This window comes from Eimeria tenella, genomic scaffold (assembly GCF_000499545.2).
Source record: "Eimeria tenella Houghton genomic scaffold, Eth_scaff5, whole genome shotgun sequence".
In the NCBI taxonomy this organism is placed as follows: Eukaryota; Apicomplexa; class Conoidasida; order Eucoccidiorida; family Eimeriidae; genus Eimeria; species Eimeria tenella.
In genome coordinates, this window is record NW_013543395.1 from 137109 (window position 1) to 274422 (window position 137314).

General features: G+C 49.3%; 26 protein-coding genes across 26 annotated transcripts in view; 14 read left to right on the plus strand and 12 right to left on the minus strand.

Annotated features, from left to right (window-relative positions):
- ETH_00010855 (SAG family member) overlaps positions 1-869 on the plus strand; it is a gene marked incomplete at both ends in the record, with an annotated part of 939 nt that extends 70 nt beyond the window's left edge. The window contains 3 exons of the mRNA XM_013377290.1: positions 1-14; positions 145-599; positions 743-869. The exon at positions 1-14 is cut by the window's left edge and continues 70 nt beyond it. Of these exons, the coding sequence (XP_013232744.1) occupies positions 1-14; positions 145-599; positions 743-869 (596 nt within the window). The remainder of the gene's footprint in view (positions 15-144; positions 600-742) is intronic.
- Positions 870-2230: 1361 nt separating this feature from the next.
- On the plus strand, positions 2231-3377 carry ETH_00010860 (SAG family member; the record flags this gene model as incomplete). Its single annotated transcript, XM_013377291.1, has 4 exons — positions 2231-2318; positions 2431-2597; positions 2726-3123; positions 3263-3377. The coding sequence occupies 4 exons, from the start codon at positions 2231-2233 to the stop codon at positions 3375-3377; spliced, it is 768 nt and encodes a 255-aa protein (XP_013232745.1).
- A 3626-nt stretch (positions 3378-7003) lies between these two features.
- On the plus strand, positions 7004-8141 carry ETH_00010865 (SAG family member; the record flags this gene model as incomplete). Its single annotated transcript, XM_013377292.1, has 4 exons — positions 7004-7100; positions 7206-7381; positions 7498-7892; positions 8021-8141. 4 exons carry the CDS (start codon positions 7004-7006, stop codon positions 8139-8141), a joined length of 789 nt encoding a protein of 262 aa, XP_013232746.1.
- Positions 8142-11901: 3760 nt separating this feature from the next.
- On the plus strand, positions 11902-13063 carry ETH_00010870 (SAG family member; the record flags this gene model as incomplete). The annotated part of the gene is made up of 4 exons (XM_013377293.1): positions 11902-11986; positions 12099-12265; positions 12387-12784; positions 12931-13063. 4 exons carry the CDS (start codon positions 11902-11904, stop codon positions 13061-13063), a joined length of 783 nt encoding a protein of 260 aa, XP_013232747.1.
- Positions 13064-19800: 6737 nt separating this feature from the next.
- ETH_00010875 (acetyltransferase domain-containing protein, putative) lies at positions 19801-22149 on the minus strand (the record flags this gene model as incomplete). The annotated part of the gene is made up of 4 exons (XM_013377294.1): positions 19801-19898; positions 20316-20514; positions 20893-20973; positions 21433-22149. 4 exons carry the CDS (start codon positions 22147-22149, stop codon positions 19801-19803), a joined length of 1095 nt encoding a protein of 364 aa, XP_013232748.1.
- A 2071-nt stretch (positions 22150-24220) lies between these two features.
- On the minus strand, positions 24221-25663 carry ETH_00010880 (uncharacterized protein; the record flags this gene model as incomplete). The annotated part of the gene is made up of 1 exon (XM_013377295.1): positions 24221-25663. The coding sequence occupies one exon, from the start codon at positions 25661-25663 to the stop codon at positions 24221-24223; it is 1443 nt and encodes a 480-aa protein (XP_013232749.1).
- A 5215-nt stretch (positions 25664-30878) lies between these two features.
- On the plus strand, positions 30879-31787 carry ETH_00010885 (uncharacterized protein; the record flags this gene model as incomplete). The annotated part of the gene is made up of 1 exon (XM_013377296.1): positions 30879-31787. One exon carries the CDS (start codon positions 30879-30881, stop codon positions 31785-31787), a length of 909 nt encoding a protein of 302 aa, XP_013232750.1.
- Positions 31788-34043: 2256 nt separating this feature from the next.
- ETH_00010890 (FAD linked oxidase family protein, related) lies at positions 34044-37899 on the minus strand (the record flags this gene model as incomplete). Its single annotated transcript, XM_013377297.1, has 10 exons — positions 34044-34123; positions 34264-34387; positions 34800-35034; positions 35143-35383; positions 35488-35641; positions 35772-35971; positions 36168-36477; positions 36637-36777; positions 37175-37331; positions 37613-37899. 10 exons carry the CDS (start codon positions 37897-37899, stop codon positions 34044-34046), a joined length of 1929 nt encoding a protein of 642 aa, XP_013232751.1.
- Positions 37900-41379: 3480 nt separating this feature from the next.
- ETH_00010895 (uncharacterized protein) lies at positions 41380-44435 on the plus strand (the record flags this gene model as incomplete). Its single annotated transcript, XM_013377298.1, has 4 exons — positions 41380-42523; positions 42952-43551; positions 43744-44002; positions 44273-44435. 4 exons carry the CDS (start codon positions 41380-41382, stop codon positions 44433-44435), a joined length of 2166 nt encoding a protein of 721 aa, XP_013232752.1.
- A 1356-nt stretch (positions 44436-45791) lies between these two features.
- Positions 45792-48229, minus strand: ETH_00010900 (uncharacterized protein; the record flags this gene model as incomplete). Its single annotated transcript, XM_013377299.1, has 7 exons — positions 45792-45929; positions 46037-46560; positions 46647-46814; positions 46995-47166; positions 47447-47539; positions 47747-47852; positions 48024-48229. The coding sequence occupies 7 exons, from the start codon at positions 48227-48229 to the stop codon at positions 45792-45794; spliced, it is 1407 nt and encodes a 468-aa protein (XP_013232753.1).
- A 7540-nt stretch (positions 48230-55769) lies between these two features.
- Positions 55770-68264, minus strand: ETH_00010905 (uncharacterized protein; the record flags this gene model as incomplete). Its single annotated transcript, XM_013377300.1, has 7 exons — positions 55770-60298; positions 60492-61966; positions 62536-62689; positions 62824-62974; positions 63180-63379; positions 63604-63718; positions 63888-68264. The coding sequence occupies 7 exons, from the start codon at positions 68262-68264 to the stop codon at positions 55770-55772; spliced, it is 11001 nt and encodes a 3666-aa protein (XP_013232754.1).
- A 5329-nt stretch (positions 68265-73593) lies between these two features.
- Positions 73594-75495, plus strand: ETH_00010910 (zinc finger (CCCH type) protein, putative; the record flags this gene model as incomplete). The annotated part of the gene is made up of 2 exons (XM_013377301.1): positions 73594-74097; positions 74227-75495. The coding sequence occupies 2 exons, from the start codon at positions 73594-73596 to the stop codon at positions 75493-75495; spliced, it is 1773 nt and encodes a 590-aa protein (XP_013232755.1).
- Positions 75496-75534: 39 nt separating this feature from the next.
- Positions 75535-75864, plus strand: ETH_00010915 (uncharacterized protein; the record flags this gene model as incomplete). Its single annotated transcript, XM_013377302.1, has 1 exon — positions 75535-75864. One exon carries the CDS (start codon positions 75535-75537, stop codon positions 75862-75864), a length of 330 nt encoding a protein of 109 aa, XP_013232756.1.
- An 895-nt stretch (positions 75865-76759) lies between these two features.
- On the minus strand, positions 76760-79756 carry ETH_00010920 (uncharacterized protein; the record flags this gene model as incomplete). The annotated part of the gene is made up of 7 exons (XM_013377303.1): positions 76760-76953; positions 77194-77351; positions 77516-77639; positions 78010-78164; positions 78420-78699; positions 78917-79150; positions 79387-79756. 7 exons carry the CDS (start codon positions 79754-79756, stop codon positions 76760-76762), a joined length of 1515 nt encoding a protein of 504 aa, XP_013232757.1.
- A 1323-nt stretch (positions 79757-81079) lies between these two features.
- ETH_00010925 (uncharacterized protein) lies at positions 81080-82057 on the plus strand (the record flags this gene model as incomplete). The annotated part of the gene is made up of 1 exon (XM_013377304.1): positions 81080-82057. One exon carries the CDS (start codon positions 81080-81082, stop codon positions 82055-82057), a length of 978 nt encoding a protein of 325 aa, XP_013232758.1.
- A 1077-nt stretch (positions 82058-83134) lies between these two features.
- ETH_00010930 (TPR domain-containing protein, putative) lies at positions 83135-84984 on the plus strand (the record flags this gene model as incomplete). The annotated part of the gene is made up of 6 exons (XM_013377305.1): positions 83135-83813; positions 83963-84064; positions 84225-84298; positions 84414-84563; positions 84688-84791; positions 84903-84984. 6 exons carry the CDS (start codon positions 83135-83137, stop codon positions 84982-84984), a joined length of 1191 nt encoding a protein of 396 aa, XP_013232759.1.
- Positions 84985-85119: 135 nt separating this feature from the next.
- ETH_00010935 (uncharacterized protein) lies at positions 85120-85718 on the minus strand (the record flags this gene model as incomplete). Its single annotated transcript, XM_013377306.1, has 2 exons — positions 85120-85410; positions 85653-85718. The coding sequence occupies 2 exons, from the start codon at positions 85716-85718 to the stop codon at positions 85120-85122; spliced, it is 357 nt and encodes a 118-aa protein (XP_013232760.1).
- A 423-nt stretch (positions 85719-86141) lies between these two features.
- On the minus strand, positions 86142-87127 carry ETH_00010940 (ubiquitin / ribosomal protein CEP52 fusion protein, putative; the record flags this gene model as incomplete). The annotated part of the gene is made up of 2 exons (XM_013377307.1): positions 86142-86324; positions 86921-87127. 2 exons carry the CDS (start codon positions 87125-87127, stop codon positions 86142-86144), a joined length of 390 nt encoding a protein of 129 aa, XP_013232761.1.
- Positions 87128-90903: 3776 nt separating this feature from the next.
- On the minus strand, positions 90904-98721 carry ETH_00010945 (uncharacterized protein; the record flags this gene model as incomplete). Its single annotated transcript, XM_013377308.1, has 17 exons — positions 90904-91091; positions 91349-91470; positions 92705-92785; positions 93197-93233; positions 93486-93519; positions 93735-94037; positions 94168-94854; positions 95010-95056; positions 95192-95249; positions 95434-95657; positions 95882-95952; positions 96114-96183; positions 96409-96442; positions 96605-96853; positions 97042-97119; positions 97528-97623; positions 98320-98721. The coding sequence occupies 17 exons, from the start codon at positions 98719-98721 to the stop codon at positions 90904-90906; spliced, it is 2781 nt and encodes a 926-aa protein (XP_013232762.1).
- Positions 98722-99396: 675 nt separating this feature from the next.
- Positions 99397-102172, plus strand: ETH_00010950 (uncharacterized protein; the record flags this gene model as incomplete). The annotated part of the gene is made up of 2 exons (XM_013377309.1): positions 99397-100125; positions 100268-102172. The coding sequence occupies 2 exons, from the start codon at positions 99397-99399 to the stop codon at positions 102170-102172; spliced, it is 2634 nt and encodes an 877-aa protein (XP_013232763.1).
- A 1341-nt stretch (positions 102173-103513) lies between these two features.
- Positions 103514-105869, minus strand: ETH_00010955 (splicing factor 3A subunit 2, putative; the record flags this gene model as incomplete). Its single annotated transcript, XM_013377310.1, has 7 exons — positions 103514-103588; positions 103788-103888; positions 104125-104216; positions 104731-104885; positions 105094-105242; positions 105486-105579; positions 105798-105869. The coding sequence occupies 7 exons, from the start codon at positions 105867-105869 to the stop codon at positions 103514-103516; spliced, it is 738 nt and encodes a 245-aa protein (XP_013232764.1).
- Positions 105870-112582: 6713 nt separating this feature from the next.
- On the plus strand, positions 112583-119049 carry ETH_00010960 (white protein, putative; the record flags this gene model as incomplete). The annotated part of the gene is made up of 19 exons (XM_013377311.1): positions 112583-112895; positions 113142-113279; positions 113453-113500; positions 113734-113885; positions 114147-114271; positions 114429-114580; positions 114798-115050; positions 115399-115447; positions 115590-115661; positions 116076-116097; positions 116438-116507; positions 116654-116763; positions 117104-117209; positions 117521-117647; positions 118021-118128; positions 118361-118412; positions 118538-118605; positions 118808-118881; positions 118998-119049. The coding sequence occupies 19 exons, from the start codon at positions 112583-112585 to the stop codon at positions 119047-119049; spliced, it is 2091 nt and encodes a 696-aa protein (XP_013232765.1).
- Positions 119050-119711: 662 nt separating this feature from the next.
- ETH_00010965 (uncharacterized protein) lies at positions 119712-120152 on the minus strand (the record flags this gene model as incomplete). Its single annotated transcript, XM_013377312.1, has 2 exons — positions 119712-119949; positions 120064-120152. The coding sequence occupies 2 exons, from the start codon at positions 120150-120152 to the stop codon at positions 119712-119714; spliced, it is 327 nt and encodes a 108-aa protein (XP_013232766.1).
- A 6740-nt stretch (positions 120153-126892) lies between these two features.
- ETH_00010970 (uncharacterized protein) lies at positions 126893-128300 on the plus strand (the record flags this gene model as incomplete). Its single annotated transcript, XM_013377313.1, has 2 exons — positions 126893-127163; positions 127327-128300. 2 exons carry the CDS (start codon positions 126893-126895, stop codon positions 128298-128300), a joined length of 1245 nt encoding a protein of 414 aa, XP_013232767.1.
- Positions 128301-128344: 44 nt separating this feature from the next.
- On the plus strand, positions 128345-128992 carry ETH_00010975 (uncharacterized protein; the record flags this gene model as incomplete). The annotated part of the gene is made up of 1 exon (XM_013377314.1): positions 128345-128992. One exon carries the CDS (start codon positions 128345-128347, stop codon positions 128990-128992), a length of 648 nt encoding a protein of 215 aa, XP_013232768.1.
- A 3569-nt stretch (positions 128993-132561) lies between these two features.
- Positions 132562-136108, minus strand: ETH_00010980 (glyoxalase, putative; the record flags this gene model as incomplete). The annotated part of the gene is made up of 8 exons (XM_013377315.1): positions 132562-132792; positions 133200-133340; positions 133664-133830; positions 133986-134236; positions 134412-134548; positions 134846-134985; positions 135175-135720; positions 136045-136108. The coding sequence occupies 8 exons, from the start codon at positions 136106-136108 to the stop codon at positions 132562-132564; spliced, it is 1677 nt and encodes a 558-aa protein (XP_013232769.1).
- Between the last annotated feature and the right edge of the window lie 1206 nt (positions 136109-137314).

A 137314-nucleotide genomic window follows, 5' to 3' on the forward strand; every position in this document is an offset into this window, starting at 1 on the left:
CTGACGATACACAAGTGCTGCCGCCAAGCTCCCCTTCGTTAAAAGAGATAACAGCGGACACCTTGTGAAACGAAATTTGCCAGGAAATAACCGGGGTCGGTAGTTTCACAAAAGCATTGCTGCTGATGTTTCTGGCATACTCAGCTTATAAAAATCCCGCACACAACGGCGTATGTAGCGAGGGGTGCCACGTTTGTTTTGTTTTCCAACTATGATGTAAAGGACAAAGGCGACAGAACTGAATTCAAAAAATTGGACGGGCTTTTCGCTAACTACGCCGGCGCGAAGGATTGCACGGCAGTAATGCAGTACTGGAAAGACGGTTTTTCTCTCTTAAAGAATGAGCTGCCCACTACGTACACGGTGTTGGGCGATTTTGATATCTACACCGACAAGGGCGTCTCATTTGTCGCCCTTTACAATCCCAAGGCAAGCCCTGTAGCTAGCTGCGCCTTTGTCACCTACACAACAGCAGGCACGTTTGCTGCCGCAGAAAGAAGCCCCAGTAGTCCCTCATTAAGGAGACTTCAAGATGCACAGACAAAAACTTCCGTTATCTGCTTGTCGGAAGCACTGACCGATAGAGAGAAGCCATTCAAGTGAGAACACGCCAGGACCATGGGCTTGGCTGCATAAGACCCAAACTGCGTCGAAAACTTAGCGTAGTGTGTGGCCTTCATATGTAGCTCTTGTTCCCACCTAGTTAGGTGATTAATATTTTGTCCTGCGGTTGGGTCGGCAGGGAAGATGAATGGCAGAAGATTGTTCACGCTATAATTATTCCTGAAGAGAGCAGCGCGGTTTCCCCAATCCGACCATCATTGGCAGTTGGGTTCATAGCGACAATTTTTGCCTCAGCTCTTCTGTAGGCTTTTAGGGTCTGTGCATAATGGAGACACTGGGCAGAAATGCCACTGACCGTCTGTGTACGAGACCATGCTGTGGTGTCTTGTAGCTTTTGTTGGGGAGCGCGGAAGATGAAGGTTTTTATATGTCTTGCAGAGGCCTGCCGCCAGCAGGTAATGGAGCTGCATGCCATGTGCTATCAGGCACATGGCGGCGACCCTTCTGACATTCTCTAGCCGTGTTCATGCCCCACGTTCCGCTGTATCTTCCAACATGTGTGGCCATATCACTGTTGCAATAGTGTTATATGGCATGGCTACCTGTTTGGAGGTTGAGCCTCCTTTCATGTCGGTCTGCTTGGGAGAGCGTTTGTCTAGGTACGTTTTTTTCTATTCTTATCGATCAGGGAAGTGATTCAATGGAACGCCTTTCAGGCATTGTGGACGTAGTTTTGAGGCGTAGGTTTGGGGAAGAAGGGTCAACGGATAACTTCCTTGTGCCGTACCATATGATTTCTTGTTTAATTGAGGATCGTTTCCGTAGATAGGTTACGGCGGACAGTTGCGTATGCATAACTGAAAAACGCCGTGGAATCTGAAAAACGTCTGAGCCGTGGAATGTCTCTCGTCCTGTGATGCGTCAATTCAAAAGCTCACACAAGCATAGCGCGCTACGTTATCATAAGCTGTTTCGAAAGAGAAACTTTCCCCTGCGTTGGGCAAGTTCTGGGAGCTGCAGATCTAAGTGATCGGCAGCGCAGAACACCAGAACTGGTGAAGCACGCACTGGACACCGAAAGAAGCGAAACAACATCTGCGGGACAGTAACTGACGCAGCTCGATATTTCTGTGTCCCTTAAAATATGGTTAAAACGGGGATAACGGATAAAGGAAAGGGTGTCAACAATGCGAGAAGTCCACTTCGTCGACTCACTGTCTCCGCATGTTTGGTCTGCTCAGCAGCAGAGATCCATCAAAGGAGCAGCAGCACGCCCAGGTGCAGCAGCTAACTCAGCAGCAGTACCAGAATGTGCGGAAGCAGGAGACTGTGCAGCAGGTGCAGCAGGAGCAGCAGCACCAAAATGTGCAGCAGCACCAAAGACAGCTCATGAAGCGGCTTGTTGTGCTGCTCCAGCGGCAGAGCCCCTGCGCCGTAACTTTCCTTCTTGAAGTGCAGATGGAGATTTAAAAAGCATGTAATGAGAACTACAGATTTTATTTTGCTTTTTGATAAGTTAATTGAATTTGAAGGAGGCGCAGAAAGAGCTGCAGGAGAAGCAGCCGCTTCGCGTCTCTTCCTCAACGGGGAAGCGGTTTCACCAACTTCTTTCAAAATCAGTTCCCTTGGCCCTTTTAATGCAGGATTGCCTTTTCATTTTCCAAAGATGATTCGCCTCGTTATTGTTTCACTCGCTGCTGTGCTTGCGTTCTGCGAACACGGGACAGCAAGTGCTGCCACAACCGGCAAAGCAGGTAACGGATTATTCGGATGTGTATTTGCATTTTGATTCCAGAAGCTCACTAATTTAAATTGCAACTTCCCTTAATTTACGAGGCTCCTGTATGTGCTGAAGGTTCCTCTCAGAAACACTTGATTGCTTAACTGAAATGAACGAGGCAAGAGCAGCTGCTGGGCTTGCTGGGTTTGAGAAGGCAGCAAAGGAAGGGCAAGTGCTCCCGGAATATTCTACTGAAGAACGACAGATAGTAGCTTCTGATTTATGGAACGAAATCTGCCAAAACCTAGTGGGGGTAAGCCGTGCCGCAGGCTCAGTGCCCTTCCAAGTTCTGGAGCACCTAGCCAATTAACGTCATGTAGACTCTAGCGTATTCTGCAAGAGATGACATGCTTGTCTGGTTTTCGATTATCCTATGCAAAGGAAGAAAGCAAACCCAAGGAAACCCTGAAATTGGTGGGAACGCCCGCGCACTACCTTGGCGAGAAAAACTGCGAGGCGGCAGTGGAGTACTGGAATGAAGGCTTTTCCCTCTTCAAGAATGAGATTCCCCCAGCATACACGGCGTCGAGCAGCCGAGATGTCTATAACGACAAGGCTGTCTCCTTTGTCGCCCTCTATAGCCCCAAGGAAAGCCCTGTAGCTAGCTGCGCCTTTGTTACCTGTACAACACCGGGCGCAAACGCAACTGCTCCCCCAGCGCAGCCTGAAGACCCTGACAGCGGGCCATCAAGGAGCCTTCAAGAGGAATCCAAAATAACTACAGCCGTTATGTGCTTGATCAACCCGGAAGCACTGGATCCTAACGAAGCTCCATTCACGTGAGGAAACACTTCAGGGTTACGGAGTTCGCTGGATGCATCCCAGAGTGAATCGAAAGCTTAGCTTCATCTGCAGTCTGTGTATGTATCGATTTCTCCCGTCTACAGTTAATGCCGTGTCGTGCGGTTGGACTTGCAGGGAAGATGAATGGAAGAAGATTGTTCGTGCTCTAGGGAGCAGTGGGATTTCCCCAGTCACGCCCTCATTGACACTTGGGGTCATACTGGCAACTTTTGCCTATGGTCTCGTTTAAACTCTTAGTTGCTGTGCAAAATAGGGGAACTGGATGGAAATGCCATTGCCCGCCTCGTGGGACAGATAGTCGAGCATGCGCGACCAAGAGGGTTGTTGTGGTACTTTACGGTTCGAAGAGTGCGGAAGAGGGAGCTTTTCATGCCCCTGGCAGAGGGCTGCCACGATTAGGTGGTGCAGATGCATGCCATGTGGTGCCAGGTGTCACTTTCGACATTCTCCAGACATTTATGTCCCGCATTCTCTACTATCTTCTGGTATATGTGGCCACATCAACGTAGTAATGGTGGCATACAACATGGCTGCCTGTTTGGAGGTTGGGCCTCCTCATACGAGGTCGGCCCGAATCGAAAGGCTTTTGTCAAGGCACGTCTTTTCCTGTGCAAACTTCAAGGAAGTGTTTCAATGGAACGCCGTGTAGGCATTCTGGAGCTAGCGATAGGGGAAAACGTCGACAGATAATACCCGTGTGCCCCACCTTATTCTTTCCTGTATTGTTTGACTGAGGGTCATCTATGTCGATACGTTGCAGTGGGCATTTGTGTAGTAGTGAAGTAATACTGCTTTGCCGAAAAGCATTCGCGCGATGCAATGCTTCTTGCCCTGCAATGCATCAGTTCGGAGATGCACACAAATGGACTCTGTTAGCAGAAAATGGTTCAAAAGAGAGGTTTTCTTCGCATTGGCAAGTTGCGGGTGGTGCTTATCTGAACGGGTGATGGGGCCGGGCAGAACACCAGGACGAGCAGGGCACCGGGTGCGTAGCACACAGCGTAAAATGCCATATGCGGGATGCGGACCTGTTACGTTCAGAATTAGATATTCTTAGCTACCCTTGAATTGTGGTGGAAAATGAGACAAGGGAGCAAAGAGAGACGCCAGCACAAAAAAGAGCTGCCGGCCCACGTATGTCCCCTTGGAGCCCCTGCGCCGACAGACGCGCAGCTTACACCAACTTCTCCCAAAGCACGATTACTTTGTCTGCTCAGCATTCATTCTGAGACTAAGTTATGGCTCGTATTCTTCTTAAATGCTGCACATAGGCCCGTGTGCTGGCAATATCCATGCCTTCTTTTTAACAGCCACATGAACGCATTGCCACACCCCAAACACATGGGGAGAACGTCGTACAGCGATGCAACTGTACTTTTGATCAATCGTTCCATGTTTCATCACCTCTACTGCGCAATTTGGGAAGCAGCCCTTCTGGGGTTCAGGCGTGTGGAATCGTCTGCAATTTGGCACAACCTGGCTTCCTTGCTGATTCTGCAAAGTGAAACCAGTGACCTAGCGAGGAATTGAGTTCAAGTGACTGCCGCTGATTTTGCCAAGGATAGCATGGTTAGTTTTGCGAAATGCTGCCTATAGGCTAAACTGCTTGCTACTATTTATCCCCTGCATGTGTTGTGGCACAATAATTGCAATTACTGCCAAGCTCCACGAAGCTGCAGTTCGCCCAAGAGACGCAGCTTTTTTGCCTACTATAGACCTACATGCCGCATTTTATTAATACGCTTTTGGATTATTCGAGGGCTCAAGCACGCTTGTTGTGGAATACTAACCATAGCCGTTCTGGAGGGTGACACAATCAAGTGGATTCGAGCGAGCTGCTCTGTAACGTATCTGCGCCCTTGGGGTCCGTTAATGCAGCACAAAAATCTTCATATGAGATTCGGAAGGACTGGGGTTGCCTTAAGGGCCCATAACAATGCCTGTACGTCGACGAGTAGTTGGCGAAAACCGGCTTGATGCGTTCACTTAACAAGGTGAGTTGTAATCTTCCCTATGTATACTTGTGCCCACAAGTGATTGAGATACGAGAAACCTAATTGGACTGAGGAGGAAAAAGCGTTACGTGTGGGAAGGGCGGGTCATGATAGTTCCGGTCTTTCCACTTTTTCCTCATGGGGGGAGCCACTCTGGGATTAACAACGAATGCGAGGTAAGAATTGCCCCTTTTAGTTTTCCCCTCCACGACTACACTGAATGTTTTATTAACACTCTATACATGCTATGATACTTCTTGTCAAGAATGCCTGTGCAATTTATCTGCCGTTTATTGAGCCTTGAGGCTGAATCGTTCTCAGTGATTAGAGAAACCTCGACAGTAAGCATAAGAAACGGTGGGCTAGGGCCAGTGATTCTCAGCTGTTGCTTTTGTATTCGGCATGCATAGCCAATTCCCCTTTCATCCTCAAGCCCCCCTAGCCGTAGCCCTGAGTGCAGCCACAGATTCGATAAAGTGTCCTAACTCGCATTTAAGGAACAATTAGGGGCAATAGCCGGGAAAAGGCTGCAGCGCTGCAATGAATTATTTCAAGAGCATTCTATGTAGGTCGGAGACAGCTCGATTCTCAGAGATCAGCTGGAAGAGTTCTTGCGGGCAGAAAAGGTTAAAAGGCGGCCTACAACGACATAGCTCTGTTTCTTTTTGTCTTCGTAGCCAATTCCTGACTTTTTCGCCAGATTCCCCGCCCACATTGTTCCCGTAGCAGGGGTTAAGCCTCCCTAGCGCGAAGGCCAACTGCTCAACTGCCCTGAAGCGAGAGCGCCCATGACTCAGGCTTCTTTTTTCCTGTCCAGACAGTCAGACTGCACTTAAAGCGGATCGTTGAAACACATTCCAATGCCAGAGCTTCTCTAAGCACGTCCGCGGATGACCGGGCTTACATCTAAGGGCACATCTACCTTTTCTGCTGCTTTTCTCCCGCTCACTAACACCTGCTGTTTTGTGCTTCGTATGACAATGGAGAGAAAAACAGAGAAACCTGCAAAGGCTCTTACTCCTTTTGATGACCACGGCTCAGCAGAACGTAAACCCGCCTTATCTTTCTCGTGTGCCTTTGGTGACTCTGGAGCGCGCGAGCAACGGGCACTCATGGCAGCATGTGATGGTGCAGTGCGTGTGTTTTCTCGTGTGCACATTGAACACAGTTCTAGAATACTACATGTGGATCAGCCTTTGTGGCATTCACTCGTTTCCAATGAAATGCGCAGAAGGCTATGCACCACTGTAGGGCGCCAGCACGCCGCGGCAAGCGACCAGCCGACACGTTTGCAAGCAATCCGCCTTCAAATAAATGCCTTTTTATTATCAATTAGTTGGTTGTGGGTGTTTGGTGACAGACTAGAAAGAGGGACTTGTTCTACTTTGTGCGGTGTGAAGGACGTGGCCAATAGTGCCAGCGACCCGTGGACGCCGCATTTTGTTGCGTCTTAAACCTCCAGCACACGAAAAGTTTAAACTTACTGGATAATTATTCAAATATTTTACTCACACTATTAGCTTCATTATCATATAGTGCTGAATGCCTGTTCTTTCGAAAAGTGAGCCTCTTCATCAGTGTGGCACTAGCTCTCACGGCAGAAAAAACGCAAACATGTGGAATGAGCGTAGCTTTTCAATATATTAAAGCAACACATCTCTTTCATAATCAAATTTTCCTTGTTTTCCTCTCTCTAAATGTTGGCAAAAAGTAGAGGATGTTGAGCCGTCAGTTGCGAGCAGCAAGCTCAAGGCTCAGGCTCGTCAACAGGCTATCAGCCGTGTCGTCACTCATTGAAACGAAACCAAAACGCTCCAGTCGCCTTTGAAAAACATTTTCCCTTACTAATTTGCTACCGAAAATGACTCGTCTTGGTTTCGTTTCTCTCTTTACTGTGTCGTTGCTCCTCCGGCAGGATGCAGTCAGAGCCCAACAGGACGGTACTTCTCCAAGAGCAAGTGAGGGCCTTCTCGCGCGCCGCTTGCACTAACTAATTTTGAGTGAAGTCGTAATTGTGTGGCTGCATTCGTCTTCCCGTAAATTGTGTGCGGCAATTTTCCCAGCAACATTGGAGTGCTTGGAAGCGATGAACGGGCTGAGGACGGCCGCAGGGCTCGCCGAATTTAAAGCTGCTTCGAATCCTGCTCAAGTTCTACCAAAATATGAGAAAAATTCTCAAAGGGACGTTCAAATAACCGCTGAAACACTGTGGGGGGAAATATGCCCCAAAATTACAGCGGTAAATCGCAATCCCTGCGTTGTCAAAGTAGAGTTTCTCAGTGTTCTAGGCTGTTTCAGAGCCCGAAATCATATAGGCACTCAGCTCATGTTTCTTCTTCTTCCTGTTGAGTATAGACGGATTCCACAAGAACTACAGAAGCTTCTAAGTTGACTGGTACATTTGCGTACTACCCCGTCGCCGATGGCAAAAATGATTGCAACGCTGCAGTGGAATATTGGAAGGGCGGATTTTCCCTTTTCAATGATGAGATCCCCCCGAAATACGAAGGCACAAACCTGCCCACGGTGTACAGTGACAGAGCTGTTTCATTTGTCGCCCTCTACAACCCCAAGCCCGATCCCGTTGTCAGCTGCGTGCTCCTCCAATGTCCTCCGGCTTCCGCTGCTGCCCCTAGTGTCCCTGGTGTCCCTGGTTCTTCACGAAGACTCTCGGATAGCTCCACCACAGTTGACTCTGTCATTTGTTTGACTAACCCCCCTGCTTTGACGAAAAGTGCAGCGCCATTCACGTACGAATTCGTTATAGACCACGCGTACACAACCCTCCGTGCTGCTTGGGCAGCCAATGCATCCGTTTCAGATGCACTGTAGCCTGTTCAGATTCATTCGTTTAATGTGCTTTGTACTGTATTTGCAGCGAGGATGAATGGAATAAAATCGGTGAGGCGCTTTCTGGCAGCAAGGGCGGAGTTTCCCCCGTAGGCCCTTCTGTCGCACTTCTTTCTGCGGCAGCCATCTCCACCTTTGCTTTCTTGTAGGAGGCCTCCGGCTGTTTGGGACAGTAGCAATAGCCATACCTTTCAAAACTTTATCCGAATGAAATTCGATTCTATTTATTTGGATGAAATCGTGGCTGGCAGATGCGATCGTTTCCAGAACGACATTAAAACGCAGAAACACGATATCATATGAGCCCTCGCAGCAGAGGACCGTACATCGTGTGAGGCTGAGTATTATCTTCTACTCATGGAAGATTTCATGCAGATCAGCATGAAACAATAACCGAATGGTTGTTTTCTGCCTTGGAAAACCTTGAGCTTTTTGAAGCTTGTCTATCAGAACTAAATAAACAAAATGTCTAATTACGAATATTGGGCACCAAGCAGTTACTTGACTATTTCAGCAGGGCTTGCGTACTTCACGCACTTATACCATTGGCAAAGGGGTGGCGTATATGCCATTTCGAAGCTGATCGTGCAATTGCGGGAATTCGTTTGAAGGAAACGATAGCTGCTTCCAGCTAGAAACGGATAATTGAGATATCAACTGTGTTTTTAAGCTTGCTTCGACACTTCGAATACCGGTCAGGCATTTGCTAGTGAATCATTACACTGTAGAATGCCTTACTCGGTAGTCCATTTAAATTATAATCAGCCAATAGCACGACGCAAGCGTTTAGACTAGCGCTCAGAAACACCGCTGTAGGAGGTAAAAAGTGCATAGCTCGCTTCCTAACACGTCCTCAACTTCTTGTGGCATGCTACGATGCCGAATGTTGAAGGTGAGTAGCTCTTGCCTGTTCGGAGCGAGGAATGTACTGGCTTAAAAAGCGCCCCTATATTACATAAGGACCCCTTTTAATTACTGTGGTATCAGGCAACCGTCTACAGCGACGTCGTCAGTACTGGTCAGTACTGGATTATTGTGGACGTGAATGTATCGGAGGAGAAATAAAGAAGACAGACGGTACCTGGGTAGGCCTGTGAGTAGAGTAGGCCATGATTGTGAATGGTTCGTTGCAACGGGATCTCTCAGCTTCAGATCCGCTAAGAGCAGGCAGCTACAGCACTACAATTTTACTCTTTGACAGTGATCGGTCAGTACGCTGAAATGGCGTGTCTTGTGATCCTTTCAGCCGCATATGTTCCAGTAGCCGGCCTGGACGAAAGGAAAGGAGTGCTAGTATATGCCCACGAGCTGTATGCCTGGTGTGGCACGATGGGCCTGAATCACGGAGATAGAGGAAAGTAAGGTGAACAACAAAAACTGCAACATCACAACTGCCACTGTTAACGGCAAACAGTTAATCACGTTTCTCCACGAAGTTTTGTCCAAAATAATTACAATACTTTCCATTTTTGGGCTTCCTTGACCAATAAAGACACGGAAACGTGCCATGACACAAGCGGGAAGTGACCTGGCGTGAGGACGTTCAACCAGCCCAAACAAGCGGGCATGATTTGCAACACCAGTACACTACAACAATGCTGCACCCGCAGAAATATAGGCACAACATTGGTAGTGATCCCAAAGAAATTTGGGACTGGTTGGCATAAATACATATGGAGAATATTGAAAATCTCACCTGCTAGCACATAGCATGCATCGCCAGCACCTGCTCCCGGCAACTATCTGCAGTGGCTGCAAAAGGGTTCACCTTCTGCTTTTCTCGACATAAACGATAAATACCAGAGGCCTCAGTGACCCCCTACCTGAAGGTGGCTACCGTTGATTCTACCAAGGATAGCATGATTAATTCCGAAAATCGCTTCTGTGAAGCTGTCTTCCATCAATTATTCCATGGACGTGCTGCGGCCCGAAATTTGTGATTAATGTGGGTTACGCAATAACGCAGAACAACAGGACCTGTGAGGCATCCAGTGAAGATTTAGAAAGACACAAATGGATGCTTAGCGCGTGGATCCACATTGATCGATATCCTTTTCATTTAGCTTGAATGGTCTGGAAAAGAATAGAGATGAAACGAAGGCAGATGCAAACATGAAGCGTAGCCGCTCCAACCCGGCCTACGGGATGTCCCCTTTCAACCCATTCGCCGATAAGGGAACGACATTCACCAGCCCCCTTCGGAAATTTTCCCCGCAATCTCTTTTCCTAGCACTTTTATGTTGAAAGATGCTTCGTCTCTCCTGTATTCCACTCGTTATTGTGTCTGTGTTCTGTGGACACAAGACAGAGGGTGCCAGCACAACCGGAACAGCACGTGGGCATTTTGCTCCTGTCTTTGCCTCATCTTGACGCAACACATTTTTTGCACTTAAGCGTGGAGATTACTCGCCGTCACACATTTGGTGTGTATTGGAGTTCTCAGAAACGCCTAGTTGCTACGCTGAGATGAATGAGGCAAGGGCTGCCGGGGGACTCGTCGAGTTTAAGGAAGCAATCGCTGAAACACAAGTACTTCCGAAACACGCTGGCACCGGTAGAACAACAACACCGGCAGATTTGTTGGAGCAAATATGCAAAAACGTGGTGGGGGTAAGTGTCACAGGGACACTGCCATCGTGAGTTCTGGTGCACTGCACCTAGTCCCTGGACATCTCCCACAGTAGGCGCATGCAGAAGTCAAATGGGTTTCACATGCCAGGTTGTAACTCGCCCTTTGGGTTACTAATAACCCTTTTCGACTTCGGCATTTTTAAAGCTATCAGCATCAATACAAGATGCAGGCAATGGATAGATATGCTACATCCAACACATAATCCAGGACACGAAGCCAAGGAATTTCTTACGGTGTTTTATCGTTTGTCTTGAAGACTGCGGGGGTTGAACTTTCTTCGAGCCGCACCAGAAGCGCACGCCATGTGCAGCCAGGTGTCATTCTCGATGTAATTCCAACTATTTTTGCCCATTAGCTCTCATTACCTTCCATAGGACTGTCAGTTCTGTGGCTATTCCTAAGCGCGTGTAGCCTTAACGGGTGATACAGTGGTGGTGTACACCATGTATGTCTGTGTGAGCAGCTTGAGGTTCCCCACACGAGGTCACTTTAACTGTACGTTATTGCGAACTTTTGTATCCTCTTTAAACAAGCAAATGCTTAAATTGAACTCATTGTGGACATTTTGAATACAATGCCGTCGAGAAATACCCTGTAACGTCTGACGGGCCGAGGGACCATGGTGCGCTTCCAACATCTTTTAGAGGGGAGCAACTTGATCAATAGTTCTCCTGTCCCCCAAATTATTCTACCTTGTTTTGGTAAATGAATAAACGCGCATCTATTATTCTACCTTGTTTTGGTAAATGAATGAACGCGCATCTAAGTGGGTTGTAGTGAACACTTGTTCATGCATGAGTTTAAACCACTCTGCAACGTGTTGCTGGCGAGCATTCGTGCAGGGATTACGATGTTTCTTGCTCCCTGATACGGCAGTTCAAAACAGGAAAAAAGTTTATTAGGCCAGTATATTGAAGTTTAGCTCAAGGGAGAAGTTTTACTTGCATTGGGCATGCACTTGGCTGTGAAAATCTCGATGGGTGTTGCGACAACTCCAAGCGAGAGAACCTGGAAGGCAGATGTACCACAATACATAAAAACCCACGTGTAGGGCTGTTACAAAAAGATAATCTATATTTTTTTTTACTTGAATTATTGTGAAAAAGATGAAGAAAAAAGGAAAGACCTCAACGACAAGCACAACCACGGGAACCCTGCCCACAATGGTCCCCTTCACGGTAATTCCTAGGGAGGCAAGCAACGTTCTCCAACTCCCTTCAGAGCTTACTCGTCTGGCCTTTTTATTCCTGAATTTTATTTGATTGAAAATGCTCAAGATGCTTCGCGTCCTTCATATGTCAATCGTTTTTGCGTCGGTGTTCTGTGGACAGACAGAAAGCGCTACCACAACCGGAAAAGCAGGTAGGCATATTACTCCCGTCTTTTCTTTGATTTGATGCAATTCCTTTGGTATTTCAGCCTGGAGCTAGTTTTGTTTCACAATTTTTCTGTGTGTGTTGGAGTCTCCTCTCAGAAACGCTTAATTGCTTAGGCGAGATGAACGAGGCAAGAATGGCAGCGGGATTGCCGAAGTTTGAGGAGGCAACTCAAGTAGGACAAATTCTGCCGGAACATTCTTCTTCAGGAAAAGACGTAGCAGCTTCTACTTTATGGGACCAAATATGCAAGAAAATAATGGGGGTAAGAAGCTCCACAAGCACACTGCTGTCGTCAGTTCTGTTATACCTAGCTAATTTACAAACTACGGCGAATGCAGTAACGGGTGCCACATTTGGGATTTCTTTCGTTCTATTATGCGAAGGTTGCTGGCGAAATAACTGAAATCCAAAAATTGAAGGGCATGCCCGCATACTACCCTGGCGAGAAGGACTGCAAAGCAGCAGTGCAATCGTGGAAAGACGGCTTTTCTCTCTTCAATAACCAGCTGCCTCCAACATACGTAGAATTGGGCAACCCTGAAGTGTACAACGACAGGGGTATCTCCTTTGTCGCCCTCTATAACCCCAAGGCGAGCCCTGTGGCCAGCTGTGCCTTTGCCACCTGCACAACAACGGGCGCAGGTCCAGCTGCTGCTGCAGCACAACCTAAAAGCCAGGGTGGCCACTCACCAAGAAGGCTTCAAGCTGAAGCTCAGACACTTACTGCCGTTATCTGCTTGACGAACCCGGAGGCCTTGACTGCTGGAGCAGCGCCATTCAAGTAGGAACACACAGGACCATGGACTTAGCTGGCTACATAAGAATCAAAGCGCATTGATAACTTTGTGCAGAAGTAGTTATTATGTGTGGCACTTGCTTTCACTATGCTGAGTCATCAATATATTGTTTCTGTGGCTGGATTTGCAGGGAAGATGAGTGGCAGAAGATTGCCCACGCTATGAATGGTACTGAAAGTGTAAAAGGCAGTTGGGCTCTACAGGCCAGGCCGTCACTGGCCCTTGGGTTAGTAATAACCCTTTTCGCCTACGGTCTTTTTTGAGCTATCAGCACCAGTGCAGCATGCAGGCACTGGATAGATATGCTACATCCAACAATTAATTCAGGACACCAAGCCAAGGGAATTCTTATCGTTTGTCTTGAAGACTGCGGGAGTTGAACTTTTTTCCAGCCCCTACAGAGGGCTGCCACGAGGAGATGCTGGGAGTGCACTCCCTGCACGACTTGGTGTCATTTTCGATATACTCCAGACGCATTATCGCCTAATAGTTTTTACTTACCTTCCGGTGATGCAGTGGCGGTATATACCATGCATGCTTCTATGGGCAGCTTAAGCCTCCCCATACAAGTTCACTTCGTTGGGGCGGGCTTGTGAATTGGAATGTTTTTGTATCATTGTTGGTCAAGTAAGTGTTTGAATTGAACGCATTGTGGGCATTTTGAACCTAGTGCTGTTGAGAAGTGCCGTGTTTTGGCTTTCTCACGCGCTGACTCTCCACAGTGTCTCCACGTGATTTGAAGCAAGAGTGATTTAGTCTCCCAACTTATCCTTATTTACATAATTAAATCGGGGTTTGCTTCTAGATATGTTACAATGGACATTTGTGCAGGCATAAATTCGAAACGCCTGATGTGGGTGTTTTCCACCAGCTTTTGCCCCAATAAATGCATGCACACAAGCTGAGCAAGCCAGTATAAAAAAGAATTTTCCAAGTGCAATGTTTTTTTTACATTAGGCATGTTCTGGGTGGCGTAGATCTCCGTTGGTGACGCGGTAGCGCAGAACAACAGAACATTCGAGTTGGCGGTGTTATCACGAGAGGTGCAAATCACTGTTCAGCGCGAAAACACAAATTAATCAATATGCATTTCATTTAGCCTGAAGTAACGTGAAGGAGAAGATGGAGGAGAGAAGACATGCGCCAAGCCGCTCGCCGCTCGAACCCCGCCCACTGGACGTCCCCTTCGCTCCAATCCGTCAACAAGAAAGCGGTATCCCTTCAAGGAATTTTCTTTTCAAATCCTTTTTTCTATAGCATTTTTGTGTTTAAACATGCCTGGTCTGGTTTCTATTCTCCTTCGACTCGTTATGTCTGTACATTGGGGACACGAAGGCAGAAAGTGCCAGCGAGACTGGCAAAGGAGATAGGCATGCTACTCGCTTGTTGTCCCCGTTTTCAGTCAGTTTTCAGTCGAAACCTTTTCACATTTAAACTGGCACTTTTGTTGCGCACGTCTTTTGTGTGCGCTGGGGCTTTTTTCCCAGGGATATTTGATAGCTTAACTGTAATGAGTGAGGCAAGTGTAGCTGGGCTTGCTGGGTTTTGGGAGGCAGCTAAGGAACGGCATGTGATGCAGGTCAGTCTCCTCCAGGACAGCAGACAGAAGCTTCTGACACATGGAATGAAATCTGCTAGAAAGCAGTGGAGGTAAGCCGTATCCCAAGCACACTGCCTTCGCGACTTGTTTCTTTCCCCCGTCTTTTGTTTGTTATTTTCTTTTTCTTCTTGGTCTCCACTAAAAATATCTTTAAGGGCCCCTCAGCCTTCAGAAAGTGCCCCACGCGCAGCGAGCTCAGCCACTGCGCTGTACGTACACCTGAGGCTCTGCACGAGCCGAAAGGAAACAAAATAACGAACTGAAACAGGTGGGGTTGTTGTCTTCACCTCAGCATATGTTTTTAATGACACTAAAACCCATTAAAAGTCCAAAGAGGCCAAAAGGCATAGGGGCCGCTTGTGGGGTCCTTTGCAGTTGCGCCATAGCTGCTTATCCGGGGAACCCGCCGCTGGGGCCCCTCTCTTGGGGGCCCCCATAGGGGCCTCAAGGGGGCCCCTCTAGAAAGGACTTACTTGCTGTGGGGCCCCTCGGTGTGCGAAGGCTCTAATAGCAGACCCGCATGCGCATGCAATTGTTCTATTAGATGAAGAAAATAAATCAAATGTTTATAATTTGTTGTTTAATTAAAACCCTCGCCAAGAACAGAAGGCAACACTAAAGCTCGAAGTGTCTGTGGCCTCAAGGGCCCCCAAAAGAGGGGCCCCAGAAGGGGGGCCCCCTGTCTTCGCCGTGGGGGCCCCCTAGGTGGGGGCCCCCGTAGTTGGAGGCCCCCCAGTTGGGGGCCCCACCTTCGGGGCTCCATTCCCGTGGGGCCCTTTGTTACGTTGGAGGCTCTGCATGAAGCTGCTGGTCCTCTAATTGATTTAAATGAACAAGAAAGTGAAAACAAATCCAGTCCTTTGAAGCAGCAGCAGCAGCTGCTGCTGCAGGAGCTGCAGCAGCAGCAGCAACAACCACAGCAGCGCAACAAGAAAGTACAAGCAGAGAGCATATTTACCTTATCCAAGTGCCGATTATCACGGCAAAGCGGAAGTAATTATTGTTTTTGAGTTTGATGTCTTTTCCTCTGGACTCTGGGATGTTTTAAAGATGCTTAGAGACAGTGTCACGTACTATGCCTGGTGCTTAGTTTCTGCGAGCAGTTACAAGCGAGCCATGAACACTCAGCATTACAAGGGCTACCTTGACTTGCGCGCACGAAATCAGACATAGAACCCTTAGATTTGTGTAGGCTTGTTGCCACAACTAGCTTTTACCAAGCTTTTGACGGTTCCTAGAGAGCGCCTTGTTCAATGCAGGTCGGCGGCCAGCAGCATGACAGTCCTGCGCCGAATAAGGTGCAAACGCCTCCGAATTCGGTGGGTGGCGCTTTCTAATCTTCTTGGGGCTCACTCAAGCCAGGCTACTGTATCTGTAAGAGGGCAGTGATTTCGTCATGCAGAGCCCGCAGCTTCCAGGGTCCTGTGCAATCTGAATAATGCTTTTTGTCTCCGGTCTACTGGCGGAAGGAAACGGCGAACAAAACCCTCCACCGTTAACTGCAGCTATTCCGTCATCTGGAACTGGTTTCGCCATCACTTCAATGGGTGAGAAACAGTTTTCTGAGCAAGGATCTTGGCTCTAGCGGTTTGCTGCATTAGCGGGACAGGAGACTGCAATACCTCTGCTATTGGAAAAGTGTACGCATTCGTGATATTTGACCACGATGTTCCAGCAACGCTTTTCCAGCGCGAGCGCGAACGTGACTGTTGAGCGGTGCGCCATTAGCAGACCCTCGAGGCGATGCTTCTTGATCGTATATCCTGTAGAGACTGGTACGTGTATCGCTGGACAAGTTGACAGGGGGCCAGAGGCCTTCCCGTTGAGTCAATTCTATAATACACTGACGGGGACGTCCCACGGTGAGATGCATGTGATGAAAACCCAGGGAAGTGCACTCAGGGTGCAAACAACGAAAAGGATACTGGACTGCTAGCAGTCTAGTATCTTTTTCGTTGTTTGTATTTTTGGGGCATGAAAGAGCTCCAGTCTCTTGTGCATTGCTGCATCAAGACGCATTCCTGCAAAACTCCCTAGGAAGAGCCGACGTGTCGGGGATTTCGCAAGTCGTTCGCTGGTTGCACGCCCCATCTGTTTCTCTGGAACCTCTTTTGAACCCACTTTTTGCCTACCGGTTTCGTAGGGCTGCCATTTTTCAGTTCTCGAGTCTTAGACGCCTGGGATTCAGCAATGAGCAGTCGGAATACACATCTAGTGACTCCAAGAACGCTAATGGGCTCGTCGAAGTTCGCTGAGCACCCGTTCACTGCAGATGCTCGCGGTGCATGGTGGCTGCGGTAGGCACCCAACTGCAGCGCCTAGAGAAGAATCCTTGGGGTCTGACGGTACGGCCATCATAGTTGCAGTTGTGAACTTCACTATTTGACCCCATTCAGAGACACTGTAAAACCTGTTCTTGTGAAGTTTGGAGCTGGGGGGACTAACTGCCGCTAACACCAATCCTTGGGAAGTCATTCGTGGGTTCGGCGCTTGCTATGCTGGTGGACCCTAAATGCAGACTGCTCCGAAAAAAAACGCCAAAATCAGAAAAGAAAGGCTAGCATCTTATCCTTTGAAAAAGGACACTTAATATGAGACAATGCAAACGACGCTGCAGCGCACTCGAGCACTACAACGGTCGCGGGTAACGGAGCACCGCACTTCCTGTGCTGGAGGATACCCTCAACAGTCACAGGTCAGCCATCACTACAATAATTTGCGTGTCAAACCGTTAGGACCAGCTAACAGGTTCACTGTTGCCACTGGATTCTGCGATAAACGCCCGCACAGCGAGAGCGCAGATATCTTTGCTGGAAGCTAGCTCGTGTACAGCGCGAAGCGGGAAATGTCTTTAAAAATGTGAGGTGCTCCTCAACGCGTGATTACGCCTATGTTTGCCCTGCCGTGGGAGTTGAATGGCTGGCGTCTAAGGGCTTCCAAACTCGAGGTCCAGGCATGCTGAATTGCTAGGCGTATGACCTTCATTTTGAAGGACGTCCGCAAAGCCTGAGGCACTTCCGCGACGCAGAGAAGATGCGCAGCTCGCTGCGGGCGCTGCTTCTCCGGGTTCGTTTGGGCCGCGATCCTAAGAGTGTGGCGAGCCCCAGCAGAAGGAGTCTGGAAGAGTGGGGCAAGAACTGTGCAGCACGGCATAACACAAGCAGGCTTTCTGTATGTTACTTCTTCTTCTTCGTTCATTTGCGTCGCCCCTTCCAAACCACTGCCCAGCATCATAGGAGGGCTGACCACGAGCCAAAGGTCTGTTGCACGCTAAGCTCAATGCAAGGAATAAAAGCGCAAGATACGAATCCTCACCGAGAGACTTCCTATGGACAGTCAAAGAAGAAATTTGCCGTAATTGGAAAAGTTTGAGACTTTACTGGTATCAGTAAAAGTACACGAAATCGAACAGGAAAAGCGTTGCTTGGAGATAATCAAGTTGTAAACTTGCAGCAAAACGCACAGAGTCCTGAATCTTGAGCCTGTTACGCAAGAACCTCTCCTGCAAAACTAGTACGGATTGTGAAGAGCACGACAGATCTGCCTAGTGGACGCGTCCTTTCATGGTAGGAGTAGTAGAACCGTGCTTCCTTGCTCTCTAAGAATCTCATTTAGAAGACATACTCTACTATTTTGCCTACCAGAAATCCTTGCGCGTCATTTTCGCCCTTGACACAGGTAAAGCTCTTTAACCGCTTTCAGGTGTATTGGCCCCAATGCTCCCACCAACTAGACCTTAACGTTGGACGTACGCCCATGCACAGCTGTGAACTTTCCGTTCACTCGTTGCTGTTTGCTCCTGTACATGGCTGTGAGCTTCAAAATGCCCTAGGTGGCAGTAATACATCTCATACATTTGCAAAAGCGGGTTTAGCTACGCACGCACTTCGTGCAGGCGGTGGCAAAGATAGTACACTGATTTCTCAAATGACTGTCTCTTCCCTAGAGGCCCACTACAATAAGCCGAGGCTTGCTTCAGTGTCTTTCTTGAATCATCTGGGCCTGTCTTGCCTGCAGGTACGATAAACGCTCCGTGATGGGTAGAGTGCAGACAAGTGGCATAGCCAACTATACCATTCTTCGAGCTAACGTACGTAAAGACCAGTTTCGCGTTAATACCGGTGAGTCGCAGTGGCTAGCTGAGCCTATTAGCAGCAACTAGCTTATCAGCCTCAACGTAAATGTTCACCTGGAGGTCTTTTATCCTGATATTGCAACGATAGCTGGGAAAGTCAGTGGCGAGACCTATGTGTTGTGCACTACTTGCTTCAGTGAATTCCAACGACTAGTTTTGGCTTCCCCGCAGACATGTTACACTTATGCATTAAAATGCAAAGATATATTACTAATACACTTTAAAAAATATGCATCTGCAGCGTTGGTAAGCAGTCTATACGCCACATTGCGAAGGACAGCCCCCCCTGGCTGCAACGATTCCTACCGTTGCGCTATTGCTACAGGAGCGTATTCAGGGGACGACGAGGGCGGCACAGATGCACAGAATGATATTGCAGCTATGAACGTGAATGTTGCTGTACAAATGAAAGCACAACCGTTGGCGTACGTGTAAACGCAGAGAATACGCACACGTGCACACGCAGATGTGCACATAGATTGCTCTTTATGCATGTTCACAAATACAAACATACAAGTGCATGCACATCAAGAACACAACTGCCCAAATGCACATGAATATTCGACACAGATAACAGAGATGCGTATGGACTGCGCGCATTGCATGATTCGATGCAGCGAATAACCCGATGGACAAAAGCCTCCCCTCGCGTGCATTATTCTCGGCGTTGCAGCAGCACGCGAGAAGGCGAGCCTCCACCATCCGTTCTGCTGGTGAGCAGAAGGAAAGGACAGGTGTTCTCGTTAGCATTTGTCATGCAAACCTTTCCTCGGTTATATACGTTTTTGTCAATCCAAACAGCTCATGGGGTAGTTCCTGCCACGTGAACCTTCACCCATTCTTCTCATGTGCCTGATGGCCTCAAGGGGACTCCTCTGGGGCGGCGTGTCCACGTACTGCCACGTACTGCCAAATCTGGGATGTTCCAGAGCAAATAGCGAGCAAAAGCTGCAGCGGTAACACTCACCTCCGCCGCAAAAAAAAAGGCAAGGCCTACTCCTAGCTCCAAGAGGCCTTCCTGGTCATGTTCCCCATGCATGCAGAAACAACAGAAGCTGCTGATGCGCGACCCACAGCCGCAGGCAAACTGCTCCAGCAGTTTCGACACTGGTGGGCTGGCACTGATTCCCAGGAAAACTCCCTGGAAATTTAGAGACGCAGCCGCTGTGAGTTCACGGACTTCACGTAATATTTGCTCCCCAGTCTCATGATCCGCACTTTACACTCGCACATGCACCGCTAGCATCGCAAGTTGAGCAACATCGCTATTCAGACTGCAAATCATCAATAGATGAAGTGTCTGTCTTTGGCTCAAGCGTTCGCCCATCGCAATCAAGGGTCATCCTCCACCGAAGCAGGTCGCCTGAACACACAGAAGTGGTGTGCTGTACATCCAGCCACGAACACTCGGAGTGCAAAATACGCTTGAAAATAAAATGAGGCACAGAGAAATAACCAAATTCACACAAATGCAACTGAGTTACAAAGCGAGAAGAATAAAGTTAAGAACAGAAAGTCGAGCATCGAGGCGTGTACATGTTGGAGACAGCAGATCTGGAACATCTTTTGTGCTCGCAAAGAACTTGAGCAACCCTTTTTAGAGCGTTCCCTTGACGAAAAGCTTTCCCAGCGTCATGAAAAGCTATGTCGAAAGCCACAGAGCTACGGAACGATAAAACTGGGACAGCGTGGAGAAGGCACCAGCATCACCATAAAAACAAACATACGAGATGCCGTGCAGATGAAGGGTGAGATGAATGCAGATTAAATGGAGGCTTACCTCTCATGAGATTCCTCCTGACTACCTGGACGAGTTCGAACTGTCTATTTCTGAAAAAGCTGGCGCTGCTAGCATTCAAAGAATTCGCAAAGACTTCGATAGAACGACAGCGACAGCTTGCGGCAAAGCCCACGGCCGAAGATAATAGTCGAGAGCCCACACCAGCACCTCGCGACCCCGGAGAAACAACGAGACGAACCTGCACGACATCAGGGGCACGCACATACAGAGCCAGGACTTCTCCATGAAGGGCTTGCATGGCATCAAATGAATCGGAAACGACCTTACGGCATTCCCAGCAATGCATTCTGTGGGCATTAAATTCTCGATAAACACAAAAGCATCGGTGGCCCACGATCTCTCATTTAAGCATCAAAAGGCTACTTTTAGAAATTAGGGCTGAACTCGCAGAAGGAAAAACCCGTGAAATTGCATGTTCGCTGCTGCCTTTATGCCTCTTCCTGTTCCTATCTGCTGGCCTCATGTATCTGTCTCTCCGGCTGCTGTCCCTCTGGGGATCTGGCTTTCCCTTCGAGTATGTAGTTTCTAGCCTGCCATTCTAATTTGAGTTCCTCACCAGCTGCCCCTCTTGCAGATTGGACGGATGAATAATGAACCCGATGCAGCCGACAATTTGAGTGCCAGCCGGGTGCTTTTTCTGGCAAGACACGCACACACACACAAACACACACACACACACACACACTGTTCGAAGTGCCTGTGTGTCCACATGCTGCGAGTGCACAGAAGTTAAGGAAATATGCATGCGCTCACGCCCTTAGCACGACTGTCTAGTTCCCCACGAAGTAAGCCCCAAATAAACAAATAATCAAGTTTCCCGTTGCCCTGCATCAGCGGAATACTTCCACAACCCCAAAATAACGAAATGTCGCAAATGACTGCCTTTCGTCCAATCAGCATCTGAAGTCGGTGATAATGGGGAAACTTTACCAAGCTCAAGCGATTTCCCCGCTGTCACTTTCATCTTTGCCCATCTTTGGGTAAAGACCAGCACACCTACAGTGCTTGCACGTCATCACCAGCTACCAGCATAGAAACAATTTAATAGCAGCAACTTTGTACGAACTTGAAATGCAGGCTTCCACTTGTTTCTCACCTCAGCTACCCAGAATCTGTTCCGCTCGGATTGCAAATAGTGACGGTCAAACTCTGCCAAGTCAGGGCACCCTCGTGCGGCATATTGCTCTAATTCCAGCACGACTCGAATTAAGAGCAGCATCAAGAAACAGCAGAGACTGATAAGCATTTTGTCGAGGTGTACAAAGCAGCAACAAATGACCAGGAAGCTCCCGAAGTCCTGCGCATGGCGGCATAGCCAGTAAAATACAGCTGGGAGAATCAAGGATCGTAAGTGTGACTTCATCAATGCTCGAACTAAAGGAGCATCACTGGCGCAGGCCTCCCTTAAAGAGACAGTCTCATGGGGTGCCTCCAGACGCGTAGATTGGCAGCTGCTGCTGCGGCGTCGGGCTAGCTGCTTTCTGTCGGAGTCGAGCAGCTGGTGTTCCTGTGCCTCCTTATGCCTCTCTTGCTGCTTCTGACGCCCTTGATGTTGAACTGCAGGGCGCCAGAGTACAGGTTCACTCGCGCAACCAGTGATGCCACGTTTCGCGTTGGCTTGCGTTTCTCCATCGCGCGCAGAACTGCTGCTGCTGCTATTCCCGCTGGCATTACTGCTGCTGCTGCTGCTATTCCCGCTTGCATTGCTGCTATTGTCGCATTGAATGACGGCCATACCAGGACTCTGGGCAGAGTGAGCCTGGTCTCCCTCCTCGTGCCCAAACACGGGCTCCCCCTCTTCTTTTGCGGGCATCGGACAGCGGGATAACCGGAAGAAATATGCCCCTTTGTGGGGTAGTATCGGGGCAGGTGGCCCTATCGGGAGAGATGGATCAAAATATACCGATTTCCAGCTTTCTTGTTCTCCTTATGGCAAGCTCGCCAACTGGGTCCTGTTGCAATATCGGCATGCCACAGGGGCCCACATCACCACTTCCAGAGGTCTACGTGACGGAAGATTAACACGAAATAATAATTTCGAAGAGAGAGGCGCATGAAAGTGATAAAACCTACGCTATTCAGGCTGCATATCACATGAGGCTGATATGCTGCGGCCCCTTAGTTTTCTGTGTTTTGCTTTCGTCGGACATGTACAGTAGGGGCTTCCGGCGACTCAAAATCATCTAGTCTTGGATACATATGCGTACTTTCATAAAACTGCTCATGAAAAATCCGCACGTACCATAATTAATCAGCTTCGTCCATTTACTCCGTGGGGCTGCAGCTGTAGCGATGAGAACGAGAGAACCGCATAAACTTTAATATTGGAGCGAATGCTTAGCCGTTCTATGCCGCCCAATATATTAACAAAATATTATGCAAAACACTAAAAAAAGCTACAGTATCTAGGTGGGCACGCCAATGAGAGCGCGAATAGAGAACGCTTGGCAAACCGAAGCATCTTGCAGTGGCAAAACTTCCCATGGACTGTGAATAGATCCTACCCTCTAAGATTCAGTGTTGAAAATATGATATACACTGCGATAGCTGCTTCTCTTGCTTTGCTCCCTGGTGTCCTCCAATAGATGCTTCTGAGCACCGTCAGCAATTCTTCAAGGAAGATTCGGTCTAAAGTAAGGCACACCATCACAGTCCCGCCAATGTGCCTTATGGAGCGAGGTCACTGCCATCCCCCACCAAGTGAAGAGGTCCACATTCACAAAGAAACGTTTCGTTGCTACCCCATGCTCCCCATTAGCGTGCCAACTCCGAACGGCATGACGACACATTTCGCCTGCTCTTACGTCACTAAGCCTAATCACCGCAGGTAGTAACTACCATCCTTCTTCCACGTCCTCTATCCTACGGTCTATCATTCATTCTATACACCACCCAATCTGTGGACGACTGCCCATCCGGACAAAACAGGTACACGAGTACTGCGACCCCAGAGGTCATTTTGACAGCTAATGCGTCCCGATATAGTACTGCAATGCGACGTGTTTACGCGTACGCAGTGCAGACCTCGGACCACCTCTCTGCATTGTGCTACCTGCCTATCTCCTCCACTACACAACGGTGCCCTAAACATGCCCTGGTATATTTCCATGCCATTCCATCCTCCTCACTATTACTACAGCTGCCGTTAGATCTATCCGCAAAGCATTCCAACGTCTCTTCAGTGAACCTTCTGTTGACCACACTGCACAAGTGACGGGATCTATAGCACCGGTATGTCTTGAAAAATGCGAAAATGGCTAGGGATTGCCACTAAACAGTTTTCACAGTGCAGGTATGCTCCCACAATCGCTACTCGTGAGTACATCCACACGTGCAGACGCAAATACGTGAAAATCTTTGTTTGCAGATGAACATGTAGATGAACACGTATGTGCTGATTTGCACGTGTGATGATGTGCGCGATGCACCAGTGCCCTTGCACGAATGCTCTAACACTCACATGTGCATCTGGCACGTGTACGCAGGTGTGTCCGGCCTCCATGACAGCTGCAAACGCATGTGCACTTATGCATGGGAAACGGAAAAGCACAGACGTGTGAATACTTCACGTCAAGTGCCATGCAGTTGCGCAGGTGCGTGTGACCGGACGGACAAACATGCATACACGCGCACATGCTGGGCGCTGGCCTTAAAAGGCAGCACCAGCAGACATCTGTCATCGTGTACTCATGCGAAGCATCAACATCTGTACGGCACTGTTACAGCAGTTGCATCGCAATGACCGCTGTAAACGTCAGCTTCCATCCGTCAAAGTCCCGTTGCGCCTTACACAGCACCTCGCTACCATCTTCATGATGTCTTATGACCCAGATAACTCCACGGCATGTCTCAGACATCTGTAGCCATTCTCGAATCTGCATTCATCAGGGGCGTGATCCTGTAAGGCGACTGAAGGCTGCTTCGTCACCAGTTGTCCGCACAACAAACCACTCAGGCTCGGCCTTGGGAGGCGGGCTGAAAGCAACAATTACTGCAGTCCCAGAGTGCAGTCCAACGGACCACAATGCGGTACGGTGCAGCGATTGCGGCAAACAAGCTAGGGGAATCTGTAGCTGTAGCGTTTCCATGCCCATCGCTGTAACACCGACAACCTTAACTTGAGTATACGACGCAAATAGCTGGATATTCTCGGGCTTGGTTGTAAAATGAGCCACGTATACGCAATGCCCCAACGGCTGAAAATTTGAATTGGGTGCAAGCGCTGCAGCAAACGCCACAACATCAGCTGGAACTGCCGCCACAGAGGAGGAGTACTCCGCGAGCATGTCGGGTTGGAGCCGTACCGCCGCTTCAACAATATATTTACCCTCTCTTCTGATCAGACCCATCAAATTTGGGTCGCTGGGAAGTAGGACACAGCCCTGAGGAACGGCCACCCTAATCTCATAACTGATCCGTGTCCCTACGGCCCTCTGGAATAACACTATGGGGGCGCTCAATTTGGAAGTGTAGCGAGGGGAGCTGGTGCCCACTAGGCGGAGTAACTGGGAAAATGCACTACCTGTTATCTGAACACCCCCCGACTTCAAAGTATCACTGAATCCACTCGTCATCTGCGACGCCGAGATTCGCAATATGCACTTCTTAATTGCGTCCTCATTCGGCTCACTAACGGACTGGACGCCAGAAGGAAAGCGAGGAACTTTATAGACGCCATTAGCACTCGAAAGAAATCCAACTGGAACGCTGGTGTCCGTCACCGGTGCTGCACCTGTCACATCTCCCACTTCTGCTGTATGCACAGGCAAGCCTGCTGCAAGCGCATTCTGCGCACGGCTACCAAATGGGGACCAGTTTCCACCTGCTAGTCCTGCTGCGCCTCCAGCCGAACCTGCTGCGTTTCCTGCTGTCGCTACTGCCCCTACTGCACTTGCTGTTGGACTGCCGTAAAAGTCCAAGGATAGTGGTGGCAAAAAACCCGGCAACCCTGCTGGTACCGCTGGAGCCTGTGGTTGAGTCGGTGGCACCGCAGGAGCTGGGGTTGCACTGCCGAAGAACTGAGTGAATGCAGACGCGTATCCTGCCGTCGCAGGTTGCTGTGTTGGGAGCGAAGGGCCTGCAGTCGTTGTGGTTCCTTCCGCTTGTGGCACGAAAGCGTGTTTGCCAAGCAGTTGCTGGGGAAAGGACGAGGCCCCGCCCTGCAGCGGTGGCTGCGGTGGGGTTGGCTGCACTGGCAACTCTACTGATGCCCCTGTGAGGTCATTGAAAACAGATTCTCCACCATCGGGGTGCTGAACTATGAGGAAAGCAGCGAGAAGAGCGCAGCCCCCATTGCGGAAAAGACGTCGAGCGCAGAGCCCGCTCATCTTGGCGACTCCTGGATGCGTTCGTGAAAAAGGTGAGTCTCAAGTATGATTAAAGAATGACAAGAGAAGCCTTCCAGAATGGAACTATGTTTTTCTAAAGGAAGAGGACGTATTTACTGTGGGAGGGAGCTCTGGAGACGAACAAGCTGCATGGACACTTGTGTCCACGACGGCGTATGATCGACGAAAAAGCCCCTAACAGCACTTGATCGTGAATACCTTCAGCGCCAGGTATGATTTCTACAATGTAAACAGCTAACTGCCAGGAACGGGCGGGATTTGCAATTTGTGAGCTTGCACACTCTTTCTTCCAAGCAGTTGCTCTACTCTGCGTATGGAGCACACTTGGGAACGGGCGGCTGGCACCGTCCAGGGTGAAGTGTGCTTATTGCTGCTTTGACGCCGTTTCTTAGAATCAGATGCTCTTCGCAATGTATTAATTGTCCATGAAGTGATGCCCTCAGATAACAAATGTTGGAAAGCTAGGAAAACTTTGGTCAACCTGAGCCTGCTTGGGGTCCAATTACCTCACGAGGAGTCGAGTGGAACTACATAAATGACAAATGTAAACACAAAGCATCACACGAAGTAGCATGCCCTGCCATATAAAAAGACAAACCGATTTTATGTTTCTTTTGTGGAAAAAAACTAAGGAAAGTAATTACCTATGCCCCAAGCATCTGCAGTGTGAGATCTCACTCACTACCTGAACAACCCACGTTGGGCTGACCAGCGGTAGGCGGGTTACCTCCGTGGCCTTTCGCTTTTGAATGATTTGTATTATTCGTTGAATAAGCATATCATATCTTAGCCGGGTTTTTCCGTCTGTTGTGTTACGGCCTGCCGAGCAAGCTGTCTGCGACTCCACTAATTTTTAGCCTCCTGGACAATCATTTCTGATTCCCAGTACTCGGATTTTCCGGCTTGCGAAGAAAAAGAACTCTAAAGGTGGCCTCCAGAGAAGCAGCCTAGTGTTTGTAGCGGCTCGTTAACCACACTCCAACACAAGCTCCATTCGCAGGGGAAGTCTTACAGTACGGTTTATGCGGAAAATAGTCCAACAGCAGCCACCAACGGGGCTCTTGGGCTCTTGGTGGGCGCATGCTCACAAAAAGGCCCGTCCTAAATCCAGAAGAATTCTTTTTGGTATCAGTGCTTTCACGCCTTGATCCCGATATCCTTGGAGTGTCCTACTAAGCGCTAAGGTTACGCGAGTGTAAAGCTTTGCTAGACTTACTACTTTGGCTCCCGAGGCAATGGAAAGCCTACAACGCATTTTCGGTGGTAAATCAATGTCTCTAATGTTAACGATTTGCGTTGTAATTTGGAATTTTTGTTGACATCAACAATATTCAGTGGTAGGCCAAGAATTTCGTCTTGTGAGCTTGAGAGACTAGCCAAAGCATGTTCAACCTGTTAGAAAGCAACAATAGGCAAAAACAAGCGAGGTAGTGAGGTTGGGTAGGCTCGCGGCGCTCTGCTGCAAAGCCACGCCGGCAACGAGACTGCACTTTGCAGAAACCCTAAACTTGCTGCAGCGACAGGTACGAAAACAGCTGGCTGCGATTTCTTTTCATCTTTTGGCTTTTCTAAATGTGTCTGCTCAGTTTCACTGATGGGGTACTTGGGTAGTTGAGCAGTTGGGCGTAACACCAGGAAGTAGGCTGCCCACTGGGAAGCTTCTGGAAGCTTAGCCAAGGTTGAAGCATTACAGATCTCGGCCATTTCGGAAGAAGAGCTGTCTAATATCTCAACAGCCACAGACCGCGTTCAGATATTGAACAAACTGTTGGAGCGTGCGAGCGGCATGTCCCGGTGTTTGCTCCTCCGCAGAGGTCCGGCAATATGGGCATGCGAATCATCTAAACCGGAATCACCCAAACGGGAAGCACCCAGTACTATTTCCCAAAGCGCAACACTTAGATAATTGGGAACTGAAATGAATGAGCCGCAAGCCTTGCGTGGTGCAAGAGATCACACGTTGCATCTGTATTTTTTCTTTTGGCTCGTGGTGGTAAGATAGCTTCTTCGCGATACTCCTCCGTAGTCCATGGAAGCCATAGAAGCCAGCCCGCATCAGCTACGCACGGCCAAGAAATGCCGTGGAAGAGGGCTTTCCGTTCTGTTGTGAGGCTATTTCGATGTGACATTTTGCCTTTCTGTATCAAGGGGTCCCCAACTGCCTTTCATGTCAACATCAGCGCGTATCTGGGGGTGCTGGGGCGTTTAATGCTTACGTGCTTTCATACAGCTTTGTCCTAGGCAGGCAAAGTAGCATTCAGCTAGAGCTTCTCGGTATCTTTTCCAGGTACCAATCCTACTCGAAAATCAGCAAATGTAAGTTTGTGAAGCAACGGCTTAAGTGTTGGCTGTACGATTGATGCAGAAGGTGTAAAAGCCGAGACAAACCAATAGCCATATGTGTAAGGCCAGAGGTGTCGTAGGATGAGGCTGAAACGGCCTGGCCTCTTGAGTTGGTGAGATACTGCCGCATGTTCGTGGCCGCAGACTTTGTAGAACTAACACACCCCTCTTCGAGCCCAGTCCTGAATGTCTGCAGTTCAGGGAAACTAAGCAGTGTGAACATGCCTGCAGTGCTTCCTTTTAAGATAGTGGGGCATAGGTGTCACGGCTTCCCTCACATAGGAACATGACTAAGTTTCACGAGCACTTTTATTGTTGAGTCACTGGGCGTGTGGGTGCGTCTCTTGCTCTTACCACCGGGACAAATATCAAACTAGAAGGCGGCATGCCGCACGCCAGCAGAAAAGCTGAACATCTACAAAGCAGAAATAGCTAAGCTGTCAGTGTAGTGCACCGGAACTACAATAGGGCTTGCTGGTAACCTTAGGAAGATAGCTAGCTGGTGACCTATGAGAGGTTAACACGCTCAATAAGGACAGGAACTCCTTGCTAGCATCGAAGTAAGGCAGTTTGTCAGCAAATTAGCATGTACAAACTAGACGTGTCAGTGAATACTTGGAGATTGGGGCTGGCGATAGCGCCGGCACCAGTGCAGGCCTCCTGCCCATAGGGCCAACGACACAAGAACCCTGAGTGGAGAGACATTTAAGGAAAATCGTAACATGAGACGATGACTATACATGATTACCCAACAGTCGGTGCTAGGAGGTGACAATACCCACTCTTGATAGGTGACTAGTCCAAGCTACAATAGTCTTCAATCGCTTGGTCTCCGGGTAAGGCGCTCTCACTTCTTTATTCTTTCGTTGCTTTTCCTGTTTGGCATATGCCAGTGTTCTCATCTGTGGAGGCCCCAAGTTTGGCTACGGTTTGTTCTTAATTCGTTGATTCAAGCCTCGAGGACAGCTACGATCTCCAAAAGCAAAGGACCCGTATTTGCTGCACATGCGGACCTCGAGAGGAACCACGAGCACCAGGACCAAAGAGTCCGTATTTGCTGTAGAGCCTTAGTGCGGCGCAAAAATTTGCGTGCAAGCCGTTCATGAGGAAATAGTAGCTGCTTACTACAGCTAGACTCAGGGAATAGCGAGAGATCGAGGCAGCCCACTTTTTTACAGCGCCATTAATTTTTGAGCTAGATAGACTAGATTAGTGGCAAGAATGTTTGTCGTCCTATCTTGTGGTATTGCCTCAAAGATTCACCAGATGTACGATTGCCTCAAAGATTCACCAAATGTAAGATTGCTTGCCTCACATCTCTCAACAGAAAGCTCAAAGCTCATTCCTGATTATAGGAAAAATCGTTACAGTGGAGTCTCAACGTACAGGTGTGAAGCGTTTGCTGTTTCTTAATTGCCTTGTGGTTGATTGCTCGGTCACCAGAGACAGCAGCTGCTGTGCTGGAATACCAGTTTGCAAGACGTGCCTTCGGAAGGAGTTAAAGTTTAATGCAGGTATGCATTACGGAAACTCACACAAGGTTAAGAAAGCGCAAAATATTTTACCCTAGACACCCTGCATTTGGCAAACCGTTCACAGAAAAATGCCTGGCACCATATTCTCTCCCAGACACCTGAGAAAAAACTTTTTACATCCCTACGGGGCAACAAAAGGCTGCATGAATACCGTCGGAGTTCTTTCATATACTTATCCACCAACGCTTCCCGCGAATAACCAGGCCGCAGCGCTGGCGTCAGGACTTACTCATAACTCTTTTCAATAGGGAATCTCCCCTAAAGCTGAGCGTCAGCTTGGGTACCTCGCTCAGCGATGCATATGCGAGCTTCTCAAAATCGTGTCTGGCTAGCACTGTATCGTTAGGAACAGATATTGCGAGTTGCCCGTAGCCTGCGTTTCAGGTAAAAGTGATCGGGTCGCCCTCCGCGAACTTGAAACGTCTTCAGGCTTGGCCAAAAATTACTTGAACACTACTACGGTCCTTCAAAACTCTCGAGTCACGCTACACAGCCTTCAGTGGCCGGACTCACTGCTGACGTACACCCCCACAGGTCACTGAGGGCTGCAGTCCTATGGGCCATGGCATTCTCACGGAACTAGCCCCCAAGATAGTCCAAAAGGCCTTAAACATGTGTTGCGCAGCTCAAAGCAGAAAAGTGTGATGCTTGACGCCGTGTTCCGGCGCAATCTACATGCGCCCTGGTGACTGCATACGGCGGCAGCACCTTCGGTATACACGGTGGTTTCGTGGGGACTGACCTCAAACAGTAGTATGTTATACATGAGTGGCACTTTTGGAAGGAAACAGATGACTCCAGGACAACTGAGGCCAATGCTTCAGAGTACCTTGCTGATCAAAGCCTACGGGAACTGCTGCCTCAGGGATTTCCTGTCCACTTCCATACGTGGACAAGAAATTAATTCTTCGCTAACCAAAGTCAACACTGTGGTTCAATGTTGTGTTGAAATATGTTTAAAATATGTCCCTTGCGTCATAAGTGATTTTGGGACGCGTATGTATGAATACGGGGCTGCTCGAACGAACCAACAGGGCGTAGCCACTTTGTAGGAACACCTTCGGTGCAAATGTTCGCACTTTACCTTTGAACATGTTTTGTTGAATTGAACTCTCCGAAACACGCTGTATTGCCCTGAGAAAAGTTTGGAGTCTCTGGGCAGGGTCTTGAGCGGTTCGGTGAGCCACGGTAGAGGTCATGTGACTCTCTTTAAGTACTGAAGTACAGCCAATGGGCTCCGTTGAAGACAACAATCACCCTGCTTTTTTATTTTCTCCTCTTTTTTGCCTCTGACGATTTGCGCCATCGAGCCGCTAATGGCAATTTTTCTCCGTCTTTTCAGCCAGCGGCATTCTTCCAGGAGAAGTAGCCTTGAAGATGTTGCGGCAGTTTCCCCGCGCGAAAGGGAGCTGTTGACAGTTACCAACCTTTCGCAGTCATTTCCGGCGTCCAGTGGCCCCAATTCGTCTGATGACCCTGATGAATTGCCTCCAACTTGTGGGCGCGTGCAGCTTGGCCTGTTGGGGGTTGCCGTCAGTGCGTGCTTTATTATTTTGTTCCTCTTACCTTTTAAAGATGTGCTAAGGCAGGTGGTTGAGCACCAGAAGGGCAGTCCACTGACGTACGCGCTTACGTACGTCGTGGCCGGGCTTGTGGTACCAGCTCCATTGCTTTCGGTCTTGGCTGGCGTGTTGATGGGCCCTTCGCTTCTCGCAGTTTTCGTCATTATGTGTGGAAGTATGGGCGCAGCATGTCTGGCGTTTTTCATATCTCGCTTCATGCTGCGGCGTTTTGTCGTCAACCGGTTCGTGCGTCGTAGCAAGCAGCTCCAGGCCATCGACTTGGCTTTGCAAAAAGATTCAGTCAAGCTTGTTCTTTGTACGAGGATGATCTTACCCTTTACTTTCAACAACTACTTCCTTGGCACAACCCCGATCTCGGCGGCGACATTTGCTGTGTCCACCCTTGTAACCGGCATTCCGTTCGCCGTATTGTATGCGATAATCGGGGGACAGCTGCAGAGCCTAGACAACGCACTGGCGGCAAAGTCTTTTGAGCTGCAAGGAGCTGACGTCGACGTCTTCGGATTCTTTACAATGTCAAAGAGGCACTTGGAGGTGATAGGGATCTGTGGGGGTATTCTCTTGTGTTTTTTCGTAGTGCGGACGATAAAACGATTTGCCGCTCAGGTTGTTTTAGAGGCACAGGAAGTGGCGAGAGGATGACGGCAGAAACAAAATAGAAAGAGCATTTGCGCTTCTTTCACCCGTGTGTACGCATTTTCCACAGGGTATGCACAACGAGAACTATTTTTCACCAGCCGTTTTTTCTGCACCTGGTGAACTTTAGTTGCTTGCCGCTTGGAGTTAGCAGGCGCCAGTGGTCAATACTGTAGAAGCAAGCTAACCAGCGCAGTGTTACCTTGAATTGCACATCATTCAGCTGGTTTGAGTAGGATTTTTGGTAGCCTGGGAATGCGTGCGTTGGTGCCAGCATTCTGTGCTGGGCACTTTTGTCGGGATTCAGAAGCACGGGAGAAGTCCGTAGGGTTGACGTGGGGGCAGGGCTCATGAGTGGTTTATTGTTGGCTGATTGTTTCGCGGCGTTGAGCCGACCACCAAATGTGAATGACGACCCACCTGCACTTGCCAGGACGCCTCGGTAGTTCTGCTTGCCTGCCACCACCACATCTTACTTGCTAGGGACAGGACAAGTGCGTAAGCGTCTCCTACTGCACAATTTTCGTGTGTTGTGGTGGCCACAGGCTGACCTGTGAACCATATATAAGAAGTATTCTGAGTAGCCGCACTGTAGATCGTGCCGTTCTGATGACAAGCCTCCCGTGAGCTCTGTGCAGCATTCATCATCGAATTGGCCAGGTGCGGCGCCAGTGGATGCGCACGTAGTCGTAACTTCGAAAATTGAGACTGATGAGCTTGACAGTATTATAGAGTGGATCGTAGATTACTTGCGTGACTGTAGATTTGAACCAAATGCCCGACAGACAGGGTGTGGGGTTCGTCTTCTATGGCGGGAGCGTCTGCCTGGGTTACTATTCTACAACATACTTGGGCAAGGGATGAGAATGCATATTGTTTGAATATGTTACAGTCATTTTAACGCGATCGACATGATCATGATATTTGGACGCATATGAGCCCCTGTGGCATGTTACGTCTCCTGACAACGCCAACACGCATAATCTGACCACTTTCTCCGCTATGTTAGGTGGTGGTATCTTGCTATTTTTGGGTTTCATTAGCCTTAATTCTCCATTTACGGCTATTTACAGGATAATATAATGTAAAACCAGAAAAGAAAGAACGAAAACTCCTTGCCCGCCGTCCAAAGGGATTTAGACCGCCTCATTGGGATTGCTCGTAGTGGCAACGTGAGTAATCCATTTCGCTAGTGCTTTAAGAACCTCTCAGGCTAACTTGCCGTTCAATCCGAAGGAAGGGAGAAACCCCAATTCCGGTCGTATGGCTCGTGAACGACTGAAGTTGGAGGCGTACTTTGGGATGCTCTTGCGCCCACCAAGGTCAGCAACAAACCTTAAGCGAAAACAGTTGGACTACGGTACTCGCAGGCTATGGAGGAGTTTAGCTCACGGTATTTCTTGTGCACATTTTTCGTGGCCACATACCATCGAAAGTTCTATGGAAGCGAAAACTGAAGTTGCGATTGTCGCCTCCATCTGTGCAAGTAAGGATGAAAAGAAAAGCGTTGGAGCTTTGGGACGAAAAGCCCACACAGGGACAGTAATCACCCATAAAAAGAGCTTCGGAGCCAACACCCAGTGACGAACAATCTCATTTTTCGTTGCACGTTACCCTCCTGTCTCGGGTATTCCCACTTATGAGATAGAACCGGCGAGCGCCTGTGCCCTGAGGGGCTGCGTAATGTCCCGCGGGAAAAGTAGACAAAAACCTTTGCAATGGATTTCCGCCAGGGCTCCAGGGGACGCACTGCACTACATGGCATCCCTGCATTCCACATCGTCGAACATGGATACAGTAGCGAAGAGCCGCCGACAGTTCCCCACCACCAGGGATCTCTCCCAAGACATTGTACGTTGCAGTCAGAAAACACTGGAGAACGGCAACGGGAACTGGAGCCTATGGCAGGCATTGTTAGACTAAAAAAAGCCTTTATAACGCAGTAAGGCACTGAGTGTAGAGTCATTTGATGTACAGACGCCGTACACCTACGCCTGGCCGGCCAGTTAGCCTGCCTCGTTCCTCAACCATCAGTATCATTGGCGATGTTAGGGGAATTCGAAGATGAGAAGGAGGGATACGTACACCCAGCTCTTTCCTCCTCATTCCCATCCCCCAAGCAGCGTTGTCATTTAGGTGCGATCGTTCAGCTTCTCTTTTCGTGTGCGAGAAGGCAGCCTTCACGACTCTTAGGTACGAGTCGGCTAACAGGTGCATCGTGTTTACTAAGCTGCCTACGTAGGAACCGGTTGGCTGCTCACTTCAAGCATCCAGCAGATTTTTGCATCCAAAGATGTTCTGCGGATCCACACATGCCTTCACACCGCGCAAGACGGCCATGCCTGAGAAAAGTGTCAATGCATAAGATGCAACAGGCCTTCTTCCATGTTTGGGTTGTTGGCATTCATGCTTCAGCAAACTGGATGTGTAATGAAGCCTTCGCATTGACTTTGGGCTCACGGCAGGTCTACCGAAGACGTACTTGTTTCCCCTATCGCGCTTGCCATGAACTCCCGCCGCAATTTCCCAACGCCGTGGTGGTGCGAAATACTGCCGCCAAGATTCATGATAACTCTGCGTGCGCCGTCTTCGATATGTTTATAGACCTGCAGCAGAGTGGCCACCATGGCCAACATACTACGAATCACATTCTTCGGTGTACTGTAACATCACAGTTCATGCCTCTGACGTGGGGCTACTCCACAGTTCCCTGCACATGCACCGCTTTCCAATCCACCTGCACCGTAGTTCTGGAAGTTTGACAGGAATTTTGGTGAACATATAGGGAAACGCTCATGAGACATCGAACTGTACCCCTCCTCTGCGCAGTGGCCCTCAAAGGAAGGTCGGGATCATAGGATGCTAAGGTGCCACAGGTTGTAACATGACTACGCAAGAACATTCACCAATGACCGTAAAAGACGGCGGTCGACGAAATGTTGATGCTGCCTCCAGTGGCACAACAAAATGTTCTGAATACGGTCTCCTGACGCCCTTTAGCACCTTCTAGTAATTTACCTCCATGGGGTTTTCTATGCCTGCCCAGTTGAATCCAAAGTAAAAGTACAGAACAGCCCCCGCGTCATAAACCTGAGTGAGCCTGGTCATGATAAGAGGAGGATATCGAATGCCCTTGTTCTTGCATTCCTTCGTGATATAATTGTGCACCGAATTTCGGCATTTGAGGACCAAAGGCCACGCCAGAGAAGCTTCGAACGACTCGAAAACCCAAAAGTGGTCCATAACAAAGTCCCTGTAGACATTACGCAATGTACAAACATAAAAAGTTATGTTAGTTGCGGAACAAAGAAGCTTTGAAAGCAACCTTGCCACAATGCTTACTAAAGCGCAAGCGCCTCACCGAACATAAGCAATCAGAAACGTCATCTGATATCCGCGTTGCCCGTTTTTACCACCGGCTGGAAGGGCCCCAAACACTTTTGCAGCCTTGTAAAGGTTTCTCTGCTGGCAAGTTACTTCTTCAGCAGAACCCTCGAACAGAAGAGTACATGCACACAGGTCTTCTTCCCGCCAGCCCTTTACTTTGTTAAGGTAGAACCTTTTCACGCCGTCTGCCACCGCATCTCTAACACCCAAGCCGCCTGAAATTTGCCGAAATAACAATTCGCAAGACAGCAGCTCGTTAACAAGCCAGAGGCACGCAATGTTCGCGAGATGAATGCCACGACAGTCGCCTGTCTCTTACCAGGAGGGACAGTTCTAAAAAGAGCGCCACATTGCGTTTGTCTCTTGTCCATAAGGCGGATGCTCGCTGGTTGCAACCTGTTGAGCGCCACATGTCTCATAAAAGCGACACCAATCTCGAAACTGGGGAAGACCAGGCAGCCGTAGACTTTTTTCTGGAATACACGTGTATCACAACAAGCACACCAAACCTTGCCTGGATGACAAACGAAAGGCGCGTGAGTCCTATGAACACAGTTTTCCGCGCGATTCAGAAAGTTTGAATACTTTGCTTTGAAATCGCACCTCTGGAAGCAGTTTAACCTTCAGAACGACCTGCGTAATAATCCCTAATGTGCCTTCGCTGCCAAGCACTAGTTGCTGGACAGATGGGCCACTGGACACGCGGGGTGCAGCAAGACGCTGGTTTAACGTTCCCTGTGGTGTAACCACCACTGCATCAATAAGCAAGTCCTCTATATTTCCATACGCATTCTTTTTCATCCCTATATTCAGAAATAAAGTAACACTCGCAGCCGTTCATATTAATGTCAAGAGACAGTGGGTGCCTCATGCACGGCCCGGAACGCAAGGAATTCAGAGTCGGCGGCTCCGTTTCCACAACGACCAATGCTCAGCATACCACGTGCGCAGCATCACAGGGTTGCGGGTAGACAAAGCGCTGCGTCAACAGAGGCTCACCTGATGCCCTGGTGGCAACCCATCCACCCACGGTGCTAAACTCCAGGCTGTCCGGCTCATGGCCTAGAGTGACCCCTAGGTGGCGCAGTTGTTCTTCTAGTACAGCTCCCACAGCTCCTGCCTCTACAGTCAAGAGGAGAGCTTCTCTATCTAAAGAAAGTATTCTTTGCATATAACTTAGAGATACTGTTGCTACCATCCGCTCCTCGTCTCCAGGGACTGCAAGTCCCAGTGTAACAGAAGTCCCACCCCCAAATGGAATCAAGCATACTCCGTGTAGAACTGCGCACGCAACGATGGCTTCAACGTCCTAAACGCATGAAACCCGCCCTGGCCCTTGTGCCTCGCCGTTTAGGACAATGTGAGGCTGAAAGAGGGGTGGCCAGCAAAAAGTGGCAAGTCGATGCAGAATTGAGGTGCTGACAGTAAGGCAAAGGGAGTAACAGGAAAAAACACTGCATATACTCACCTCGTGGCATTTGGGGAACAGCACCACATCTGGCAGGCGCTCGAGTTGTCCGTGTCTCAGTGCAAATATCTCTGCGCATGTATGGCCATGCCCATGATAGAGCCTTTCCAACCCCTCTTCTGACACTTCTACACCAGGAGCCTGCAAAGCATCAGAGAGGCCGACATATGCAAAACAGCTCACGAAGCTGTACTCAAACACGCCCTAGCTCCTGAAACCCACAGCAACCCTTCACTCTCCACTCAGTAAGGCCAGAACTGTGAGCCTTCTCTAGGCAAAGGCATCGTGCTCCCGAATGCGCCGTAGTGGCTAGCTTTGTGCGGACCCTCTGCAAGGTGGCCACACTGGCAGAAATGCATGATTCTACGATCCCAGCAGATAAAAAGTGCTGAAAATGCTTCAGGGGGCGTGTGCGTGCAGTAGGACTGGACGGGAAGATCTAGACGCCATACAGTCTGAAAACGACCGCCAGCGCAGGACTACGCTATGTGTGCTCAGGATATCGCCTTGGAGTGAGACAGCGCTGGTTTACACCCACCTTAGACAGAAGGTCGTCTAAGAACTCTTTCTTGACTAGTCTTTGAGGGCTTATGACAATTTCCTCTTTCGGAAATGATTTCTTCTCTAGATCCAGACCCTCTATAGAGTTCGTAAACTCCTGCCAGTGTTGCAGCCTATGGCCACACAAGGGGTACCTGCAGAAGGATATGGGCAAAGACACACACAAGTCTGTTTCACAAAGAAATTCCTGGTGCAATTTCGAATCATCGAGCTGCGTTGGGTGAACACTGTCCATTCTGGACTGGAAGTCGGACCCGTCGCGTTTTGACCTTCTTCAAAGCAATACTACTTTTAGAATAAATCTACTTTGCATACTCTAGGCAGAACTACTGCAAACTTGAGCGTAGGAAACCTATGAAGGGCCCATGTGTTCATTGGACAGGGTCGCGAAAGCTTGCCCTGGGGGCTACATTACCTATTGCCCGTTATTGTCAGTGTAACCTTGTCAATAAAGTATATATAAGTGTCCTTGAATCCCCAGCCGTTTGCTTTGCAAACAGCTGCGCGGTTTCTGCCGTGGAGTATCTCGTGGGCTGGAAGATGCAGTGCAGCGAAAGCGTCAGCAGGGAAACGCAGGGGGAGTCTCAGGCTGCTGGGAGACTGAAGAGCCATAATCTGGTTCACTGACTGGTGCTGACGACCACAGGCCTCCCTTTCGGTATCCACTGAGGAACTCAAGCTGAAATCTTTGCTTGAAGACATTGCCGAGTCGTGTGGACGCACTGAAGGGGCAAAAGCAAGATATTTGAGGGAAATTCGAGAGAAGAACGTTGCTACCGGGGCAAAGTCAGGAGCCCTATCGTAACGCAACCAGAAAAGCCTCGAGTCACCAGAGCCTGCTGTTTTGCTGGGGTTTCTCAGAATTCTAGGGCATCTGTCCTCTGCTCAGGCGTCCCCAATGTCCCTCGTTCTCTGCCCAAAGGAGCTTGTGACAAGCTGCGTAAAATGTTCACGGCGATATTGGCATGCCATGTATAAGCAATAAATAATAAATACTGTAGTGATCAGTGCGTTTGTTGCACTGCTACAGTTACCCAGTACCGACTCTGTTCTAGGTGCGGACTCCCGCTAGACCCTTGATATCATCGTAGACACATAGAAAAAAACAGTTTATACTGAATTAAGAATCGGGAGTTCTCAGGAAGAGTAGAACTGGATTTTTTCATTCAAGCGCACCGCCACACTATGCACACGATCTCACCCAGCCCCAACTGTGCCTTGTTTGCCTCAAGCGCAGGTCGAAGCGGACACATCATGTAAACTTAGGTGTACTGTGCTCTAATATATATTTGTTCCATACTAAGACTACTCTGCACAAGTTGTCTGCTATTTGTAGTGCCTAGCTCTGCAGCGACCCCGTTTCATTCTGCGTGCGTCTCGAGAGCACTTGTTATGCTCATACCGGCATCACTTTTTCATCACCGCACGCCTCAATGAATTACTGTGGCTTCTATATGCTCATTCTAAATGCGTTCCACTGTGATTGCATTTTCATTGACGGTGCTGTGGGCCATGGGACAAATTTCAGAGCGGGGTGTTGTGCTCCCTGGTCTTCGTACATATGGCTGTCGCTGAGTGGTTTTACGCCAGTTCTCTATGCAAAATTGTCTGCGGCTTTATGGATTACCGAAAAGCAGCATGGCTAATGCTGCAATGTCTACATGACTCACTCCTGCGGCCGCTTACTGAGAAGTGCCCTACCTGCCGTTTGCGTCCCAATTCATTTACCAGTGGTGAAGCAGTTGCATGCATACTAGTTAATGATATTATTAGGTGTGGCTTAAGTTTATTGCTGAAATTATTTACACAATGCGCTGCGCCTTAAAAAGCAAGGACACTCTCCAAAAGCAATGCCAAATCTTGCACTGGCTTTGGTATGCATCATCGGAACTTACTAAGTATGACTAATTAAAAATGCAAATCCATGTTCACGCCAACTCGAGCAAAGCCAGTGCAAGATTTAGCATTGCTTTTGGAGAGTGTCCTTATGTCCTTAGCGCGTACTGTCTGCAACTGTTAACTGTGTGACAAGCGAGAAAGCAACTGGGCGATGCTCTGACAATAGTTTGTCCGCCTTTTGCCTCACGCGTCTGTTGGTCCACGCTGAAATTTTTGGTGTGCTCCTCTGGGTTCTTTTGATCCATTACATGCAAGTGGAGAGTGCAACGAGAATCTTTCCAACTCAACTAAGATGTGCTAGGACTTTGGCTGAGCTGTTTTGGTCGTCTCGCAGTTACTCTTCTTTCTATGCCTTCTGTTTTTGGCTTGTTAGCTTTCGTCATTTATTTGGTGCCTTAGCTCATCAAATCATCATAAGCTTGAAAACTTGATTTTGTATGCATTTTGCATTTTGCTCCTTTCCTTCTACCAGGCAAGATTATTAAGCTCCTCTTGTGGGGTAGTAGTATTTTACTCACCTTCATTTGCCCATACGTTCTGTAATGATCTGCTTTAGTTTGCATGGAGAATTTGCAGGAATGTCGCTGCGTGCGCTAGTGCTATAGACCGCTTTTGCCTTCACATTGCGCGACTTCGTTGCCGTGTTATTTGCCGGAAGCCATCTGTACGCGTGCTTTCGTCGCAATTTACTTTCGTTGTGAATTCAATTTGCCCAGCTCGTTGCTTGCTTTACTTCGTGTGCACTGCAACTTGTGCATTTCGTCCCCGTACCCTGTGCACTGAGCTGTTAGTCTAGCCTGAATTAGACTTCGCGTCAATGGGCGTTCATTCTTTCATCTGATTTTGTTTTCTGAATTGATATCTATTTAAGTGATGCTCAAACAGGTTCTTCTGCGTAGCCAGTATACTTTTCTCGCTCCTTAAGGGAGCCATGTCCGCTATGAATCCAGCTTGTGTGATGCGTTTTGGGCATAACAGAAGGAAAGCAGCTTGAAAGTGGTTTCCGATCTTGCTAACTTGTAAATGCGTGGAGAGCGCAGCCGGTGTGACCTCCGTCCAATAGTACTCCGCAGGGTGCGGGCAGTGGATGAGAGGCAAATACCCCGGAATATGAGCAAATGCTTAGAGATAGTGTAAAAATCAAGTGTCTCCAGCGCGTGTGAGGGGATGACCACTTGGTCTCTGTATTGTGGGGCCCAGCAGGAGCCCAGTTCTTTTTTGCCAAGTTTTCTTGGTTGAGCCTTCAGTCGATTCTCTGTTGTTTCCCGGCCATATTGATAAGGGGCTGCCGTAGGTTCTTTTCTTAGGGAGCTCCTCCCACCATTCCCTAAACTGTGCTTGCCGTGCATGAAGTGCTGCTTGGGACTCGTTGGACACTTTTTCTATATCATATCTCAACTCTCCACTCATGGAGAGATACGGCTGGACAAACCTGCTTGCTCTTGATGCTTGCGTGGAAGTACACACATTTTCCGTGCGCATTTGATTTGATGTGACACTCAGTGTATACGCCTGTTACGGCTCGATGGCGGCTCCTGAATTCTTACATCAATATAGGTTCACAGAAGAACAAAGCTGCAGACATTCTTTGCTTTCTGCCTCCTACAAGCATTCTGATTTCTATGCACTGGAATTGCGCGTGTGCTTAGTTACCTTCCCTCAGACGAAGCACCATTTATTCTTTTCTTCGCCAAAATTTCAACTGGTTTCGGGTTGCTTTGCAGCACTTGAGTTTTCACAAGACAGACAGCAGCGCTCAGACGAAGAAGGCCCAGAATCAAACTCCTTCACGAACAGTCATAGCAGCGAACAGACGAGAGCAGCATCTTTTTAGACTTCTCTAGCCTGAATTGAAATTGTCCTATGCATTTTTGTCACCTATGAACGCGCGTAAATCTGTATTTTTTTCACGGGACTTCTAACACGCTGTTTCCAAAGGGTCGATACGCGCCAAGCCCAGGAGAGGAGAAGGCGTAAACTCTCCATGGCGGCGAGGCAAAAAGCCCTTCTTGCTTCGAATTCCGCAGGCAAAAATATGAATTATGATGTGCCCTTACTTATGTTTTCGTTTAATTTGTTTGGCTCAATCGTTCAGTGGGGGTTTCACTCAGATCCTGACAAGCTGGAGATCACTTGAGGTGGAAGATGAACATATTGTAACACATACGTTGAAGAGCGAAGTTCGCGGCTCCGATTTTCTAGCCATCTCTTCAACCGGAGTCAGAGACAGAACTCGACGCTTGTAGACCCTCGTGGGGTTTGGCGTTCAGGGTTTGTATCCCCATGGTGCTACCCGCAGAGGAAGAGTCTCCCACGATTCATCAGGAGGTCCACCTGCATGAATCTGGATCAGCGGATTTTGTGGCTGTTGGCCTCAGAGCACATGCAGCGGGCTACGGCGAGGACATGGGCAATCCTGTGAAGAAACCCAAGCCAGCAACAGTGGAGCCTCCCAGCTCAACATGCAGCGTACCTAGTGATGCGCCACGTGCGCATCAATCAGCCCCGCTTACCCCATCAAGAATAACAGCAGAGGCAATGCCGCAGATTGAGTTAGAATCAGCTTCAGAAGCAGCAAAAAGCGAGCAGTCAAGAGACAGCGTAGGAACCATGGGGGCAGGATACGAGGGGGAGCCCCAAAATCGGAACAGAATCAATTCCGGCAGGCATGGCGAGCGCATACCATGTCCAATGGATGCAGCTCACTCTATCTATGCACTCCGGCTACAGGCACACTTGAAGAAATGCACAAAGACAAGAGACATCGCCTTCTCGCATTGCCTGCCGTTTATGCAGCCCGGCGTAAATTTGCCCCTTCAGCAGCGTCATGACAGAGAAAAGCAGGAAGAGCGACAGCAGCATCAACAGCAACACGCAGCGTTTGCCAAGGCAAAAGATGCTCAGCCGCTTCTGACACAAGAGCTCGAAGCCAAGATTACAAGGGCGTACAGACAAGCCGTGCAGTACTTGAATACACCACATCCATTCGAGAAAGTGGCAACAGATGCAGAAACAGCAGAGGCCGCAGCAACTGCGGTAGATCCTTGGGGGGCTACGGTACACTTGCCTGCCTCAGAATTCATCTCGAAATGCTGCAGCGTGACCCCCAAAGAAAGGGAGGGCCGCAGAGACAGAGAAGCCATCCTACTGTTACGTGCAGCAGCGGATGCATGCAAAGTGCCACTAGATAGTGGGGTTGCAGCAGCTGAGGAATCGTCGATGGCGGCTTTCGAGGCTGAAGTGCAAGAGGTATTGTTGCTGCCGCGGCAGGATCGCCTAAATGCACTGCTGGAGCTGCTTAAGCACTTTCAGAAGAGGCTAAACAAGCACCAAAAGCAGCACTTCCAACTCTTGGCGTTGTGCCTGTACAACAACTACTTGGAACCCGGGAACTGCGACAAAACTCTACTTGTGGAGCTCGGGGCAGGTGAGCCGTCTTTGGAGCTGCAGAGTCTTCGCCCTTTTCTGTTTGTTTTCACAAAGGCGCGGGTGAGGCAACGGCGCGGGCAGTCGCTCCTCGCAGTATATAGCAAACGCGGCACTTTCCCTGGAGCCTGCTTTCTGTCAGTCTAAAGTGCGCGACTTCACGGATCCAGAAGCACACCAGAGTATAGAAGCATATTATGTGGGAACTCCGCTACCATCCGCTTTGTAATGCCTTTCTGTTGGGCGTCCAGAAAGTATGAACTGCTCTTGTGTGAGGCAGATGCAACGCATTCCCGAATATCCCTCGGATGCCAGGCTTGAATGCACCCCAAATGTGTTACCTGACCTTTTCGCCAAATCATCACAAATTTGCTCTTGATGTGCGATGCACTGTTTTAGTAGTTTCCGGGTTGCTGCATTTACCTTCAGGGAAGGGAGATCTAACGCGGTGGTTCAGCTGCTGGTCTGCCGTCTCTGTTGCACCTGATTCGGGGACAGAATCAGTAGTAGCTGAAGCACACGCAAATACACACGAGTGTAATGATAACTCTGCACTTAACCCGAAATACAGGGGCCTCAGATGCATCGCAGTTGACCGGGAAGCGCGGCGCTACTGCAAGGAGGCGAAGGATAAGACGTTTCGCAACCCCAATTCCACGCGTCCGGTTCATCCTGCGGCGATTGCAGCTGCTGAAAGACGTCTCTCAGCCGTTGACAACGATGGAACAGCAAGACCAGCTGAGAGGGACAGAACAGCTGGTTCATTCTTATGTGCAGATAACTCTTTAAAAGAAGCAACAGAAACAGTACGCTGTGGGGAGCTCACGCGGGTCGTTGCTGATGATGGTTCCCCTGCTGCCGCAGCTGCTGCTGCATTTCCTAGCGCAGTTGGCTGTACCTGCTGTGAGAGTTACAGCAACGCAAATGAGTGCAGCGTTCCTGCACCTCTGCCAGTGCCCCCCGTGAGGCTTCGAATGGATATCGCGGATTTCTCTCTCGTAGCTCTTATTGACTATATTACAGGCAGAGGTTCCTTGCGCGTGTAGGTCTTGTATCACCACTTATATAGATATGCTCATGCGAATTCGCGATTTCGAAGCGTAATTTGTTTTTATTCGAAGTGAATGGAGATGGGAGGCATTGCGTGATGTTCATTCAGGCCCCACATCCCTTCCTTTTTTAAGACTCTCTTTAGTTATGGATGCCGCTTCCTGGCTCCAGGAAAACGTTTGGAAGAGGATCCGGACGAAAAGAAGGATAAAAACGCTGTCAAAGATAAAGATAGTACTGAAAATAGTACGCAAGACGATGACCGACTGAAGGTTACAATAGCACAGGAGGCAAGAACAAAAGAGTTCATCAGCGCTTCCACGCGGGGGCCTAAACCATCTTTTCTGTGTTCTATCGAGGACGGAAGTGTTCATGACTTCTTCACTCTCTCCCAGACTCTGGGGGAAGGTGGGGGCCCCGATTTGCAAAAGTACGCGCCCTTAAGAGACCTCAAGGAAACAATAAGCAATTAATTTGACGTGCTCATGTGTGTTCACATTTTTACAAGCACTTTATTTTAGTCTTTGCCAAGCTGTAACATTGAAAGGTACACTGGATGCGGTCCATACGCGCACCCTTCGATGTTCATGACTGCTGTGGCTGAAGTACTTGTGGCAACCTGGTTGTGAAGAATGACGATTTTCTGTGCATCATGCGCGATGAGAGTGCGTTCTTTCACTTGTTCCACATTGGCCTACAGAATCGACGAAACTTTGAGGGAACACTTTAGGGACAGTGGCATTTCAACTGTAGTAGGCGTAGCCAAGCATTTGTGTGGAGGTGGATCGGATGTTGCCCTCCGGTGCGTCGTGATAAAAAGTATTGAATTTATCTCTTCAGATGCCATAATCGCGAAGCTGTGAGGCGCTTGTGAATTTCAGTAGTGACAATCAGCAGGCACTATGTATTAAAGCACTGTACGATTTTTAGGCCGTGGGAATTGTGATGCGTCTGCAGATGCTTCGCATCGGCGCGAGATACCACTCATTCAACGCTGAATTTCTGTGTCTGCATTGCAACATGCTGCCATCACCGGTACATATTTCTAGGGAAAAAAGCCAAAGCTAAAAATGATAGTAGACGAAAGCACTAAAATTTCCAGAAGATTCGTTAACGCAAACACAGCATGCACGTATTGAAGTGGGTTGCACGAATTTCGAACGTGCTACCCAGCGGGCCCTGCTTTTAGTGGCGAAGAGTTTCTTTTGACTCTGTGGGGCTCCTCTGCGCAATACGCAATGTGAAGTTTCTGATGATTTGTTGAACTTCGTCTCTGACCGACTTTTCATTTTGCGCAGATGCACCGTGGACTCTTTTGTTGGGACAGACTTTCTCCTTAAATGTGGCTTTACGGAGGATGAAGTTCCTCTTTTATTCTCCCTTTCTGGGTTCGCTTCCACCACACTAGTCTTTTCCTTCCCTTCTTGAGGAGATCGAAAAAGCTGTTCGTATACAGTTGTTCAGCGCATGCAATTTTCCTGCCCGGCTTCTGTGCTGCCGTTAACTTGTGGCTTTGTTCAGGTGGGCCACTGGGGCAGCAAACAGGAAACGCGAAGTTGGAAAAATGGTGAAAAAGATTTTGGACATCTCCCGGTATTAACTAAGCCCTACTAGTTCGAACCCTAGCCTAAGCAGATTATCACTGGCCGGGCGACGAAAGTAAATGGTTAGAAATTTGATCCTTCAGTGTGGTGGAACAGCGTTATATGAGCCCAGCGAAAAGTCACTTCATTTTTCCCCGTCTTCTTGTGTTGTTTTCTGTCTTCTCATCAACTGCAGAGTGTGGTGGCTGCGACAGAAAGGCTTTATGACTGCTACCCTCAAGCAGTTTGTCGAATCAGGAGAAACACCCGAATGTTTCGTTATAGTCGCCAATTCTCATTCGGGTTCCTCGACGTAGTTACTTGCAGTTTTTGCCCTGCAACGCTCTGCTGCTTGACAGTTTGCTAGAGCGTGCAACCAGGAAAAGCTGCAGTCTGCTATCTCGAGCGTACTAGTAGAGTCTGTTTGTTTGGTAGGGAGACGATTGCATGTGGACGCCGTTGAAGCACTGTAGTAAATTACCATTAAGCTTTCTTTTCGCGTATTGGCATTGTCTTGCTCACACCACCCGGCCCACGTAGTAGTAAGAGAGGCGCTCACATCAGGCCATGAACAGAATAAGGCAAACAGCATATTTGCTTTGCAAAAGGAGCTGTGGACACTAGAGAAAATCATTTCTAGTCGCCTTCGCCTTCTCTAGACTCTTCACTCGAAAGCTCACTTTCGGTCTCATCACTCGGGTCGGCAAATGTTATTTTTCTTTCCAGCCGAATGCGCAGATCCCCGAATTCGTACTTTAGCAAAGTTTGGACTCTCTGAGTAAACATGGACGCACAGACAAGAAGAGCTTGGAAGCTGCGATCCATAATTGACACGGTCTTGACAATTATTACATGACAATACAGTATATCAGTAACTGCACCATTATTTTTTGTCCCTTTGCTTCGAGGGCGACTTGTGAACTTCGAATTATCCCTGCCATGTTGCTGAAGCAGTTGCACATTCTTCTTTGCACTTCTTTCTGTAGCTCTTCCATATTAATAAAGCTCTTTGAAAGCCCAGGCACAATCTGATTTCGTATCACCTTGAAGGGGCCGATACATATCAAGGCGGAACAGGCTGGCGAGCTGCCGAGTTCGTTGTCTCCCTGAGTTTTTTCTACATTTGTGCATTCCTTGTCTGCTGCAGAGGTTAGTTCGTTTTTCCGTGGACTCCATAAATGTCTGTGTTGCTCTTCGAATGCTTCTGTCAGCCTTTTTGCCTCCGATTTAAGGGTCTGCCCACGGCTAAGTCTTTCTCGTCGGAGATAGTCACTAGGCAGGCCAAGTTGCACAAGGTCAGCTGCAGCCTTCACAGTGGCTTGCGCTTTTTGTTGTAATTCAGCGACATCTTCAAACTGCACGGCTTCTTGAGAGGAAGTCAAGGCTAGGTCGAACGTTTCAAAACCTACAGAGAATGCACAGAAGTCTGGGGCCACCGCTGCAAGTAGCTCGAACTGCGCTTCATCCTTTCGCGGCTCACACCTTTTTTACCGTTTCCGTCTGAGCTATCAGTCACCAAGAGGTGACGAGACATTCGGCGTGTATAGGTTGGAACAAGTTTTCTTTTAGCCTCACTGTTTGGTGATTCAAAGGATTCTCCTTTCAGAATCTTTGTGGACTTCGTGCCCGACGATCCCAACTTGGCAGCACGTTCAAGCTCTGTGCAGTGACAAGCACATTGTGCATGTGGGTAAGATTTGTCTCCGCTTGCAAAGTGCATTTAAATAGGCAGCTAATCCTACAAGGGTTGCTTGGGACGGAGTTGCCAGCCTGTCTGAAACATTTTACTGCAAGGCTTTTCGCAATCGCAGAAGCCCTGAAGCAGCATGTTGTCCTTACCTGCGGAAGTGACAAATATGTGCACGACGCCACGCTGCAGATCTCTTCTTCTTTTAATCTTTTCCCTCATGCTCAAGTGCTGACGCCAGAGCAACAGTTCTTGCTGCCGCCTATATGCCGTTTGCAAGGCCTCAGTGTTCGACCATCGCTTTACTAGCTCCTCACTAATTTCCTGAGGCCGCGCACAGTCTAGTAACTGAAAGAGCTATCGCCTGCAAGCTAATAAGATTTCTGAAAGCAGAATGAACGTGAAATAAGCCACTCTGGACCTCGAGTACTGTCCCCGATATTCATTAAAGCCCTGGTTGCCCCTGTAGATTTAGTCGCCTTCCCAGAAGCGGTTACAATGGAGGATAAAAATGCGAATGTTCCAAGTACGGGCACTCAACACGATCGTATGGCTTCGCATCTGCTCATATTGCATAAGGCAGTGAGCCTATGGTTCTCCCCACGTTTCGTTTCCTTATTTCATGCGAAGCTGCCGCAGCGACTTCCGACAAAAATTCGCCAACAGCAATGTCCCTCGTGGATAGGAAAAACTGTTCCTGTGATAACAAAACTGCAATCTGACATGCATGTATAACGTGAGGCGGGGATGAATGATATTAGGATTTAGTGAGGCTGTGGGAGTCAGGCACTTTCAATGGAAGTCACGTTTGGGTCCACTCATGCTCGTTGTAGTAACAAAACGGAGACAACATTGGGGAGTCCGCATAGTTATTACCGTCTTCCACCAGAGAAACAATTGGTACCTGGTCCAGATGGTCTAAAGTTTTTTTGAGGAGGCCACTACCCAGAGCAGCCGTTCCGATGTGCGCTACCCACAGCCTTCGCCATAGCCGTCTTTCATGTTCTTTCCTGCCAGCAAAACGCGCGGCCCTCACACTAGGAACATTCAGCAGCTACGCGTCGTTTGTCCCTCCACCCTGTGACTTAATACCGAGCGCAAAAGGATCTGCAGTAGTTTACTGGAAACTTTCCTTATTAGCGTAAACGCCCTTTTTGCGTAAACTTTTAGCACTGACTCACAAGATCAGCTGGCCTCGCATGGCCTGCTGAGCCAAGAAATGCCTACGTGCTTCTTCTCGTTCCAGCTCACGCAGCTCTTCCTCTTGGTGCCGAATCAGCTCTCGCTTTCGCATGTGAAGCACAAGTAGCTGATGCTCTTGTCTGGCTTCTTCCACAGCCTGCTCAACGCTTTTTGCAACCAATAGTTTTACGATCGGCTCCGCCATCTGTTCAAACCGCTCAGCGTTGTCCTCTACAGCTGCAATCATGGAGGAGCACAGACCTGGAGTGCAAGGCGTTTCAGGGAAGAAATGCTTCTCAAATCAAGCTCAGAGACTCATGAAGTTTCTGTTTGACCTCAGCTTCACACTCAAATACAACGAGAAGTATTGGCTATGTGGCCGATGTTGAAAATGAACAATTCAGCAGCAAGCAAACAGTGCTGCATGAGGGCTAGCCGTGCCTCCTGACGTTGCGTAGAGGCATCAAGGCCCATATGTAGTGGTATTTGCGGAAATGGATCATCTTCCCAACGCTCCTCGTGACTCCATGTAACCTTGTTCACGCCCGAAGTGCCTTGGCTTCCCTAAAGGCACAGAATGGGTACTCACATCCGGCGCCACGACAGAGAAAAAACGTGTTGGCGGCGCAGTTACAGGCGTAACTTTTGTGTGACAAAAGGCGCTAGAGGCATTAGCAAACAAAAGCGTTGCCCCCTCAAGCTTCAGATGCAACGGAAGCCGACGAACGTGTTTCTTCCCCTTACGGGCGGTTCAGTATTTCCTGATGTTTCTTGAGCTTGTGCCAATGCCACGTTGTCTTCTTGAAGTTCGCTGGACTGAATGCCGTGGTTTGCGCAAGGGTGACCTTCAGTAGATGTGTTGCACGAATTCGTCTGCTCGTCGCACCGCGCCGAGGGGCACATCCGGTTTCCCGAGGTGCTGCTCCACTGCGATTGCTTTGCGAAGGTATCAATAGCTCTGGGGGAGGCAGTGCAACCAATAGCTCTTGTTGCTCCGTGATTTCTGCTTTGTTGTGTAGCTTGTGCTGCAGCTGTATTCGCTTCGGATGAACTCGCATCTTCCTGCCACTGCAAAAGAGCTTCCATTTCGCTGTTCGCTCGCGATGCCCCGCTGCTTTTTTCTTGCTGCACTAATGACCCACTGCGACGTTGAATATTATCAATGCCGTTACGTCCTTTGCCGTTGCTGCTTACCACGATTTTGCGTGCCCACCTAGTTGGGCTTGCAGCGTCTGCCGTTGCTGCGTTAGTGCAACGTGACGCAGCGCTTGCCGCAGCGGCCCGGGAGTCAAAAAGGGGAAATGGCATATGTTGGCCTTCGAAGCATGAGGCAACCAGGCTGCTTGAGACTATGCTGACTTCGTGCTGGAGCGTTTCCTGCTGTGAGCCCCGTTCAGCCCCGTGATGCAGTACTCGTTGCTGAGTAGTTGCATTAACTTCTGGAGAGGAACCAAACCTAAAGTCGCGTAAGCCAATACGCAAGTAAAGCATGCACGTGCTTCGGCATGTGCGTTTGGGACGACTAAATGGACATAAATGGTGCAGAAGGGCATCATTGTTTTGATGCTAATGGAGCACGCAAAAGCCAGCATTAGATAGGAAGTATTGGCATCTAGGAAGATATGCTTTAGTGAAGCACCTGGTAAGGAATGGAAAACGATGGCCGGCTTCCTCCCCATGAACTGTCAACTGCGCTTGGCTACTTTGGAGTGGGAGCAGCTGTTCCTGCATCTGCTGCCGTAACATAATTTGTGTAGAGTGCGCAAAATTACGAAAGGCAGCAGTAACATCGGAAGGAACCTCCCGGGCACTGGAGTGGGGCTGTCTGGTAATTAATGACATGGCTCTCTTGCAGTCTTGAGGTGTAACTGCATCTCCAGCATTTTGACCCGAGGCGTTTCGTAGAGCTGTAGCCTGCGCGTTAGGGTCTTTGACAGAAGACCGAAAACCGGCTGGGGCTGGTCTCCATGATGAGTTGTTTAGATGCCGTTGTAGGCTCTCCATTCTAGTCCGTTTTCTCGGTTGCCTTCCTGACAGAACATAGGCCGTAGGCCAATTCAAAGCCGACTGATCTCCACAGCTGCGAGAAGCCGTCTTGATGTTGCCACATTAAGGCCAAATCAACTTCGTCCTCTGATGGCTCGCATATTTTGTGTACTTGCAGGTGCGAATGGGTGTACTGAGCGTGCTGTTTGTTGGAACCCAATGCAGGTTGCGAGGGCGCCAAGCCGCTAAGTGACGCTTCTTTATGTTAATAATGTTATTTATATACATTGGGGAGGGAGCTGTAGCATCTGCTATCTTCGCATGCAATGCGCAGGCACCCATCTTGCAAGTGACCCTGGAAGCGTGCTTGCCGAAGCGCCCTGTTTTGAGCTGCAAGGCTGCTAAGCTCGCGATTTCACGCAGCTTAACAAAAGGTGACCAACACGTTGATAAACATAGATCTTCTGGGCATGCCATCGACATTTTCCCGTAGATCTTTTCATAGAGTCGCCAGCCTCCATGCCGCCCCAATTGAGGCCTCAAGCGGCACATGGCATGCAAAGGGAGTGACATGGCTACTTTGACAAAGGAAAATGATGAATGCATGAAACTGAGAAACGTTTAGTTGCTTTTAACAGAGAATCGAGACAAAACCGCTCAGTTCAGAATAAAGGCCTCACTTTATTTACTCAATTCTGCTGCCGGAAAACTGGTACAATGCAGACTTGAATTATGTTGTCCCCTCAAAATAGGCATTGTTTTACGAAGAAACTGAAGAAAAAGTGCTGGAGGTGTGCAGAATGCGAAGAAGGACGCTGTATTTCCTTTCCGTTACCCACGAAATTGGCCTGACTGGTGACAGTTGCAGCACCTCAGCCTGTGTTCAAAGCCTTCCCGAAGGCTCTCAGATAATTCGCCGTATCTTCTGGTAAAATCAGCGGAATATCTGAACACAAGTACCCTCTTGTTCCGAGCAGTATACCCCCAGTTCAGCGAAATTCGCCGCTGCAGCTTCAGGTAGTGGAGCCGCATGAGGCCAGTAACCCTCAGCCAAGCAACTTACTGCAGCCATTCCAGGAAGCCCTGCTTTTTGCTGTAATGTAAAAGGCCTATGTTCGTTGTCTTGGCCGAGTTTAGGCGTGCTCCACTTCTCTAGGCCTTGACGCAGACACGTACATTGTCCAGACTCAGCAAGGCACGAATCTGTGCATACGTGTAACTCATCTGCAGCCTTCACAAAAGCGTTTCATTGACATATCAGTAACCGTCCCCTTGGTTCGTTTTAGGAATTGTAGCGCATGCTGTCGAGCTTTTGCCATCTCCAGCATGATAACTTCTCGATTAGTATACCCTGTAGCTAGCGGGCGTAGCACTTGGTTTATTGGCTGAAGCTGCAACTGGAACCACTCTTCCAATTTAGGGGTGTTGAAAGGATGCTCCGCAAAATAGAAAATCTTGAGTCACGATGGTTCACTCCCAGATGATTCGAGGTCAAGTGTCGCAGCCATTTCGTTCAACAATGTGGGCTTGTCTCCCACAATAAGTCGAATTGCTCGGTTAGTGTCAAAATGTGTCCTTGAGGATCCAGAACTCAGTAGTCCTGCACACAGGGATTCTAGCCACCGGTAGTGCGAGCCTGTCTAAGAGCTTAAAATCTCAAGTCACACCGCGGTTGTTTCAGGCTGTCGGCCGTGTGAATTTTTCTTGAAAGGTTTCTTTTCAGTAGCAGCAAAGCGTGGAGCAAGCCAGGCTGAATACTACCAGAAAACATAGCTTCTGAATCGTGATGCGACAAGAATTACTACTTGCAAAGTTCTGTTGCAAGGCATTACATGCGTATTACGCTGCTCCACCGGCACTGCTTCCGCTATAGCAGCCCTGCACACCTGCAGTTAGGGAAGTGGCTTGGGATTGGCTGAGGCATTTTTGGGCTGTGCAGATCGATGGTAGTCGACGTGGCTACTTCCCAGTTGCCGGCCTTGGGCGCCGGGAAAACGACGAATGCAATACACTGGCATGAACCACCAAAAACGCTATGGTCTAGAGAAAAAGAGAAGGCGATGGGACTCAGCCCGCATTCCGCTTTACACTCTGTTGCGTGTATGCAGCTTCCTAACGGGAGAGTCGCGAGAGTATGAGATGTCCCACTGCACATCTCATATCCTCAGCACTCTTAGGATCTTTACAAGCTTCAAAAATTTAACTCGTTGGCGTGGTGAGAGCTCTCATACAACTCGCGTCTGCAGGGGAGACCCTCATCGCTGGTGGTGAAGTGCCTCGTTCGGGCAGTTCTCGGTATTTTGTGTTTGCAGGTGACGACCAGATTCCTCAGCCCATATTCTGAAACGCAAAATCCGGCACTTTTGTCTTCTGGGTGGGGCGCTTAAAAATTAGTCGAATATTCAAGGTTACGAGGACTATTATTTGAGAAGCCTGAACCTGCTACAGTTTTTCACTACAGGTGACGGGGAACATCGACAGTGCACGATGCAAAAGACGCTTTGCATAAAAAGAAAATTGCACATTCTAGCTATTGGCTTTCCCAAACGGATTATAGGTGAATTTGCGCATGTATTGCGTGAAGGCCACCCGATGTGTGTTGATTGACATATCTGTGCTTGGCAAGTAAAGATCGGTCTGAGGGTCCACTATAGGCTCTTATGGCATATTACCCTTACAACTCAATATTCAGCATAAATAGTTCTAGGACTACAGCTCATTTCACGTTTATTTGAGCTCTGTGGACTATTACGTCCCAGCTTGCGCACCAGCTGGAGTAGTGGTCCCGTTTAAAGCAGACCTCTTTGCAGCTTCATTTGCCTGGGGTTATTCCACTGCAGGTTCCAGCTCTGTGGAAAAGTTCTGACATCCCGTTAAAACACTCTAGCATCGTTTTGCCCCCAGTGCGCAGTAAGCATGTCGATGCTCTAAATGAGTGCGGCGTTCTGTTCGGTGGTGTGCGCTAGCGTGTCAGCGAATGAACATTGCAAAATTCTTTGAATTTGAGAGTGTTAAGTATTCTTAGGTTAAAATCTGCTGCTGGGAATTTCTTGTTAGCGGCGGACAATCACAATTCCTTCGCAGCTTACCACATCAATGGTTGGTGGTCACCCACTAGCTGCCCGGTTCCTGCCTTTCACCTTACTTCCTTATAGACATGGAAAGTGCTTTGTTTCAAAGGTGAGAATTTTTCATTTTAATACTGCAAATATCTACAAAATCTAGGTCGCTTGGAGAGCAGTGCCTGTGCACTTACTGGGTGTAACAGTGTGGCGCGCCTCGCATTGGACCGCTTAGGAGCAGAGAGATGCCCTGTGACACAAATGTATGGAAGATCCTTTCACTAGCTTGACGAATTTTTATGCTTTTTGCTAGAGTGTATATATTTTCGATGAAGGGTATGGCCTTCGATGGCGAAGACCCATCAGAAAGGCCAAACCATTTTCTCTTTTGACACGAAGCTTTGCCTGGTGGGATCAGTTAGCGTCTTTCTGCTTTGGGAAATTCTACTGAAAGGCCATCCATTTCTTGTCGTGGCTCGTTTTTGGTGGATAGTCGCCGAAAGGTCTTGACGGGGCGAGGGACATCCGTGGGAATTTCAGCATTCTCTTGCTATGACCTCTTCTTGGAAATGTTTGCGTGAAAATCCATACAAAGATCCGTCAGTTTCTGCTGCCAGCCGCTGATCACAATGACTGCTTTCGCAGACTTCGGGTCCCCCTCAATGACGAAGTCTGGATTATCACGTAGCTGTGGCGCTGGCAGCTGCTCATTAGACAAAACGGGTGCAGCATCTAGCCATCAGGCTTGCACAACACAGGCCATTAATTGTTGCAAGGGTAACCGAAAGTTTTCGGAACTATGTCTGCGTAGTTCTTCCCAGGGTCGGGGGACACCCAAGGCACCAGAGAGTGATGGCCAAATTGCCTTTTTTTCTCGTTTCCACGTTCCCAAGCTACCTCGCCTCCTGCCTCTCACGGTTGTTCTGCTTTTAAGCACTAACTTCTCACAGCGTCCTCCCGAGGGATGCCGAAATGCTCCATCTGAGCCATCCCTGACGGAAACAGATGGAATTCTGTTTTCATTGGTTCGTCAGTGGTTCACGCCGGTGGTTGACGCTTCCACAGCTAGCTTTGGCCTTATTTATGCATCAGCTGCGCCTTGCGCAGTCAACATATGCAACACAGGAACGTGCTATGAGCATTTGACGGCACAGGTCTGTGTCTGTCCCTTACCATTTCGCGGTCCCACATGCTCTGAAAAGGCTTCACTTTGTACTCAAGATTGTGGCATCAGGAGCACCAGTGGTTTGGATTGCTCGAGCGCTCTTTGCTCATTAGGGGCGTGCGTCGACACTGACGTGTCCCCGTATTACAAGTGCGAGTGCGGGGACTTCTTTCAAGGCACCAACTGCGAAGTTCCTACGAATCCCTGCACTGGCGCTGTCAACCCGTGCGGTCAAGGCACTTGCATTTTTGCCCCAGGTAGAGGAACAGGCACTGTCACGTGCCGGTGCTATGACGACTGGGAAGTAGCTCCGGGTGCCGGTGTGGTTACTACGAAGTGGGGCAGCAGTGAGTTGGTGATGAATCCTCCGTGCACTGTCCGTGTCAGCCGAGGGCTTGCAAAAATTTCATTTACTCTTTCCTCTGGGGAGCTCATTGTATGGTGGACGATCTTCGCTGCTGTTCTTTGTATCTTACTATGGTGCTGCTACAGCGTCGCAGTAGAGACATGTGGTAACTGCTTCAAGAAACTGAAGCTGGCCGGGCAAATACAAAAGGCTGGGGGATCATAAACGTAGCTGGTGCTGCCTCAGGTCCTGCGATAGCTGCGGCCGTTGTAATTCACCAACAGAGTGCTCAGGCTTTGAATGCCTGCATCCGCACGTAACGAACCTTGCTGCATTTTCTCAAGCCGTTACAGCAGAGGGCTTGTTATGAATATATATATCGTTGCCAGTCAATTAGGCAGTTGTGAAGTCTACTCTAAGCGAAAGTGTTGCTCATCTGGGCTCACAGGTTTTGAACCCTTGGAGTTTTTCTCCCACTCAAGCTATGCTAGATATATAAGAAGCCAACAGATGAACTTTTGACAGGGTGTTCCGTATGCTGACCTATTGCTTCTGAGACTGTAGTGGCCGCTGCTTAGTGTTACTGCGTGCTTTTCTGCGTTGACATGCCACTTAATGAAATGCTGGTGGGGTCTCTGGAGGTAGAAGCCGTGCTACTAAGCCACTAAAGCTCTTCTCACGGGAGAAGACGTCGGACTCTCCATATCCAGTGAAGGCCATGAAAAATGAGTGGTTTCCCTTAGCGTCTTCTAGGCCTTAAGAGTACTTTTCTCGTGCTTAGGCCTTCATTATCTTGGAGTCTATCTCTAACTTTTTCCCATTCGCGTCTGTGGTTCGGGCGACTCCAAGCCCCCACCTGCTTAGCTGTACCTATAGCTCGGAATATATCTGCATATGTGTGTGGGCATGCCACTATGTTTACAAGTCTTTTTGCATCCTCCATTATACCCTTTCACCGCGCCTCGGTAAAAATGTGATCATGGCTCTGATGCACACTTCTGTGCTCGTGCATATCCAGAGCACAAGCATTTAAATGCACTATAAAAAGACAAGTGTGTTCCTTCAGACCCGGCAACAGCCTCGTTTGCTGTTGCTGTTATTGTTGGCAGCATGCTTGCCCATGATGCAGCTTCCACGCCTGCCGCTACCGCGCCATTCTCCAGAAGTCATGGTGTTGGGGATCAACCTAATTTTCCTGTTTGCGTCTATTCATATCTTCGACAAGGAGATTTGCAGCGGCCTGAAGAGCCTGAGGGACACCTCTTCTCTTGGCAGCAAACCAGACAGGCTGAGAGACTCCCTTGATTTTTGCTGCGTAGCTACGCCTCTTTTCGTTCCAAGTTATGTTCTTCGCTATTTCAGCTGCTGCTTCTCCAGCCGCTGCTTTAGTGGTTGCTGGACTCGTAGTGCTGCTTTCCTGCAGTCGGGCTACAGTTGCAGCAGCGACTGCTGCGGCAGCAGCACGTACAGACCGATTCCTGCGGATGCATGAATCGTGCGATGATTTGCTGGGCGTATTATAGCTGCTGCTGTTATTGCCACTCTCAGCAGCAGCTGCAAGCAGCGAGGCAGCAGTGCATTTTCGTGTGTGATGATGCTGTGCCAAGGACTGTTTCTCCTCTCGCTGCTGCGGGCCGGACACTGACGATAACACCAGTTCCCTGAAATCCTCGAGGATCTGTGGTGCGGCTTCAAGAGGCAGTGCTGAGACATCGTCGTGGCGCTGATAGCTTCGCCGCTGTTGCCCATCATGTTCACTCCGCAGAACCATTGCATTCGACACAGCACATGCTCCACTACCAGTTTTTACTCTTTCTCCTGCTGCTGTACCCCCGCTGCCGCTTCGCAAAGTACAATTGATGATCGCGCCGATGCTGCGCCGGCGTCTTTGTTGCTGCCCTTCTTGTTCACATTGTTGTTCTTCTTGCTGTTGGACCCGTTGCTGCTGTTTCTTTTGAGTGGGAATCTCGCATGACGGCGTTGGAGGTAGCAGCGGCCTCCCCTCAAGATGCAGGCGGAGGCCGTCGGTAGTTGGTAGCCTCTCATCGTCGTCACCGTACGCGTTTGACTGCCTGGAATCGCTACAGCTGCTTCGAAGGAGACGGTTACACGCTTCTGTGGCTTCTTCTATGACTGCTGGATCCGATAGAAGCGTGTCTGGAGAGGCGGGGAGGCCAGTTTCATCGGCTCGCGTAGAAGAGGCAGGCACCACAGCAGAGAAAGCTTCGCCATCGGCAAAAAGAGGCTCCTTCCCTTCAACGCTTTTGTGCAGTGCTGTCTCCGTTGCCTCTTTTACTGTTGTCGCCCCAAGAGGTTTCTTACTGCTGCGCAGGACACGAAAAAAGTTCAGTGTCGGTCGTGTACGTTGCTGCTGCTGACTGGCTCTCCTACACAGCCGTTGTGGGCTCTCTCGTTTTTGATTCAGTTGGGGCTCTACTCCTGTGGCAGCCTTTGGAGTGAGATTGTCCTCATCGCTGTGGGTGCCGCCGATGTGCGCATCCAGTGCATCACTGGAGCATGGAGCTGCACGATCGGCGGTGCAGTGCTCCATTCTCACATTTACAGCGACGAAAGTAGATTCGCTTTGCTCTTCCTGTGACAGAGGTGCTTTAGTAGTGCTTGCATTGGTGACAGCAAACTTTTTGACCCGACGAAGGGCGCGAACAGCTGCAGCCGAAGCAACAGCAGGAGGAGCTTTCCGCTCTGTTCCGTTTGCTGCTTCTTGGTATTTTTTATTCTGTGGCTGCCTCTTTCGCTTGCCAGTAGATCCTTCCCAATCACTCCCACTGCTGGAGTCGCTGCTTATGCTACATCGGTCGCTCGTGCTATAGTAGTAGACTTTCTTTTTGCGTTTCTCCTTCTTTCTGAAGCTTTGGTTGTGCATGTCCCTCCTGCTGGTGTTACTGCCGCTGATGCACTCATCTTCTCGTGTTGCAGCTCCGTATCTTCCCTTTCTAGACCTAAGGGATCTACGCGTCTGCTCTTGCAGCTGCAAAGGCCCTGCACATCTCTTGCTGTAGTCTGCCACTGTTGCAGCATCTGTAACGGACACCACAGGAGGTTGACGTCTGCAGCTTGTACATGCAATGCAGGCACAACCGTCTCCCATAGTTTCTCGGCAGCAGTACGCAAATATTCGCCGGCGCTGTGTGAGCCCTGCGGGCAGCATTCTCTTGGCCCTCCTTGCACCTGCTGCTGATGCTGCGGACACTGCTAGCAGTCCTTCAGTTCCATGCAGGAAAAATGGTTTCTTTACCGGGACTAGAACTGCTGGTGGAGAAAGTAGCAGCGCGTCGGTTGCTGCTGTTGCTGCTGCCGCTGCTGCCACCTCTGGCGCCTCAGGAGCCCTGTCCAGCAGCGCAGCAGCAGCAGCGGTAGCGTCTTCGGCGGCTGCTGATGCCGCGGCGATTCGCTCTTCGGCTGCAGCAGTAGAGTCTTCGGCGGTTGCTGATGCTACTATGATTTGCTCAGAAGATGCAGCAAATACGCTTGTAGCGTCTTCCTTCGCTGGTATTGCTAAAAATTGGTCAGTCATCGACAGTTTATCTTCCTGTCCTGCTTCCGCTGCCAAGGCTTGTTCTTGGCATGGCGCTGCTGCCAGAGGAAGTGCCGTTGCCGTCGCATCCTGCTTTGTTGTTACTTTGTCTGCTGCCACCGAGCTTCCGCCAGTTTCTGCCTCTACGCCAATGCCATTCGTTTCTGCGCGTTCTGCTGTCTTTGAGTCTGCCGCTACTTCGTTAACGCACTGAACAGCGTCGTAGCAGCAATGCGGGAAGCCACTGCTGACGGAAACAAGCCCGCCTCTTGGCGATCTGTTACAAGCTGGTTGCGTTACAGCCGCCTTATCCCCCTCCTTCTCAGCAACAGCGCTTCCTTCAGGGAGCTCTTGCAATGCATCTTCTGCATTGACAGCGGCTATCGTTCTCTTGCCAGATGCAGCGGCAGCAGCTTGAGAACGTGCCACTGTCTCTTGTACCTTAGCCCCAATAACAGACTGATCATTGGGCTCAGCGGCAGCTGCTCTGTGAACGGTATCTGTTGCACTAACGGGTGATGCCGCTCTGCTGGTTCCTTTGTGCGCCAGCATGCACCTCAACGCGCGCATCTTCCTCGTCCTTCTCAGCTCCTGCGTTGTTCTAGTACGTCCTATTTCTGCTTCAGCTAGCTGCTGCTGAGCAGTTGCCGAGGGAGCCGTGGTCGCAGCTTCTGAAACAGCTGTGCCGTAAGGAATTTCTGCGTCAGCTCTGGCGACGTTCAACTCAAAACACGATGGGCTCCCACCGGTGCTAGTGAGATGAGATACTGGACCTCTTGGGTTATAGACCTCAGCAGCGTTTGTGGCAACCCTTTCTGACACCTGCGGGTAGACTTCATCATCAGACAGATCAGCAGCAGCAACTGAAGGGCAGTGCTTTTTATGAAGCCCCCGGATTAAAGTGGTGCTACCGTTGGACATTCTCTCGCGTCTTCGGTTTCTTTGTAGCAGGAGCTGCCTCCTCTGGCGCTGCCGCCGTTGACAATATAGCTGAATGGGCTCAATATTGCATTTCCGCTGTTGATCAAGTTCTTCGTGCTGCATTCTTTGAACGTAGTTGTGCTGTTTCTTGTTGTCTTGTAGCTCTACATGTCCCATTGTCTTTTGGTACACCTCTGCTAGGTGCATTTCCTTGCTTTGCAAGCCTTTGCGCTGCCTTTCACTATCCGGCATTTCTGGATGGAGTTCCACTTGCTGCTGCCTCTGGAGTTGCTGCAGCTGGTGCTGCTGTTGCTGCACGTGGTGCATATGCTGATGCAGTATATTGCGCTGCAGCTGTTCTTGCTCAGTGGCATCTCTAGCCCACCTTCTCAATTCATGCGCCTCGTCCATGGCGCCCCCGAAGACCTGAGGCGCTTGCAAATTCTGTAGATGTTGGAATTGTTGAAGACTCTGCAACTGCTGCAAATGCTGCTGCTGGAGAGGCTGGAAAAGCTGCTGCTTTAATGGTTGCAAATGCTGTTGCTGCAAGCGCTGCTGCTGTATATGCTCAGGCTGCAGCAAAGCATAGATCGCCCGCCTCTTGGACGGCTGCACCTTGTGTTTCTGTTGATTTTGCTGCGGCGGTTGCATTTGGTAGGGCTGGAAGCTTAACTTGCGTTGTTGGTCTTCGTTCAGTTGTTGTTCCATAGATTGATGATGCAGGAACTGCTTCGAGGACTGGAAGTGAGCAGTCTGTTGCCGTTCTATGCTCCGATGCTGCAAGGTCTGCTGTTGCAAGGGCTGCTGCACAGAACACGCCTCCTGCAATGTTGACTGAAGCGCTTTTTGTTCTCGCTGCAATAGCTGCTGCTCCGCCTCGTGCTGCGCGATCTCTAGCTGCTGCGTTTGTTGCATCGCCTCCTGCTGCTGTTGTTTTCCAGTGCAGATGTTATGCGCGCAGGTAGGAACTGCCGCACCGCCGTTGTGTAACTGAGGTGAGCTCCCTGTTTGTTGCCGCTGCTGAAACTGCTGCTGATGCTGTTGGGATTCTCTTTGTTGATGCTGCCGCTGCTGCTGTACGTGCTGTTGTTGATGCAGCTTCTGCCAATTTATTTGCCGCTCTTTCCACTGGTATGGTGGTCTTTGCTCAGGGTCGCGTTGCAAAGACGCAAGAAGCTGAGGATTTTTTTGAAGAAGGAACGAAACAGCTCGCAGCAGTTGACGACGCCTGTTACAAGCCGTGAGAAGCACATGGCTTACTGAAACAGCAGGCATTCACAACGAAAATTAGGAGGCTCAGGATGAAAAAGATGCGGGCGGCCGTTAACGATGCCTTCCTAAAGCTAGGAGAAGCAAATGGCTTACTGAATCAGCAAGCATCCACAAAGAGCATACGAAGATAAAGGAAACTGCAGTTTGCATGGGCGCACGTGCCCACAGCCTCAAGCGTACCATGTTTCCACGTCTTTGCTACCTGGTCGGCAGCCCCTTGGAGGCCGTTTGGGGATTCAACGGAGTGTCCTGAAAGCAGACGGCATCTGAGTGCAGCCACTGCTAAATCCCTCAAAAAGCCTTTTTCTCCAAATGCTGAAGCAACAGCAGCTGCACCTGGGGGAGCTTTTTGGGACAGCCTAGCAAGCCACAGGCTGCTATCTGCAATCATAGCTGCTGCTGCCGCTCGTTGGTCGGCTACCCCTGCTACATTTGCTGTTTGCGGCAACGACAGAACGCCTATGCAATCTGGCAGCGAGGAGGCAGCCGCGACGGTTTCATTACTTGTTGTACTGCTTTTTCTGCTGCGTTTTATGTCTGCGGACCACAGAGATGCCTCTTGTATCTCTTGCAGTAGACGGCGCAGCAGCACAGTGCAACAGGGCTGCTGGGCGTGTGCCGCCTGGAGCGTCTTATTCAGCAGTTGCAGCAAATCATCATGCAACTCATCAGATTGAATCTTGCCCGCAGCCGACCGTTGCTTTTGTTGCAGTTGCTTTATCCCTTCTGCCGCTCTTGTTTGTGGGAATATCGGCTCTCCTAGCACAATTAGCACAAGAGCGGCAATGTCATGGAGTTGCTGCAGTCGTTGTTGTTCCTGGCAGCTCCTCTGTAACATTTGCTTTTGATGCTGCTGCAACTGCCACAGCTGGCTGCACAATGGCGGGGAAACCGTGCTGGGTGCCCGCTGGAGAGCGGAAAGTCTCTCTCGTATAAAAGCCAACTGATCCAGCCTGTGCTGTTGTTGCTGGTGTTGGAGAAATTGCCCCAGAATTCGCAGCTGCTTCTCCATCATCTGCTGCAGTTGCTGCAGCAGCAGCAAGCGGCGGTAATGTTGTTGCAGCATAATCTTTCTATAGCAATTAGCGCAGGGCACCAAGGAAGCTGAAAGCGCCATCATGTCATCCTCAGCCAACCCTGGTACCGGCCCTTCCCCAGCCAGCTGTGTACGAAAAATGGACAGCTGAAGGGAAAAGCGTTCAGGGGGCAGAGTATTGGGAAATGCTCTCTTGGCACACGACCAACGCAGGTCCTCCGTGGCAGTAGTTGCGACACCCGTAAGAGTAGCAGCATTGACGGGGCCACTTTGTGTATCATTGCCTGTAATGATGAAGAGAAGAAGAGCGGCCAAACACTCGGACCTGCCGACCGAAGAGAAAGTTGACAAAATATCAGGAGCGACCTCTGTCAATGCATTCTCAGCCTGTGGACCTCTACTGCTCCGGTGCAGCTGCAGTCCTCTGCCTAACTGCTGAATCTCTGTTGAAGCTTGATACTGCATTAACTGGTGCACTTGCTGTTGATGCCGATCTTGAAGATCCTGGTGCATTATTTGTAGTTCCTGCTGTTGTCTCCGCTGCTGGTTGGGCTTGTTGAGGAAATGGGGAGGGAGCATGGTTAGGTTCTCACTCTCACGAGGCCACTCGTGCACTCGTCTGACGGAGCACAACAGAGCAGAGCACTGAAGAAGCTTGTGGGAGAGGTATGAAAACACGTTAAGACAGATAGCAGGCTGCAAGCACAGTTATCATGGGAGCTTTGAAGACAAGATATTGTGAAAGAATGACTTATTTCAGAACAAAGGGGAGTGGCAGTTGGTGCAGCAGACTGCCAAAGTGAGAAGCTAGACCGAAGAGATAAAGGGAAGCAGGAATATCCTTGGTTGTGTCCATTCTTGTGCAGCTTGAGACTTTGCTGTGACTATCTGTTTTCATCGGAAACCTCTCGTCCTTCACTTTTGCCCTCCAAATCTGCCACCACCTTTACTTATTACTTTTTATATTGTTGAGATGCCCTTACTGGCTTAGGCCTTCGCACCGCTGGCAGATAAGAGATTCCGAAAAAGCTTTGGACCTTCCAGTAGTGCAGCGTAAATGCAGCAAGCAGCCACAGCAGGAGCACAGAATCGTTTCATCTATGAACACAAGCATCGCATTGGAAGCCACGAAGGAAAGCCTAATTGTCTAGACAAGAATGGCGAAGACAATGGGCGTCTTGCAGTTACGAGCATTGCCTCCTGCCCAAAAACAAAGGCAAGTCGTGGCATGCCCTACCACCATGCACTGCCTCCAAGCAGCATTCGACACATTCCACCCCTTGTTCAAATTGGATTTGAAAGCCGCTGACATCGGCTTGGTGGGGAGCTCTCGGCCCCAATTCTATAGGCACTCACAAGCAAAATCCAAACCTCACGCTTTATTCGCTACATAAACACAATAAATAACAAACTAGCATTATATTAAGGATGCTGCGTCACCCGTTCTGTGGATAGCCACTATCGTGTATTTCGCACCGACAAGTCGCAGTGCGGCCTGCTGCCACAAGCGTTGCCGCAACCTTGCAAAGAGCCGCGGCCCCAAGTCAGCAAAGAGAAAGTCTCCTGCCTTCACAGCAACCCCTGGAATCGACGTTAGCACAAAGTGAGGCCATCCATTCACATACACCTGGAAAGCACAAGGGCAACAACGGGAGCAAGTTATTGCTGCGTGTTTTCGAAGGAGTCGTTTTTTTCCACGCTTGCTATCGTCCTGCAGTGGAGTTCATTCTCCTTCAGGAAGTTCGTCGACCGAGCATCGAGCCCTCATATTTTAGAGGCAAGTAATGCATTTCCCACGCGTCACAACAAGGGCGATTGTAGCACTCTCTTACCGTGTGTAGTTCGCAGTTCTGTTGGAAGGTGAGTGGAGCAGGAGAATCCAGTCGAGGGACCTCAAAATGTCTAACAGCTGCTGCAGCAGAGCCCCTATTTCTTCCCGTAAAGAAGGCGGAAAGGCACAAACAGTCAGCAGCGGGTATCAGCAGAGGGGATGCTGCTGCTCCGGAAGAGACGCCTGCAGCTACAAAGCTAGCTAAGACAGCAACAACAGCAGCAGCAGAGTCTCAAGGTCGATCAGCATGTCACCGGCTGCGGCCGCAGACATTCAAAAGTGGCTCTTTTTCACGTGATTCAAGTGTAAGGCCAAGAGCTCGGCAAGGTCCTCGACTTTTTTCTCAACCAAAAACATAAATGTTTAGGCCTTCTCCATACAGGGTTGAGAGTCTGCGATTTCATCTTTAGTGGGTCAAACCTTACAAAGGATAGCTTCAGGTGAAAAGGAGAGGCCGAAGCGAGGGGAGGAGTCGTCATTGGCAGCGAAGTTGGTGCTAACTGTCACTCTACCAACAACCTCGCCCAACACCACTGGTACCTGCGTGAGCAGGTAGAATTTCGCAACACTGAAACAGTGGCCATTCAGTAGCATTGAGACACTGAAAAAGAAAGAAACGGAAGGAAAGGTAAGAAGGGGCAGATTTGATAGATGAGGAGACAAATGGCAAGCGGGAACGCAATAGGATGCAAACAGAAACGCGAGGCACCTTATGGGTTGCCGGAATAGGCGCTGCGTCTTCCCTTAGGCGGCTCGCGAGCGCTTTCTCGTTGCATGGTGTTCCCAACCTTAGAGGATGTTGTGGATCATCTATCTCCACGCACTCCAACTCGCTGGAAACAGGGACCCCACCTGCTGCCGCTGTTTTTGCTGTAGCGTCTCTTAGCTCTACTGGGCTGGGATCTACTGTTTTCGGGCTGCATAGGCAAATAAGCAGTTCCATTAAAAGCGAGTGATCCGCCGGCACATTTTGTTGGTCATTTGCTTGTGCTGAGGCCACAGCCGTACTTTCTGCAGGTTCTGTGGCTGTTGGTTTCACCACAGTTTGATTGTACTGCCCAGGAAAAGATGAGCTTGGTTCTTTAGCAGGCGCAGCTGCGGTGGCATTTGAGTAGCAAATCAAAGTTCGCTCCTGGAAGGCAGCCTCTGGCACTGTATGTATGGCTTGTGCTGCTGCTTTTCCTGCTTCATCTAATGGCAGGCAATGGAGGCTGTTGCTGCTGCGCGTCGGAAGGCAACTCTGAAAGTGATTCAGAGAGTCACCTGATCTCTCGCCAAAGACAGCAGCAGTTTCTGTTTGTGCCATTTCTGCGACAGTGTCTTTGGTTGGAGAATTGATAACGTGGCAATTCTCCATATCCCACAATCGCTGCTGTTGAACATGCTGCCACAGCGGCTGTTGCTGCTTGTGAGGAGGCGGAGGCTGCTGGAACGGTTGCGGCTGTTGCAGCTGTGGTAGGGGCTGTTGCCATTGATTCTGCAGCATTAGAGCATGCTGCGGGCTCAAAGACGGTTCGAGAGGCTGCCAGTGCTGCGGGTTTTGTTGTTGCTGAAATTGTTGCGCCTGAAGCAGACGCTGTTTCAGCTGCTTATGCTGGCGAAGTTGGTGCTGCTGCAGCAGGTGTTGCGTGTCACTGCTAAACGTTGGCATAGGCTGCGCCTGTCTGACCATTTTCTGGTGCTGCTGATGATGAAACTGAAAAAGCTGCCGCCTCTGCAGAAGCGCTTGTGTTTGTTGCTGCTGTACCAAATGCTGCTTCTGCACATTCTGCTGACGCAGCAGCTGCTGTGGCTGCTGCGGCTGCCATTGTTGTAACCTCTGCGCGTGGTGCTTTGCTTGTAATACCTGTTGTCTGTGACGTTCCACTTCGTTCCGCATTTCTTGAGGGGTTGAAGGACGGATGCGTACTACCTCTGCCGCTGCTATTACATTTGTTGCTTGTAATGCTGTCGCAGCTCCTGAAATGCTCGTGGTTGCAGATCCCTGCAAGCCCCGTTGAGTTCCCCAAGGAACCCGTCGCAAATCATCTGTAAGCGTCGCAGTCGCTGGGCGGCCATCGCTGCTCGCTGCAGCTGCGTTTGCCGCTGCTGCGGCTGTTGCTGCCGCTGCTTCAGTTGTTGTTCCTGTTGGTGCTAGTGGCCTCCAGCAAATCCCCTGGCCTTTTTTCTCTTGTGCCGTTAAGTTTTGTCCTTTTGATATACCTACTCGTGCTGCTGCGCCTTCAGTGAGGCGGAATTCGCATTTTCGGCAGCTAGTTACCGATGCTGTTTGGGATCTTGTCGTTGGTGGACAGGTGAGAGCCACACCACATGCCTTTTCTATTTGATGTGAGGAGGCTTCAACGTGATTGCTTCCAGCCAGTTGGGTGCTGGTTTCTGTCGCCCTTTTTCCTCTCGGTAGTCCTTCAGCGTTTGTGTAGCTGCGTGGTGTATCTCTCTCTATGACTTCTGCTGTTCCAGATACCACACCGCCCGCTGTAGAGCGGAGCCGGGGGAAGGCCAACGGTACGAAAGTGCAGCCAGAAGCAGCTACAGCGATTCCTAGGGTTGGACAGAAGACAGAGTACACCGGAATATATTCGGATCTGAGTGACAGTTGCACCTCCTGCTTATCAGTGCTGCTGTCGTTGCAGCTGCAATCTTCATAGTGTGAGTAGAACTTTTTTTGGCCGGTTACTCTCTGCACTGCAGTGTTCAGCAACTCAATTCCATGTCTCAGCTGTTTGTGAGGAGATTCACTGCCTTGTTTTGGTTTTAAGATTTCCGTTGTTTGCTTGTGCACTTGTGATTGATGATCTTGTTGGTTTGACAGCCGTCTTCTGTGTTCTGGCTCTTCCTGGCTTTGCTGTGCTTCCTGTTGTTGCTGCACTTCTTGCAGGCGTTGCCGCTGCAGTAGCTGCTCTTGCAACTCATCAATTCGACTCAAAATGAAGCTTTCTACTTCGCGTAGAGAAACAGCAAAGAGCACCTCATGGTGCTTGTGCTGTTGCTGCTGTCTCCACGTACCGTGAATGAGTTCCCGTTGCACTGGACTGCTGCGGCTGTGGTTCATTTCTCCGAGAATGCAAGCAAGCGCGCGCCGAGTATGAGCAGGGACAATTTTCAGCTGCTGCAATTGACGAAGCTTCTCTGCCAGTTCAAAAAGCCGCTGTTGATCGTGGCCCAAATTGTGAGGGGAGGAGGAACCCTGAAGCCGTTCGTCTAGCAGAGTTACCAAAATTGCATGAGTTTGTTGTAGAATCCTCAGCTCTTCGTGTGTTTGATCCTCTTCCGCTTGCATCATCAGCTGCTGATGCTCCTTAATTTGTTGTTCTTTGGCTAGAGCAGGGTTTAGTCGTGTGCAAAGCCGCAGTAGTTTGCAGCTTCTCTGATGCAGTTCTGCAACCACTTGCTGCTGTTGTTGGTGTCGCCTTTGGGAACAATGTGGAAGGTAGCCTGTGAGGCCAACGGGACTCACAAGTTCCACGTTACATTCATCATATGTGGCCCCATAAATAAGCCCCTCTAGCTGCTGAAGCTCTCTGAGCTGCAGAATCAACCGACGGTGTCGCTGCGCACTCGATTTCTGAAACGTTGCAGCTTTCTGCTCAATTTCCTCTGAGCCAAGTTCTGTTACTTGGTGCAGTTGTATGCCTTGCGGCGACAGTAGGACTGAGGCGAAGCGTCCGTTTGTAGCATCATTAGGAAAAAGCACAGCGGGTGACCTTTTGGTTTGATAGTGGCCTTCGTCCAGTTGGTCTTGAAAAGGTGTCTCCGAGCAAGTGCTGAAGGTGTTAGGCTCCTGCTGTTGATGCAAAATCTGCATTGCTACCAGCCCTTCTGTTGCGCCTGGTTGTTCACGCCGCCGCAGACTTGCCTGCTTCAGACCAAGGTGAACCTGCTTGGTAGCAGCAGCCTGCCCTTTGGAAAAAAAGCCGCGCTTTTCTTTTCGCACCTGCTCCAGTTGTTGTTTCAAGACACCAGTTGGCAGGCTCCTAAACCTACGGTCTCTTATATCTTTTTCGCCCGACGTCTGAGCAGAAGCTTGCTTGTGCGAGCAAAGCAGTTGTCCTTTCTGCTGCTGCTTATCATGGCCAGCAGTTGATTCGCCCTCATAAGAAGCGTTTGACTGTTTCATGTTACAATGACAATCCCCGAGGGTATTCCGGCTGCGACCTTGTGCGTGTGTACTGTCGTTCTTGCAGCGGCTGCTGCTGCTTTCATTAGTGCAAGAGGCCCCAAACGTTTCAGGGAGATCGTCCAAAGGCTCGTGCAGCGTTTTGTAAACATTGCAAGTCTTACAAGAGGCCTTACAATCGGCAATGATGAAAGGCACTTGCCAGAGCGGGTGCTGCGCTCTGTGGTCTGGATGGATCAACTCTGCTCCTGATGGCCCAAACTCCCCTCTCCTCAGAGCCTCAATCCAGTAACGGCAGAACATCAGATGCGACTCTCGCCTCTGTATAGAACTTTCGGTTAGTTGCTGCAAATGCGAACAGCGGCGAGCTACTAAGTGAAGAACCTGTTGCTGTCTCTGCTCCCCCATAAACTGCTCGCACAGCCTCTCCTCCTGCTGACGAAGCAGTGCAACCTCATCTTCTAGCGTCTGCCCAGAGATATCCAAGATTTTAAGGGCATTTCTTTGCTTCCGTAGAAATATTATTAGCTGTTGCAGTTGCTGTTGTTGCTGCTGGATCTCTTTCCCGTATTGCACAAGCAGTTGGCGTTGCTGCAATAATGCGGCGAGCACTTGTGTGTCTGCTGCATGACGCTTCTCGAGAATATTTTGATGGGTCTCCCATCTTATTAGATCCCTTACTATGTGCTCGTGCCTTTGAGAGAGTTGCCCCTGCGTTTTCTGCGTCTGCTGTTGCTGGTTGTTGTTCTGCTCCTGCTGCTGTAGCTGGCAACCAAACGGCAAATTATGCTGTTCGGATTCTAGCTGGCCACTCCACAATTGATCAGGTCCATTGATTCTGCCGGCCCTGTTAAGCGCAGCAAAGATTCTGTCAAGCGCCAGTTTGAGGAGGTTCACTGAGCAACCCTCGATGACTTGGCCCCCCAGAAGTTCTGTTGGGTAAGACTCGTGCAGCGAGTAGGGCCGCATTCCGTTTCATGGGAAACTGGAGATCTCCCCTCGATCTCCTCTACTTCGTGAGTAAGCTTTGCACTCCCGAAGGGCTAGAGAGGAGGACAAGGCACGAGACCGGAGATGTTCTACACCAGAGGATGCTGGCGTTGGCTTCCCCGCGTCCAGACACACTATTTTCTTGCCCTCTATCTTATGACTTACTACATTTGACAGAAGTATGCTGAGCTTTCATCACACTCGTCCTCAGTAAGATCCGGATAATATCATTGGATCGGCGCCAGTGGAAAGCTCCGTTGGGCAAATACAAATTAGTGGAGCCAAGTCAAACACACAGTAGAGTTGGCATGATTCGCACATCAACAATTTTTTTTAGGCCTTGAAGGACCTTGATTTCAGACGGTGCAACTTCTGTGAAAGCTCACACCAACTGCACGCCTGCGTCGGCTGGAAGGGGGCCTAGTCAATTACTTTCTCGTCAAATGGGAGAAGAGCCATGCCAATTAATATTATCCTTATGACTTGAGAGTAAGAATCGAAGATATCGGCCTCAAAGGAAGAGTAACCGGCAGGTCAACACGTAGAACGGACCAATGGACAATCCGTAGGGTGTAGGGTGGTTCTGGTGGGGTGGGGCAATGTTGAAATGCTCTGTTATGAAGGCATGAAGAGCTAAACCACAACCAAAATCTCTCGCAAATTTTATAAAATTATAAATATTTTTTTTGTGGTTGGAGCTTGTGATTGCACCTGGCCGAAATACGCGATCAAACCGCACATTGATCATTCAATTTCTGACACATTCTTTTTTGTGCAGAACGCGCGCTGGCGTTAAACAGATCAGCCGCCAACAAAATTAGCCATATTTTCAGGCCCAAAAAACATATCGATCTAAATTTGATAATATTCAAAATTTTCCCGTGTTTCTGTGAAATTTGGGTCTCAAGTGACTGTGTTTTTCTCGCTCCCTTGCCGCCTACCCAAAGATGGACGTAGTCACTGGATAATAAAGGCCTTACCAAATCTGCATCACTTGCTGAAGTTGCAAACAAGCGGAAATCTATTTCTTGGCGGAAGTCTTCCCGTCTGTCCTCGGCTGTGGAGGCCGTGGGGCTCAACACGGAAGTTTCCTCTAGAGTACAACACTGCACAGACGTTGCTCTGTGCCTGAACATCCAAAAACATGTGCATAAACAAAACGGTATGTGCAACACAAAGGCTCATCTAGCAGATGAACACCAGTTAGGTGCACAAGCAGGCACCTCTCACACAGATGGCAATGGCATCAGCGCCTGCAGCGTAGTTCAAGTGACTTCATGCCTGGAAAAAGCATTTGCCATACATCTTGGTCTTAGTAACGGTTCAAGGGTGTCATACTTCCAGGACGATGAACCTGGCTGCTGCTCGCGCAGCCTAAGTGCTGTGATGTGCATTGTCTTGTGGGTGTGAACGAAATTAAATACAGTACGCCCGGGCTGCATGCTGTCTAGATTGTCTGCTTAAGAGGAAGATTTAGAAGGGGCAGAATACTGTTAGCTCTGCTGAAAGGTTTGGACTGATAGTGACTCTCTATTGGGCAGAGACTATTTGCAGTCCTTGCGTGCAGGCGCTGCGCGCTGAGTCTGATTTTGTTTGATATTTATGCTTGAAAACCCAGCTATCTGATAATTTTTTTTTCTACTTATGTACACTTTTTCGGCTTTGCAGGTGGTCTTGGGAAACTATAACTGAGCGCCGTGCTGGGAAGTGCACTTGGCTATTCGACCCCCACGAAAAGAATCTATCCTGCGCCTTTGGTGATATGGCGGGAGGTGTTGAACCGGATGAAAAAAGCCGTTCATCTCTCTGATCAAGTAACTCCTCCTATTACTCGGAAGATATGAATCAATACTTTTAATGCAGCATTAATGACACCCTGTTGGGCATTCCTAGTTGTTAACGGCTGCAGTAAGCTCAAACGTTTGAATTCAACTGAACTGTGTTGCGCTTGCAGTGGACTTCCACCGACCCGAAGTCTACTGCAGCCCCAGCATACTATTCTGACAAGGATACTGCGCAAACCCTAATAATAAATTTTAGGCTCTAGTGGAAGCTTTCTTGTCCCAGGGCGACTTTGTTGCGAAATGGCAAATACTGGAGTGTCGCTTCTTTCATGCAGCCAAAACGGACCGACGGCGGTTCAGCAGTTGGCCGTAGCCTTCAAGTCTAGCCAACTTGAAGAGCTCAAATTGGCAAGCTAGTCGAAATTCTTCAGCTGCCAGCCTCCATGTCCGCAGCGCGCTGAAACACTTCTGTTTCCGTACATAAGCTCCTGGGGAGATGTTGCTGTGTATTGCCTCCTGTACCAGCTTCCCTTGATAATAGCATTCACTGCATGTACACAGTAGCCCACTCCACAGAAGCACGAAACCAGTACAAATGGTCGCGGCAAACCTGTTACTTGCTGGGAGGAATTTGTTGTAACTGCTTTACTCTGGCATCATCAGCAGTGAGACAATTTCCTCGTACATGCTTGGTGAGTGCTCCTGCGTAACATTTGTTCCTGCATCGAAACTGGTTCACAGCTCAGTGTTTGCCGTGGAGGTAACTTCGGCAGAATCAAGGAAGCTATTGCAGCAAGGTGTATACTTCAGCTTAGCACTTAAATTGCAGGCATGTGAATGCTTTTGACCGATTTGTACTGGAAAAATTCTGTCCAGATTTTCAAGGAACTTAGAAAGGGGCTGCTGATGTGGTGCTTCTTCCAGTTACCTGAATAATTTTCCCCGCATTTTTATTACGATGAGACTAAAAGCAGTCTGCACCTTGAAAGGGGAGCAAAATCTCAGCGTTGCTCTGTAGTCAGTTCTTCACGTGACTACTTTTGTTGTAGACCCCTTTTAACATGTTGCGATTCATGCCAAGAGAACTATCATTCCTGACCGTGTCTGATATTTCAAGGATCAAAGACGTCTTTGGCTATTTCGCTTGAGAAGCGTGACCTCTAAGGACCTTTATGACGTAGCAGTGAGCTCTGTGGGAAGCTTTTTGCAGAGTAGAGGATCGGCAAGTATGACGCAGAAAATGATTCCGTGTAAGTTCAGCTGCACAGAAGAGATTGCGGTGTACAAATCGTAGGATGGTCTTTTTGAGAAAAATAAGATGTGTTTTTCCAACGAACAAGTCAAGCAAGTGTTAACATTGAGGCGCCACATGAGAATGCGAATTACCAACTTGCTCAGAACAGGATTTCCGTAGCTCTGTTCGATGTGCGGACACGCCCGGAGAAATGCAGGACAGAATGTTAAAATTGCTTTTAATATTCCCCCCTTGTTTGTTTGTGTGGGAGATTCTGTGTTCTCTCCGTTGCATCTACGTGGTACGGAGCAGTTACCGAACCAATAGATCGTTGTTATACTAGCTAGAACGTCAACCCAGAAAGAGTTTACCCCACCTGTATGCAAAAACTTTGTAACTTCTAAGATGCTTCACTTACTTCTTTGTAAAGTTACTGAATTTTCCATCTTAGACAAGGAAACGTCAGCCCATGCGTGCCCCACGGTGACATCGCGCCGCAGCAGTAGCGCTGCACGCTGACAGGAGCTGGGACCATCTGACTCGCATTGTTCAGCCGTCGTTGTATGCTTTGTTTTCGTTTGTTGCTTTTATTACATTTGGGGGTTTTTGAAATCTACATACAGAAAGTTTCACCATTTTTTCTAACTTAGGGTTCTACTGCGCCATTGCTGCACAGGCTGACGAGTCGCTGCTCGGGGCCGGTCAGTTCAGGTTCTATCATCCCAGGTTTTTGGCCGTTTCCCTTCAACCTCATGGTTTAATCTCAGCATCTCATCTGCTTTCGCCTTCACTCCTCTTGCAAATCGCTACGCAGTTTCGCCTTTCTGCGCTTTGCGCGCTAGTCTAGGCCCGACTGACAGGTGCTAGTTCAAGACCGGATTTCACGCAACATACTGAAATTTTGTTGCAAGCGTTTCTCGTTTTATTCTACCGGTTGTTTTATTTTTGTGTTAACTGTCTAATTCTTTCTCCATAGGACGATATATGGGGCAGTTAACAGCAGTGTCTCCGTTTTGTATTTTAAGGGGTTTCAGGAGTGGCTGAGAAATTTCTATGGGAAGTGAATTGAAATATTCGTGCAGAATACCCCCATCAGCCAGGGGATCTTGGTGCTTTTTTATTTCCTCAAAAGGAGGCTTCGCGTTTCAGGACAGCTGCGCTGTTGACTCTACGGCGGACACCAGCAGTTTTATGTATGTTCAAACGGGCGCAGAATCCACCACCCGGATATTCGTGGTCAACCTACATTGCTTTCTTTATGAAAACGGAAGGGCCCGCTCAGCACAGTCAGCTTCTTGGGGCGCAGCGCCATTCTTTATTTTTCGTCGAGGCAGCCCGGCTTGAGCGCATTTGTTCTTTGGAAGCAACTTCAAGATGCAGTACGCTTTGTTCTGTCCTTTCCATCAAGCATTTCAAAACATTTTTAAAGCAACGCGTTTTTACGATAGAAGTGGCTCTTGAATAGCCGCTTCAACTACCCAGTCGCACCTCCCGCAATAAACAACAGCTATAGCGGCAGCAGCGAAGGCAGAAACAGGACTAATCCCCACATCTGGACCAAGGAGAAAGGCACATTATGATTTTGTCCTTTGTGTGATGTCACTGGTTTTGTAGGGTATACAAGGCAGCTTGGTGCGTGTTTCACGCTCGGGGAAAATGCACACGCGGCAACAACTGTTCGTTTGCGCATTCTGCGGAGGAGCTTCGGCAATTGCCTGACCTGAGAAAGACTAAATTGTGCAACGCATTCCTCGGGGGTCAGTGTAGCAACAACAACTGCTCCTATGCTCATGGCCTGCAGGAGCTGAGGGACTTCCCAGGAAAAAAAGGTCTTTGCAGATTGTACAGGGAAGGTCGGTCCAATGAGAAAACTGAATTCAACCTCACCCTTTTCTACTTGGTGATTCCCTGACCTTGAGCAGGGCTAAATAAGCAGAGTTACACAAATGTAGTAATGCCTATCATTTGCACTTCCATAGTAGCCCGCTCTGAACAATCACACAATTTAACATGCATATTTTTTTTCGAGCCAGTTCAGTAGTTTCTCCAACTTGTGAAGAAACCGAGAAATTCTGGGGCCTAGTGCTAACCTGTCCGCTTGGATATATGCCGCGCAATTCCGCTATCTCTGGTGAAAGAAATCGATCTCACTCTCATTCCTATTGTTTCTGTTGAAGGCAAATGCCTCCACGGCTCCAGCTGCAAATACGCACATGCTCTTGGAGAATTGGAAGTGGGATATGTCTTTGCTCAACCATTTCACGAGCAGCAACAGCAGCAGCAGCAAGTGATGATGGCCCACCGCGAGCAGCCACAGACGCAGCAGCATCAAACTCAGTCTTTCCTTCCTGACAGTAGCCTGCCCCAAGATTTGTTGCTGCTGCAGCAGCTAGCAATGCAGCAGGCGCAAGGGAAGCTGAGTAGCTTTAGCAACGCAAGGCAGCAGCAGCACCAACAACAACAGATGCTGCAGCAACACCAACAACTGCTAATGCTGCTGGAGGCTGAAGCGGCGGGAAAGGCTGCTTTAGCCGCACAAGACCGACAAAAAGCTCAAGTGGCCCGCCGTCAACAGCAGCAACAGCAATACCAAGAGCAACCCCAGCAACATCTAAAGCGTCAGTTACAAGATCCGCAGCGCCGCTGCATTGCTTCTGAGCTGGAAATCCAGCACGGGCAGCAGCAAGAGCAGCCTGATGTCCTGTCATCATACCGCTCTAAAATGGTCCCTGGGACCCTGCAGCCGCAGCAGAAAAAGCAGAAGGAGCCAACTCTTCAGAAAGAGGCCGGAACTGTAAGTCTCCTGAATCTTGTATTCTCTGTTGAACATAGCGGACTCAGTTCGCGCTGGAAGAGGGCCCATGACCGATTGCTGTTCTGAAGTAAACACAGTTTGTTTGTCGTGTGCGATGTGCTGCTACAGGCTGCACGTTCCCCGGGCGCCCTTCATTTCCGTTCACCAGCGTCAAAGGTGCCAGCATTTTCTCTTCGGGCCCTAGCAACAACGCAGCAGCAAGTGCAGCAGGACTCTGAGGAGCAGCTATTGGAGAACATACAATCCTCTGACAACTGGAATGAAGTGCGTCCAATGATGCAGCTCCCAGCTAACGCTGCAGAAGGCACAGAGCAACAGCCGCAGCAGCAGCAGCAGCAGCAGCAGTCTGAACTAGAAGATATTGTATCCCGGCAGCAGTCAATGCAGCAAAGGCTGCTCTTGCAGCAGCAGGCATTGCCTTCAGGGTATCAGCAAACTTTCCCAGACACGGCCTTGCAGCACGGATGGCAGCGTCCAGCTGCAGGTAGTGCTGATGAGGCGCAAGGAACTGCGACAACAGCAGCAGCTCCAGGATACACCTACAGGGAGTTGAGCTCATGGGGACAAGCTGTGTCCCGAAGCACAGCCAGCACTGCCACTGGAGACGACTGCTATTCGTTTGCATCTCTTGCTGCTGCAGCTGCAGTACGCAAAGCAGAGCAAGGCCTGAAAGTGCCCACTCCTGAAAGCCTGCAGAGACAGCAGAAGCCACTAACACAGCAGCAGCAGCCCCAGGTTCTGCAAAAGCTGCCACAGCAGTCTTTAACCCGTCAAGGTCACGAGCTTTTGCAAGCAGTGGAGCTGCTTCGACAGCAGCATCAGTACCAACAACAGGGTGAACATGAAAGGAAGGAAGCAAATTGGGCGCTTCAGCCTGAAAGGTGCAGCGCAGAGGTGGCGCCTGCCGTTTCACCTTTCGGCAGCTATAGCCTAAGAGAACTGCAGAACCGCATGACGGCTCTGACACTGCAACCGCAGCAGCAGCAGCAAGAAGAAGAGCCACTTGAGCAAACGCGGCAGCGGCAACAGCATCATCTCGAACAGCACCGACAGATAGAGGGCCTCTTGGCGCGACTCTCCCGGGAGCAGGCGGAAGGCATTGGTAAGCAACTGGGTGGAGACAGTCTATCTTCCGTGGACACACAGCAGCAACAGCAACACCAACAGCAAATTGAGCAGCAACAGCTCTTTCCTAAACTACAGCTCCCCAGTGGAGTGACTGGAACAGCGCCTGCAAGCTACAGACTTGGAAAAAGCCCTTTGCATCGCCCCGACGGTGAAGACACCCCCTGCGTTCAGCACAGTGCAAGTCACCCCACTTCTGCAGCAATACGGGAGCAGCAGCAGCAGCACCGGTGGCACGACTTCTTGCAGTAAACTTCCCACTGAGAGGTTCCTGTGAGGCTTCTTTTTGCGATGTCTGCTCTGCGGCTGCAGCTCTCCACGATCGCTGCTGTACCCCTAGCACCGAGGAGTTGCAGCAATCAGTCGCAGAAGCTCAAAGCTGTGACTGCCGAGGGCCAGAAGCAGCAGGCAGCACCCAATCCTGTTGCATTGGAGGCGCCCAATCGTGGCAAACCTCACTCGGAAGAGTCTACTGCGAATCTGCCTCAAAGACTAGCGACTATAAGAAGTGAAGATGAAGGACAGGAAAGTGATGAAGATCACTGCCGCTCTGAGCATCTGCAACAGCAGCCAACTTTGGAGCAGGAGTTGACGAAGGGAAGGATGCCGCTTGCTGCTTAGCGGTACTAGGTGCTTTGCCTTAACTGTGCTCGATGCCCCACTGTGATATTCTTGACTACAAAGGAACTGCAGCATCAGCATCTTCTGTATATCTTCGCTGCTGAGCTTCCAAAACTAAGCTAACGTTTCCTTTAGAATGCGAGAGAACAGCAGAATAGTTAGCGAGGACTCATTTACTGCCAAATACGTGTGGTAACGCTCCGCCTCCACGTGCAGGAGTATCGGAAGCAACGACGCATTTGAAAGGTAGAAGTGGAAGCAGCACCTGAATAGCCCGTAGAGCTTTTAGACCTAGGAGAGACCGCAGCGGCTCTTCCAGCGAGAATCCTTAGCCAAAGTGAGCTCCTTGCCAAGCGTAGAGCAGGTATAATGCATGATAGTACCTCTAAATTGTGTTTGAAAGTGATAAGTTACGCAAGTATGAAATGAAAATCGTCAGCCGGAGTTCATCTCGTCATTCTCTTGGCGCAGCCTTCTGCTAATGCTCCTAAAACACAATCACCGTTCTGTGTTATCCAAAGTGTACAAACGGTGAAGTGCAGCAATGCGAAGTCTATTAACTATAGCAGCCTCCATAGATTCGCTGGCAGCTGCAGTTGCGCAGGGGCTTTCGCCTTGTTAGCGGCTTTTGCACAGTCACGTTGAAGTGCCCCATCATGTGTGGCGGGAACTACGGCAATATTCCATTAGACAATATGCCGTGATGATGAAGTTTTCCCGTCGTCTTGTAGGTCGTGGATACACGCATCACCGGTACAGGAGCAAAATCTACAATGAAGAATTTATTCCCAAGTTTTGTATTGTATGTGCAAACTGCACGCTCACACGTCCATACAGCCAAGCAGTGTCCTTCCGTTAACTCTGCTTTGTCTCGTGAACCATGTACGGGAGCCACTCAGACAGTTTCTACCGCTTCAGTCGACATGAAACTGTTAACTGTTTCTACAAGGGCATTTTTGTTGAGCAGGGCAGTGACCATCGGGTTGGTAAAGAAACGTGACTCGTCCAGTATCCCCATGTTCGGCGTAGCTCGGTGCAAACGGGAGCCAATACGATATGAAGTAGATGGCCAGTTGGAGGAAAGGATACCTACGCAGTGCACCGCAGGTTGAAATGCTGATGTAAAAAGGGCTGCGGAGCATATCAATTTGCTCACGTACGTAGAGGCAAAAAGTGATTATAGAGAGAGAAGAAACAGGAAATAACAACCGGGGAAACCCCGTGGAACCTGACAAAGAGCGCAGTGACAATCAGGTTGCGCTGCACCTCCGAATTTGGCACTATTCCAAATCTTGAGCATGTTTGGAGGAGATACGAAGTGGCGCATACCTGAGGTATATGTGTCCGGGACTAGCGTGTAAAGGTTCATGTCTGTGTAGTGCATGCCTTCGTAAGGCTCCATTGGTCTAGTCCCCGGAACTTCAGCAAACAGGCTTGCAAGACCGTCCAGGTCAGGCAACTCTTGCCCCAAAGGCATCTCCACAAATCTGAAAAACAAAGTATTCGATGAAACGTGAGCGCATTTGTCTTCTGAAGTGTACTATGGACTTGCACGCGTTTTAAGGGTTTTGTGCTCTCGGAAGCTGAGCCGGCTCTCTGTTCTGAAAGCAGCTTAAAGGGCCCGTAGTCAATAGATTGCCGCTCCACCTACCCACGGTCTATTTGGATGCACAAAATGCTGTCCAGCTTGGATGCTAGAGTTGCTCGGCCTTCGCCTGCCATTTGCATGATCTGTTGTTTCTGGGCCAAGCTCTCATAGCACCAGACTTTCACACCTTCAGGCATACACCCCAGCACGCACTTTAAGGTCACTACGCATAAAACTAACAGCGTTTACGAAGCTTTTTTACCAGAAAAAAATCCGCCCGGTATACACCGAATGACGTAGCTCCTTAGTACAAAGTTTTAGTCTTCCACTCCCCGCAAAACTCAACAGTACATTCCCGATGCGCCATTCAGAAAATGCTGGCTACGCGGCTGTCTGTCGCAATCTACACAGGTTCCCCAGCCGTTCTTCCCGAACTACTTGCTACAGTTTTGTCCCAACCATAGCATGCAGTAAAGAGCATCAGCTGGCAAGCTTCAAGCTGAAATGGCTTCGAAAAGTGTCAAGCAGTTGAAGAATAACAGCCACTTATGACTTACCCGACAGCACGAGGCTTTCAGCAAGTAGCCCTGCTAAGGCCCTATCAGAATCATTGCTTCTCTTCTCGTCCACGCTCATAGGGCCCCCAAGAGGTAGCGTATATTGCGGCTGGTACAAACACTGGATAAGCCGTGTCAATATCAGCTGCCGTAGTCTGCAAACTCCATAAGATCACAGAAGCCAAAGCATCCCAACTCGAGGCTATCGTGCATGCAAGACCTACCATGAAGCTCGGCAACTTTCTCTGCGTTACTACACACGCTATGACTGTCCTCCACCCGGGGTACAGACTTCCTCTCTACTGCAACCCGCTGGGATTCACTGGGATCAACCCCAAATACTTTCACGCTCTGAACGCCCATTGCCCTTCACAGCCCATGAACTGTTCGAATTCGCTTCAAATTCCTACCTGTTTAGTCTGGGAGCTTGTCGTACAACGCTCCATTTGATCGTCTCTTGGCCCAGTGTAACATTGTGTCTACAGATAGAATGCAAGCGATGCCAAAGCGATAGGAGGCTGCCGCTATGCAAGAGCGTCTCAAACACTGGGTCTCCTCTTTTGTAGAGGGCATACATTGACGAAGTGTACAAATCACTCCCGTCCAAATCTGCCCTTAGCACTTGCGCTAGTTGGAACGGCTCGCGGCCCCTCCACGCCTTGGCCAGCGCTGCATCCTCCGCAGAAACAGCTGCATACAATAGAACTTGAAAACGCCACAAAAGAATGAGTTGCCAAGTCGACCGCCCCTGGAAAGACGATGCAACAACACGATAGGTGTATGCATTACAATGTTATCACATTTCCCGCCGTTGCCTTTAGAGCCATAAAAGAGTCGCCGCTAGATGTCGCCGTCGATAAACAGTGCAACCAGGAGTCAATAAACTGTTTATTGTGGACGTGCTTACGTCTGCTTAGGTTTGTGCTTGTGAGGGGAGCCGGGCGCGAGCAAGTGGCATCCGGGTGAATAAGGGCCTCTTTCACATAACAAAAACGATCCCGCCCGCTTTCTGCAATAAGGGACATCAGTAAGAGTGAAGCCTTTTGGAGAAATCTGCTGCTTTTTTCCTTAAATTCGACAAATTCTGGGGAGTCAGAGCTCTCTGCCTCTTGCATGTCGCGTCGCACAAGGTGGAGCTCCCCTGGAAAGCGCAGGATAGTCGAAAGTCACGTAGTTACAGTAACACTTTGAGGAACTTTCACTCCTCCAGGCCAGCTGAAGTACTGGTGTGGTTCTGTGGGTGAAATGCGCCTGGAGCAGCGAAGCGAAACGCTTAAGAGGCGATATTGTAGGTGGGTGCAAAGCGGACAATATATAAGTGGTGGTGTACCAATAAGGTTGAGCAGCAACCTAGACAAGACAAAGTAAACGGCTCACCGATTATTGCTAGCATCACTCTGGCACACTGTGATGGAGAGAGCTCATCCCCAAGATTCTCCAAGAGCTCTTCAACTCGTAAGACGGTGAAAACATGAGCTAAATTAACGTCGTCGCATATACAAGCCATTACAGCTGCTTGGAATGTGCGACTTTGCCATCCTAGCCCCTGCCTGTCCTTGCCTTCCCCTAGGTAATGTTTTAATGCGGCCTTCCCCGCATCGATGTACATGTTGTACAACAAATCGTCGGTTAAAAGTAGCCGGGCATCAAGTGATGCATGGAGCAACGCTCGCGACTTTGCCACATCCAGTCTCTCGGATGCGAGGCACAGTAAATATTCGAATTCAGCACGAAGAATCCACGCCATTTTCGTTGATATCGCTGCAGTTTCTTCAAGCACTCCGTGCACCTGGTCAATGTTTTGAGACTGTCGTACGCAGGCTTGTCAAAAGGAGAGCTAACGCATGCTATGCCTCGTCAGTCCATCTGCTTGGTTGGACTCAAATCCTGTTGAGATCATTCAGTTGGTCGAATTCGTTTGCTTTTTTATCGGTAAGGCTAGGCGGTGCAGGGCTTCCTCCCAGCGTAGTCACCACTTTCCACCCCGATTAACTCTACTTTGCTCTTGACGTCAATTTTCCACATAAATAATTCAACGCTGATTTCCAGAAGGGGCTCGCTAGCGGTGATCTTGCAGCGTGAAAAACTCGCAGTGGTCCAGTTCCCCGTGTAACAACTTCCGACAATACCAGCGTTAGCAGATACCTGTGATGAAGTAACAACGAATGTAATGAAAATAGTGTAGGAAAAGAATGCATGGCACTGATATGGTACTTCTGCATCACTGCTCTAAACAATGGTTGGTGGCCCGCTGAGGCTCAAGTTGGCAGCCGCTAGGAGCTCCCCTTAGTAGCCTCAAAAAGGGACCGCGCATCCGTTTTCGTGCTCTCAGTTGTATATTTTTATTTAAGACTCCAATTAGTTTTTTCAATGAGGCTAAAGGCCCGAATTTGTGTAGCTGCTTCTTCCTGTACCTCCGGTCTTGTCGTCGAAGACATGGCTACCTTGGGAGCAGCAACCGTAACCGCCGCTTTTTCGTCCACACACGCGTAAACCTATATGATTTTGTCTCTTGTATTTTATTTTTACAAGTGTCTTGTTGCTGCTGCCATTAAATCTACGGAGGAGCCTAGACACTGGAGTGCCTAGTGGACCTTGTGGATGCTCTGTGTGGCAGTGCTCCTGAAGGACGATAGGAGAAGTCGTATCAGGGCTTCCCTTTGAGCTCGATTCCCTGCAGGCATTGTATTGAGCCAGAAACTTGTCTCCATTTCAGGGGTATTCGGAGAATGGGATTCCTGGGCGCCAACAGCTTACAGTCTAGAATGGTCTCAACTTCTTGCACGAAAGGCCTCCCTTTGAACCCCTGAATGATCGCTTGCTGTCACCATTTTGAACTTCAGTGGGGTTTGATTCTCTGAGGCTCGTTAGGAGGCATCGTTTTCAGATTTGCAACCAGAAAGCAGTGCGCAGCACAACTGCAGACATCCGGTTGAGAAGGGATGATAGAAGGCCGTACCCGAAGTTCACGCCAGCTACATACCAACAAAAGGCGCACCCAGCGCTACACCATATAAGTCCCATGCAGAAGACCTAAATTCATCCCAAGCAGCCTAGTGAGAGTCTGGAGATGTTCGAAGCGCTGATTTTCGCGCGAGCGCATCCAAACAAGAATGGAATATCTAGTGGGAAGATCCAATATTCATCAGTTTCCCTTCTCGGCGAGAAATACCAATATTCATCAGTTTCCCTTCTCGGCGAGAAATACCCTTCCGCTGCATGCCATCGAAGCTTCACTGCCCAATGCTGTCGTCGCCTCCCCTTTGTTTTGTACATTTTAGTCGTTTTTTGCATTATTCTCATCCCGTCACCTCAGCAGCTTACCTGTCAAGAAGGACCAAAAGGCAGAACTCCATCGCTGCGCAAAAAGGAATCATCAGCATTAGTGTCTGGGGTCTTATTCGCAGGTGCCGCGCTTTGCACAGTTAATTTGTGCGTCAATGGCACTTGCTACGAGAATGGAGGTTTGCAAATCTGCGTGTGCGACATGCCTTATTCAGGTCCTTTGTGTACAGATGTCATCTCGATGTGCACAGACGGGTGCGGCATCAAGCCAAGTACAGGCATTGACTGCAGCAGTGCCCTGTGCTCCCTGGGGACCTGCCAAGATACAAATACTGAGCCTTACTATAAATGCGACTGTGGAGACTTTTTTACTGGCAATAATTGCGAAACCCACAACAATCCATGCACCAACCCAGCAGCTAACCCTTGTGGAGAAGGCACCTGCACATTTTCACCAGGGAAGGGCAGTGGCACTGTTACTTGTACGTGTGACTCGGACTACGAAACGGCATTTGGAGCCGGCGTTATGACAGTGAAGTGGGGGAACAGCGAGGTTCTGCAGAGCCCGCCTTGCACCGTTCGCAAGACACGAGGGGTTGCCAAACTGCATTTCAGTCTTTCCGCTGGTGCACTCGTGATGTGGTGGACTATCTTTGGGGTTGTTCTGCTGTTACTGATTTGGTGCTGCTACACTGTTTTCGCAGAAAGCTGCGGTCGCTGGTCAACTGCGTTCAAGGCAGCCCGTGCGGCAAAGAATCTATGATCTACGCCACAGACTTTACAAACTTTTCAAAGCAAAAGCCTTCGCACGTTGTGCGTTTTTAATTTGCCTTAGCACGAGGGGCGTCCTCACACAATCCATGCATGCGTAGAACAGTAACCCAAGATACAGGATGCCGTCGTGCACATCCCGTGAGCCAAAACATTGGAGTCTATGTAGGAGGCATTAATGCTTTACCCGTGTGCAGCTTGACGTAAACTAAATTAAATTGCTCTCAAGCTGCAGGCATATGACGGCATTCGTTGGTATGTTCATTCGCACCGCTACACACGGTCTTGCGGCACCGGCGTCGACTACTTGGCACTTATCGCCTTCTGAAGCAGCATTCAAATTCGCGTCACAGTGATATGGGCTCAATAGAACCTCATATTTACCAAATGATTACAATGACGCAACGGCAAAAGGCAATAGCGTCGACTTGGCGCTCAGGTGCACGGGAATGCTTCTTCAGTGAACGTGCGAAGGTCATGGGTGCAGCAGCATGAAAAGGTAGAAGCAGACTATCGCTGAGAAAATGTGGCTATCATCGCTACTATAGAGACCGTCGTGGGCTAAGTTGTTGCTGAAGAACTCTGCACAAGCTGATGCAGCTGGGGCTCTTGCATGCTCGGCGATGAGAAAGTCTGAGGCTTAATCTCACTGCATCATAGTTGCAGGTAACGAAGCCTTTGTAGCACTTCCATCGAGTCTGCTACATTTTTCGGAGGGGTATGCAAGAGTAGCCTTGTTAGGGCGATAGCAGCAGCGACTACGTTCCTGGCCCTTCAGGGTGGACTATTTTCAACTTTTCTGGTTCTCGTTAACCACTTTACCGGAGTCGGTGTCGATCTTCGCCTAAGTCTGAGGTATCTTCAATTCCATCTGTACATGTAACATGTTCTCTTCTTAAGGCACTTCCTTGCTGCCGCAAATTTGAGCCCACGTGTCCAAGTTATCGATCTTGTAGGGGATCAAGCGGAAAGCAACATCTTCATGGGTCATTGCGGCGAAGTGCGCATAGGCTGAATTAGCGTCAGTGACTTGAGCTGCTTCTGAGACCTTTTCGGTCCGAAGACTCCCATGGAGTCCTTCTTTCAAGCAGCATTGAATTCCGTCCTTGAGGCGGCAGGAGGGGGCAGCAGAACCAGCAGGACCAGTAGTAGCAGCAGTGATAGCAGCAGCTCTGGATCTAGCAGACTACCTAGTCGCACAAGTACAGCCGATGGAATCCCTAGCCGTGCTGGCGGAAATCTGTGGAGGCCCGGCCGTTCTTCACAACGAGCGGCATCAACTCCTACCGTGTCTGGGGCCCCTGCATCTTCCCAAGGGCCTCAATGTGAAACGGCCAGTGAGGTGCCAGCCCAGAGGGGGCGACCTGGAGGCAGTCAGCCAGCCCGAACGGAGAAGAATAGCAGCAGTAGCAGCAGTAGCGGCAGCGCACCAAAAGACCCCAACATTCCTGCAAAACCTGGAGCTCCAGCTGAAAAATCCCAGATTCGTAATCGAGAGGCGGCAGACCGGCTGAAGGATCTTGGTAACGAAAGCTTTAGGCGGGGAATGTATGGTTTGGCAGCAGAGTACTATTCAAAAGCTATTGAGGCAGATGGCACCGTGGCCTCGTATTTTACAAACAGAGCCCTCTGCCATAAGCGCGAAAAACGCTATCCGGAAGCGTTGCAAGATGCAGAGGCAGCTCTTGCACTTGAGGAAGCTAATGTGAAGGGACTGTATATTAAAGGCGACGCGCTCGTGCAGCTTGGTATGGCTTTTACCCCCACTATTTCTGCTTGAGCGTGACTTGGAGCGGTAGGCCGCAGGTGCATGCCTTTAGCAAAAGGAAGACAAATTCTGGTGCTCACAGTGAGTCATTCTGGGATGCTAGAGCCAGTTTTTTCTTTACTGGTGTAGGGGACTATGATGCTGGAGTCAACTTACTGGAGAAGGCGCAGACAGCGTCGTCGTCAGGGTCTGGCCGAGCAGCCCACGAAATCCGCCACTCTCTATTAAACGGCAAGAAAGGCTGTAGCACGTTGTGCATCTCATGGTTGAGAAGGCTGTAGCAAATTATGAAAGTCTAATGGTACACTGATACAAGAAAATTGTTGGGTCAAGTTTGGTTCTGTTGCGGATACACCCATGTTTTCTTTTTTTCTCTTTCTTGCCTTCTCAGCCAAAAAGCTTCGACACGCGCGCCACTGTAGGCAACGAAGGGCCGACCGTAAGGATCTCGAAGCATTTCTGAAGGTACGCGTGTACCTACATCACACACTTGGTCCTGGACCCAACAATAAGGTGCTGGCGCATACAGAACAGCACTTTCGACTACATATAGAGATGCTCCGGCTTCCACTCTCCGCAGGAGTGCATCGAGCTAGCGGCAGAGCATCGGCAATTGTCCAGAGGAGAAGTTGACTCAAGACTGGCGCAGCTAGAGCATCTTGTAGCCGAGGCAACAGAGGCAGATACGCCTTTTGAAATTCCCGACTTTCTCACGTGCAGGATCTCAATGGTGACCCCAGTAATCTCTGCCAGATTTGTTCTGTGCATAAGTTGCATGCAGTTGAAGAGTGTCACTCGGCCGAGTAAGTAATCCCGCTTACTGATCATCTTGGTGTTTGCTGGTGAACTTGTAGGGCCTAATGGACGAACCGGTCGTCACGCCCAGCGGCATCACTTACGAACATAAACTTCTTCTGGAGCATCTACACCGAAATGGTCCCACAGAGCCACTAACCAGGTATTTTTTTCGGTTATCGGGATCTCCTCCCGTGACGTTACATAGCGCACCAAACTGATAAAATTAGAGCAGCTTACGCTTCTCGACATCGTATGTGTGTGCACTGGTTAGGGAACCATGCGATGCGAAACGATTGGTCCCAAACTACGCCATCAGAGAAGCAACAACATGGTTTCTAGAGAGGCAAGTATAAATGTATCAGATAAAATTCACATGTGTGGCTTTCGGTTGCCCAAAATTGCTAGCTCTTCATGAGTTCTAAGCTGCACTTCCGCAAGCATTGCTGTCGGGATATCTGTACAGTTTCTTCTCACGCAGGCGACCGTTCCTATCCTTCAGGTACCCGTGGGCGTACGACGCGTAGCCCCGTAGGCAAAGTCAATACTGGTACATCTGCGAAGGATTTGGTGCTAAAGGCGCCGTCGAAGTCACAAGTAAAGGTTGCCGCCATTGAGCGCCGTCGAGCCCTTCGCAGGACCGCCTCAGCTGTTTCCCTCCTGCACGATAGTCCGTACTTGTTGCACGCAAGCTTCGTTGTCACAAGGCTGCTTAGTGGCTTGCTCCTGCCTTCCAAAGAACATGCACTGGGGGGACTGACTGCACAGCTTCCTAAAACTCGCTGCGCACACAAGATGGCTGGTGCTGTTCATAACATTCGGCCACAGGAGTTTGCGGGCAGCCGTGAAAGCAGATCAGCTGCAAAGAGGCGTGGCAATGTATACTGGAGCTGCCGGCTTCCCCCCGCTTTGCTCCCCGCCGGCATGTCCGTTCTCTTCCATTTTACGGTACCAAATTTTGCCGTTATACGCCTCCGCAACGACACAAAGCAGTGCTGCTGGTCATAGTAGCAAAGTGACTAACCTTCCTACGGTCTATTTTCCTACTGCCCGTTACCCATTCTGAGCCTTGATCGGGGTCCAGTTGCATCTCTTGTGGTGGCATCAACAGCGGCCACACCGTGCTAGGGCGAACCACGCGTACACAGTTTAATTCGGCCAGCTGCTAGGGGCTGGCCCGTGCTGTATGACGCACAGGTGCCCTACCTCGCATGCATGTGTCGAACTACACTACAAACGGCCACGCCGCAGTGCTTCCCATCTCGCCACACTGTGGGATGGGAGAACTGATGTTCCGCAAAGTAACGGTTTCGAAGTTTGTGCTCGACAGGCAGCCCAGCAGCAGCCACGTACGCGTAGCACTGACCACTGCTACCGCCCTCAAACACAACAGCTCCAAAGGGAGGTGCTGTCGCGCTACTGTCTACAACGCTTAGTGATTACACGTTACAGCGTTCCTTTGTCTTCTTCGCAGGACAGACAGAAGGCACCCCGACCAACCGTTGCCGTTAATTTAGCTCTTTGGCTTCTTCTTGGGCCTGAGCTGGCTAGTATGTCCGCACTTCTTCTTCCGACAGTTGGTGGCACGGGGAGGGAGACGCGCGTAACATTTGCGGCAGATCTTCTTCTCACAGTTGTACTTCGACGCCAGCAACGCCAAGGAGGGCTCGATAATGCCTCCACGAAGACGAAGCACCTGAAAAAAATAGGCGAAATGCACTAGCACAGTCCAGACCCTTATGGACAAGGATTCGATCATGACACATGTCAGGCCTCGAGCCAGCACGTAAAAAACTAAAGCCAGCAGACCGATCCTAAACTTCCGACCGTGCAACCTCTTGCATGTAGAATCACTTATGAAAAGCCACTGCACATTACGGTGAAATGCTTGAGCAAAGTGCGAACGCATAATGCACACGCCGCCCTCGCCCGGCGGTGTTCAGCCCACAGCTCGCCATCCCACAGCACTGTTGCTGTCAAGACAGGCGACCGCGCTAAAGTGACTATGCTGCATGGTTTAAAGCGGTTGCGCCTTTCACAGTGGCTCGTGATGGCAAGCATCGAAGAACTTAATAAGTTTGACGGCTCCAACTAGCGTGAACCCGCGGTGCCTTCTGGGTGGCTGCCCCGCAGGGGCCCCGTCAGGAATAGGTTGCTACGCCATGACCAAATACCCACTGCTTCACCCAGCGTGTTATTGTGACACTTCACACAAAACTGGCTACATCACAGCTCACATCCATCGTGAACTGTCAAAATCTAAGCGGGTCCGTGTACCGTGGGGAAGCCTACCAAGTGAAGGGTGCTTTCCTTCTGAATGTTGTAATCCGAAAGAGTCCTGCCGTCATCAAGTTGCTTTCCTGCGAAGATAAGACGCTGCTGATCAGGCGGGATGCCCTCCTTGTCTTGGATTTTCGCCTTCACATTTTCGATGGTGTCGGAAGGTTCCACGTCGAGAGTGATGGTTTTTCCCGTAAGGGTCTTCACGAAGATTTGCATTTTAGAAAACTTGCCAAAAAACTCGGGGAAACCCAAGAACAACCAGAAACAAACCCACCAGTTTCGGCACTAAAGCTTGTATGCAACTGGTTGTAGACATGCGTTTCTGCTCTGGTTGGGGGCAAGGGCTGGCGGGGCAGCCTCCGAAGTCAGCCCCAAGGGCGATCTGCAGCAGCGGCAAGGCGAATGGCGATTCCCAATGCATTTACTTACTAGCGTTCCTCATATTTTTAGTTCTTTCTTTCTAAGTGTAATATACAGGTAAAAACTTCAGGGAATCATCGAGTCGTGACTTCAGGCGCTTCGGGCTGGTGTTGTTTAAGGATGTATCTGCTCAATGGTTTCCGCGATTGGGATATCTCGTCCCCGATTTCAGCATATGTAGTGCTTATCAAACTGCATACTGCCCCTTTTTGGCACTAAGAACTCTTCAAAAACAGTCCTTATGTTACAAGAGCCCCTACACTACTCCAGGGCCTGCTGTGAAGTACATCCCCGTACAACGGCTAGATAATGAACAGGGTTCCTAAAGATTTGATGTAACCTGAAGAATAGTTTTTGAAAATGCCTTGGTAAAAGGTTGGCCTCAAGCAATGATGATGAGCTCGCCGCATCGTTCTCACAGGGAGCTGCAGAAGCAGTCTCATTCAGTCGGGCGCAAGCAACTTACATCCTTCGTGTGGAGCATGACTCCCTGTTCTTCTAATTTTTGGCCTGTGCCAAGTTTACAGCGCCTACAACTTGAATTCATAGAAAGGCCAGCACCACTGAGCATAACGCACCAATTTTAGAGTGCTTCAGTTGTATAATGGTGAATTCCAGACGTGAAACCTGACTTGCAGTGCGCTGCACGTCTAGCGTATTTACCTGCAGTCTGGCGAAGTTCGCACTGTATATACCTGCTGCAAGCTTCGGCGCCGCCAATGCTCCCTGGAGCATTTGAACATGCCTCAGGCGAACGATTACCGCAGATACCCTCTCTTTTGTGGCTCTTACCAACGCTTTCAGTTGTCAGAAGCAGTTGAAAACGCATTGACTCGCTGCCTTGCTCAACACAGTGGGCCGAGTAAATGCATGACCAAAGTTTCTCTTAGCCACTAATTTACCAAAGTGGGACTGCATTGGTTGTACTTCTACGCGCCCTCATGGCTCTCCCATGGTCTTCTCTCGACAAAACTGTCCTCAGGCCTGCATAAATTTGCCTTCTAAATAAATTGCCTGCATAGTTTCGCTTTTCCATAGCGTCGCTTCCGGTTTTCGCTTCTAAAATTGTGCTAGACAGAGTGCGTCATCTCGTGTGATGAGCAGGAGAAGTGCTGTTGACCGTCCAGTGCCGTTGACCGTCCCACATAATTATGTCCTGATGCTTCCACAGCCCAACAGCTTTGGCGTAGAAACCGTGGGTCTGCTGTATGGTGTAGTTTCTTGAAGGTAAACTGTGCTTACTGCACGCAGAACATTGGTCCGTCCCGCTTCTTGATATATAATGAACGCACTCATGCATGACTTTGGTGACATAATGGTTAACACGCTTTTTAACTCTTTTCTGAGAGCAAATGAATTGGCCCAGTTGCAGCAGCGGGCCTGATGAGCAAGATTCCCATTACTCGAGTGGGTCACCAGCTAAGCGGCGTGAGGGGAATTGTCTGTGCGCACACTGGTGAGTGAGACCTCCACGTATGCACGAATCTTTTTCTGAGAGGAGACCACTGCAAAGGTTCTTCTGAGATTCTGCGAGCAGAAAAGGGCGAAAAGCCTTTCAGCTCATTCGAGTGAAGAATAAAACTAAACGAACAAGAAGGGCGCGTACACCTACGATCACCGTGCTGCGGAAGAGCAAGCAGTTGGCGTAGGCTGAGCTGAGGTAGCTCGTCAAAATGTTTCCCAGGGTGGTTTGAGCACCACGTGTTCTCAGGAAGGGGAAAATAGCAGAGCCGTTGCATTACCGGGATGCATGAGTGTCCGGCGAAAATTCTAGACTGTTACGGTTGTTAGAGGGCGTTACCGAGGCGTGTCCTTTTCACTGCCGCTATTTCGCAGCCACGCACGTCACCTTCAGCCTCTTCGTCCTGCTGTAATCGAAAGCCTTACCAGACGTTTCAGGGCTCGTCACATGTGCCTCCCCGCGTCTTCGTGCGTGGATGACTTCGTAAAGCTGGTCCGCTATTGTGTTGCCCGTCTCTGCCGCAGTCCGAGGCCGTTGAGGGCGAGAGAGACACTTTAGCAAATCAGGCTAGTGCAGTTCGCTTAGAAGCTACGAGTGTCCATTACAGGAGAAAGATGAGGCTTAGATTGGTATCGTGGACAGAGAATTTGCCGGAACTTTCAAGTTTCAAGCTGTACGCTCAGTGGACAAAAGAATCAAGACTGGTCGAACTAGTGAGGTTCTAACACGGGGCCCGTCCTGAACACGCCAAGTAAACGGGATACAAGTGCATGGAGCAGCGCCATACGCTGCTTAAAGAGTGTTTAGCCCAAAGCGGAAGCGGGGTTCACTTTTTGGTCGCAACCTTGCACCTCCGATCCCGCACCAACTCCGTACGGTATTCAAACGAGGCATTGTAAAGCGTCTGTAATGCTTTCGGGCAGATGTTTGTTTCATTTTAGTGCTCTTATAAGATCTGGGGAATTCCCCAATCCGCTTGTTGACCTGTCTCGTTGCAGCCTTACCTTTCCTGTTCCTAATCGTACGCCTTGTCAACAGGCCGTGGCTTGCTCAGTTCGTCCTATATTCTTCTATATTGTCCTCAGTTTACATTCCATAGTGTCTTAAACCACGGAGAGTGTTTATCTGAACTTCGACGCCTCTATCAATGCAACCAGCCGGGATCAACTGGGGGCCAGCAACCGTGAAGGACTTCAGAACACATTCGCCGGATGCACTTTTTGCTAAAAAGCTATTCCATTACTTTTGTACAATGAAATTTTTCTTGCCAGAAGGAGGAGAAGGCCTTCATCCAGAAGCCTCTGCTCGAGGCGAAACGCAACACTACACATACCAATGCGCACACTCATCCCAGGCCACTAAGGCCTCCAGCACGATGCCCAGTAGGTCTGAAATGGAAAAAGAGACATTTAATTTTTAGGTCAGAAAAAAGTGAATCACATGGGCGCTCCACATGCGTGCGCAGCACGGATACCTCGTATTCGCATATCCTCACGTGCACGCACGAATACAGATTTCACCAACCGAGTTCAAGCCTCTCTGCATAAGCTGTTCAACAGTAATCGATTGGCTGGACTCCAAATTACACTAAAGCAAACCAGTGCACACAGTGCAGTGCCTCGCAGTGGCTGTAGCCCTCGCACACGCTATCGATATAGAAGCAGGCAACGCATGTGGAAGTGACAAGTGATTCGGTAAAAGCCGCTGTGGGGACGAGGGAGCAGTGATGGAACCCCTATCCTCCTCATGCTACTGGTATCCTGGCAGAGTCTCAGAGGTCCTGAGCACTTTTTTCGTTGCTTTAGGAAACTCAACTACTTTGCTAACGTAGCAAGCAGGATAGCTGTTCGCAAACGCGATATTAAACCATCAAGAAATAATCGATTGGCCATCGGCAAAACCCAAGACAGGCTTTGCTCGTGGCAGCAAAACGTACAACAGAGGCGACGAAGTTCGTTATCTAAGTTCCAGCTGGAGGTGCCGCATCGGCGTGCAACTTTACAAGCCTGTTCAAAAACCATGCTTCGAAAGCTTGTTGCTGTCAGAGGGCATTGCCACATAAGAGGCTCACCGATTTCGTGCGAACAACCATAACGCAACTTAGTAGTTTTCACGTGTCACTATCGATGGAGGGGAATGCTTTGAGGGCGCTGCCATGCTCAGTGAGCGCCTCATCAAGAGCTGCTTCAAGAGATTGCACTGATGTAGCCTTCTGGAGACTTGTACTTGATTGTTGCCGCATCTTCGTCAAGTTTGTTAATTCCTTGGGTGTGCTTGGATCATAACTCTCCGTATGATCTGCAAGAAGCGCTAAAGCTCGCGAAGCCAAGTATCGGGCACTAAACCCGTGAACTCAAACCCTATACCTGTTGATTAACTTGTCTCCCTGTGTAACCCAACTGTGCAGTTCACTTTTGCATTTCAACGTATACTGCGAAGCTCGACTGAAACGTGAGCACGCTGTGCCGTGCTGCTCTTCATATCAAAAACTTCATTACAGCGAGAACTGCTGCTAGAGCTCTCCGCTTCTTCTACGCGAGCAGATGTCGACATACCCGTTTCCGACGCAATCATAGTGAATACTTCTCCATGGATATAGTCCCTTGCCTCTTTGGCAAGAGATAATGCGCGGGAGACCAGGGCCTCAGCCTGTTTGTCTACGCCATTCTCGGTCTTTCTGTGAGTCACACAGCCCAGAGCATCTATCACAAAGGCTACAAAAATGCCTGTTCAAATGGAGCGCCACATAAACACCTATTCGTAGAGGGATAAATATGCACAATTGATGAAAAGGCCCTCTGTAACAAAAGCGGAAGCACAGGAAGTACTGTCGCTCTAGGCACTGCTCCGAAGGGTAATATCGGAGCAAAATGGCGTCATTAGGGTAAAAATGCACCGGCGCCTCGAGACACAGCAGCAGCCGATCATAGGAGAGGCAAGTTGCAGCCGTCGACGGAGCAAGGAGAATGCGGGACCTTGAGGCAGCAACATCCCCAGGCCTGAACAGTCCACAGGAAATAAACGGTCGTGATCGAGCAAACAGACAAAAGCAACGCAACTAACGACACACTGACGAGCAGCAGAAAAGCCCACGGAGTCGACGTGCAAATATACTTACGCCTAAATGTGTCGCCATTGCATATGTGTAAAGGTGTTGCAGTCGAAAGATTACATCTGCTGAGGGAAGGATTTGTAGCCACAAACGCTAATCACCAGGAAACTGTGGTTCTTCTGAAATCAGTTTCAAATGCTGCTGCTGCAATGGTTCACTCTTCGCAAAAAGTCGTCAATGCACGTGTTGTAGTGTCAAATGCAGCAAACGCAGGTAGCACTAACCTTTAATCGCAGTAACAAGGTGCTGATTTGCTGGCTGCTCCAGTAGTTGCATTCGGAGGAGAGCGAAAGGCTTGCTCTCCAGAAGTAATACCAACTGTTCAAGCTGCAGTAGATCTAAATCCGGGAGAGCGTCTTCTTTGCTGCTGCAGTCGGAGACAAGCAAGCAAGACTATTGCAGTCGCTTAAAGATGAGAAAGGGACATTGCCTTCGCTATACACGAAGACATGTTTCGCGCATTTGTGCTGAGATGTAACGAAAAGAAGTGGCAAAAGCAAGAAGGGCATGACCGCATGAATACGCAGCTCAGTACTCAGTCCACGCACGCACTAGTAGACATACCTGCACATTATATAGAATGAAGGTGCGCATGTAAAGTGCATGCGAATGGTGTACATGTACGCCTATGTGAAAGCACGCATGCATTTACCTACTAGCTAACTGCACGTACAGATATATACACGAAGCATTGAAGTGGGCACGAAAACGCATCGCCTTGTATAGGCACCTTCACAAACCATTTACACTGGCATATGGCTCCAATACTGTGCATCTCAAAAAGCTCCCAGAGCCTTACAGCATCAAGACAAGGCTTCCAGCAACTTGAAACTTGCCCGAATACAATGACAGTGCTATCAACCAAACCGAATTGTGTGCCCTGCAAAACCCAAAAGCAGTAGCAAAGGAACCAGAAAAATCAGCAAAGAATAATCAGGAATTTTCCCATGCCGTGCAAAATTTAGATTTAGGCGAGGCGGTTTCACAGCCAGGCGATTCTAGAAGCAAAGCATTTCTACAGCAAACCTCCCCGTGCACCCTGAAAACCCATCGAATTTCAAATTCTCAGCAACCGATGAGTAAAGAGTGCACTGTAGGGAGTTACTGTGCTAGACAGAGCTGTGTCATTTAGGCTCTAGTAAACACTTGCGTATGGTATTGTTGATACAGCTGTTGCACCTTCTATGCCAGATTATGGCGCAGCCCAAGTACAACATGTTGCTGATACTATCTATAGCGTTGTCACAGTTTTTGCCGCTGTCCCTGCTGTTGCAGCTACTGTGGGGCTCACCACGTTGGCAGCAGAGCTTCAAACATCCTATTGTCATCTGTGTAAGAGGCACCAATAATGCTCATGAGATGCGCTAGAATACAATTGTTCAACCGTAGGCGCTCAACTTGCAAGCCCTAAAAAGTGCCATCAGGTCTCCATTTATCGTTGTCAAGTGAAGTCGAATAGTGCTCTCATTCCAGAAACTTCAAACACGCTGCGGCTTTGGTGCTGTTAAAGCTGCATAAAAGTGCGCAGTCGCTGTATTGTCTGCTGTTGCGGCTGTGGCTCGTGTTTCACACGTACTCACCTTTCCGTAATTCCTGCCGGGCGGCTTCCATTTCCTGTGAAGCGTACAGTATAAGACTGTTGACATCTATTCATTAACCCATCACCCACGTGGACTCATTTCCTTCGACTAGTGGTTGTGATGACAGTCACAAACATTCCTTACGTTGAATTTGCGAAATTCTGATTATATCTCGTCTACGTCGGTATCAGCAAAGCTGCGCGGAGTATACGCTCGGAGAATGCGACCCCGCAACGCCGTGAGGCTTACCTTAGCATTCAACAGGTCGATGCTGAGGGCTTGAACTATCTGCTGCGAAAATTGTACTGACCGCTCAAGAAAGTCTTCCGACAATTCAACCTGCACACCACCTGCCTCCTCACTGCCTGCAACCTTCGTCGCATAGTTCTGCGCTGCACATCCTTCTCCAGATGCTTCCTTTCTTGCTGCCTTCTTTTGTCCTGTTCTCGCTGTTTCATAAAGTCGTTCGATTTGTCTCGCCAAATGGATATACACCTCGCATGGATTCCTCATGGTGCACAACTGCCGCAAGACGAAGTGCCCCCGGCTGTCCTGTGCCGCAAACCGTTAACTCAGTGTCCTGAGCACTTAACCAAATGCAGGATATGTTCAAAGGATGGCAGGCAATACGCGTGCAGTGCAAGGCGGTCTGACGAGCTGATGACTGGGATATGCAGTTTACAAGGAGGCTGCGATTTGATTTGAAAAGGGCCAGTAGCTCTTCCGCTACAATTTTAAGGTTTGTGTCGCTTTGTTGGACAAAACGACTGAGGATGGACAACGACATCCGCAAAAGATGATTTGCCACTGTTGCCGCTGCCCTTGCTCCTGTCGCTGCTGCTCTGGAGGGAGCGGAACCTGCCGTGGGGGTCGTTGCTGCCTGTTGCCGGCCTGGAGCTTCCTGCACTTGCACTGCAGTTGTTGGTCCTTCTTCTGCTGCAGCCGCAGCGGTTACACCTGCTGTACCTTCAGTAGTCAACGAAGTGTACAGTACTGCGGCTACTAAAGGCTGCTGCTTCTGTAACAGAAAACTCTCTGCTTCTCCCTGATTGCAGTCTTCCTCGTGTTGTTGCGTCTGCAAAAGGCCTTCACCTAAAGCCGTTTCGTGCCTTTGCTGTGTCTGGCCATTCTTCTGCTGCTGTTCCTGTGGACTACCCATAAGCAATAAGTGTGGCTTCTCTACTAGCATTAACTCCATCCACTGGAGGCAGAGCGAGCGCACATCGCCCCCTTGGCCAGCAGCAGTAGTACTTGCACTGTCTGTGGGCGCTGTACTTCCTGTAGACCCTGGTGGTGTGTACATGCGAAGATACCGTGCTGCGCTGCTTACGAAGTCCGACAAGTCAAGCGCAGCAGTCGACACCAATACCTGTGGAAATAGTGGGACAGGACAGCCTGGTGCACGTAAGTAACACTTGTGCTACCACCAGAACCACCGCCCCTGCACTACGAGACGCATTAGAAACAGATTGCAAAAATATCGCAGGAGCATTCTGTTAATGGGGCGCAAGGGAAATGCTGTACCCGGGCTATGACGTGCGCGTGCACTTCTGTCCCCAAGCGTGCGATCTCTGCAAGTAAGCACATGCAAAAAACCCAGAGTCTGTACAAATCATTAAGGTCTCCATCTCTTGGTTGCTGTAGGTGCTGCTGCTGCTGTCTGTACTGCTGCTACTGCTGTGTCGACAGCTGGCGGATTGCATCACCTTCTTCTTGGTCGGCGGCGCAGCGCAATATGCTTTGCAGCATCCTGCAGCCCAGAGGCTGCAAACGCGGCCAGAGCAAGTGCATAAACACAGATGATCAGAAGCCTATGTTTCGAACCCTGACTTTCGCGCCGCCAGCTTCTCAAACAACTCCACAAAACGCCCCGGCAGACAGCTGTCCACCCCTTTGCCTGATCTACGTATTCAGACTGCAGCTTTGTCGTTTGAGCAGCAAGGCTTACCTTGAGTTGTTTCTGCACCTCCAGGTGCCAGCGTATGATAGGAGTCTCCGGTAGAGCAAGATCATGCTGCTGTTGCTGCTGCTGTTGCTGCCCCTCATCCGGCAGCAATAACAGGAGCAGCTCATGCAGCCAGACCAGCGACGTGAGCTGTGTAAAAGAACTGTTGCTGCTGTCGCTGCACTGCAGCACTACTTCAGCAGTCTGTTTCACGACAGCTGGATCAGCTGTAGCAACACAGCAGCGGCAAAAGAAAGCACACCGGTGAACGGGTCCAACAAGCGAGCAGCGTAGTGACAGCGTAGCACAACTGGGCTGCACCCTAAAGCGGACCGACAAACGCGACAAAAGTGACACGCGCAAAGGCGATTGGGGTAACAACACGGAAGACTGTCGTCATAGACTGTCCTCATAGTTGTACTGCAGCAATGACTGGAAATGCACCACGTACTCTCGACAGGGACCGATCGAAGATCTTCTAAAAGATTCGTAACGCATAAGTCTGCAGCTTGACGAATATCGCTGCAGCAGAAGCATACTGCATTTCCAACTGGATGTGTTGCTGCCCTTCCTACTGCTTCACATAATCATGCGTTGCTGACGCTTAGCTTGGTAGCCCTATTGGTAGCCCTATTCTGCTGGGATCAATAGTATTTCGGCGCTGCTGAGAATGAAACACCTACCGATGAGAGTCACCAAGAAGCTGCAGCAATCCCCCCAAAAACAATGGCAGATATTGAAGCATATCGACGCCTGCGACCGATGATCAACGAGAAAAACAGTACCAGGAGACACAGCGATAACTGTAACTGAAGCACATGAAGCACACTGTTTGGATTTTTGGTCAATACACTTGAAATATGTCCTGCTCCAGTTGCTGCTGTCCAAACATGAAACTAGGAAGGGCAATGAAGACGGCGCCCAGAACCACTTTTTCTGTTGCCCGAAGCAACAGAAAAAAAACCGCAAAAGACTCACCTGTGTGTGATTCAAGCAGGGAAATCCACGACAGCTGCATGCCACACAGCAAATAGATTGGAATCTTAATTCCACGCCATAGTTCGCAGACAAGCAGACCGTTTTCCCTACCGAGAGGCGCTATATGCGATCATCAAATAATGGCATATTGTGTATATAGTATGTTGCTCCTCCGAAACTAGAGCTGCCGATTTACCGCAAGAAGCTTGATATAAGGGTTGCGAACCAGCAGGCGCTCAACGAGCAGGTGAACGAAAGCGGGAGTTATGGGCCCGTCCTGGTATTCTACTGCTTTTGTTCGTGTTTTTAGTGCCCCTGGCTCCGCCAGCGATGGTGCTGTCGCTGCCTCTGCTGCTGCTGCTGCTGCTGCTGCTGTCTCTTCCTTCAACAGGCTGTCGACAAAACCAACCCCTTGCCGCACTTCTCGGTCTACGTCACCACACAACTGCGCACACATCACAAACTGAACTACCCCATGCTTGAGAAAGTGCGTCAAGATGAATCGAAACCTGCATGTATGCGCTTGGAAAGACGGATACGCGTTCCAGCAAAGAAATCTGTACATGGAAACGATGATATAAAGATGCGCAGATGCACGGCTGTCTAAATGTACAGCCTAGAAAGCCGTTTCACCTTACACAACCCGTCGAAGAGCTCTGGTAGGAACTGAAGGCAGAGACCCTTTGCGGCCTTAAGGACGTTGAAAAGGCTCTGGCAATTTAGATGAGAAAGGCAAAGACAAAAACGGCAGAGCAAAAGCAGCAGGCGGAAAGCTGGTGCGCTCACAGAGAGAAAAGCGTTGTGCTGCAACTTGGCTGGTAGACAGCAGCAGCAGCCACTGTCACTGTTGCAGTTGTTGTTGCGAAGAGACAGAAAGTCAACAGAATAGAGACAGAAAACGGCGCGTGCATGCCTATGGACGGAGACGAACGCACATAGGAGAGAGGCAATGCAGGAAAACGATGGGAAGCACAACTTGACGAATACACTTCCTACTGAGCACCGCAGATGAAACAACACACGCAGCGGCTTCGGTGGAGCGACATAGGGTAGGCCACATAGAGACTAACAGAGGCAAGAAGAAACAGATGGAGAAAGCTCGTGAGAATGGCTGATCACCTCGCAGGCGTAATATCTAACGCGAGGATCGGGATCCCCAAATGACTTCAGCAGAGGCCTTAGCAGCAGCTGTAAGCAGCAGTCCAACCCTCCTGACTGCGCATACACCCAAAAACGATCTGAAAGGTGGGCAAGACCACATGGCCGCACTGTCAGCTGGTCGGTACCACAGATGCAGGCCAAGGGCTACGTGCCACAATACGCAGCGACTGTGAAGGAGAAGCACAGGGAGACGCCCTCGGACACTGGGAGGGAAAAGCAGAGTCATACAGGGTGGCAAACGCTTGAAACGAAATGTCATCCATTGACAAAGTTAAACCACGCTGAACCAAAAGAACACAAAAGGGACCGGCAGATTCCTACAGGGGAAAACAGGGGGATGATTGCATCCACAGTTCCCTGCTTTAATATACTCATCAATCTCAGAGCAAGTGAGAGCTCGAAAGATTACAGATGCTTGTGCCAGCTATCAGGTGCATCTGATGCATGCACGCTTTTAGGAATATACGTGCATATATATAGATAGTCTCATATCTACATGTGGCAGTTTTAACTTGTGGCACTCCCACACATTGCTACGTATAAGAACGCTTTGGCAGACGTTTATGCAGGCATAAACTTTTGCGCAAATAAATGTTTACGGGGTAGAGCAGTGTGAACGTCTGCGGGCATATCTGGGGAACAGTCGGAAGTGTTCGCAAAGGAACGACCAAAATGCGTGCTGCAGTAACACTTCGACTCGAGCATGGGCTCAAACGCTCTTTGACTCTTATGGGGTAGTTATTCTGTTACCTCAAAAGCTAGGCCCACTGCAGCAACACCCAAGAGACCTCCTTTACGTATGTTGGCTATGGGGCTCGACAAAAAATCAGCTGTGAGGGCGGAAGTCGCCTGCTGTACGATTGACTGGGTTGCTTCCCGTTGCTTTTCTTGCAGTCTCTGTTGCCGTCGCTGCCGGTGGGAAGGAGTGGCTGTTTCGGTCTGTTCGGAGTTGCCTGTGGGAGCGTCTGCTGGTGCAAATGCTTCCTCATTATTCGCGGCAGCAACAGCAGTAGCAACTTGCTGCTTGATAACGTGCTGTAGCGCATGAGCTGCAGCCTTGCGTTTTTCGAAGCTCTTATCGGCCAGCCCCCTGCAGTTTTCTTTACCGAATAGAGGCCCAGCAACAGGGAATTCGGCGGAGGATCCATACATCCTTGATTGCCAACTCTCAGGAGTGCTGAGCTTAAGCTTCCATACAACCAGTTGTAGAGCCCTGGACTGGTCCAAATGGCTTGACTTTGAGAGTTTCTTATCTTAAACTTGACAAAGAAGTTCCCTTTCCCGATGTATCGATGCAGACATCGGAAATCAGGGCCCACACTTCTCATAATACTTCGTGAAGCACTGAAAAGTCACTTCGCTGATCTATCTAATGATCTTAACTGCGGTATAGAGCGAAATATTTAATTGTCCCATTTTCGTCCGCTTTAGCGTTTAATGGCGAATTTCTAGTGGCAACCCATAAACGTTCTCAGGGCTTGAGGCAGTGTCTTGCAGCGACGGCGTTCCTTGGGGCCCCACATTGAGAGTGCGTGTCTCACGGCTTTATCCAACCTTATGCTTACAGAGTTGAATAGACTGACCAATTTGTTTCCGTGTGAGTGGTAGTTGCCCCCACATCTACCAGATTTCAGAACAGCGTAAGTAGCAGTCAGAGGCATCTTCTTGAACTTCTTCCCCGCTTCACTGGTCGGCCTTCAGGAAACAGGACTGTTCAGCATGAGCCTAGCAAGATGCCAGGAGGCCCTAAATCAGACTTTGTGAACTCGTTCCACTTCTGGCGTCTTTGCCGTTGCGTTGGCGTGTGAATCGCCTGGCTATTGGATCATGGACACCAAAAGTTGTTCAGTTGGACTTGCAACAAGGCGCCTGCTTCTTCTATTGTTGTTGCAACTGCAGCAGCAACAGTTTCACACAGCAACAGCAGCAACACTAGGGTGCCCGACTCCCAGCGCCGTCTTGAGATTCCAAACCTTAAGGGGACTCACACTTGGATTTTTGTCCCCAGCTGTGCAGTGGGGAGTCCCTGCGTGCCGCAGAAGCAGATGTTGCATTATAAACGAGGCCTTCGAAAGCTGCAGCCGCTACTCCGGTAGTTCAGGTCCCTTGGGTGCAACGGACAGACACTTGGAACAAAGTTCAAGTCATTTTTTAAGGTCAGCGACAGCCGGCGATTCACACAGCAGTCAACTACAGCAGCAAGAAAAGCAACAGCAAGCCGACGACACCCCCCAGATCGATTTGGCACGTGCTTTGCAGCTGCTTGAGGCAGCAAGCACTGGAGGACCCCCCATCGGCGAAGAAGGCGCGCTATGGGTTTCGTCCGCTGTTAAGAATCCTCCAGGGTCCCCAAAGCGCCAGGGCATGGGTGAAAAGAAGCGGCTAGCTGTAATATTCAATTGCATGCTGCATGCATGCGAGAGGCAGGGAGACTCCCTGGGTGGTTTTGAGGTGTATAAACAGATGAGGGCGTCAGGGGCACCACCAGATGACGCAACTTTTCATAGTATTGCTGCGCTGATGGAAAGGGCTGGAGAGTACCACGGGATGCTCAAGGTACAGTCAAGGGCTGGTACAGTCAAGGTCTTGAGTACAGTTTTTAGGGTTTTTCTTGCCGTCTCTGTAAAGCAACATAGGTAACCGTCCCATGGTTCTTGTTCGTAGGCGTCTACGTTTACAGTCTCCGATGTCTGTGCAGCTGCTGGAACACATCAAGGAGGAAGGCCACGAGCCTTCTTTGGCCGTTCTCAGTCTCGCTGTTAGCTCCTGCAGCAAAGCAGGAGCTGCTTCTGCTGCGTTGCAGCTAGCGCAGCAGCTGCAGCGACGAATCCGTGCTGCCGCTGCTGCGGTTGCACCAGCAGCGGCAGCGGCTGTAGCTACAGCTGCAGCTGGGCTGCAGCATGCAGGAGAAGCCGTAGCAAGAGCAGCAGAAGCGTTACAGCAGGCCCTGCCGTCGAGTGTCTACACGGCTCTCATTTGCTGCTGTGTTAAAGCAGGCAGATATGAAAAGGCGATTCAGTTATACGCAGATTTTTGTGCTCTGAGGCATCACCAAGAAGTGCTGCAGCAGCGCGTGGCCCAACAGCAACACCAGCAGTCCTCGCAACAGCAAAAGAAGCAGCCGCAGCAGCAACAGCAAGATTCGGGCGAGCTGGAGCCTGAGATGTTGCAACACCTGCAACAGCTGCTGCAGCGGGACTCATACTTGCCTATGGCGCCACTTGTGAATGCTGCTATCGCTGCAGCAACAGCAACAGGCCGGCTGCAGCTGGCCATGTCCATATTCCAGCGGGACTTGCTTGGGCTGCAGCAGCAGCAACAGCAGCACGGTCAGGACCACCTGACCGATGAAATTTTCGGGAGTTTCAGTGCTGCGGAAGCGCACGCCCCCACTACTGAGACATTCTTGTCACTGCTTGCTGCTGCGCAGCAGCAGCAGAGCAGCAGCACGGTTGACTCGCTTCTGCGTGAGTTTGAAGAACAGCAACAGCAGCGTCAGCAGCAACAGCTTTTGCCCCTTGATGCTGCTGCTGTGTATGCTGCAGCTGCAGAGGCGCTGGCAGTGGGGGGCCGGTGGAGGGAAGGGCTGCAGCTGCTCGTCCACTCTCACGCGGAACGACAACAGCAGCAGCAACAGACGCTTCAGCAACTACAGCATTTAATCGGCACGCAGCGGCAGCTCCATCAGCAGCAGCTCGAGCAATTGCAGCCGTTACTGCAAGCCTATCCCCCCTTTGGCAGTGTTGCTCCCTATCTGACGCTTTTGCGTTGCTGCGCTGCAGCAGCGGCGCCAAGGGAAGCTCTGGGCGTGTTGAGGCTACTGCAACAGCGACACCAACAACAGCTGCAAGTGTTTGACTTGCAGCAGCAGTTGCAGAAGGGCCAGCATGACAGTCTACTAGCAGCAGCAGCAGCAGTACCACCCGAATTCCCTTTGATCGCATTTGCGGAGGTTATGGCAGCAGCAGCAGCAGCAGCAGATTGGCAGCTGTTAATTTCAGTTGTTGCAGAATTCGAGTCCCCAAAGGTCCAGCAACAGAGCGCAGCAGCCGCTGCAGCAGCCGCTGCTTTTAATGCGCAAAGTGTCGCGGAAGCGTCGGAGTTGTGTTCTTTTACTTCTTGCGACAAAGCGGCTGCGACAGCCGCTGCAGCAAGAGCTGCTGCTGCACTTTCCCAGCAACACATTCCACTAGAGCAGAGGGTTCGAATTGCAGCGCTAAAACTTCTAGGACTGCTTCATACAGGGAACTTCTGTGACGCAGCAGATCAGCGGCGGCAGCTGCTTCTGCTGCTAGAAAGGCCCAGCAATAAGTGTTCAATCAGCACGTTGCCCTCTCCAGGGCCGGTTAATGCAGTTAAAGTACAGCCGGAACTTCAGCAGCAACTGGAGATATCAGAAGAAGATCTGTTGATAAGCGACGCACTGAAGCTCGCGGAGAAGCTGCTTGGTCCAGCGCAGCAGCAGCCAAGAACAAAGCCAGACATTAGGCAGCGGTTACAGGAAGACCATGGCACTTCGCAGCAGCAGCGTGTGGAGCACCACCAGAAGTTGCTCTCGCAGCAAATCAGGCAATACTATCAATCGCATATGCAAAATGAATAGTGCCAACAGTTGCAAGAACAAACTATTCTTCAGCAAGCCCAGATGCTGCGTCCGCAAGGTGCTTTGCAGCTGCACTTCGCTTGCAGCAGTTTAGGATAAGAACCGCTCACGAGCGTGGCACCACGGCGCACCCCCAGTGGGATAAGAACCGTTCACGCGTGTGGCACCGTGGCGCAGCACCAGTGGAAGACATGTGTGTCTGAGGGTCGTCCCATCCCGCCCAGGAGTTTCACATCGGTTCTTATCTCTATCCTGCTACTCCAAGCTGCACCCATATATTGCCGTCTGTCTGCCTTGAGCAGTTGGCCCCAAAATGCACATTTGTCTATAGGCACAGCCAGCACCATAATTTTTCGTGCTGGGACTTTGCCTTTGTGTCTCTTCCACTTTCAAGCTGTTCCATGACAATCCGTTTCTTTAGCCGTCACTGACTGGCGGTCTCTGCGTCTGCTTGGACACATTTTATGTTCGAACTTATGCCTTATTTCCTGGGCTTCCTACGTAGTGTGTTTGTCGCCACGGCATAGTCCTTGATCGTACTCCCCAACTTCACCTTGGCTGTGCGTCCACTTTCTTCCGCGCACTTTATCCTTATTGCTTTCATCTGTGTTGTCTGTACAGCTACCAGGCGACCAGAACTAGCGGTCTTGGGCTGTGTCTTGCCCCGGAGACTCTAACAGCCTGAACACAAGAACTAGCGGCCCCGTGATCTAAGTTGGACTAAGGCCTTCAGAAATTAGTTTTGGCACAGCCAAGCACGGGAATTTTTCTTGCTGGAGAGCCCTCATAGAACAGGGGCGGCTAAGTCCTCTCTTTCACTCCTCTCCAAAAGAGACACATATCTGCTAGTCAGAGGTTCTCATTTTGTTGGGAGCCGTTGTGCGCAGTAATGAACTCCGCAAGTTATCAGTACATCTCACTTGGCTTCGCCTGCGCGCCTACATTCCCTTAACCTTCTATCACTATACGAAAATCAGCAGCACAGCGACGTCCTACGCCTGCACTATCCCGTTAGCAGTTTCTCTTGCGTATGCATATGCACATGGGCCTCTGAATATCACCGTTGCGTAAAGATACTGGAACGTATGCTCGATGCCCGTGGGTTCATGAGCGAATGTACGCATCCACTCCATATAGATACTCTCATTGGCGAGGCAGGTGGCACCAGTGCGGATTCAAGCTGTGCACGAAGACGTGTGGATACAGAAATGTCTGCATAGAACGTGTGAACACACCAGCACTTCCACGCGTGCTAATACGCGTAGTGTATTTTCGATGGAAGCCCATTCCCAGCCTCGAAACCCCTTTTTCTTGAGCACCTTGCGAGCTAGCTCCCGACGTTCACCATCGGGCTCCAACAGGCAGGAAAGTTGTTGGACGCTGAGGCAACGCGGGTAGCGGCCTGGGCTGTCGCTTCTGCGGACAAACAGAAGAATACTGAATGGGGCACGCTTCCGGCAATACATGTTTTCATAGATGTATAAACACAGCAACGCGTTACGGCACCTCAACGATGCTGCGAAAGGACGAATCGTTCGCAGTATCTTGAAACCAAAATTGAATGCCACGTTCACAGGGCATCCATTTTACTGTTCAGGATCAATAAAGCGCGTACTGAAAAAAATATTTGCATTGTATAGACTTTCTTCTCCTCATCCCAAGCAGCATGGTGCCTCGGGTCATCTCTGTCTATTTCCATGTTGGGGATTTTGAAAGCTGTGCAACCAGGAGAAGACACAGTGAAATTCCATCCGTAAGAAACACAACACTAAACCGAAAACAGAAGTATGTCGAGGCGATGCTGACACACCAGAGGAAGTTACGCAGCACGTGGAATCGCAAGTCAGCGCACAAATGAACTCATGAGCAAGCAAGTGTGCTGGCGAGCTAGACTCATAAACCGTACCCTCTGGGAGCCCCCGTAGCCCAAAACCTAAGTATAATTGACGTACCAATGGTCTCATAAGGCTCGGCGGCGAACAGGAGGAATTGGTAGTTCCCATCTGGTGGTGTTTCAACACGTTGTTCAAAGGCCGACATAAATCTAAGAAGGAAACACAAATAACAATAAGTCGACCACAAAAAACGGGAATGACAATAGAGCAAATTTTGGAATTTATCTGTGAATGTCAGACAAAACGTCAACATTCCATGCGCGCCAAACCCACAAGGTCTCGACAGGTTTCTTGCTATATCATGAACTAAATAGAGTACAGAAAAATTCGACACAGCGCACAGCGATTCGAGCGAAACTTCACCATGAGCTCGCTGAGGATGCTTTCTACCACAAGCTCAAACATTTACCTATATCCACGGATCCTTTTGTGTGAACACGCCGCCGATGTGTGTCGACTACGCATTGACGTCAGCTAGAGCGATAGGCATGCACCCGAAATGCTTGTCAACTACTATACTCCGCACGCGTGTATTCATCAACATGCGTGGACTTGCTACTATACAGGAATAAACTCGCAGGTAAATGCGGGACGGAGTCCGCATGCATGCAGCCCTGCCGGCACAGGTGGATAAGAATGCTGAGCAGTTTTTTTCAAACTCACCTGTGGTATGGTTTCGTGCCTCTAACGATTTCCGGATACTCAACTTCACAAAGCAGAGCAAATTGGCGTGTTCTCTCATCCCTGAGCTTCGTCACGCGGTAACCTGGTCGGCCAATGCGCACTCGGTCAGTGGAACGACCGGGGCCGCTGGATGTCTGAAGTTGGGCCCACAAAAACAGAAATTGCACCGGAAAGCAAAAGATAAACGTGGCGAATGCTTGCTGGAGAGAGCAAGGGACTTGTCGGCAGCAATGACAAGGGCAGAACTAGAATTAACAATGTAGCGAAAAAACAAAGTCAGACACCCCTGAAGGCCAAGAGAAGTAGCATCAACGTCTCTCCACACCAAGTCAGGCTTCCTACCTTGAGCGGCATCGGAGCCACAACAGCATCAGCCTTCTCCTTTGCTAGCCTTCTCGACAGATTCGTCTGGTGCTTTTTCCCCTGGGTATGAGACAAATACGAACCTTCGTTTGTGTGCAGCGTAAGGCAAAGGCGGCATTCAAACTGACCTGAGAAGAAAAGCTTGGGAAACAGAAGAATCCGCATGAATCAACTCATAGATTACCACCAGCTACATGCCTGTAGCCAAGTACCTTAAAAGCGAAATTGGAACACACTGCAACGGTTAAATTAGAATTTCTATACCTAATCCCCTCGCTAATGTTGTTTCCCCTGCTTCTAGGCTTCCTGCAGGCTTTCCTAGCGTCACTGCCGCAGTAGTTGCAGCCGTTCACAATAATACGGCTGCTCACCCAAGTGGTTGCGCATAAAATAGGGGTCCTTATTGAGGTCTATTGTCTCCAAAGCCAGCCTGCGGAGCCTCTCCTTTCGCTCAAGGTTAACCTCCTGTCGACAAAAAAAGGTGCAGCAATAGCTCACAAACCCAGAAATGTCCACCGATTACAGCCCATGAGCGGCGAAAATTCAACAACAAAATTTTTCAAAGGCAGCTGCAACCGTATCCTTCCTGCTGCCGTTGATCTGAACAGGTGCAGAAACCTGCTCGACAGGCTCCTTCACCTGTTCAGATCAACAGCGGCACGACTTTGCTGGCTTCAAGTCACCTGCCATGTGGCGGGAGCTCCAGAGCCGAGCTTGTGCCCGACTCTGTTCTGGTAGTCCATATACACCGACATTTTCACGTGCTAGATCTCCCACTTGACAGGATAGAAGGCCCAAGAGGCGACAAACAAAAAACGGCACGCGGCCGGAAAGTCAACTGGAAACCTGGAAATCAATTAACTAAAAAATACAAGAATAATCCGAGTGGAGTACTATTCATAGTTCTTTGCAGTCCGCGTGTCGCTGCTTGTGATGGGATGATGCATGCTCTGATGCATAGATTGCAGTGCTGGAGGTACCGAACAAATCCAGCGCCGACAGCGCAGATGCCAACTTCACGTAGACCCAAAATGCCATTAAAACAAGTGTGGAAAAGATAAGCTATTATTAAGCGGTACGAACAGTCATGAGAAAAGTAACGGCTGGTCCACATCGCCAGCCCCCATTCTGTCATTCCTGTTTGGTTGGTACAATGCTTCGGGGAGACATTAAGAGCGGTATAAAGTGGACGAATAGGCGTAAATTTGTAATTTTATCTCATAGCCTAACATATTCGTGCATCCTCTATGGACAGTATAGACTACGCTTTCAGGAGTCTTTGCTTGTTGAGCGTGTTACACGTTCCTATTCATGATGTCGGGGGCTTGAGTGGTGCTCAGGCATGCTTCTGTAGTGGGTATTGAGATATACCCTGAGCTGAGGCAACGTGCAGGTAAATACTGTATCCTTCTCGTGCTTGTAACACTCGTAACACTTAGCCAGAGAGACCAGATCTCAAGACCCTACGTGGGCTCCTCCTTAATTGCGTGAAGAGCACTAGCGCACGCATTATCTTTTTTTGGACCCCCTCCTGGAGAGTAGTCACGCAAGTGGGATAGGGGAAGACAACATTGGAACAACAGAAAACGTGTATAGAGACCCCAAGTAGATCAGTCCTAAGGGCTATTGCTCGCCCACAGTGCCAAAAAGAAGTATTTTGCGCCTAAATGCTCCTCATGCATCCAAAAAGACATCCAGTGAGGATCTACAAACACGTGCCTCTTTAGGTTCGTGTAGTCACCGCAGTCACCACACATGCATTTGAATCTGAGTACATACAGTGCTTTAACATTGCACAGAAAAGCGCTTGCACTTCTTTTAAGAGCATATGTGGCAGCTGCAGGTGCTCAGAGGGCCTAGTGAAGCCCCCTAGTAATATTACAATACCGCTGTACTTCCTGTCAACTAACACGATCGTCTCAGTCGCGGCCAAAGCCAGAACTCTCAACATTGCAGTCGGCTCGTCGGGATGGAAAGGGTCGTGGGGCAGAGCAGGCGGACGGTTGTGAAAGACTTGATTCTTTTGCTCCGGTGCAGTTGTTCCTCGTTGGTTTTTGCTTTTTCTTTACTTCGAAAAGGAAACTTCGGCCCCAAATATGACAAAAGATTTTCTGCAAGCGGCTTTTACGTGACGGCATCGGTAGCCGGCACCTACGGACCCCCCAATCCGGACTTATAAATCCTAAAATCTTTCTTTGGTGCGAAAAATTAAGGCAAATGATGCAAGTATGAAGCTCGGATACTAATCTGACGCCCTACTTGGGAAATCAGCAGTAGTATTGTTGCCTCCTTCTTACAAGGGAGTCCTTCATCTACGAATAAATTTGCGGTAAGATATATGGCTGACTAGTGACTTTTCCGGTGTCGAAACCATGCAGCTGGATACAACCAAGAGAAGACCGCCAGCCATAATCGAGAGTTGTGGGAGGCACGAGCAAGTGCAGCGTCTGCTTACCTTTCCTGACCTTCTGCCTCTAACGGAAGCCAGCTTTTGACGCGACAAACCTAAAATGAAGGATTTGACACAGACATCCAGAAGAAGCGACCGTGAGGAAGGCAGACACCAAGGAACTGCCAAGACAGAGAAGTTCGTTGAATATCCCCTGGGCAATCAGCCCATAAAGAGGCTACGTTCGCAAGCTCGTGTGCTAGCCAGGTTTAAATGCCAGTAAGGCGGAAATTCACGGCGCCTTGAGCTTCATGCCATCAACTGCTAATGACGGTGTGGCATGTGCGCCGCCAAAACTTATATATTGCGGAAGGCCAGCTTACCCTTAATGTTTCTGACATGAAATGCGGTGTCTACTAAAACTTAATGCCTAAGACGACGGCTCATCAAATGCACAGTGTTCAGGTGAGGAATTGCAGAAGGAAACATGAAAAAAAATTGGCTTGGACAGCCACTGCAATCTTCCGCGGAGCGTGCCCGAATCAGCTCCAGTCATATTCACTTATCCGATAAAACAGCAAATGGGGTTTACTTGAACACGAGAAGCAGTTTGGTATTAGCTTAACGGAATTTGTTGCGGAAAAATTATTAGATCTCTCCTCAGGCTAGTGCGGAGGGATCCAGACTGGTGCGGCATGTCCCTTGCAACGGATTTCCACCCTGCAGCGCAGTGTAGCGAGCTCCGAGAATCTGTTTGTGCTAGGGCAAGCTAAGATGACTATTTCGGATTGTACTTGCTCCAGCATTGGCGAGGTGATTCATGTGAAATTAGTGCTTATCTATAGGCTGGACGCTGGTAACTAGTATTTGGACGACTCTGGGTGCGGGGTGTGTAGTGAGGAACACCCAGCTCGGACAATGCTCAGCTCGGCCAATACGTTTGCTCCCTGGCTGGTCACATAGGTGTTGTTCTGTCTTTCTTTGCTGAAGGCAAAGAAACACGTGTTGGGGCATAGAAAGTCGTTATTTCATAGACTCAGGCTCTTGAACAACACTTTGTTCATTTTCAGATGCGGCATGTGGCTGTTGGCAGCACCAGCGACATTGCCCGCAGTAACGTAGGTGAGTCATATCTCTCAGATATTCAGCCGAGATAGGTGCGTAGGTAGCATTGCTCACTACAGACATTATCGAGGCAGTGAAAGTGTCTAAGCATCTTCACTGGAGGTACGTTTTCCCTAGATATTTAGCTTTATGACCGCGGACGTTTATCCCTCCGTGTGTGGCAGTCCGGGACAATGCAGCTTCATTGCCGATTGCAAGCTTCAACACCCACGTTGGACTGCAGAGCACACTGCGCCTGACCCACCAACGACGAAATATCTATGCACGGTAGTTGCTTCGCTCTTTGTCGTCATTCTTCATGAAACAAATTACATCACCTTGAAGGTTTTTCATGGGCTGCATTGTAGAGGTGTGTATTTCACTACAAGCCACAAGCTGGCAGTACTGGACCACTGGACCTTCAGCAGCCCCTTGCTCCTATCTGAACGTTGCTACTAAACTGGGGGAGTTCATGGGACTATGGGCGTGCCCGAATTCAAGGCAGCGCATGGTTTTGCAAAACATCCTTTCAGTATAAGAGCTGGATAATAACAAAGCATTGGGACGAAATGGAAAACATCATGTGGCATGGCCATCGAGGAAAGCGGGATCCACGGCGCGGGGATGGCCCAACGCTCCGGAATAGGGAATACCACCTTACTGACAGGAGAATTAGGGGGGCCAAATTGTATATGAAAGTACATAGCATACATATATCGGCCTTGCTGGCTACGTTGAACATCTTAACGCGGCTTTTCTGTTGAGCGCCAGGAAGATCCCGCTAAGTGAGGGGCCCACCAGCTCCGGTTTATGCAGCACTTTATCAAACAAGGTTAAAGGTATGCAAAAGTTTGTAGCAAACTGTCCGTAACGCAAAACCCGCTACACGCGAGTGGGGGCATCATCGCGTAATCTGTCGTGCACAGCAATACAGGCCTAGATACGATATAGCTTGATTGATGATTTTTCAACCCTTCCAATGCAGAGCCAGTGCCATGAGTGGACATTGTTGCCTGTGGGTCTATATCGCGAGTACGGGTGAGATGTGTAGGAGCAAAGCTGACTAGTGGCATAAAGCAGACGGTCTGCAGCACAGGAGGCTTGCAAGGAGACAGCAGGCTTCGTGGTGAAGCGAACCATCAGCAGAGACAGGATATATCTGGACACTCTCCGGCAGAACTTGACGGGGTTTCTCTGGTGTGCGTGGTGCGAGGGGAGGCGGAATGGAGGCAAATCTGGTGAGCGTTGAAGGGAGTGATTTTAGGGCAACAAGCTGGAGAAATGGCTTGCTTCAAGCGAGCCCCACTCCTCCTTCATTTGCTCGAGAGGACTTGCTGGGTCTAGCATATCATCTGTTCTTTCGCCTAATTGCGACATCCGCACAGTAACAGTCATAACGTGCTCAAACAAGTATTCGCTATGGCAGGATCACAGACAACAAACACAGCAGAATCAAGCACCCCGTCATCAGTTTACGTCGGTGTAGCATCAGAGTTCAACCAAGATATTTTTCGTCTTATTTGCGAAATATTAGGCCGTGGAGGAATACCCCTGCGTAGCCTCCGGCAGCGCGCAGACGCAAGTTAAGCTGTAAGATAGAAGCCACGACGTGTTTGTTCTCACATGAAGCCAGGCAGGAGATCTGGAGGGAAAAAAAGCTTCGTCGGTATGAATGCCATAGTAAATTTCCACAAGCCTTTGTAATTAAGCATACAAACAACGCCTGGGCTGATTGCTGGTTGCACTGCTACCAAGGGTTCGCGGTACCTAAACACCGACGGCGCCCCGCAGTTGGACAAGCTCCCACGCAGTTACTGATCCCCTGCACCCGTATCTTTATCACTGCATCCTCAAACTCTTCCTTTCGGATCGGCAATGCGCCCCAGTTACGCACTATTATATGATATGATGCACCCCAGAAGGGATTTGCAGAGCCGCGAAGCCACATGAAGGCGTGTGAGAGCCAGTCCAGGAGTACCTAGTAGAGCCTATGCAACAGGATGAAATATAGTACAGGCTAGCTTGAAAAAAGAGCCAGACATGCCTCCAGAAGACTCAGCTGTTTTGGATGCGGCCCTTGCACCTAATGAATGGCCAGGTTGAGACAAAAAACTTGCTAGCTCGGATATGAACTCGACAGCACACGCACTTGAAGGAACCAACGAGTCAAGATATTTGTAAGGAAACGTCTTTTGGGTACCCAGTGCGTGTCAATGGATGGGAAATCGAAGGAGATGATTTTGTTTCCACTTCAGGGCCTGTGTATATAGAAGAATCTCTCGGCACATTACAAGCAATTGCTTCATGCCCGGCGTCCAAAATTGAGTCCTTACGGTTCGAGGAGATTTCTTCTCGTAAACATTACTTATTGAAGAGCGCAGCATTCCCCCTCCATCGATGCCTAGACCGAGCTACCATTAAAAGACGACTGCGACTCCGTGCACGCTCGGCTTCTTTCCCCATCCTCAGGCCGAGCTAAAACCTCCCTAACAAAATGAAGTTGGCTATTACGTGAGAGTTTTCTCAGCGGTATGGCGAGTCTCCATTTAAAAACCGAAAAGGGAGATATGTCAGCACCAAAATAGGTCCGTCTAATAAGAGGTGGAAGCTACACTGTACACACAGCTACGGCGGCCAGTTGAGGTGGGGCGCCTCCAGGAGACGGTTAACAATCCATCAGTCTGTCTCATCGAAGAATTTGCTGGAGCGACCAAGCTCGAAGTTGTTGTCCCGCAAAACCTAGTTTTCTCAATTGCTGCCTGCATTGCGTTCAGTCTTATGGGTCACACGAAATCAGCATACCCTCGGAATCTTCCCGTAGCACTGTTTTGTCGGCTACTTTGCCGCTCAATTCTTCTTGTGTTGGCGTCTCCAATATTTCCGATCCCCACAAAATTCTGTAGTGCGCGGCCCTGAGCTTGTCCCTTGAATCCAAGCAGCTACTGTTACTCTTGTATTAATAATACACCACTACTCTGTTTATGTGCAATGACCAAGGCAGTCTGCAAGATAAACCGTGTAGTGTGCTAGTCCAGCCACCAGCCACTGTGGTGTTCATGCTGACTGGCAGCAGAGTCCCACAATTCGTTTTCAATGACCTAAATGAGAGCACCCTATGAGTCGTGATGCCATCTTGTTCTTGCAGAGCAAAGTACACTGCATTCAGGCAAGTCCGCCGCCTCTAGAAACGTCTAACAAAGACAATGCGAGCATTGAACGTTGCTGGATCGTACAACGAAATGCATGCACTAGTGCGACTTAATCCAAGATTCTGAGCTAGGCAGTTAGATGCCTACGTATGATTCAGTGCAGTTCCTTTACCTGCTTTGCCGACGATGTGGAACCCTGGAAAATGATTCAGAGCTTACATTGGCAGTGCGCTTCCGCGGTAAGCTGCATTTGGATTCCGGGTCACCATAAAAAAATAAAATCCAGCTGAAAAGACACTATTCGAAGACTCGCAGGTTGAGATCTCCCCTGCCAGCGAGCAATGGTATCAGCATGGCCCAACAAAAATACAGGGCGAGTCTGCAAAGACACGAGGAGTTTGAACCAAGTGCGTTTGGATTTTAGCTAAGCAGTCTTTGTGTCACGATAGGTTAAAATTTGTGCTGAGGCTCTAAACAACTTGCACATATGAACGTTTGCATCTCAGAAGAAGCCCCTTCTCAGCGTCATCCTTCGGGGCTTCCGGAGTCCTGCTGGTCTTTCGGGTCGTTGGCATCTTTTTTTATTTTGCAGCCCCACATTAAGGGGCTCTGACTGTTATTTTTGTAGTTTAACTCTCATTGCAGAGAAAGTGCCAGAGTTTGAAGCTTTTGGCGGGAGCCTGCTACGCTCCGTGTCGCCGTGGAGGCGGTTAGCTGGACCCTTTTAAGGTTATCTCCTTTTGAGCTTTCTGCATCAAACCCAGTGTGTTGCGTTTGTTAAAGAGCGTCAAGAAGGCACTTGTTCACGTTTCGTCTTCTTGTGGAGATGCCAGCGTCTCAGGAAGAGGTCTTACGACACATATCTAATGCCATGCCTGCAGCAGGAGCTGGGGACTGTTGCGAGGCTCTAAATGCAGCGGCATCCGAGGTTTTTCTTCGTCGCCGCAGCATGCAGAGCCTCAAGAGTGGGCGCAGCTCTGTAGACAGGAGATCGGTGTGCGGCGATGGAGAAGTGCCAGCCGTGACGGAGAGTGCAACTACACCTCCTTCTGATGCCGATGAGCAGAACCTAACGTACGAGCGTCTAAAAAACCTTCGACCGTGTCCGCCTGTGACAATATCTTTTGATGAACTGTCTCGTAAGTCTGAAGCTTTCAACACGCACAGTGTACATGGAACTATCTGGCATTTGGGACCCATTTGAGGAGGCGAGCTCCACTTTTGGGGTGTCTAAACGCCTTGTAGGGAGAAGCTGGCTTGCAGAGAGGACCGCCTAAACGCATCTGAACAGAAACCTCCTATCGTGTTCGTAAGATTGCCCTAGGAAACCTTCCCGACGCGGTGATGGATGCATGCCCTTTTGTCTTTTGCGCTTTGATATTCAGTGAAGGTGAACGTCCACAAGAGGTTCACCGGAGTGCTCGCTCTCCCATTTATAAATCAGATTGCACGTGCTGTAACTCCTCCTCAGAGCAAGACGCTCCTTATGGATGTCAGTGGGACTGTGCACCCCGGAGAGATGGGTAAGAGCAACTGTTCGTTAACTTAGTGCGCTGGCTATGCAACTACTCGAAAATGATGCGGGGACACTTCATATTGAAGCTCATTAACAGCATTGAGACCCTACCTCAGACTAGAGCAGACAAGCGTGGCCCTGGGCACTGTGACATTTACCTTTGTGGCGTTTTGTCTTCAGTGGCACTTATGGGGGCCAGCGGAGCGGGCAAGTCCACTCTTCTCAATGGTGCGTATACTTTATTGTGTGCGTTCTGTTGCACCTTGCGAAAGAAGGGCTGCTTCAATAACAAGACTTCATCTTGTCTAGCAAACATACCAGTATGGCAGGTGGATAGAGCGAGGGTTGCACACAGCTCAACTTGTATGCTTGCATGCAGGGGTCATTACAGTTTAATTAGCACACTTGCGTGTATGTGGTCGTGCAGAAAATATTTATCCTTTTTTCCGGGCTGCGCGCAGTTTTGAGTCGTCGAATCGTCACAAATGGGGGTTCTGTATTATTTAACGGCAAGACGCTGGGGCCCGCTGAAGTGAAGCGAATCTGCTGCTACATACAACAAAGTGATATATTCTACGGATTCCTAACGGTAGAGGAGCATCTAGACTGCGTGGTGGGTTGAGCTCGCCGTTTTGAGAGGGGGCGCGCTGTGTGTTCCTTAGTACTCCTACATGTTACCTCCTTGTATTTCATCTGAAGCCTGCGCTAGGGCGCAAGCAGCTCCACAAACTAGCAAGAGACAGTGCACGTTTTGACAGGGACTTGCGAGACATGTCGAAGGCGCTCTTATTTGTCTCCCTCAGTATAGTCTTTGAGTAGGATATTGCTGCTGTTTCACGGTATCTGCGGCTTTTGTCTTCTGCGAATGGCACAGGCAAGATTGCGGACTGGATGGAAGAAGGAAGAGAGGTCGAAGCTTGTTGATCGTCTGGTGGAGCTCTATGGCCTGACCAAAGTCAGAAACTCGAGGATTGGAAATATTCAGATGGCGGCGAAGAGGTAAGCTTGCGAGGTTGCAGGCGCAATGATGTATCTCTGGTCTTCGTAAGCACAAGATCTGTTCTGTTTACTCTGCAGAAATGTTATACGCGAGCGTGTTTTATCGTTCTTGCAGCATTTTGCCTTTACTTTTTTGTGATCATCCATGTGGTTTTAGGGGCATCAGTGGAGGGGAGAAGAAGCGTCTCAATATTGCTACGGAGATGATGACAAACCCGTCTGTTATATTTGCTGACGAGCCAACCACCGGCCTGGACTCATTTATAGCCGAGAATGTTATGCGTATCTTCAGACACTTGGCAGATCGAGGTGAGAGGGCCTGCGCTCGTGCGTTTACATTCAAGTGGATCTTGGAAGCAAAATTACTGAGCTGGAACGAAGCCGAAGCCTCTTTTCGCATTTTGCGTGACACGTCGGGCTAGGCACGCAAAAAGGATGATCGGAAGGATTGTCTTTTTTGCGTGCGTGGTTCCAGTGCAATCACTATAAATGCTCATTTGTTTTTTTGCACCTGCTCTTCCTGCAGGACGAACCATTATATGCACGATTCATCAACCGAGCTCGAATATATTCAATATGTTTTCAAAAGTGCTTCTTCTTAGCCAAGGCCGTGTGGTGTTCTACGGAGACCGCGAGGCGACTCTGTTGTACTTCTCGCGTTTGGGCCTCCCGTGCCCACCCTTCACCAGTGTCCCAGAGTTCCTTCTTGAGTTGCTTGTGAAACAGCAGCTCAGACAAGGCAAACAACCAGACGATGCAATTGAATTAACTCCTGAGAAGTACGCATTCATTAATGGCACATGATTGTACGTGATAACTTTGGTCCTATCGGCTTATATACGGCATTCGCCCCAGCAAGAACGTACCTGAAATCGGCTGTGAACTTATTTAAATGGCACGTGCTGAAGTTGCTGTGCTCATGGGGCATTTAGGCCTATCAGCACTCAGTTACGCACATTTCACACTCGCGCAGCAGCTTCATTCTGCCGACAGACGGCACTTGGAGGAGTAGCGTGCGTTGCGTTTCTACAAACTTACTGGTGCGCCTGACTCATTTCGCTTTTGTACGTTTATATTGCCCTATCTTAAGTGTCCGTGAGATAGTATCTGTGGTGCTTGCTCTTCAGACTGGCAGAACGGTGGAAACACACAGGTGTTGCCTTTGTTGCCGAGTGGGTGAGTAGACGCGCACATGTGTGTACGACGCTTCTTTTTTAATGGTAGAAGGAAAACCTATGATGAAGTACTTGGGCACCTAGGGGGAGACCGTTGCTGCGGTTGTTCTGCGCTCCCCTCTGTTTTGTTCTTCGTTCTTCAGGCGAATGTGCGGGAGAAGCACATCCAGGCAATGCAGGATGCTGGAGCTTTTCAGAGCGGCCACGGTGGACAGGTGAACAACATTCAACAGCGTTAATTAAGAGCGGCAGCGCATGAAGCAAGCTGGGGGCGTTGAAGTTTTGTTGCGCGGACCGATATACTTCAAGAGCATCCCATCGCTTTGCTTGCGTCATTTGAGTTATGCCAAATAAACTTATAATGGGACAGCTGACATAGCACAGCTCACTGTTTGTGTAGCTGTGTGACACTTGCAGCAGGAAAACACTGCAGTTTGCAATATTTTGCGGAGTTTGCTTAATCATATATTCACAAAATGCATCGTTTCGCAAAGCCCATTAATCTCGTTTATGTCTCCTGAATTCCGTGGTGCAGCAGAAACCCTTCGAAAGCGACCTTTCTGAAGTCTTATATGTTTTAGGGCGCAGCTGAGCTCTTGCTTGGCTGCTTCTTTTTGTGTCCACTTCAGGATGCTGAAATCAGCAAGACAGGTCAATTGTTCACACTTTCTTTCTACTTCCTTTTTTTCGTTTTGATGATGTCATGGATCGGAGACGCCTCTTCCAGTTGTCAATCGGCCACCCATCACTTCTATGACCTGCGCGGCTAGCAAAGATCATACTCGCAGAATGTGTTAAGCCGCTTTTCTGCTGGGCTTGTGTGGCTGATTGCGTTGTGCCGGCAAAAAAATATCAACTGGCGAATATGCATGCAGTCCGTGCAGCCTGCCACTGGTGGATTTCGAAGCAAAAGATCTCTGCTGCAGTCAGACGTTTCCTGCCTAATGGGTGTAACTGAACGTACTTGCTGTTTTTCCTTGAACTTCTACAGAGACGCGAAGTCCCGTCGAAATGGAGTTAGAGCCAGCGAAGGAGCTTTCTGACAAATATAAGCCCAGCTGGTGAGCCGTGAGCAGTGTGCACAGATTGAGTTCAGCTTGAGTTTGTGAACTTTTTTAGATATTTTGTGCATCTGTGGAATCTTTTCGAATGCATGTGTAGTACTGCTTCTGGGACGAGCTTGTGCTGTCCTCTTGTGCCACTGAAGGTCCGAGGAATTATTTACCTTGATTCATCGAAGCTTTATCAGCAATAGTCGAAACCCGAGAATATTTCAGGCTCGAGTGGTGCAGACCCTAGCGCTTTCGATCATAGCAGGTCTGATTTTTCTCCGTCTAGCGCCAAACAACTACTTGTCTAGAAACGGCGCCACAATCTTCATTGTCTTAAATCAGGTATGCCGAAGTATATATGCCTAGCGTAACGTCGGAGTGTGCAGGGAAAAGGACCACTCCAAGGACAACACGCTCAGAGTCACTCATGGATTAGGGACAGAGGCAATAGCGCACGGGAGAGACTCAGACGCAGCGAAGCTTTTTAGGGCCAGTTCAGTATGAATATAGTTGCTCACAATTGCCTATCCATTCCATTTGCATGTGTCTCAAGGAGAAGCTATTTGCATCTATCTGGAGAAGCAAGCGAATTTTCTGTATTGCAGGGAAGCCTTGGTATGGTTTCTGTGCTACAAACGTTCACCAGCGACAAGGTGTTGGCCGTACGAGAGTACCAGGCCGGTCTGTACCGCCTTACCTCGTATTATTGCGGTAAAATTATTGCCGATTTCTCTCTGCAGATGCTTTTTCCTATAGTCTTCGCAACGTAAGAATTCGCTAAATTGCCTGTGAAGGCACCTTTCACATAGCCCGTATTTTTGCCTGCCTAACGCGTTTTTTGAAAAGGTACAGCGAGCAGAAAAATTGAGCTGTATCTCATATTTAACTTAGTGACACGTTGACAGTTATGAATATATAATTTTTTGGCGTGTTTCCGATATGTAAAGGTCCAGTGGCCCACAGATGAGAAAGAGTGTATAACTCAAGACTGTTGAATCTTCGTCCTGCGTGTTGTGATTCAGCATTGCATGGTACATGGTTGGCCTGAACGATGCACCAGTGCGCTGGCTGCTGGGCCTGCTGTTCATCTTGCTGGCAACCAATAGTGCCATTTCAATTGGCTATGTAATATCCAGTGTGGCGCCTACTGTAAGTCTCGCGCTATGGTATCTGGAAATTCAGCTTCGCGTATGTGTACTGCCAAGCGAACACACAGTGGACATGCCCGCAACAGAACGACACGGTTGCGTCTTCGAATGACTTGTTTGCGCTTTTTATTGTAGTTGTCATAGTATTTTCGAGTTTACTGCATGTACGACTCTCCCCAGTCTCCGTGGAACAGCCCAGACGGATTGTATCGGACCTTTAAGTGGCAGAGTAGTTTCGTGCCTCGGCGAATACCGCCCTTACTTATTTAGTCGGCCCTGCCCGCTCATTATTTATGCAAAATGCGAGGAATTGCCAAGGTAGAAATGCCCAGCTTCACGTGAAGATGCGCCTGCTACTGCGTGCTTATCAACAGCTGCAGTTCGCCTCGACGATGATACCCATACTGTTCATGCCCCTTGTCCTCATGTCCGGATTCATGGTTATTTTATCTAACATGCCAAATTTTTGGATTTGGCTACAGGTAAGCAAACTAAAATTTCACGTGCCTTGCCGAAAAGGGCGAAGAGAGCGCCTTAAGGCACATGCAGCTAGAAGGATCTTCCCTCTTGAACCTTTGATGCTAGCGGGCATCTTAGGATGTGAAGGCGCCAGGGCTAACCACCGGAAACCACTGGAAATGACGAGACGCTGTGTGCGATTCAAACTGAAGAGCTTTTGTTGGCTGCTTGTGTGCGTTGGCATTGATCGTGTAGTACATCTCGCCTTTCCGCTGGGGATGGTCTGGAGTGATGCACGCAGTTTGGGGTGAGCTGCCACTGCAAAGAGCTCAGCCTGCAGGCGGTTCCACGTAAGCAGGCACTCATAGCAGTACACCTCCATGGGCGAGCTTGAAAGGCATGTAATTCCTTCGGTTTGTGTTGTCATAACAGAGGGAGTTGAGTTGGATCCGTGTCCGCCCGAAGTTCTCCCTCCCCAGTGCTACTCAACTGGAGAACAGGTCTCCGGCTTCACAAATTCTTACGTAGAACTAAGCGTATCATTACTCATGTGCAGACGAAGCATAATGATCGTCAATGCACTGATGTCGCTCAGAAATCTCTAGGCGTCTCCTTCTTTGTTCGTACTAGGTATCTCTCCGCAGCAAGCTTCCAGTTTGCTCGTTTTCCTGCACGGTCTTTCGTTCGTTTTCTCGTTTGCAGGTACTGCGGTACTACGCCTTAGATCAGGACTCGTACTGGTTTAGCGCCTTGATGCTTCTGATACAGATCATCCTGTAAGCACTTTAAAGACAAAACACTGCCATTCATGCGTCTCTTGTGTACGATACACAGAGTGTTTGTTCTGTGGAGGCAGACCAGTGCGTCTTGCAGAGCTGGTTTGCTTGTGCAGATACCGGCTACTGGGTCTTGGATTTCTCCTACTCATCAACCGCCGCAAGTGACGCCAGTACAAATACTTCGTTTTCCCTTTTTCTCGTGCATCATTGGCAAAGAGCGGAATTTGGCATGCTTCTTCATCAAGCACACAACGAAGGGCCACCGCTATGCCGTGTACGCAGTCGGAAGGTTTTTATGAAAAGCCTGTGTGTACCATGAGGGCGCCGTGAACCTTTTGAACTCGCCGTTTTTAATGCATATAACATGATGTGTCTGATGGGTCCTAGGCAGGGGCTAGCTAGTGACGATCATGGCCTTACATGAAGTAACAGCACACTGCGAGCACACTATGGACAAACACAACGCGTTCGTTTGAACGTGTTGTATTTTGAGGAGACTGTTGGCATTCGGTTTGAATGCAACTAAAGCTAAAAATATTTTCAAGTGGTTGGCGTGTGGAAGGCACGCGTTTAAATCCACGGTAAAGACACCACTATACTTGATGCACTGTTAGAAAAAAACACGCCTAAAGAGCTCCCTCTGGAGATTACTGGCTTGCCACCTAGACAGGGATCAAGTGCACATACACGTAATTACACGTACAAGGGCGCTCATTTGCCGCGCGGCACATTCTCCCGTATAGGGCAGGTTGCTCCCGTAACATCTGAGTAACTGGCAGTGGATGCGTGCATGCAATGTCAAGCGAAAGCACTATGGAGGAGCCTCTTTACACGACGCCCGACATAAACTTCACGAACTCATCTGCCTCTTCGTCTGTGCACTCCTCATGATCGCTGTCAGTGTCTGAGTCTTCTCCCCCGAAAGAAACTGCACGAGACCGCTGCTCCGCGGTTGCATGCCGTTCTTCTTTTGCATCGTATTCAGCGAAAGCAGGATGCAATTTCTCACTAGTTGAAACATATCCACCGCCTTGAGCGCAAAATATCATGCCCTCGCTTGGCAGCCTAAAGGACAAGAAGGAGATGCGGAGCGTTTGGGCCAATTTTTTCACGTTCTGCCACCAGTGATATGCACGGCTGCAGCTTTCAATAGACCTAGGATGCACGCGAATGCCTTACCTAGACGGGGCCACTTCTGCCCTCTTCACAGCAAAAAGAGGCTTTTCTGGTTCTACCCGTCCCTTGTGACTCATCAAAATAGCGTCCATTCGGTTCGCATGCTGATGTACGCCTCTACATCTCCAGGAGCACAAACACCTCCACGGGCTTTTGCTGCACGTCATGCCGCACCTACTGCTGCAAAAGCCTCCCTCTTGCCATTGCAATGACCTCTTGTGTCTCAGTACAAGTCGCTTAGCAGCCGCCCCAGCAGCAGCGCCTGCTCTGGCGCTGCACCGCCTTCCCAAAGAAGTAAGCGTCTCCAGCGAGCAGAACCCTGAGGAGCTATCCCCTGCTGCTGCAAGTGAACCTGGATCTAGGGGGGCCTGAAAATGCAGCAGAGGCTGCTGATTCTGTAATATACGGTAGTTCCCCTCCAACTTGTGGAGAGCAGCCACCAACAATGCGCGACCCCCATTGCGCCAATCTATAGGGAACCGAGGCACTAAATTGGAAGGAACCTGCGCGCATCAAGTCATAAGTCTGTCAATTCAAAAATATCGAGCCCTTAGAAGTGCATGTGTGACTGGCAACAACGTTTTCTTGCAAATTTTCATGTCCAGGGAGCCACAGCAAAGGAAACTGAAGACGCGTGACTTGCAAACGTTAATGGGCTGTATATGAGTCGTCACAAGAGAAAAACACACGATCTAGGAGTTTCCTCACTTTTGTTGTTTTGAATACGGGATCATAAAGAGCCTTTTTATGTTGATGGTTCCCTGAGTTGCAGCGTAAAACTGGCTCATGTTGTTTAAATTTGGTGAAACACAAAGGCAGATACTCAGTAGAAAACAAAACTGTGCAAGGGACAACTGACTTTATGTATAATTCTGGCTCCTGGCGTGTGAAGAATGGGCGTACCGCGAAAGCCGATTGGGCGACGACCTGTTGGCGCAGGCACCGGGGGGGCTTTCAGTAATCTAAAAGGGGTAGAAGATGCCATCTCACATGAGTACTCTAGTTCTGTTGTCCCTTGTGTAAATTTTAGATGGAAAAACTGTTACATCAGGAATGAGGATGCGCACAAGACCCATTCAACACAACACAGGGCGGCGGTGTAAATCCACTCTATCAGCACAGGGGTTGACTGAGCTTCCGTTGATGCGGTGGGCCAGTGAACATAGATGAGCTCACTAAACTTCAGCTATACAAATATTACGCATTTCCTGTAGCTAATGAAGCTCGAATGACTGAGGCGTGCACATCGGAATGACGGAAGGGGTCGAAATGGTATCCTAATGCCATGTCTTGCGACACATTGAAATAAAGGGAAAAAGACGTTAATAATCCACTAAGCAACTCTTTAGCAAGCACAAAGCTCACATCCTTGCAATAGAATTTCCCTGGATTTCACATATCCCAATGTAGGGCTACCAATGCACTGTTGCATGCAGGCCACAGGGCAAAAGGCTACTCAGGATTAGAAGTTAACCGAATTTTTTGTTAGCAGTGCAAAGACCCGGGATAGTAACTAATCTTCTACACACGAATTTTCTTTTTAGCACTCATTTCAACTGTACGTAGGGAAGGCTTGCCAGGCGATAGCAAACTGGATGATTTGAAGGCGTTTCAACCACAAACAGACGAAATCCATTTGTGAGCGTAATTCAGTCTCCATGTATTGCATCTACTGACTCACTTGCGACTGTCTAAAAACACACTGTTTGCAGCCACTCGCCGAACTAGCTAATGTAATCGAGTATGGTATTGGGCCGCAGGTACTACTTGTGGTCCTTTCGCATTTTTCACATCGGGCTGGCAATTAGTCGCCAGTAGCTCAGTCTTGTTTAAAGCCTCAACTACTGATGGGGTGGCGTTGTACTCTAAAACAAACAAGAGTGGCAAGAAATGGCATCGGAGCATTGCAGGCCGAGTTCCCCTTCACTTTGCATGCCATCTCCCCGATATTAGCTCCTTGCCATCCCAAGACTCTGCATGATTGCAGCTTATTTTCCCGGTGTAACAGCTCGTGCTTCTCGATGCGCCTTGGATTGCAGTCCATAACTCCTCTCACTGCCGTCGTGGGATCGCACACTCCGTAAAATGCCTATCTCCTTGCACGCTCATGCTACATATTTGACAGTCCTCTGCAACAACTGTTCATCCATCACGGGCACCTTGTGCACTGCTGAGTATGCAGCTGTTAGAGACACTCGCCGTGTCACTGAGCCTGGGATTGTCATTAGGCCCGCTGAAACCCCAGGCACGTAAGTGGCAGTGACCCTGTACCCGGTCTGCTGCTTTTGTTCAGTGGAAGATGCGTTCCTAACACTGTACCTGATGCCATTTGTACACTGTTTCAGAGGAAACCAAGCTCACATGTACACAGTCGCATCCCCACTAAAAGTCGGCATTTTTCAACTGAAGAAATTTACAAGAACTTAGTTGGCCACAGCACTGTAGTCGCGAAGTGGTCAACAACCTCTTGCAGCCACTATGGCACTAGTGGGACCTCGTTCACTAGCATTCTTGAGCTTCACAACCTAAAAAGCAACTGGATGACAAGCAGAGGCCCATCGAAGGTAGTGAGGCCTGCTGTCCAGGGGCTAGCAAGAAGCAAGAAGAGCCAGTAGACTGAATCAGAATAGGGTTTTTCGGTTGCGATGCAACGGGAAAGAATAGGTCCTGCGTATATCGTTTCATCTTCTTTAAAAGACGTAGATAGTCATTTGCCAACAAGCGGATGAAGCATTCCATCAGAGAGTATCCTAGCGGGTATTAGGTAGTACTGCAAATGTCCTGCACCTTCACGCCCCTATACGCATCTGTGAGCTCTGCACGTATGAAGTGAAGCGCGCTGCCCAATAAAACAAATCGCAGCAACGCAATGCCAAGACACCTATGTGTCTCTTGGGAATACTCCCACTCCTGCAACCCTGTTTTATTAATGCAAAAACTCCTCAGTGCAAAAATTGCTAGTAGAGAAAGGTATCTTGGTTAAGTACCTACTGGTGGCGGACTACGAAGGTGCGTTGCTGCAATTTCTCGAGACCAATGTGTGGGTGGTGAGCATAATGAGAGCCTTTTGTGCGGTTTATTGAATGTACTTCCAGCAACTTGAGCCGTCATAGGATTTCCTGAGTTACTAGACATAATCCCCCAATCTTATCATTTTTTCGCCTCTTTTATACGTAGTTTTTGCAATTAAATTGTTAAATGAGAGGCCTAGCATGCATTTCGTGAAGCGTTCAGGTGAAAAGGGCATGCGAACTTTGCTTGATATATTGGGTTTAGACAGGCCAGCATTAGTCAGATCTCGCACTCAATTTCTTGAGACAGGTCTCAGCTTTCATTTCGTTGTCCATTTAGGTAAACCATCACCCTAATCATCCAGCTACTGTTTCATTAATTTGCTCTCCTGTAGAAAGCATTTTATCTTCTGAACAGAGCTATCATTTCAGGTGAGGGGATCTGTCTTCATCTCTGACCTCATTAGTGAGTCTTTTAAACTAACGAATCCGTGCAACCTCACACTAAGGTACTCAACATAGGAAGATGAAACCCCTTTTCCTCTCTTCGACAGGAAAAGGTGTGTGCCTGCCCATAGCTCTGGCGCTGCTTTATTTAGGGGAGTAGAGCACTCGCAGGCGGGGTGGGTGGAGCAGAAATACTAGTCGGACATCTTGCTGTGAGCTTGGTAACGTAACCCCGCAGTTCGGTTACATGAGGGGGAATCCGCAGAGGCGTCCTGTCACCAAGTATCATGCTATATATCAAGCAGGAACTCCTGCGAAAGGATAAAGAATGCTTAACTATTCGTGTAATGTGCAGCACTACGGCTCTAAGGAACAGACAGATGCATGGGCACTCCTTTTGTCTAATTCTGCATACCTCTAATACGGGAAAAAAAACAGAGCGCCATGAGCTTCCTTGGTTAATATCGCTGCAAATCTCCACATTGAGGTAATCTCTGCACCAATACTCTCGTAGATATCTTCGTTGAATATCTTTGCCATAGTTGCTGCTTCGACTTGCTTGTGGTCTTCGTTGAGCAGCTTAATGATTGCTTAATCGGCAAAGTTCGACAACCAGCCTTATATAAATGGCTAGCAGCCAAGTGCTGATACTTCATGCGTTTTCTGCATACCACAGGGAGTATCAGCACTTGATTGCTAGCCAAGGCCAAAGCCTTCATTACATAATGCAACTTAAAACTTAAGAACCCGTGCATTCCAGCATTGTGCATATTTTACGCAAGATGCGTGTTTGTGAATCCCACGAGCACCACGCGATGCCTCATATAGGTCAGAGACATCCTGAAAAAATAGTTCCACAGCCTTCAATAGCTTGTATTCAGGAGTAATTCCTTAAGGGAAAATCACAGCACTGAACAGTGACTGCTTAGAAGCACGGGGTAACAAGCGCCACATTAGGACGGTTTGGTCAGTGCGTCAGCTCAAACAGTGGATGACGGCACAACACTGAAGCATGGATAGATACCATATGGAGAGCTCTATCCTATTTTTCGGTGCAGTGGGAGCCTGGCCGAGGTGGAGCAGCCGCATGTGGTGGTTTCCCTGCTCACTAAACAGAAGTTCCTTTTTTCGTTGTCCTCCGGTATGCCTATAACCACTTTTGGCCGCTGAAGCGCCGTTGACCCGTGCTCAAAGTTTTCTTGTCCTGCAGGAAAGGCGATCTCCAAGCTCGCCTTGTGTTGGCGAGTCTCTTTTGGCGAGATGTGCAGTGGGATGCATGACGAAAACTCTCCTTCTTTTAATTCCAGAAAAAATTGAATGGTGATCAGGAAATGTAATCTAATTTTAGCCTGATATTTATTTTGAAGGACCTATAAAGGATCCGCGCTGGACACCTTAAACTTTTTTCAGGGCATTCCCTCACCAGCACGCCTTTTTGTCCTGCTCGAAGATGGCAAGGGCTTATATTTTCCGATTGTTTCCACCCAACACTTTCTCCTAAAGGGATGGAAAACTTAATGTTGAGAGCATTGTGGGCTTTAGCTTATTGTCTTAGCGCTGCGATGCAGAGAGTCTCCCCCTCACAAGGAGGCGAAGCGTGTCTGCAGCATTCGGTAAATAACCGGACTCGCTTATTGCTCAGTTTCCCCCCAGAAACGCGCTTAGCATTTTGCATATCTGCCACCAGCTGTGACATCATTTTCCATCCAGTGACTTCCTCTAGCAAATTGACACACATTCAAAGGAGCAATGCCAGGAATGCCAGCCACATAGTGCTCTACTCTCCCCAACTAATGAACTACGCAAGTATCCATGTCCTCCTTTCAAAGCAAAACTGATCATTTCACGTTCTATTAGCACACTCGTGACCTCGTCATCAGATTTGTAGCCTCAAGCTCAGCTGATTCTTAGGACGGGAGCACCCGAACTTGCCAGTTAAGACTTCACATTGCTAAACAACTCCAAGTTTCATATCCTTCGTGTACATTAGCCACTCATGATGATAGAAGAAATTCACTGCTGATTTAAGTCTATATATGAAGAACAAGCTAGTATGCATGAATCAGTGTAGAGGAAACGCCAGAGACCACTTGGCCGAGGCACCATCGGACAATAGTAAGCTCGTCATTAACAAGATCACACAATATATAAAAAAAAACTAGAAGCAACCTCACACCAACAAAAATGCTGATATTTCTACATTTGATGCGGAAGAGTGATAAGAGCCGAAATGAAAGTTCTCGTTGGCGCTAGGTGGCCAGAACGGAAGGTATAACGCAACATGTCATGTAGCGCTAAAAGGATGCACATTTAGCAGACGGAGGTGAAAAACCGTTAATCGTGGATCTCTTGGCAAAGCATATCACTCGGAATTCTATTTAGAGGATCTTTCGATGCAGAGACCGCCTCAAGTTTGGCCGGCTGAAGAAGTCGTTATGTTTGTCCTTCCTTGCCTCTGACCACCAGAAGTGGGCTTTGCGGCGACCACCTTGGCATTTTAATCCCAGATTTTTTTACTTTAATTTTATTAAAATTTTAGATTGATAGATGGCATTGTCTACTGATAGCGTCTAGGGAGACCGGAAGTTCTCAGCTGAAGAACCACTAGACCGGCCAGGAAGTACTCGGTAGTATACGTATATTTCCTCAATGCTTGAAACCATCAAGGGTAGGACAAACCAGGAGCAACAGCATACAATCCATTAGCTAGTGTCCAATGGTCTAACGGATCCAGGAGGCCACCAGCCTTACCCTTGCCTCGTACTACTTCCATGCGACAGCAGTGACTGTAATGACTCATATCGGGATCACGTCTTACTCTTGCAGTGCGCACGACGACGCATCACGTCTGAACTGAAAAGCTCCTGTTATCTGCCAACGGATATTGTCCTGCTCCAGATGATGGCCAGGCGTTGCCTCATTGTCGAGATCCTTGTGCTGAGCAGTTTTGTCGGTAAGCTTGCATTTCTAGGTGAGATGCCTTTACGTTGTCGTTACTGCAGGCACATTGCCCTTTTGTATTGAATGTGTGAGGGTTATGAGCAACCCCACCCGGGAAATGCTCATAGCGACGTTTTGCGCCGTCTCTGCAGCTACTCTAGGACAGCCGGCGAGGCCATTGTTTGTCAAATTTCCAGGTAACATTTTATATTATGGATAACGTTTTCCTGGAGAAGAAATGGGGGCCTTGCATACGTCCCTTCAACTGTCGAGATTTCTGCAGTTATGCTCCCGAGCAACGCGTACATTATTGAAAGAATTCAACGGTCCTTCATTCGACTCGCTGCATCTTGATCTGCTCAGGCTGTTCACAAAATCATTTCCTCCCAGAAACCTCCACATTGGACTATAGAGAGCACCTGTTAAGGGCCCTCATGCAAGCGTTCCGTCAGCGCAGTCCTGACGATGCACTTGGAGGACCCCAGGTGATGGCTGCTTGCACGCAGGCAGCTGCACTTCTAGATACTTACCGCACCCTACGAAGGGCGTACTTAAACTTTTACGGGGAACAGGATTCAGACGCTGGCATGTCAGAGGACAGCGCTGCATGGATGTCCGGGCGATTCAGCCTGATGCTGGAAGAGGACCCGGCCGTCGGAAAAGACAGGGAGTTGCAAAAATGTTTGAAATGGTGCATCGACTCAAGTAGGCTGACCAAGTAAACCCATAAAAACATGCGTAATGTTTTGTGACTGGATGTGCTGCTAAACACTTGTAAGGCAGTAACTCCGTAAACATAAGTTGCTCTTCCCGACGGACGTGGTTCAACGAATGAGCTTTTCTACCGAATTGTGTTGTTTTTCTGCAGCCTTGATTCTGCAGCAGATGCTTTCCCAGCGCCCCATCACTGAAATTCATGAAAGCAGTGTGTCTCCTGGCAATGCATTGAATAACTTGCTGGACGTCTCGGAATCTGGATGCGATTCTTTCAGCTCCCGCACTACACAATACTTGCTAGCGCGATGCCGAGACGAATCAAAGGAGCGCCTAGCTCAGATTCATATCTGGGCAGCGCTTAGCATTGCCCTCTCTGAATATTTTTTTAAAGAACAACTGACTTGTGCAGTTAGAGCACAGGGAAATTCTGAAAAGGCTCTTAGTCTCGTGAGAGCTGCGTTGTCATTAAGCTGGGAACGTACTAGCCTCCCCCAAATTTTGAAACCTCACTTCCTTCTTTTGCAAGCAGTGAAGAGCATTGAAGATAGCAGGTTGCTAATAGACCCCGACAAGGAGCGCATAGCGAAGAACTGTGGCAACATTGGACCACCGCATATGAAGGAATTTTCGCCCTTATTTGGGGAGCCGAAAACCTACGAAGAGGTGCTCATTTCGATGTACACACTGCCCCTGTCTCATGGCAATGATTCCGGGAGTGGTGGTGATAGCAACGTTAACCGGCAACAACGCTCGGAACCAGGAGAACGTGACAGCAGTAACGTGCACGGAGACCCAACTTCGGAAGCACCCAAGGAAGGTACTAGCTATCATGCCCAAATATTGACTGAAAAAGTGTCCGTCGTGACCCTGGAGTGCTTATTGGTCCTTTCTGTTAGGCGAAAAGGACCTGAATGTCCCACAGTTTCACGAAACACATTTTTGCAATGCGCACCCGCTTGGCTCTCTGCTTGCGAACAAGCGCGGGCGACACTGTTGGCAGACTCCTTTTCTGTGTTTCAGGACAAACACATGCCACACAGCAGGAGGCAAACACCTACCCCCGTAGCTCGCCACCGCCACCTCCGCCGCGCGTACACCGAGAGGGTCAACCTGAACAGGCAGTAGACGAATTTCGTCCGCATAAGACTGTACAAAAGACAGCAGTAAAGATGCCAGCTAGGCGGACGGAGCTCAGTGAGCCTCAAGGAATCGATTTGTCTACTTCAGGTGAACAGACAGAAGACAGTCAACATCAAAGCACAGAAGAGCAAGAGCTGGCTACACTTAGTGAGTCAAATGGAACTAAAGAAATGTCCTCAGTGCCTCCGCCCAGCACAAGCGAGGAACCTGTTGCACACAGCCATGCTTCAGAATCGGTTGAGAAAACGCAACTCTCACACACGGTTCGAGCTCCACTAGCAGCTACCACGTCTGAAGAGCATGCTTCATCAATCCAGCCAAGAGGCTCGGGGACTCAAGGCAAAGGCGTCGCAAAGCCTTTAGAGAAGCCAGATAGGCACGGTACCGGCGGATCATCTAAAGCGCCTCTTGAGGAAAATAAAAGCAACGCATCTTCGAGTGCACCAAAGTCACTGCCTCACCGCATCAAGTTTGGCTCAGCACGAAACCGAAGCCCTACGGAGCATGAATCTGGAGACAAGCCAGAACTCCGGCGCGTTGCATCAGATGACTATAGGGCACGTAGACAAGCGCTCCCGAGAAGGAAGGAAGGTAGCCTATACAGCCACCGTCTGCTCTGGAACCCAGAACAGTCACCCGCCTCAACAGGAAGTCTGCGCAAGGGGGATGATTCTTAACCGACGTTGTTCCACGAAGGCGCCAAAAAATTATTTTTGTTCCTGCTCTGTAGTTGCTTTCCGTTTATGTACGAGACTTGAGGAGTTGGTGACCCGGCATGAGGGCAGCGAGGAGACGTCACTCCAACTGCCCAGTTTTGGTGTACCATGTCGTCTTTTTGGCTAAGCAAATGTTTTTAGAGCACAAGAAACATTAAAAACGCCTTGGACTGGCTTGAACAGCAAGCACAATGGAGCGGGGTCCTTTTCTTGACGAGCTTTTGTGCATATTCCCGATAAGCGGAAGTCTACGCCGCATTTCTTTGATATGTGAGATATGTAACTTCCGCCTCCCCACGGGTTGCACGATAGGACAAAAATGCTATCAGAAGTACGCTCAGTTGGAAGGCCATACATCAGGAACGACCTGCGCTTGAAGGAGCCCCTTGCCCCTACAAAACTATAGCAAGCACGTGCTTCAGTGCTCCGGGCGAGAGCTTGGCGGAAAGAACCAGCCTCGTTGAGGACCTGCGGGAGCAAGCATGCCAAAATATTGAGATGCGTTTGCCAGTCCCTTTGTAAACCAAATTGCGATGCGTCTTCCAGTTCCTTTGTATACTACTGCTGTTGCAGATATGGATGTCCAGTGTAACGCATTGATCTTCATATGTTGAGCCACTGCCCGCTGTCTGTCTTGGGCAGGCCCTTCAGTACGCTGCTGCCTCGTCGCGCACATACACTTAGATCGAGGTTGCCTTACATTTCTTCTTTTGACGAATTCAGATTTTGAGTGAAGACTGTGCGTCACCCACTTCTGTAGTGGCTGGCCATTTTTTCGCCGCAATACTTGATAATGCACACTCGCTCTCGCCTTCATGTGGTGGCCGCTGATTTGCAGTGCATAATTTGCCAATATGCAGACTGACAGCGGAGCAAAGCCCACTTCTGTTCCTGAAAACACATCTGTCTCAAACGAGTCTCGAGCCCTGTTGTTGCGGCTGATCTTCCGTTCTGTCCTCGTTAGTAGCCAATAATGGACTAACCGCAGATACAGGACTACTATTATAAATGTGTATTACGCAGACGTATTTTCGAGCCATGGGTATTCTCTCTTCGGGAGACGTGAGGTACTTGCAACCAGCCTGCTGAACGTAATATACTGCTTCAAAAGAATTGTTATGGCACAGTCTTTCTGCTTAATAGGAACAAGAAACGCCGTATTCTTCCAAGATATGCACGTGTTTTGGCAATGCATGCCTGGGCCGTCGCGTACGGGTTGGAACAGAGTCGCCATTGCTTCTACAGCAATTCTCGCCAGATGCATAGAATACGCCTGTTCTGAGATGCACTAGAATGTACTGCTTCACGCTTGTACTTTCTTTTTACGCAGAGCCTCTTTCGTCTAGAAGGCCAGCATGCACGAGTATTTAGAAATTTGTCTGCTACAGCTATGTTACGGACCACTCCATAACGCGTTCCTGCATTGAGGCGGCTTACCCAACGGCAACCTTTCTAACTGCAACAACTGCCCATTATTGTTTTGTTCTTTCAGTATCTCGGAAATGTTTTCACTGGGTAATCCATGCGCTTGCCATGCTCCTTAGCTGTGGTAGACCTTTCTCAGGCTTCCTCTCACGAATCGAAGTCTTACTCACCGTTTCCCCTCAATATCACGGCAAGCCACTAGAATACCGTCAGAAGCTGGTTGGCCAGACAATTTAATGATTCACCGCCGACCCAAAAGAACCAACTGTGATTTATTCAATCACTATGAATAACCAAGGCACCACAAAAGTGTGTTGGTTTTGTACACAATACACACTGTCACTGTCACAGTGGACCAATAGCATACCGTCGAAAGCTGATGGGTCAGAAACTTGAACAGGTTCAAGACCCGCCAAAAAGCAGCCACTAAGAAGCGTTTGATTACAGTAAACCACCAGGGCTCTACAGGAAACCGTGCATTTCAGCTGTAGAATTACCGCGCTTATCCATGCAAAAATGGCAATTGAATAGAGTTAAACTGTTTTAGTGAACCATTCGTAGTTTCACCACAAAAAGTCTACACCTTGAGATATGCAAAGCTCAATATTTTAGACAGGCGCATGACTACGCAGGGCCAAACAGTTTCGCATCTTTGACATCTTATGCCGTACGGCTATCTGCTTTCAGCATCCAAGCAGGCCTAGCTTGGCCTACGTGAACAATCCAGTAAAAAAATGTACAACGATGTAAATCGCTGTACAAGGCGCCATACCCAAGCTTCATTGAAACATGGTAGAAGCATATTGATTGCCGCAGCACCCATATACGTGGAGAGCTTGCATGTTTGGGTGCATAGTCGAGCATGTTGCGCCTTCAAAAGCATATTCACCTTTAGTCAGCACTTGGTACAGGAAATGCCCAACGATTTCAGCTCAACACCATCACCACAACAATCCATACAGAAGCTTACTTCACTACATTGTTTTCTTTAGCAACCGTCGTCTATACACGTTGAAACAACACGCTCAGCTTGTAGAGCGCAGAGGCGTGAACTGAAGGTGTGCTGAAGCTCGTTCTGCACGCTGGAGCTCAGCTCCAGCGTCCAGAACGGACGTCAGTGATCCACGATGTGCAGGAAGCCTCTGATCTGCTCCAACTTTACCCTATAGAATATGCAACAAAGTGATACAGGAGTCACGTCCGTTGAGCCCTAGCAGACGGTCCGCTTAAGCGGGTTTTACACCAGCTACGGAGCGCCGCCTCATGTAACGCGCCCAATTCCCAATTGCTATACAAAAGTGTGTAATCCGTTCAGCTCATCGAAGGAGCTCACTTTACGGGATACACCCTACGGAGAATGTTCAAGACCAAACGCGTCAGTTCGAGAGCCAAAGCGTCAGTGCTCTTCTCAATCTCGGTGCAAGTGGGCACAAAAGTGGAAAACAATACTAGCATGCCCCTTTCGTGCGGAACAAGTGCGCCTTTTGAACGCTACGTTTTGCTCTCGTCTCGGTCAACCCACTTCTGTTACTTTCAGCTGTTGGACAGACCCCACTGTGAGGGATTCAATGTGGGGACTAAATCAAGTCTCGTGAGAGCATTAGGCCTGTGCGGAGTGTAACAGATCTGAAGCAAACGTCAAGGCCAAGGCAAAGAGGCCCTGCGACTTCGATGCAATCTTGCAATTGTTGTGCAGCTATCACTGTCAAGTATCTTTATTCGTTTCACTCTGCGCCTCTAATAATCACTGCAGCCAGTTGTACCACGCGCTCAATGCCCGCTATTTTGTTCAGTGCCACAGGAGGATGTATTTTCGGTACGGACAAAAATTTACATAGAAGGTAGATCCTGAGACGCGAAGAACACGTCAAGCAGCGAGCTGCTGTATCTAGTTGAAAATATACGTAAGTTGACACTAAAAAGTACACAGTACGTACATTAAGGCATCCATTAACGTAATTTTACTCTACGCAATTACTGCATATGCACAGTCCCGCAACCATAAAGCCAAATGCGAGTGTTGGACATTATGTGTATCCCACCGAGATACAGTGCCTCTACAGTATACTTTGACTATTTAGCCGCGCACTTAATAAAGTTTGGTGTTAGTTTGTCAGTGCAATACGTATTGGAATATTTTGTGGATCTCTTAGCAACAGAACTTGCTGTCCATATACCTCGTCATCGACAGTATCAACTCTAATATTGTATGATTTTATTCTTTTAAGAAGGGTCGTTCCTTCACTTTCTGCGCAGAGAAATGAAATGCCCAAAAAGCCGCACTCATGTGGCTGGAGGTCTTCGTAGTCTTTCACCGGAGTACCATCTGTGTGTACCTGAAGACAACGCAAAGCAAGAAGTAATAACGAAAGAAGTGTCAAGCGATGTCCATGTTTCATCCACAGTTCTGTAACTGCACCCATCGAAAAACTTTGAAAAGCAGCAAATGGTGCGAACAGCTCGCTCTTCTCCAGTCAGAACACGGGCAGATCAAAATCCAGACGAATGCAGTATAGGAGGAAAACAGCAGCACAAAAATGTACTGACAAAAAGCTCTACGCTGACAATATTAACGAGGCCTGAGCGCCAAGAACAAGAAATGTAAGCCCGAAAGGCAAAATTAAAGGAAAAGGCAGTGAAGACAAAAGCAAACAACAAGGCAATCACCGAAAGAGGCAACCACTAGGTGACTCGGGCACGATCTCTTCCACGCGTAGGTGGCCATGCATCCTCTTATTCGTACTTTAATGCAGATTGTAGAGAATCGCTGGGTCCACAACCAGTAATGAAATGAAATGTTTGTTGGGGCTTCAAGTGAAAGGAAGTAAAGAGTGAAACCAAAGCCCTGCGCTATCTTCTTGTCTATCAGCGTCATCCCCAACACCTACAAACACAGAAATCATGCATAGAAACACACCTATGCACGAGCACGCGCTAATTAACGTTCACAACTTGCTGTGACATGTCGGAAAAGGCAATGAAAAGAATTCAACTAAAAAAAACAGAGGCAAGCAGAGGCAGAAGGCTTCATAGAGAAAAGCCTACAACAGCTAATTCAATAAGCAGGAGGCAACACCAACAAGGGACAAAAGCAGGGGTTCACAAGCTGGTACCGGTAAATGGCAAGCATATGCTCCCTTGTGTTCTTGCCAAATCGCACTCGAAAAAATCAACTACGAATTATGTACACAGCAGCAAGTTTCTTACGTTTTCGTAAAATGCAAGCGTCTTCTTCACATCCGCAACAGAAATCTCAATGTGATGGAGGACGGGAAGTTTTTGCAGAGGAAGCGTATCAAAGCGAAAAGAGGGCGAAGAGTTGTCTGATAACTCGACGGCTTTAACCTCTTCTGGTGTGGGTGCCGGCAAACAGCCTACGATCCAATAGTGGTGCCACAAACTGATGCCTCAAATACTGCGTCTGACCTAGGATGAAGTTCTTCTAGACACTTACAGATTCAAAGCAGAACTGCTACGAAATTCACGTAATCGATCATGCATGGCTTGTTCCCTTTCCCAGAAGACTCACCGTCTCGTTCGTTAGAAAAGAAAGAAGACGCAACAGAACCCGGCACTGACAATGAACAGCAACTGCTTTGAGGAGACGGAAACGGATAAGGATGTGTAGTGTCCGCCTCATCCTTCGATCCTACTGTTGTGTCAGGAGGCCCCTGGTTAGGCTTCCTGCGTTCTTCTGGGTCATCTGGCGGTGGTTCTGGTGAAGAAGAATGTCGTGACTCCCCACTTAAAAGTGCCTTCAACGAGGCCATTTTATATTCACTGGATCAGATGAGAAACCAATAAAAAAATCCAGGCGGCAGAACCAATACGGAGCCAAAGAAAAAACGATGGGTCTCGAGAACTGTTACAGACACGTTGTCACCAACAAAAACTAACATTCCGTCCTCATGAGCCCCATTTAGCTCTAAAGATCAATTGTAAATTTTGAGCTTACCTCATGTACTGCAGTAGGCGGCCAGTAAAATTCTGTGGGTCTGTGAAACTGGCAGCATACGCCATATCCAAGAATTGCCCAGCTGGCTGAACGCGAACCATATGTTGCGATAAATCCATTGCAACCGCATCAACGTCCTGAAGTCCAAACGACGAAAGGAAAGCAAAGCGCAACTACAGCTCCCACTCTGCTCTCCTTATATAAATTTTCATAGACAAAGAATCGTGGACAGCAACCGCGCAATGCCACGTTGAAAAAGCAGATGCAGGATATCCAGATTATTTTCGAGGCAGCTTATGTGCAAGCTTCACTCTTCGTGCATTCCTTAGTTACTTAATATCTGTGCAATGATATAAGCGCGCCATTAGGCGGCAGTAGTGCGCCCACAGAAGCTTAAAAGAAAGGTGTGGCAACAAAGAAGGGATGTGTCTTACGCAGACGCTGAATGCCAAGTGGGTAAACGCGTCACACGCGTGGTTCTCGAATGGCTTATACATTCCCCCCACCTTCTGCACCGGGACAAACTCCAGCACAAACTGACCACCAGGATGTCTCAGCCAATTCTTGGGCTTGACTGCTCAGAAGGGGCCACAGAGATATAACATGTAAAGAGAGCTGGGTAGAACTAATTTCGAGCTCGCGATGAATGCCCTTCAAGCGCTGCTACACGTATTATTGGAGGATACAAACTTCCGAGATATTGCTCGTGCCTGGTCAACAGGCAAATTAGTTCCCGCTCATAGCGACAGTGTATCAGGCGTACTGCTCGATGATGGGTGATTATCTGGACATTCAGATGCTTCGGCAACCATACTATCAATTTCTGCCGGCGAGAAGAACTCAAATGCTGCAAAACGGCTTCCCGACAATGCTTGAAAATTCCCGACGTTCCTGCTTGAATACTGGCTCCCAAAGCTAGTGCGTCTACTGGAAACTCCGCTAGGGTTAACTTCGTTCTCCTTCAAAGACAACTTTCCACTTCCCCCCACTTCGTCCGCCAGAGAGCTGGCTATGTCTGCTCTGCTACTAGAGCTGCTGCTCCGTCTGTGTTGGGAGCGAAGTGATAGCTGCTGCAGCACTTGGTGAAGCTGAGACCTCGGTGGGAGCACAAAGGAGAATCCCAATGCCCCGCCACAGCCTGCTTTGTTCCCCAAAGAGCTCAGCGCCAGCTCCTGCATCCCCAGACGCTTTACGTAAAACTCATCCACCAACTGTTGGGGGCGAGGGCAGCGCAGACGGATTCCGCCAAGGCGTAGCGGAGACTTCCTAATACTAGTTTGCAGCTTCTCCAAAGAACCTAATGAGCTGGCTGAAAAAAGCATTGCATGTAAGGCAATGGAGTGATCAGCAGCAAGAATGCATAAACAAGGCTATATGGCGCCGATGTGCAACACCAAAAAGAACAGTCCTACTCGAAGGGTTGCGGCAACAAGACCTTCCACATCACTCCCATGGAACGTACTAAAATCAAAGTGGCACGCTGCATACAAGAAAGTAGGTCGAATCACCCACATGCAACGCACTAACATCAAAGAGGCATGTTGCATACAAGGAAATAGGTACAAGAGAGCATTCATACAGTGCGCACTTTCATGATTGGATCTACTGCTCAAGCTTGTTACACTACACCCACCCGCTCTTGGACTTGACGACGGTACTTCAGCCCCAGGCAAAATGATTGTAGGAAGTTTTTCCATTATGCTCTCCGTTTGACTGATATTCCGTGCTGAGGGACGCCGTCAACAGGCACAACCAGCATGGCATAAGGACAAATCCAGCGTTTTGTCACGTAGGCAAACAAGTCCTCGAGCTGACATGCACCAAAGTGTGCAGATGCAAAGAGGGGCAGCTTCAGAGGAGCAAGACACCTCCGGAAGACGAAAAAAGCCTAAGGCGGACAACACGAGCACACGTTGTGACTGCGGGAAACACACACAGGAAGATCGAACAACAGAGCTTGAAGCCCCTACCATGACCCTCCAGTGAAATGAAGGCTAAGGAGCACACAGCACAATAATAACACCTCAAAGAATGTGACTGCGCGCTTTGCAGCGGAGTTACTGCCACGGCAATGAGGTGAAAAAACATGAAGTAGCTTGGGCACGATATGACGTACGCAAGTGACTATGCTTTGGAAGTGAGAAAGGTGAAACGCCCAGGCAAAGCGCATGGAGCGGCTTCGAAGAGCCACTAAACTAAGGATGTGGTAACTGCCCTGCAACCTGGAGATGCTTCCGCGTTTGACCAAAGGAACAGACCCAGAAGACAATTCATTTCAGTTTTGGTACGTTTACTGTGAGGGAAATAATGGAATCGTTCATTTGGTGAAAGCTACTGAGAAATAGCGGCCGTGAGACCGAATGGGCAACATCTCTCACAACACTTAATGCAGCCATGGATCCGTCACACTTTCCTGGCTGCTGCCTTTAATCCTATAGTGCATGAATCTCATATGAGACGCAGATATAGCAACGATCATGTGCGAATAAAAGCGGAAACGACGAGAAGCTCAGTTGTCGGTAAGTAAGCTTCAACCACGTTGCGACACGAAGAAGAACACTACAAATGTGCAGTTTCGCATATTCCTCGTTCGAAAAACCTGAATAGGAAAGATCAACTCATTAAATTAAAAGCCTGAAGGGTCAAGCATCGAATCCTAAACAACATGCTTCTCTCTCACTGGGGTGATGCCACTGCTGCACTTCCCGGGCCTACAGTTCCTGTGTGTGTCGGCAAACGGGTAGTAATGCAGCTCTTACACATAAGCAGGACTAAACTAACAGAATGAAGAGGGAAGCGAGGCTTACAATCTGGAGAGGCGAGGAAGGTACCACTTCCGTCCAAAGGTCATGTGAAGCTGCTCAAGCGGGATGTACCTCCCGCAGTCTTCTTTAAATCCAGGG